Source organism: Panthera tigris, chromosome D2 (genome assembly GCF_018350195.1).
Source record: "Panthera tigris isolate Pti1 chromosome D2, P.tigris_Pti1_mat1.1, whole genome shotgun sequence".
In the NCBI taxonomy this organism is placed as follows: Eukaryota; Metazoa; Chordata; class Mammalia; order Carnivora; family Felidae; genus Panthera; species Panthera tigris.
This window is the reverse complement of record NC_056670.1, coordinates 84907872-85048705: the sequence shown is the minus strand read 5'-3', so window position 1 is coordinate 85048705 and position 140834 is coordinate 84907872. Positions and strand designations below refer to the sequence as shown.

At 56.1% G+C, this 140834-nt stretch overlaps 1 protein-coding gene and 1 long non-coding RNA gene across 8 annotated transcripts; one reads left to right on the top strand and one right to left on the bottom strand.

The window, feature by feature from the left end:
- Positions 1-55373: 55373 nt before the first annotated feature.
- Positions 55374-124695, top strand: TCERG1L (transcription elongation regulator 1 like). Of its 6 annotated transcripts, none has more exons than XR_006209000.1 (9): positions 55374-55460; positions 58511-58599; positions 71971-72125; positions 83131-83200; positions 103336-103471; positions 115882-115971; positions 119812-119930; positions 123988-124263; positions 124416-124695. XR_006209000.1 is itself a non-coding variant. In XM_007079731.3 (8 exons), exons 1-8 carry the CDS (start codon positions 55413-55415, stop codon positions 124142-124144), a joined length of 864 nt encoding a protein of 287 aa, XP_007079793.2. In that variant the 5' UTR covers positions 55374-55412; the 3' UTR covers positions 124145-124695. The 6 variants fall into 6 exon arrangements, 4 of the variants coding, with proteins under 4 accessions (XP_007079793.2, XP_042816078.1, XP_042816077.1 ...); XR_006208999.1 differs by having other exon boundaries at positions 124373-124695; XM_007079731.3 differs by having other exon boundaries at positions 123988-124695.
- Positions 113776-115931, bottom strand: LOC122231766. Of its 2 annotated transcripts, none has more exons than XR_006209004.1 (3): positions 115568-115931; positions 114905-114998; positions 113776-114310 (listed from the first exon to the last, which is right to left on the bottom strand). It is a non-coding gene; the product is annotated as an uncharacterized LOC122231766 (long non-coding RNA). The 2 variants fall into 2 exon arrangements; XR_006209003.1 differs by lacking the exon at positions 113776-114310 and adding an exon at positions 114427-114517.
- Positions 124696-140834: the final 16139 nt, after the last annotated feature.

Genomic DNA, 140834 nt, shown 5'->3' with positions numbered 1-140834 from the left:
CCTCCTGGTGCCATGACAGCACGTGCCCCGTTCTCACTGTGAGCCTGGCTTCCATGGCCCGTTACCAAATGGCTGTTTTCATTACATTGCTTGAACAGATCACAGTAATGACTTATTTTCTGAGAACCTTGTTTTAATGGTCTTTATGGTTGAATCCGTTGGATTGTAGATCACAGACTGGGGTGTATGACCTTGTACATACGTTTAGACACTGAGGACCACCAACCACAGCAGGGCTAACAAGGTTCAAAAGCTGAGGTTTGCATGTAAGCAAGACACAATACACAATATCTTGGGAGATGGAGAGGGCAAGAATCACCGTGGCATTTGGGGTTTAATTAGGTATTGCAGGTATATTCACTGCCTGGCACAGGCGTCTAGGTGACCCTCCATGTGATGAAATCTCTCTCGTTTGTTCACATGGAAAGACACCATTTGCATTCTCATTTTGCTATACCTTCTGTAGATTTCTTTAATTCAGAAACTGTTTCCTAGAGATCATGTTATTTTAAAGTAATAGACAAATGCATTTTCTTTTCTTTTTTTAACGTTTGTTCATTTTTGAGAGACAGAGAGAACATGCAAGTTAGGGAGGGGAAGAGAGAGAGGGAGACACAGAATCCGAAGCAGGCTCCAGGCTCTGAGCCGTCAGCACAGAGCTGGACACGGGGCTTGAACTCACGAACCGTGAGATCATGACCTGAGCCGAAGCAGTCGCTTAACTCACTGAGCCACCCAGGGGCCCCTGCATTTTCACGTTATAAGATTCATACAGAACAAAGGTACACAGAGCAAGACATCACCACTTTGGCCCCACTGTCTGCCTTTGGTGGCCTCTCCAGAACTTCCCAGACTATTTCTGTGCTACAAGCAGACACAGGCCTGTTCAGAAGGCTTGCAAGAACAGGGCATTATAAACGTTGTTCTATAGTAGTTCTTTTTAAAATTGTGGGTTAGAACACTCGCATGAGACCTACCCACTTACTGTGCTCTTACGTGCACAAGGCAGTGATGTTAACGACAGGCATCGTGTCGTTCAAGAGCTTGGAGTGTGTTCATCCTCCGTCACTGAAACTCTGTGTCCCAGAACCCTGGACAGCTCCCTTCTCCCTGCAGCTGTGACTTTGACTCTTAGGTGCATCCTGGAAGTGGAATCGTGCAGTATTTGTCTTCTGTGCGTAGCCTATGTCGTGTAGCATAAAGTCCTCCAAGTTCATCCGTGCTGTCACGTATAACGTTCCACTGCGCGCACGTACCACATGCTGCTGATCCGTTCATCTGTGACCGCACGTTTAGCTTGTGTCTGTGTCTTGGCTCTTGTAAATTGTGCTGAGTGAGCGTAGGGGTGCAGATGTCTCTGCAAGATCCTGGTGTCGCATCCTGATGTCAGTAGATAGATACGCTTTCGGCAGGACTGCTGGATACTATGGTAATTTCCATGTTTCATTTTTTGAGAAACCTCCATAAACTTTCCCCCCTTTGGTCACTGCATCATTTCACATTCCCGCCAACAGGGCACAAGGGTTTCAATTTTTCTACATCCTCACCAGCACCTACTATTTTTGCTTTTCTGGGAACAGCCACCCGAACAGGTGTGACGACTTTGTCTTCCCTGATGACCAGGGACGTTGCACACAGTGTCAGATGCCTGTGGGCTGTTTGTATAGCTTCTTTGGAGAAATGTCTTTTCAAGTCCTTTGCCCACGTTTAATTAAGTCGGTGATTTGTTCATTTGTTTGTTTGGCTATTGAGTTGTAGGACTTCCTTATATATTTTGAGTATCAATCTCTTATGACATGTATAGTTTACAAATATTTTCTCTCGTTCTGTAGATTGCCTTTTCAGTTAATTCAATCAATTAATTGAAATTAATTCAATCAATTCATTACACTTTACTGCTTGTGCTTTTAGTGTCAGACCCAAAAAATCATTGCCAAACCAAAGCCAGGAAGCTTTTTCTCTGTTCACTTAGTTTTATGGTTTCAGGTCTCACATGTAAATCTTTCATTCATGCATTTTCAGTTGACTTTTGTGTATGGTGTGCGATGAGGAGCCAATCTCATTCTTTCTCGTGTGCCTGGGCAGTTTTCCCGACTCTCTGTTGAAGGGACCACACCGGATACTATAAAAGTTGAATGAGAGCGATTAAAGACACAAATGAATGGAAAGACATCCATGTCCACAGGCTGAAAGACTTTTATTTTTGAAATCTGAGCTGTCTGCAGATTCAGTGCTGTACGTATCAAAATCCCAATGATGTTGTTTAGAGAAGTAGAAGCAATCCTTAAAATTTACATGGAGCCACGGAAAGACCCTGAGTGGCCCAAAAAATCTTGAGAGAGAGCCAAGTTGGAGGCATCAACCTCCTGGTTTCAAAACACACCACAAAGGGATAGTAATCGAAACAGTGTGGTTCCGGTGTGAGGACAGACCTGGAGACGGATGGAAGAGTGTAGGGGGGGTAAACCACCGCTACAGTCAACCGATCAGCAACAAGGTGCCGGGAACACACAGGGGGAAGGGTAGTCTCTTCTGCAGTGTTTATGGGAAAACTGATAGTTTCCCATAATCATTTCTTTTTTTTTTTAATTTTTTTTTTAACGTTTATTTATTTTTGAGACAGAGAGAGACAGAGCATGAACGGGGGAGGGTCAGAGAGAGGGAGACACAGAATCTGAAACAGGCTCCAGGCTCTGAGCTGTCAGCACAGAGCTCGACGCGGGGCTCGAACTCACAGACCGCGAGATCATGACCTGAGCTGAAGTCGGCTGCTCAACCCACTGAGCCACCCAGGCGCCCCTCCCATAATCATTTCTATTGGAATGGCTTCCTTATCAGCACACGTGGATCCCCTCATTCTGTGAAAGTGCATGTGAACACTCCCCACTTGGGAGCTTCTGTGACTCACCGGCCTATAAATACTGCTTTTAGCTTTTGATCAAAGAGAGAGTGAGCGAGTGCAGGGGATGGGCAGAGAGAGAGAGAGAGAGAGAGAGAGAGAGAAAGAGAATCCCAAGCAGGCTCCCAGCTGTCAGCACAGAGCCTGAGGTGGAACTTGATCTCACGTGAGATCATGACCTGAGCCGAAATCAAGTGTCCGACTCTTAACCAACCGAACCCCCCAGGTGCCCCTTGTGCACCTCCTTTGGAACAGACTCCCAGGAATGGAATTGTTGGGCCAAAAGTTAAGCACTCTTTAATTTTTAATTAACAAAAATGGTGCCCAGTGGCTTCCCAGAAGGCCCCGCCAGCCTGTCTCCCTGTCAAGGGGTCATCACTGAAATTCGTGTGGCAAATGCGCTGGATTGCCTGCCACTCTCGGCTCTCCACTCGTGGGAAGGGGCCACCTCCTTACACCGCTGTCCCCGCGCCTCTGAACCTGCAGGGGCTCCTCAGGGGCGTTCTGCAAGGGGGCGCTCACTGCTTGCAACATCGGAGCAAGAAGGAGGGAGTGTGCGCGTCCTGCACACGTACGGCCCCTTCAGCTCATCTCCAGTCCGCTCTCCTGACCCCTGGAGCCTCTCCAGTTTTCTCAGAACTTTCCCATAAAACACTTTAGTAATTTTCTCCGTAGCCCTTCATATCCCATTCACCATTTTACCCTTTCGTGTGCCTAACCGCTGGTGATAGACGACCGCAACAAAAAAGTTATTTGTCATTATTTGTCATAGCAACCATTCCTGAAATGACGTTTGTGAAATCAGCTTGTCTTACTGTGGCGTATTTTCCCGACAGCGTCCCTAAAAGGTGCCCTGAGTCTCAGGAGCGACGGACTGGGGTTGATGCAGCAGGAAGTAATCACAGCAAAAATACCTGATGGTCTGCCTTCAAGAGTTTTTAAGGAATTAAGGACGTTCCTAAATGTTTAATGAAAATTAAAATGACAGATCCTCTTTCCCCTGCAATCTGTATTCCATAGTTTCAAAATTTATGCTTTAATGTGGCATTAAAAATGGATCATGAAGTCGCACATAAAAACCAGCAGTAACGAGAGAAAATATGGGGACCAAAAAAAGACTAGTAAACTGTACAGTGGAAGAAAAAAGTTATAAAAAGACAGAAATGTGAATGCATAATCTAAATTTCCTAAGTCTCTCTCTCTCTCTCTACGTATATTATACACACAGGTATATTAACATTAGCTCTTATAAAAACATAATGCAGAGAAACATAAAGGGATCAAGAAAGTAGAAATACACGAGTTAATGAAAATACAGAGTCAGTGTAACTTTGTTAATAATCAGAAACTGCAAATTGTAACAGTGAGCTCTCACTGCCCCGGAGGCAACAGGCTCAGACACAGCTTCTAGCAGAACAAAGTGTCTTTGTGCCAGCATTTTGGGGCCTCGAGTCGTCTTTCTTGCGCACGCTGACAGCCTCTGACCCACGATCTTCCTCAGGGGAATTCGGTCTCAGGAGCCGGGAGATTGGCCCCAGGCAGAGCTATTTGTGACATTCGGACGGCCAGCGTCTCCCGTAGCTGTGTATCCCGTTCTAACGCGTATGTATACGTCGTTCTCTGAAGTAACTCTGCTGGGTAGCCTGTTCCAAAAGCTGTTTACAAAGACTACAGGCTGGTCACACCTGGCGCTTTCAGGCGCAGAGGTGAGAAGTGCGAGCTCGCTCCCTGGCCTCGGTCCCATGAGCCGGAGGGAGGGGGGCTTTGCAGGCGCCCCCCACCCCCACAAGCAGCTCCTGGCAAAGGGCTTTCTGTGCACACAGTCACTTCACTCCTGGAAATCTTTCTATCCAATGCGATCTTGAAGAGAAGGAACAAACACTATTTTTAAACTTACTTCAGGATTCATCAACTCCCGTGACTCAGTTTTTTGTGAACAAAGATGGGCTGTGGACCAGAGCACATGCAGTCAGTCGAGTGTGCAGGCTTCGCCCCGGCCGGTCCTGCGGGGTTCAGCTGTGTGCGTGCAAGGGCCGGGGGTGCGGGGAACATTAGTGATCTGTTCTGTGTGTGTGTGACGGACAAAACCTTGGTGGCAGGAGGCAACAGGCGCCCGTGGCGGTCCTCCCCAGTCATCTGGGTAGCGGTTCACCTTGACTGGGCTCCTGGCAGGTCAAGGTCTTGGCAGGTGGTTGTGGGACCTGGGTGGTCCCAGGCGGAGGGATGGGAGATTTACTGGGCTCCACACGCCCTCCTCCTCCTCAGGCTGCCTGCCAGCCGGGACGCCGGGGATGATGGCAGGGGTGTGGACTGCCTCCGCTCCGCAGTGTGGCCGTGGCGGTTTGGGACCAGCATTCTGCAGCCGGCGGTCCAAGCAGTCTGGGTCCTGGAGTGCATGCTCTCTGAGCCCCAGCTGTCTACCACTGGAGCAAGGCCAATGACATTTGTGTCCAGATGTGACATTGTGCAGGCCTGTCACATGGTAGGCGTTCACCAAGCTGTCTCCACTGACTGAATTCTCTTTGCTGTCTGAGACCCGGTACTGATATCAACGTGGGAGCCACCTTGAGGACAGCTGGACGGACTGGTGGCTCGTGACTGTCAGAAGCCCCCGGCGTCAACCGTGCAAACATCCCAGCCTCCCACGAGCCTGCCTGGACCCACACGTGACCCCAGCCGAGGGCCTCTCGCTTCCCACTTACTGAGCACCTGTCGGCTGATTCGCCCTGGCCGGGCAGGCCGACAAGGCCACAGTCCCCCTCCTGCTCTGACTGTCACGCTGCCTGCGGTCCCCTGGGCCGGACCGTCTACTGACAACACCTTTTTATGTGGTTTTCAGGCCAAATACCAATCTCGTGTAGTTTTAGGGGGCTTCCCCACACGGAAGGAGGTGCCCTGTGCGGGCCCTGCACCCGGCTCTCGGCAGAGGCCCCCTGCACGGGCGGGGGCACCTCCTCCCCTCGGGAGCCACCTTCCCCAGCCTGGTGGATGCCCGCGCCTCTCCCTGCGGCCCGCGGAGCTCTGTGCTTCCGCTGCTCCTGGGTCCTCTGGCCACGAGCAGCCTTGAGCAGGCCCTTGAGACGGCCGATCGCCTCAGGGATAATCCCAGGCCAGTGTCCGAACAGAGCTCAGGCGGCCAGCCCACTGGTGGGATCCGGGTGGGTGACCCCACCTCAGACCCCAGAGGTGTGAACGGGGGTGAGGACACAGCCCAGCTGGGATGCTGTACTAATTGTCGGTGTGTTTGCTGTCCTCTTGTCTCTGAGCAGGCGTCCAGCACCAATACTCTTCTCATTCGTATGTACTGAACGGCCACTGCTGAACTCACTGCCACTCGCACCCGGTGGTTCAGACTCATGGGCACGAGCCGTCAGGCTCGAGTGGGAAGCCGTCCTGTGGCCTCGGCCTCAGAGGCAGGACAGGTGCGGGCGAGGTGATGCTCACACAGGTAGAATGAGGCGCTTGGGAGCTGGACGGCCCGTGAGCGGGTTCGGAGCCGCACCGGAGAGCGGCATCCAGGCCCTGCCAGCGACTGTGGGGAGGGAGCGGCTCCCTCTGGCCGGGGCCCTGAGGTGGGCGTATAGGCTGGCGGCAGGCTTCTGAAGCAGGAGCCCGTGGGGACAGACTTTTCTCCGGCTCAGAGGTGCTCTAGGCCAGCGCCCCTCACGCTTCCACCCCTGGGAATCCTCTGGGGACCTGGTTAAAATGCAGCTTCCGATTCAGCAGGTGTGGGTGCGGCATCCCTGATACATAGCCACGGAGCCCCGTGTTTGCCCTGGGTTTCGTGTGGCCGAAATCAGGAAGCAGGGCCAGTGAGATGCCCCATGAGAAATGGATGAGGTTTTCCTTCAGCATGTATTTGCATATTAACAAGTAGAATCTCGAGCCTGTCCGTGAAACTGAAGGTGAGACTTTAAAGGTGCACATGTATTTCGTTGTACGGATACATGTTTGTGTATGTCCCACACGTACATGTGCCCGTGCACGCACATCACACGTGTCCGTCTGCGTATTAAGGTTCTCCGGGGAAAGAGAACCAACAGGGCGACGCGTATGTCTATGTATCTGCGTAACTATATAGATACATCCTGGGAATCATAGTGGGATATAATGCGATTTGTTAGCCGGGACTGGCTCACGTGTTTGTGGGGGCTACAAGCTAAGACTCAGGAGAGCCAGAGGTATGGTCTGAAGGCTGGAGAACCCAGAACACGGGGTGCAGGGGATAGATTCCTGGCTCAGTCGTCCGGCAGAGCTAAGTCATACTTCCCCCACCGTTTTGTTCAATCCGGGCCCTCAACCGATCACACGGTGTCCACCCACACCTGGAAGGGGACAGCGTCTTCACTCAGTCCACGGACGCTAACCGCATCCAGAAACGTGCCGGCAGACACACCCGGGACAGCATGCGATCAAACATCTGGGTACTTCTCGGCCCCGTCGCGTTGACACATAAAATGAACTATTGTGTGTACACATAAACTGGTAAAGTAGAAACTTAATTATGTAAGCAAGGTCTTACTCTCTTTATAGAATGTTTCACAAAAGTGCCTTTAAATAGCAAAACCCCAGGTGCTTTGAATAGGCTGTGTCACAGTCTCTAAAGGTATGTTCCGGAACATGTGCTCTGACCAAGCAGGTGTGTGGCCTGTGTGACACATCGAAGGCGTGAGCCTTGGCACCACCTGCAGCACCAGGCTCTGAGAGCAGCCAGCGCTTGTCGAGGGTGAGGACTGGGGCCAGCGGCAGTCCACAGAGCATGCGCCTGTGTGGCCCGGGGTGAAAGGGTGTTAGCTCTGCTGCCTGGGGCGTGTCTCCATTCGCTCTGCTCTCCTGGGCTGTGGAACGGCTGGCTGCGGTTGGGGCGAGGACTCTCCAGGATGACTGGAGCCTCCCTGCTACACCACACTCACCCAGGAATTGTGCTGAGAAGCTGAGTGTGGGGTTCGTGGGTGACCCAGGACAGTCCTCGCTCTGCTCCAGAGATGCTTCAGGGCTCAGGACCGGGTCTGTGCAGGGAGGATAGGGATGAACTACCCTGTCCTCATAAAATGCAGCGACAGGAAGTGTGGAAAGTGCAGCCAAGTGCAGTCGTGACCTTCCGCAGCCAGGCTGCTACAAGAGCTAGGAGGCCGCGCGTACCGGGCCGTGATTCTTAGTCATTAGCTTTCTCACAGTAGAAGAGCCCTGTATATCTCGGGTTATCCTGGGGTCTCGTTCACCTCCCAGAATCAGCAGCTGATGAGTAGTCGGCATTTGTACCTGTTTCTTAACCTTCCCTGTTACTTTGGCCTTCACTCGCGAGTAGTGAGGTTGGACCGCCTTATCGCTGTGGGATGAACATTTGAGTAGGCGTTTTGGCGATGGGCATCGAGGGTGGGAAGCATAAAACATGTGTTATTGACCACCACGACTTGCCCTCTTAAAGATCTTGGTATGATATGTGAAGGCATTTAACTTCCCCAACCCATCCATTAGGAAGGGAATTAAAAATAAAAAAAAAGGGAATTCTGAAGGAAGCATTAGCCCTGTGGGCTCTGTCCTTCAACGGAGGTCATCCTAGAGAAGCAGGGCCCTGGCTGGACCCTGTAGTGATGATGACCCAGAGGCTAGACCAGGAATAGAGACCCACAAAGGAGTGGAGAGTCCCTTTCCTCTGCTCTGAGGCACGTGGAGGCAGCCCAGGTGATGCTACTGGGATGTCCCTGAGAAGCACCAGGTGGCTAAGGGCTGGGCAGGACAGGTGCAGCCTCATCAGGGAACAGAGAATGAAAGTCAGGGTGCGGGAACCCAGGGAGGACCAGGAGGGGGAGAAGGGCGATGGTAGGAGCCGGCGGGACCATCCGTGAATGAGAAGGGTCCCAGCCTGTCCCGTCTGAATCACTGGTGAGCCCTGGCTTTAAATATAGCGGTGCTCAAGTTGAAATATAAATGCTACGCAGACACCAGGAGAAGAGGTTCCCCTTCTGCTTAAAAAATGTGAAATAAAGAATATCACTTATAAGTGATTAATATTTTAATGATTTTAATGAATATGACTGTCCTCTTTTTTGAAAAACCACAGTGTGTGTCTTAGATGTGTGCTCATGTCTGCTCATCCGTTCAGCCCCAAACGGCCAATCCAGCGAGACGGCCAGCTTGACTGCTGCAGACTCTCGGTCTGGTCTGGTTGTGTGGCTGAGCTGAGCGGTCACTTGGATGCAGAGCACAGAGGTTTGCGGCTGCAGATGGTTCGAGCTTCTCCATCCTTCCTCCCCCGAGCCTGAGCCAGGTGGTCCGTGGAGATGCTGGCCACGTCGGGTTTGATTCCGGCGTGCGCGTGCGCACGCTCGGGGTCGGGGAGGGGCTGTGCTCTCCTGCCCAAGCCCAGACGGCAGGGAGACTGAGGACCAGTGTGTGGGGGTGACCCGTCCACTTCTGCCCACACCTCCTGGCCCAGCTGAGTGCATTCTGCTCCTCCTGATTGCCAGTTCTGAGCCCCGCCCAGGAGAATGAGAAGTGAGGGGGCGTCTCTCCCAAGACCACCGTGGACGGGCATCGAGAGGGCGGCCCTCCACAGGGTCACATGCTGGGTTGAGCTCAGACCAGCCATCGCATTTCCAAGCCTGGTGGCCAGCTCCACGTGAAAGGAGACCCCCTTCCCGTGACCACACCCACAGAAAGTTCTGGAGAGCCGGCCTCTGAATGGAGAGTCGCTCTCTCCTGTGGCCTATGAGGGCCAAGGGCCAAGCCAGTTTTCAACATTGCTGTTGTGAGGAGGCCAGAGGCAGGGGACACACCTGGGGCAGGAGGTGAGCACCGGGGAGAGGGGAGGGGTGCCTCCTTCCTGCCCAGAGCCTGCCTGGCCTGGTGCAGTGGTCGCCAGCCGCAGGAGTGACAGAGGCCAGCAGTGTAAGAACCCCCACATTTGGGTCTTCTGTTTGGCTTTGGTGCTTTTAGTTTGAAGCCGGAAACCTGAGTCCCCCCCCCCCCCCAGGTTTCCCCCCCACATTAAAATAGAGCATTTTGTCTGTCCATCTACCCTTAGGCAGAAGGACAGGATTCCTCTGTGTTCAAGGTCAACCCAGTTTTTGTTGCCTCAGCTTTAAAACTTCTAAACCATAATGATTTTTGATCACGTGTATTTACTATGCGGCTAATTTACCTTGAGTGCCTTGAAATTGAATCTGTGGGATGTGTCTCTCCCTCTGCCACCAGCTGTCCCAGCCATGATGGCCCACTTCCTTCGGTTGTCTGCTTAATAAGAACTTCGGTTCCCCGGCCGCCAAGCAGAAAGCCCGCTCCTCCTGAATGCTGATTTTCACGGTGTAATCCTAACTCTAAAGGGTCCAAAGGAAATGTCGAAAACCCAATCATTTGCTGGATTCCCCATTATTCTGGAAAGGTAGTCACCTGTTTCTGGGACCGAGTGGGGTTCTTTGGAGTGAGGAAGCACCAGGCCAGGTAGAGGTTGAAGAACAGTTAATATCTGGGGTCCAGTGTGGGTTACTGTGGGGTGCGTGTTCCTTAAGTCAGTTCATCTCATAGGGAGATTTAAAACAAGTCGCTAACTTTGAGTCTGCCTGCCTTCGGGGCCTAACGCTGACTTCGGGCATCCTGCTGTGCAGAGATCAGAGCATCGCTCCTGTGAGGGGCTGGTCGGCGTCCAGGGATGTGGCATCCTGACGTGGGCATTTTCTCCGTCTGCCCCTCAGGGAGTCCTTGCCCTTGTGCTTGGATTGACCACTTCCGTTCCAGCTGTGGGATTTGGGGTTTCCCTTCACGTGTCCTGCTTTGGCCATCAGCATTAAAGTGTATTCTTGCTCGGAAATCAAAGCCAGCTGGGTGTCCCGAAGGCAGCTCAAAAGGCAGAAGCAATGCTCTGGGCTGGCGTCCCTGAGGTCATGACACTAAAAACGTGAGGGACGCCTCTGATTTTCGCCTCTCTGTGTGTGGGGAGAGCACTGTGCTGGCGTGAACAGACTTAACTCCCGCTCTGAGCCCATCCTGGGGGGCCCTCCCCACGACGCTGCTTGTAGTGTGGCATTTCCAGCCTGCGTGGCCCGGCCGGGTGTCTGTTCTCTGGGCTTTGCTGCCGGACGTTGGTGTCTGGGGCGCAGGGCCCGTCACAGAGGGAGCTTCATGGGGCTGCAGCGGCCCTGCTCCCCGCATAGCCTTCTCCCTCCCATACGCCGGCCCCCCGCTGATGTAGAAGGAAGTGCGAGCTCCAGCGTCCGGGGGGCTCTGCACGGCCAGCGGCGCCCTGCGCGGGGGCTGTGGGTTCCAGAGCCTCATTGTGCCCGGCTGCGAGATGGGATGATACACAGATTTCTCCAGGGTGACACGTGGACAACGTGAACGAGTCAAAGTGCAGGATGGTGTTCGCTGCCCCTGCGAGCTGCCCGCCGAGCACGTCTGCTCACTGCGGAGTGCAGAGGGCCCGAAGTCCACACGCTCTGCTCCGAGCAGAGATACGCTCCGCCAGGCTTTGCATGTGAGGCCTTGTTACTGCCAGACTGTCCTGCCTTTGGTGTTCCCTCTGGAGGCTTGGGGGAGGGGCCTCGGGGACGGGGAGACCACCGGGCCCTGGGGAGACACCGGCTGCCGTCAGGTGTGTCCCCCGTCACCCTCCCGCCGGTCCCTGGAGGGGGGCACTGTCCGTGTCCCAGAGAGAAAGCTGAAGTTGGAAGGCGGTCGGATAACTGGGCCAGAGGTGCTCAGCCGCGCCCGGGAGGGTAGACGGAAGGGCCTCCACTGGGGCTTGGAGACCAGCTTCGGGGGAGCCCTGGGGCGGCATTGCCAGGAGCTGGGAATGTTGCAGGACCCGCAGACAGCGGGAAGGATCTCTGAGATGCCAAGTGTCCTCTGTAGAGCCCTGGTGGGCTGGGGCTGCCCTCGCCGCCGCCCAGAGGACAGAGCAAGGAGAGGGGGGCCTGGAAGGATGGCCAGGACTCGGCCAGCACGGTGCCGCGGGGGGACCTGGGGTGGGCATGTGGAGTGTGCATCCTCAGGGTGCCGGTTACAGCGGGTCCCCAGGAACAGTGGGCCCGGGGAGCGGAGGACTCGGAGATGACCCTGGAGGCTGCGAGGGGCTGGCCGGAGCTCAGGCCACACCTGCAGGCCGGTCGTCCCGGAGGACGCTTTCCAGGGCAGGCTGGTCCCCACATCCGAGTGTGCAGACAGCCGCGTGGACAGAGCCCAAGAGAGCCTGGGAAGGCGTCCGAAAAATCACCCTGGGGAGAGCAAAGTTTATCCCGTTAGCAGACTCCTGGCGGGAGCCAGAGGGGGCAGGACACAGGCTCCGCCGAGCACAGGGTCTGATGTTCCAGGAGATTTTGCTGGGAAAAAGCTAATCAAGTGATAACTAGACTTCACCTGGCTCAAAACCGCGTGTGTGAGTGTGTGCATGTGTCCGTGTGAGTGCGTGTGTGTGCATGAGTGTACGTCTGTGTGTGAGTGCATGTGTATGTGGGTGTGAGCACACACACTCTGGTTTTTTTCATTTTCGTAGCTGTTGGTTTTTAAGGTAAAAAACACGGGATATGTTTATATTCTACGAAAAAAGGGCCAACGGCGAGAGAGGAAGGATGGACTTGCAAGCACTTTAGAGGAAGTCGTTCTGGGCGGTGGCTCCGCCCTCCCCGGAGCCGGGCTCAGCCCCGCGGTGGTGTTGATGGGGGGGCGGCCGTCGGGGTGAGATGGCCCACGCCCTGGCACGCCTCGCCAGGGTCTCCCCTGTGCTGGACACGGCTCAGCTTGTCCTCTGCCTCAGTGCCCCCTGGGGAACCCTACCCGCCGGGCCAGCGGCCCGCAACCTGCCCTGGAGAAACGGTGAACCCCGCAGAGCATCTGCAGGGCGTCTCCCGGGACCTGCCTGGAGGCTGAGTCGGGAAGGACCTGGTCCAGCCTCTAATCCACGTGGGGGAGGGGGGCAGGCCGGGTGACAGACTGTGGGCACAGGGGCACGAGGGTCTCGCTCCCCGAGGGGGACGGTCCCGCACAGCCAGAGCTGTTTCAACGGAGCCCCACTCAGACTCGTGCGGAAGCCTTTGCAAAGGTCCCTTGTGCTGAATGAGCCACCTGAAAACCTGGAACTTCCCTCCTGTCCTCAGGGAGTCTCAGGACTGGCATCCACACCCTCGCTGGGGGCGGGGGCTTCTGATGTAGGTGGAGAATTCTAGTGGGTTTGCTGTCTGCCGGTAGAGATACGTGCCTTTCTCAGAATGCTGGATCCTGCGGGAAGAAGCCAACACATTTTTCAGGCTCACGGCCCGTTAGAACAGCACGGATTCATACGTGAATGGTAAGTGGGTCATGGTCCAAAGGCGGCCACCGCTGCCCAAACAAGGACACCATTTGTGGTGATTCTGAAGCATTTGTCAGATTTGGACACCCCGGATGACTGAGTGGGCATCAGTCATTCTTTCATTTGATGAATCGGCACATTTGCCAGACTAACACCAGCAACGGCCGTCTTAATGGGCTGGAACCTGTAAGGCCGTTTCATATTTACTGCGTAATGGGCTGCACGGTCGCGGTCCAGACTGAGTGAGGCCGTTTTCTTGCGGATTTGGGGTTGTTGAGGAATGAGGGATGGGACTCCGTCCTCCGCGTGCCACAGGCCCTGGGTAAAAACGGGAACACCCCCAACCACAGTCAGCCACGCGCGTTGGCTGCAGGATGGCTCTCGGTGGGAGGCCACATGGAGCCCCGTGTGCTGTGGCAACGGGCCGGGCCGAGCAGCCTGTGGAGACGCCTCCTCTGCCTTCGGGACAGCAGGACGGCGAGGGCGACGGACTCCCTGTCTGGGTGTGACGTGCTCTGGTGTCTGACCCGCGTCTCAGCTCGGGGACCCGGCCAGCTTGTAAAAAATGGCACGTTACTTCTGAAGGCCGCCTCCCTGCTGTGTGTCTTTGGGAAATTGCCCGTTCGCTTCTACTTACCCGGCGGAAGTGCGTTCTGGGGGAATGCCGTCACCTGGACGGGGTCTTTCTTTCCTGTGTTTCCTGTCTTCTCCCCGGAGCACGACTCAGGGCACCTCCTGGACCTGTCAGTGTGCCTCCTGCTGTCACCCGGAAAATGTGAGCTGTCAGGTCAGCTGCCTTGGGTGTTACAGGCAACTTTCTCATCAGCGTGTCCCTAATGCCTGACTCAGGGTGTTGTTGAAGTTGGGCCCCTAATAAATGTCTGTGGTTAATGCATGGGCACGATCGGCCATCAAAGGGTACTGACTGGAGCGTGTTTTGGCCGGGACTGGTGCAAGGTGGGGAGGCTGAGGGGCTCTGTCCTTCAGAAGGGGTCCCGCTGGTTGGGACACCTGTGTGTCCCAACACCTGGGGCCCTCCCGGTCCCAGGCTGCTCTTACTCCCACAGCTTTCCTGCCCAGAGGCTCCCTGGCCAGGAGGGTGCTACACCTGTCCTCGGGTGGGAGATAGTTCCCAGCTGCTCTGTGGCTGCAGGGAAACGGAGACAGGCAGACGCTGGCCGGGGGTGGGAGGGACGCAGGACCACCCGATGGAGCAGTACTGTATGTCCCCTAGACGGGTGGTGGCCCTGACTCCAGGACAGAAGCCACGATGTTAGACACACGCGCTTGTCCAGAAGAGCGGTTGGCAAAGTGTGGGGTCTGCCCCCCGGGACCCTGCCCCCACCACCCACCGTCCTCCCTTACCCTGGCCTTCAAGCACTGCCAAGGGGATGGACGGTTTATCAAGGTTGGAGTTGCTGCGGGAGCTCAGGCAAGCCCCTTCCTTACAGCCGAGGAAGGGTCCCAGGGGCACAGGGCAGTGTCCCCAACCCCCAGGGTCTCTACACTCCCCCTTCTGTCTGGAGCCTGTCCCCGGCTCACAGATGGGGCTCAGGAAGCCCAGCTCGTCTCTCTTTATCTCAAGTCCAAACCAGAAACAGGAGAAGAACTCCACTGGGCTGACGTGGGTCTCACGGTCCTTAATGATTCGCCAGTCGGTGTGCAAAGGGCAGGAAGTGGGTGCTGACTACCCCCGGAGGGCAGGGCCTCCCTCCACCCGAGCCCTGACTCAGTCCGGGCTCCGACCTCACCCCCCAGCTGACAGGCACCTGTGCTGGTGCATGATTTCTCGTCTGAGCTCCCCCCGGCCTCGGCCAGCAGCAGGCTGTGTGGATGTCGGACTGTGTCCACACTTCACCGTCTCCTGTGTGATCCCGTGTCGATGAGGGGCCTGGCGCATAGTAGGTGTTCAGCAAGTATTTGTTGGTGAGCTGAGTGATGTGTGGCCCTCCCTGCAGCCTGTGGCCTGGATCCTAAGCTCTGTGGGGGCTGTGTGTGCTCAGGTCCCTGGGCTGCCTTCCTCACTGCCCCCTTGTGCCCAAGTCCCCCTGAAAAGCTTTCCCGGGGGGCCCCCCAGGAGTCTCCCACTGGTGTCTGGGGCACAAAGCCCACTGAACGGGGGTGTCCTGATGAGTTAAGACTAGTGACCGGAATCTCCCTCCGTTGAGGGGAAGCTACTTACACCAGCTGGTCAGGGTGGAGCACCCTGGGGGAGTAGGTGGGTTAGAGGGCACCGTCAGCACGCACTGCCCTGCTGGCCCGGGGCCCGCGCTGGGGCGCTGGGATCGACTGCCTGCGGGGCCAGGCCCAGAGCTCAGGATGGAAGGGCCCTTTTCTGAGGGTCTGTTTCTGAAAATCCAGCGGAGCAAGGAACGGACCGTGGTTGCAACAGGGCTCCGGGTGTGAGGGCCGCCCAGCCCTGCACGCGGGACACGGTGATGCTTGTGAGTTCCTGATTTCAGACTTCTTTGTCTTTAAGCAACTTAATTAATTTACACTTGATAACTTGTTTTTACCACACCTAAATATCTTTCTATATTTACACAATTGATTCTTTTTAACACTGGACTCATTTATCTGGTCGCTCTGTCAGTTTTCAATACAGCTGGAATACATCAGGGCCACAGGGGGCGTGCATGCTGGTGTCCCTGCAAAGGACAGCACAAGCGCATTTACAAGTTATTTGGGGGCCGCCTGGGGGGCTCAGTCGGTTAAGTGGCTAACTCTTGATTTCAGCTCAGGTCGTGATCTGAAGGTTCGTGAGCTCGAGCCCCACGTGGGGCTCTGTGCTGACAGCGTGGAGCTTGCTTGGGATTCTCTCTCACCCTCTCTCTGACCCTCCCCTGATTGCTCGCTCTCTCTCTGTCTCTCAAAATAAATAAATAAACTTAAAAAAAAAAGTGACTTGGGTGAATCTGGCTTTGCCCCCCATCCCCTGATCTGGGATTCCAGGGGGACGTCCACGTACTCCTGACGCTGTGCCTTCTCCCGTTTATGAGTGGGGCAGTTAGAATGTCCATCCACGAGAGCCATTGGGAGGAATCGTCATCGCACGGTGTGTGTCTGCAGCGTGCTTCGCAGGTGGGCACGTGCCCGACGGTGGAGTCCAGGGTCCGGGTTTTACAGGATTCATATTTGGAAGTTTTATAAAAGGAGAACCCCACAGAAATGTATGTGATGATAAAAAGAGGAATATTCTCAGAACCTACCCTAGAAAATTAATTGCCATTTATAAACCGATGAAAACCAACAGAATCAACTATAATGGAAGATAGGCCAATATTGATTAACTAGATGGAATTGGGTAGTGTTTCCCCAGGAATCAGAATTCATAGAAATTGTCATAGGGCTCTGTCTGATCGGGGAGGGAGTGCGTCTCCCCAAATCTTGTGCTTATGAAGAATTCAAGAAGGGGGAGCTTTCCTATGAAGGGGGCTCTTGTTTCCTGGCCGTGGACCCTCCTTAGCGGAGCCATCCAGGGCAGGTGCCGCGGCCGGTCACCGACTCAGGTGTGTCTCCGGAGGCTGCGTGGGTGCAGCTCTCGGCACCAAGGGCCCGTAGAATCCCATGCAGTCTCCTCTCCACACCCACCTCTGCCTCCTTGTTTGACAGCAGCTTGCCTTCCTTGTGCTTTGATGGTCGGCTTCTGGATGAGAAGTGGGTTCTAGGTGATGCATGGGCCTGTGTCAACCACTGATGCCTTGACGTTCCACACCCGGTGCCTGAAATCCGCAGGTTGAGAAAGGGGTGGTGTCTCCATGGAAAGCAACTACAGAGGCGAATTAAAGTGTTGCTAGATCTGAGCATACTCAGAGTTTTCCTGCATCAGCTGTAACTGACGCGCAATGGCAATGCCGTGGCTCCTTGCAGGTCAGAAAGGGTGCGGGGTCTTTGCAGGGAAGGAGCCCCTGGGCTCCCCACTCTCTGGGGTGAGGGAGGACAGCTAATAGGGCTATGGTGTTTCCATGGGGCTTTGTCTTGTTACGTGCTTTATTTTATTTCATTTTATTTTTTAAAGTCTGAAGATTTATTTTTATTTTTAATGTTTGTTTTTTTTTTTTTATTTATTTATTTTTTTTTTTGGGACAGAGAGAGACAGAGCATGAACAGGGGAGGGGCAGAGAGAGAGGGAGACACAGAATCGGAAACAGGCTCCAGGCTCCGAGCCATCAGCCCAGAGCCCGAAGCGGGGCTCGAACTCACGGACGGCGAGATCGTGACCTGGCTGAAGTCGGACGCTTAACCGACTGCGCCACCCAGGCGCCCCAATGTTTGTTTATTTTTGAGAGAGAGACAGAGTGCAAGCGAGGGAAGGGGCAGAGAGAGAGGGAGACACAGAATCCGAAGCAGGCTCCAGGCTCCGAGCTGTCAGCGCAGAGCCCGACGTGGGGCTCAAACTCCCCGACTGTGAGATCATGACCTGAGCCGAAGTCGGACGCTTAACGACTGAACCACCGGGCACCCCTGTTATGTGTTTTAATAACCGGCTCTCTGGGGTGCCTGGGTGGCTCAGTCGGTTGAGCATCTGACTTTGGCTCAGGTCATGATCTCACGGTCTGTGAGTTCGAGCCCCACGTCGGGCTCTGCGCTGACAGCTCGGAGCCTGGAGCCTGCTTCGGATTCTGTGTCTCCCTCTCTGTCTGCCTCTCCTCCACTCATGCTCTGTCTCTCTCTGTCTCAGAAATAAACATTAAAAAAATTAAAAAAACCCCCAAAACACGGTTCTCTAGCAGTTTCATGTATCTGTCAGATGATTGGCACTTCCCAGTACCGCACTCCCAGAACTTTACAGAGAAGTATAAGCGAGACTCCTGTGCTGTTAAAACAATGAAAGTGGACGCACTGGGGACGCCCTGGGGGCATGGGAAGGGGGGGGAGGTGTCTGCAAGAAGGGATGGCCTTGGGGAAGAGGCAGACCGCTGACCCCACAAGCAACAGGGACCCCCCCGGCTGTGCCTGACGCTCCTACTTGTAGGGTTCACACTCTTTCAACCTTCAGGTAAAAAGCCAGTTGTCACCTGGGGCCAGACGGGAGCCACACTCGGCCTGCGGGGGCCCCCCACTTTTCCCCTGGCTTTGCAGTGTGGCCACCGCCCTGGTCTCCCGACACAATAGTGCCAGGTGGGAAGATGTGGTTCCCTGCGAGGTGCCACAGCCCCAGCGGTGTCTGGGAGCTAGACTGCAGCAGACCACAGCCCTGCCTCCTGTCCCCTTCCCTGCAGCCGCGGTCCCTGAGCAGCAACGTCTTCCTCCTGCAGCCCGGCGGGGGCGCCCGGCTGTGGGGACCGCTGGAAATTCATGTGGCCGGCCTCCCGTGGCTGGCCCGTGGTCCGCACAACATACGTCGCTTCATAAGTGCCATCAGTGTCTGTCCACCCACCTTGGTCGGCGCAGGTGAAATCCCACGTCCTGCTCCGAGTGTGGGGCTGCTTCCTGAGGTCCGTTTCCCGTTCGTCTTCCTGCTGCCCTTGTTAGAGTCCCAGTAAAGTGGAAGAGAAAGCTGTTGGAAAAATTGGCTCCTGTCCTGACTCTGGCGGGAGGAGACTCCGTTTCGTGCTCTGTAACCCAGGATAACATGATAAGACCCGCTGGAGTCCACAAGGCCGGGGCAAGCCCATTTTATCCAAGATTCTCAGAACCACTCCAGGAAGAGGCCGAATCGTGTCCAAGCTGAAGGCCTCGCTGATGTGAAACAGCGACGGCAGTGGGGTCTGTGGTGGGCTTGATGCTCCCAAAGCCGTGCCCACCCTCTCTGCAGGCACCTGTGGTCCCCGTGTCACCCCCTATTGCGTGCACTTGACCCGCTTTGACTTCACAGATCTTGCACACGCTCTCTGTTTGCTCAGGACTCTTGTCCTGTTTCTCTGACTTAAACAGGGCGGAGTTTTGCTCAGGTCGCTGCTTGTGTGCAAGAGGCCTGGCTTCCCTTGAACTCCAGTTGGTCACTCTGTTTCTCGGTCGTGCGGTTTTGCCATTGAAGACATCTTTGTGTTTGTTTGCGACATACTGGCTTTGTCCTTCTCTGTGTCTAGTTTCCGGGTCTCTGACCTATGAGCGTGAACCCCGGGCCCACAACCATGTTCTCCCCTCGTTCTTGCCTCCATCCAACAGCAGCCAGCTCTCTTGGGGGACCAGCACCCCTGGAGCCCGCATCCCCCACCATGTTCCTTCCAGCGGCCCTCCACCCAGCGTGGCCCAGTTCAGGCCAGGGTCCCTACTGGTCAGACCCCCAGGTCTCACGTACACACGAGGACCTCCCCAGACCGAAAGGCTGCTGCTTTCACCAATTTTGTTTGTTCCATTTTAATCAAGCTGCATTGGAGTGACAGTTTCCATTTATGTTTAAATATACATCTAGGGAAATTTTCTGTCAGCAGTTATGTTTGTCTAGCGATGAGTTCCCAACTCGAAACACTAGCATGACTTAGAAAGAGTCTTAGGTGATTGGCGTGCGTCTTGGCTCCCCGTGGGGTGTGGTGGCTTCTGCAGGGGAGTCACTGGTGTGCGGGTGACACGAAAGCCTGGCTGACCCACGGCCTGGAGTTTCCATAGGATCAGAAATCATTAGTGATGGGGTTTTTGGGGTGATAGTGGGGCTTGTGGGGCCTGGAGCCGACGGGCAAGAAAGAATTCTCAAACACATCTTTTGTGCAGAGAGGTGATTTTATCGAAGCATGGGGACAGGACCTGTGGGCAGGAAGAGCTGCCCCACGGCCAGGAGGAGAGACTAATGATATACTGTGGAGTTGGGGGGGAGGTAAAGTCCAGGGGGCGTTTCCAGTGAGACTTTCATCTGCTAAAGAAGATTCCCAGGATACCGGAGGCCTAGCCATCATCAAGCTAAGGTTGTTTGCCCTCCAGCAAAGTATTAGCATCAAGTCATAGGGAGTTCCTGGAGAGATGTTCTACTCTACAAGTATCTGTCACTGGGCTGCAGGTTATAAGGACGTTTCTCCTATCTGCCGTTTCCTTCTGCCTTTGTTTCCACATCAGTTAGTGGGTCAGGACCACTAAATAAAGTGGCACTGACTGGGACACGTCTGTATGGGGATGTGTCCCACTTGTGACCTGAGTGCGGCAGGCAGGCATCCAGAGAGGTGCCGGAGGGGGCCGCCAGCCTGGCTGAGCCCGCGCTCCACTGGCCCTGTGCCATCCTGGGCCAGCCGCTCAGCCTGGCTCGGAGCGCCAGCTGCCCGTCCGTGAGCGGGGCCACCACCAGGGCTGCCGTGACAGCTCCTGAGGCATTTGGGGGGCGCTGGAGGCGTGTGGGGCAGAGTGGACACCCACGCCCTCCCCGACCATCTCGAGGATTCTGAATCCTCCTTTAGGCTGAACTGAAGCTTCTCCCCCCCCTCCCCCAGTGGATTCCTCACTTCCCAAGAGCCAAGGGCCCGATGAGCCTTGCAGCAAACAATCCCAGGAGGGAGGCAGTCCCTTTCCCTCCTGATGCTCACTGATCAGTGGAAATCAAAGTGTCGAGGATGGTAAATCCTTTCTTAAATAGCAAATATAAAGATTGCTTTTCCAGGAGGAGGGCCTTACTCTGGGAGGAGGGACACTTCCAAACCACGAGGCAGAGAGGCCAAGCGGGGCAGGGTGCCGGTGGGCCTCTGGCCGTGAGAGGAGCGGAGACGTCTCCAGAGCCCGCCACACCGGCCTAGGGCTCGGAAGTGAGCCCCCCACCCCTGCCGGGACACCGGGAGCCTGCGGGTTTCTCAAGGAGCTGGAAATTCACCAGCGAGTGCCCAGTTCTGTCGAGAGACGTTGTTGTGTTTTGCTTTGCTGATGTTACGTTAAAGGTGTGTCCTCATCTTGCACGGAAACCTCTGCTGTGTTATCGATTCACTCCCACGCTCACTGGAGCCGTCCGCCCTGCAGGACAGGCTGGCGCTGTGAGCCCTTCTCGGGACCTGGGACCACAGTCCTCGCGCCGCACCTGCCTGGGGCAGGAGTTCTGTTTTCTCCGTGTGTTGTGCCCCGGTGCAGCCCGTCAGTAGCCCCGAGCTCAGGCTCCACTGACTTCTCACGTTTCTGTGTAAATTGTTATTTCAGTTGGGCTTTTGTTCAGCAAACACAGCAGAGAGCAGGATACACAGTCGCATTTGCTCAGGGCTTACCTGGGCCAGGTGCAGTTCTGAGTGCTTTGCATAAATTAGCTCATTGAACCTTCTCAGCAAGGAGCTTCGGCATCTCTGCTTCTTGTCCCCCTTCCACAGACGGGACACAGCCAAGCCAGCCAGGCAGAGGGTGGCCCAGCTGAGCTGGGATCAGAGCTGAGGCTCCAGGGCTGAGCCCCTGCCTGATAGTCACGAGGACTTTGCAGAACAGAATCATGTTTAAACACCTATGGGCATTGACAAATATCTAGTTCCAGTGAAGAAATTTTATAGTATGAACTATTGTTCCAATTATATCTATTTTCAATATTTGCATTTCTCTGGAAATTCTGAACAAGTGGGCCGCCTGGATATCAAGCCCCACCAAGGTCACGGGCGCCAGGGCCATGCTGATCCCAGGAGGGGACCCGTCCTAGACTCCGGGGGCTGCAGCCGGTCCTCAGTCCCACAGACACCCCTCACTGCCCACGCAGCCGCTGATTGGGGCTGATTAAGGAATGGCTTTCTGGGCCTCCTGCCTCCCAGGGGCAGACGGGAGCATTTTCAAGCTGATTAGTAATTAAAGTCTTCAGCTCCAGCTTGCAGCTGAAGGTCAAGTGGCTGAGGAGAGTGGGTTTGGAGCCCTTCTGTGGAGAGTGCTCTAGGGGTGTGGCCCCACACAGGGCGCCTTCGGCACCTGCCCCAGCACATGCCGTCCAACTGTCAGAAGTACCCGTGCCTCAGTTCTCTTCATCTGATTGTAAAATGAGCTTTTATACGCATCTGTGGTTGCTCACAGCATTCACAAGTTAATTAGCTGTTTTATTAGCCACCAGTTAATAGGCCTAATTTGGTAGTTCCAGGTGTAATTAAGAATCTTGGCATAGCAGCCGTGTGTGTGTATAAACCGGCGGGTGTCTGAGACCCTTCACATTGTCTATGTGTATTTGATGTTTCACCTGGAACTTCACCCTCTCTGTTTGTCATTCCACTTTGGAGGTTAATTTAATGATAAGCTCATTAGCTGGGGGCTTGTGATTTTGGTCTTGCGTATGCCAAGATGAATGAGTGAACTTCCCCATCATGCATTTGAAGTGCTCTTCACTTCGGGTCGTGTGGTGTGGACACCGCGGGGAAGGAGACATTTTTCCTCACCCTTCAGAATTCCTCTAGCTGGACTAAGAATTAAATTTACGTGAGACAGGTTAACGGGAGAAAAAAACCCAAAGTTTTATCGTGTGCACACGGAGGCCCAATAATGAAATTGAGACCTAGAGAAATAGCCAAGACAGGCAGTTTCTATACTTTTTAGACAAAGAGATAATAAATCTGTGGGGGATCGACAGGACAGAGGACACTTGTCTTCAGTAGCTTCGGTCAGGAAGAGTGCTGAACCGAATGTGGCTGGCGTAGTAAATGAGTAAAAAGTAATAACGCCCTCTGAGCCCTCGTTTCCCACCTCTGGTGATGAGGAAGTCTCCTCCTCCTGGTACAGGGAGGGCACCTTCTGTGTGGGACGTTTATTCCCTGCTTTCAGGGGACAGAGGGAAGTCTGAGTGTCCTTGTACAAGCCTATCTCCTAGGTAACTTTCATTTAAAATAATCGATATGCTGGGGCGCCTGGGTGGCTCAGTCAATTAAGCATCTGACATCGGCTCGGGTCATGATCTCGCAGTTCGTGAGTTCGAGCCCCGCGTCGGGCTCTGTGCTGACAGCTCAGAGCCTGGAGCCTGCTTCCGATTCTGTGTCTCCCTCTCTCTGCCCCTCCCCTGCTCACATCTGTCTCTCTCTCTCAAAAATGAGTAAACATTAAAAATTTTTTTAAAAATAAATAAAATAACCACTGTGCCAAGGTGGCACATTTGGGGGCAACCTGCCCTTGGGCCCTACAACGCTGGGAAAGACCTTTGAGATCTTTTCCTTAAGACCCTGCAAAATCGTGTTGTGGGTCTGGGAGCACTGGGGGGGGGGAGGGGACAGCCTTCTAGCCCAGTCCCTGAGTCTGTGTCAAGATGGTGTCAGCAGGTGGAGAGAGGGGACAAGGAGGCAGACACGCACTCAGCCGGCCTGACCGCGGGTTCGCGCCTCACACAAGGGGTGAGACCGACATCCTCTTATCCAGCCTGGAAATGAGGGTGATGTGATCCAGTGCACACCTGAGTCACAGACTCTTCGTGCTTTGTGTCTGTGAGTTTTCCTGGAGCCAAGACAACACAGAGAATTGAATTCAGCTGGCAGATTTTAGCGGCGGGAGCAACTGTACCCTTCTAGTCTGGAAACAGAATTCTTCGCTCTGAGCCAACTCAGCGCAAAGCTGTTCCCCTAAACTTCTCAGCCATCCCACCCCAGAGTAACGGCTACTGTAGCAGCCATCACTGACCCTACCTTAGGGCAGGCAGGGCTCTAAATACTCACCCATCTTGTTCTCCTTGCTGGCTCAGGGAGAAGGCACTGGGAGGTGTTATTATGATTCCCTCCCCAGATGAGGGAGCTGAGGCACGGCGAGGCCGTGCCTTTCTCCCGTGTCCACACAGCCAGAGGGGCAAAGCGGTTTCTCTCTGCAGGCCCCCCTCCCCATGCTTCTGCAGGTGGCAGCAGCTCTCGCTGCTTGACCTCGTGTCCTTGACCCTGTTTGGGCGCTTCTCTGCACAAAATCCTTAGAGTTGCTGTGTTTTATCATCTGTCGTTGCTTCCTGACCCGGGAAAGAAACCAGAAGGACTTACGGTGGTCGTGTAGCTTCCCAGCAAAGGCAAAAAGACAGTTTCACTTAGGATTAATGCTGTGGAAATTTCTGCTAATTGGATTACTTTGCTGTTTTACAATCCTCGCACAATCCTTTTCAGCCTCCTTGTCCCCTCTCTCCACCTGCTGACACCATCTTGACACAGACTCAGGGACTGGGCTAGAAGGCTGTCCCCTCCCCCCCCCCCCCCCCCCCCCCCCGTGCTCCCAGACCCACAACACGGTTTATTTTGCAGGGTCTTAAGGAAAAGATCTCAAAGGTCCTTCTCAGCGTTGTGGGGCCCAAGGGCAGGTTGCCCCCAAATGTGCCACCTTGGCACAGTGGTTATTTTATTTATTTATGTTTAAAAATTGTTTAATGTTTACTTATTTTTGAGAGAGAGAGAGACAGATGCGAGACAGAAACCTTTTCGGGCAATCCTTTGCCACCAGTCACTGTGCATTCGAGAGGCTACTGGGGGTGGGCAGCCAGTTCTCTGGCTTGTCGGGGTGTGCCCCATTGCCAGGCCTGAGGCCACGTCCTAGTGATGCCCTTTCTCTGGCTGTGCAATTTGAAGCCCTACATGTTAATAACGTACATCACATGCATGAGAGAGGCCATTCATGATCTTTCTGGCAAATGTCTTCCTGTGGCTGAAACACAGGACCTGGCTTCCGTTCACCGTCTGGGAGGCGAGTGAAGACGTCACCACGTAGCAGGGTGTTCCTGTCGTGCCGTTCGTCAGACGTGAGAGCTTGCGCCAGATCTGGTGTGAGTTCTGGCCCCTCCAGCTTTTACCACCCAAGGCCCCATCGGTCTACACCACTCACACCACGGATCCTTCTTTTAAAGGTTTTGTGGCGGAATAAATTGCATCTACGTCCTAATTCTGTTCCCAGGCTGAGCCAGGCACTCCCTGGTCAGATCTGAACCCGAGCATCACTGTCACCGCCCTGAGCCCTTCCATTTCGGTGGCAGCTCTGAGACATGGGAGACCGTCCATGAACTTCTCACTGCCCCATGGCCTTGGCCCTCCGCTTCCTCCGTTTGAGAGCCTCTACTCTTCGGTGTCTGACTTCAGAGTGCTTGAGGGGTTTTACTGAGCACTGAGCAGGAAGGCACAGGGACGCCCCCAGCACACCTGATGACGTCAAAGGAGGCCGGCTTGTCACCAGGGATGGATCTGAACTTGTGCAGATGCAGATAATTACTGTGGCTCTCTGTCCCTTTGCACGTTAGTTAATTTTATTCTGAAAATGTCTCCTTTTGCTGATGGTTCATGGTGGGTTATGGCGGGGAAACTGCCTCCCGGCCTTCCGCTTTTCTCCACCACGGGCGGTGTCCGTAGGTGAGCGGGTGCCATGGGGAGACGCACACACACAGACCCGCACAGTGGGGGGGAGAGACAGAAAGGGGCAGGGACAGGGACACATACACACACAGAGACACACAGTGCAAGGAGAGAGAGGAAGGAGGGAGACAGAGAGAAAGACATACGGTGGGGGGGAAAGACACAGGGAGAGACTCAGAGAGAGAGACAGGGAGAGAAACACAGAGAGGAACAGAGACAGACAGGGAGAGACACAGGGAGAGACAGAAACACAGAGACTCAGAGAGAGACATACAGAGAGAGGGAGGAGAGAGACACAGAAAGACAGAGACAGAGACAGAGACATGGGGGGCGGGGGAGAGAGCAGGCTGAGCACAGGGGACACTCCGTGGGAACCTGTCCTTCGTGTTGTGCGTTTTGGCTCTGCGTCCTGGAGCACCGCCCCCTGCGGGGCCTTGAGGGCGGAGGGTGGGCTCTTGCTTCTTGGCCCTTAAGTCCTAGGCTGGGGCCCTGCCTGTGTGTGCTTCCAGTCACATTCCCTTCCCTGGATCTTGAGTCCTCCCTGACTCTCTGTGGCTCCTCCCTTCCCTGGATCTTGAGTCCTCCCTGACCCTGTGGCTCCAACGCTCGGTCCCTGGCGCTGGGTTGCCTCCAGGGGACCGCACGTGAGTGTGACGGTGCAGTGTGCGTGACCCGGCCCAGCCTTGGGGAGGCTCGGAGGAGAAGCCACTTGAGGTGGGGTGGGCTTCTAGAACTGGCTCTATTTCATTTATTCCCTCCAGGAGAGCCAGCTGCTGTCCAGTGGACCGTGACACCTCCAGCTCGGTTAGGACCCAGCAAGAGCAAGGGTTGGGGGGTGGGGGGCACGAATGGGGCCTGGATGGGGGTCTAGGGTGTAGGCTAAGCGGGGTTGGGGGTGGCAGCCTCAGCCTCCCCAAATCGGGGCCGGTACCGGAGAAGAGATGTGTGGCCCAGAGGCGAGGAGGATGGCCCTGGTCAGCATAGGTCCCTAAGTGGTTGAGGGCTTGGAATCCATGGCCTTGAAGGCACTTATCTGGGGTTCAAAATTTAGCTTTATCTAATCTTAGAGAAGCTCCTTCATTTCTCTGAGCCTCAGTTTCTTCAGTTGAAGGTACGGATTGTGAAGGGCAGAGGTATATGGAAGAATTAAGCGAAGCACCGTATCTAAGGATGCTTAACGTAGGGCCTCGTACAGAGTAAGACTCCACGAGTGTTAGCAGCTGTACTGAGGACGGTGATGGTGGTGGGGACGGCGGTGATGATGATGGTGATGGCAGTGGTGATGACGGTGACCACGGTGAAGGTGACGGTGGTGGTGATGGTGGCAACGGTGACTCATGTCAGTGGTAGCAGGAGTGTTACAGTGAGATGCGGGGACCCAGCACCGCATGGGTCCACAACGCCAGGAAGGGAATCGCAGTAGGAATCCCGCCCCCACCCCAGGCACAGGGGTCAGTAAGATAGAGCTGTGATTGGCTGCATGTTCAAGGGCCCAGTCAGATTCTCTAGGCTCATCGGACTCTGTCCTGATTTGGGGAGTCTAGTCTAAGTAGAGTCCTACCTGTGGAAACCTTGAAGGCCCAGGGTGGCCCCTGTCCCTCCAGGCTGGCCTGATCCCTGCATTTGTGGCCCTGACCGCTCCAGCACCCAGACGGCATCTTCCTGTCTCCCCGTCAACCCCACGACCCTCCACGGCCCTTCCCAGAGCACACGTGTCTACACGGCGGGCAACGTCTGCAAACCGGCATTTAGAGTGTCCCCAGGTGGGTGTGAGTCAGAGGGGCAGATTGAACGAAACGTCTCTAGGCATTTTATTTTGATTAAAACATTAAAGTGCATGGCAGCTCCTTGTGGAAATTGTAAATCTTCACTGGAGGAAAATGAGAAAATGGGAAGGACATGATATAATGACTTGGGGTTTCAGTGGCTTGCAATGCCTGCTTGATTTTACATGGGGAACTGTGTACTGTAGCTCCTAAATTAATTTTTGGAAAATGAGTTATTGACTGCAGATATAATTTATTATTAATAAGCAAAATGTGTCTGCAACCTGGGCCTGATGGGGTAGTTAGCATAGCTGGAAGAAAGAATAATAAGAAGTGGGGGAGGGGAGGGAGTCCCCGTAGGCGGAGGAAGGGGAGGGTGTGCCCCCAGGACAGACCTGACAGGCAATCGAATCCTGCAAGGCTCCGCTCTAGTTTTCTTAGTATCTGTTGGGCAAAGTGGCACTCGTGAGTGGCACAGCTCGACCCCACCCGGAGACGATCATACTTCTCCTGTCTTCTCCTGGATGTTGCCCACGGAGTCCCCATCATTTGGGAGTCCCCTGCTGGAGAGGGCTCTGCGGGGCTGTGGTCCCCTCAGGGGGTGAGGTGAGAGCTGGGCAGGTTCTCAGCTCTGCCCTAGGTGGTGGCGGGCTGGGGGGCCGCGAGGGACTGGGAGGTGTCCATCTGTGAGCGGACACCTGCTTCAGAGCTGGAGGCTGGGGGCACCGCATACCTCCAGCATTCGTGTCCCCATCTGCGCAGTGGGCTCCCGCAGCTCCCAGTTCGGGTCGGGCCGGGGTTTCTCCGGCCAGTCTTACCTCACTGATGTTCCTCGCTTAACCAGAAACACATTTTTGAAAACTAATAAAAGGATAACATTCTCTAGATTTTTTTTTAACGTTTATTTATTTATTTTGAGAGAGGGAGGGAGGGGAGGGGCAGAGAGAGAGGGAGAGAGAGAGAATCTCAAGCAGGGTCTTCTCAGCACAGAGCCTGACGTAGGGCTCGATCTCCTGAACCGGGAGATCATGACCTGAGCCGAGACCAAGAGTGGGACACTTAACCGACTGAGCCACCCAAGCGCCCCAACATCCTCTAGATTTTTAATCGTCACTTTTGTCGGTGTGGCCGGCCCGGTAAAATAACGATAGCTTCCCGATAAGCTCTGATCGATGAAAGCTGCATTTGCAGGTGGGAATATATTTGGGATCTTGCTACCGCGGGAGCTGCCTTGTCGAGATTCTGATTTATTAGACAATAACGTTGAGAAAGCATTTACCTCTGAAAATTAATATTAAAACCGTAAAGTCTTCCTTCAGCTTAAAAGTATTTGCTGATATTTATTTAGATAATTATAAAATGGCTTATTTAATAATGTGTTGTCGTAAGAATTTAAATGATTATAAAACGTAATGATTCCTGGGTCGCTGCTCCGGGGTGTTGGTCAGCATAGGGGGAAGACAGATGGGCCTTCAGCTGCCGGGACGTGCAGGGCAGGGACGATCCTGGAGGAGGCTGGCTCCCGCACAGGCAGAGAGGATGGTACCTTTTATATTTATGAGGACGTTTATCTAGAACATTCACATTTGTGATAATAGAATTATTTTACAAGTCAAGCCATGTGCGTAGAAAAATGTCTGTTCCTCAAAGTTCTAATAATGATCCCCTAATGCTTTTTAAGCAAATCTCCAATTTTTTTTATCCTAATTACGGTAGGCGAGTATCCACTTTGTGTTTCGTTCTCGTTTCTACTGAAAAGGCTCATGGTTTTGCAGGGGTGTGAGGGCTGGGCCGAGAGCCCTCCTGGAGGTGGACGTTGGCCTTTGCTCCTCACTGGCGGTGGTTGGGCGCGGACGGATCACACAGGGTTTGTGCATCCCCACTGTGTGCACTTGACTCCTACGGTGAAAATCTGTCCGCTAAAACACAGACCGTGGAGACGGTGCTGCGGCAACAGAGGCCCTGTGTGAACCGGGGTCTCTCGGTGGCCGGGGGGCTCACGCCGCCATTCCTGCCTGGCCAGAGCACATGCCCGTGGAGCTTGTGGTCCTGGACTGGGTCGTGTCCCTGCTGGCACCGGGGAGCTAGAGCCCAGGGGGAGCAGAGGAAGGAAGGCCAGCAGCCCCTCCCGGGCATGGTGGCCAGGGCGACCGGACGACAGAGCCCTCAGAGCTTTCCAATGGAAGTAGTCTGGGGATCCCCCAGGGGAGGTCCAGGATCTGGGGCATCCCTGAGGGAAGGGTCCAGGATGTGGGGGATCCCTCAGAGGAGGGTGCAGGATTGGACCTTCAAGAAGATCAGAGGTAGCTTATGAAGGTCAATCTGTTTTCTCCCAGCCTCCGGGTCCTGTGCCCTGTTGTCCTTGGGGGGCTAGGTGGGGCCGGCTCTGTGGTTGGGGTTGGTCCCAAGGGTCCCTGTGTTAAAATTATGCCCAGAATTTGATTCATAGCGATGACTGCATGACCACATGCGGAGGCCAGGCACCCCCTCCCTCACCCCCACGTGCAGACCCCCCAGGCTGTGTCCCGCCCCCTTCCAGCCCGCACCGTGCCCACCTGTCTCCCCCAGCTCCCAGAGCCACGATGGTCCGGCCCTCAGTCACTGATGGGGACACAAGGCCCGGTTGCCTCACCCCCTCCCCCTGCTGCGGGCCGTGAGCCCAGCGATGGGGGTCCCTGTCTTCATGGACTCTCATCCGTTGCCCGGGCTCCCGATCGGCCTCCCAGGTGCTGGCCGCATCCGCGTGCACCAAAGGTCCACCGCTCTGCCCCTCCTGGTGGCCGCCCGGATCAGCAGCTGCCCTTCGCGCTGATGGCTGGTTGCTGCCCAGGTGCCTGTCCAGGAGGGCTGGTGTCCCGTCCCGAGTTCTGTCCTTCCTGGATGTTGGGGGGCTTTGGAGGCAGTGACAAGCCCCCCAGCCCATCCCTAACCCCCGTGCCCCGTGCTTGAGCACACCGCCTCCTTGTCCACCCAGAGGACCCTCCGCTGCGCCCCGCTGCGTTCAGTCTACCCCAGGTCGACAGCTGTCTGTGGGGCCATCACACCCATCGCCAGACCTGGTCCTTCTGAGGGGGGCCCCTCAGCCTTCTTGTGAGGGTTCCCTCCCTGACCTTGGCTGGACACCCGGCAGGGCAGGGCAGTTGATGCTGGATGTGTGCTGGCGACCTTGCCTGTGCTGGTTATTCTAGAACGCAGGGCTACCCGCCAGTTGCCCAGATGGGAATGGTGGGGGCCGTGAGTGTCTGCAGGGTCAGATCTGCAGCCCCTGGGGGTCGGGTGGGTGGGGCGGGGGCCATCACCTCGGCCCCAGGACAGCAGCCACGTCCTCGGCTCTGCGTCTCGGGCTCCTGTGCCTCTGGTGACTCGAGCACGGCTTGTAAGGCAGTCGGGTCTGTGCAAAACTGGGCCTGCAGGCCCCGGGGGCGTCGTCGTGGAGGCTCCGGGGAAAGGTCCACCGTTCCAGGCTGTGGCCCTCATTAGGTCCACACAGGAGGCCACGGAAAGAGGTGCCCTCTGCAGCTGGAGCTGCGGAGGAGGAAGTTTCTATTCTTTTTCCAAATACACGTTCTGCCCACTGACGAGTGTCCGTGTGGGAGCCACGTGGGAACGAGGCCGCTCCGCGGGATCATCGTGGGAATGATTCGCGTCTGATGTGGTTTCGTGGCCGGTGCCGCTCCCAGAGCCTGCCTCCCTTTTCCTTTCCCTCACTTTTTGATTTTATTGCCATTGTTTTTTGACGTCAGGAGGAACTGAAAGCCTGTTTAGGTTTTATAGCTTCACATTTTAGAAGTAAGTGACTCTGCCAGGTCGCCAGGACGCATCTGATTCGTGCCTCACGACCGGGCCTTGCGTCCCTGTTTAATTATGCAGCGCCCCTCCAAAGAGGTCTGCGGGGATGAAAGCACCAAGTGCTGAGGTGAACATTTTCTCTGTCTCTTTAAGGGAGCCACTTATCAAGCACAAAAGGCAATGAAATCAGGTCTGATGAGACTGGATTGAGGGAGGATGGGTCTGGTTATGAAATGAGCCGTTTGATGTGACGCGGCTGGCTTCCCACGGCGGCCCCAGAGAGAACACGGGGGCCAGTGTGGAGACGGAGCCCGGCCCCGGGCCAGACCCTGGACGTGGACCGGCCGAGCCCTGGGTCCACGGACGTGATGCTGGGCTCGGGGTCTGGAGCGTCTCCAGCCTGCCTGCAAACCTCTCCCTCCATCCACTGACGAAGTCGGGAGGTGGGTGACATTATTCCCCAGACTTTCTCTTGGTATAAAGGACTAAATGACATTTAAGCTTTTGAGTATCTCAGTTTATACATTTGTGACTCTTCTGTGCAAACCCCTTGGTGGCTTCAATTTGTAATAACTTGGAAGCAGGAGCCATACTTTGTAGCATCCTCTAAAAAGAAACCCACTTCAGAAGGACGCTGGGCTGGATTTAGGCTGGCCCTAAATCCAATGATTGGTGTCCTTTCAAGAAAAGGAGAAGGACGCACAAATGGGGAACAGAGCCACATGGCCAGAGTAAGGGATCCGCATTGGGGGAGGGGCGATACAGCCACAAGCCTAGGGATGCCTGGAGCCCCCAGGAGCGGGAAGAGGCAGGAGGGACCCTCCCCTGGAGCCTCCGAGGGAGCACAGCCCTGCTGACACTCGATTTAGGATTTCTGGGCTCGGGAACCATGAGGGAACACATTTCTGCTGTTTTAAGTCAGTTTGTGCTAATTTATTCAGGAAGCCCCAGGACACTAGTACAATGAGCAAAGTGAAATTTGTTGGAAATACTGGGAGAGTGTGTGATGTACGTGACACAGCCCAGGACGTCCTGCCCCCCTCCCCGACCCCCGGTTCCCCCACCGTCCTGCCGCGGCTTTCCTCTCTGCTCCCGCGGGGACTCTTCACCGGCTGGGCGGTCACAGGTCTGGCCTGTGGCCCCCCACTGACTGGGGGCCTGGGAAGCACAAGGCTGATGGACAAAGTCCCCTACCAAGGGGGCTTCTCCCTTACGGGAAGCCTTCTGCTCTGAAAACAAATTTCCCCTTATCACATCGCGGCTTCCGTGGTTCGTTTTAGCCACCAGAGGAAGAACATTGGACAGATGGCTCCCGTGGAAGGACACGGGCATGCGCTTTACCTGAGACCCGCATCGCATCGGAGCTGATGGGCGGTGAGCCAGCAGTGGGGGTCAGCTGGCATTCGAGAAAACTCCTCCCTTTGGAAAGAGCTCAACAGGTGCTTCCTGGCACCTGGCGGTGGGGGGGGGCGGGGAGGCGGGGGAAGAATCTAACCGTGATCCCCCCCGTTGCTCGGCCACGTGTATGGAGGTTATGAGGACAAGTAAGTCACTAGTTTTTGGCGCCTGCCAGTGGCGGGTCTGGGTCGAGATCCATGTTCTTTCCTGGAACCCCCAGGTGCCCCTTTATTTCCTTCCGGTTTGCACAGGCCATGGAGGGGAAGGGCTTGTCCTGGGATCCAGGAAGGCTGATCCTCCCAGCCAGGGCCCCCCAGGACCCTTCCCACTGCAGGGTCGGCTTTTTATTGCTGCGGCCTGGCAGCAGCATCGGCAGCCCGTGAGGGCGCAGAAGTGTTCAGGATTGGTGAAGTCCACCAGAGGATTTCAAAATCCTACTGATCTCTGGGATGTCCTGGAGGCCACACTTGGTGGTGGCAGCACACCCAGGGCCAGATGACCCGATTACAATGGCTGTAATTAAGAGCAAACGTTATAGTTAATCCTCTCCTCCGAAAGCATTCACTTTATCCCCAGGCAAGCCAGCTTTCCATGGCAGCGAAACTCTGTCCCCTTTCAAGGAACGGTGTGAGGAGAGAGGGTGTCAGGTCGGTGCCCAGGACCCTCGTCCTGGACTCTAGGAGACCCCCACCAGGACCCTGATGAGGGATTCCCAAAGGTCCCTGGTGGAGCTGAGATCCGGGAGCCTGATGACCTGTGGTCACCTGGCAGGTAGGGTGGTCACACCAGCCCACGTGTTGGTTTGTGGCCTAATGTGCCGCCCGCCGGCGGCCGTCTCAGCCGTGCTGTGGTGGAGACACCAGCTGTCCCTTCTGGCTGTGTGGTTGTAGCTGGGAAGTGGCTCCTGGGACCAGACTGCGGTGCCCTGGACACCCAGAGCCAGGGCGGCTCAGGCGGCCAGGCCAACCAGCGGGGCGTACGCAGAAGTGATGAGCGTCAGGTCCCTGGCACGGCAGCCGGGAAGGGGATGTGTGTCCCCCACCTCGAATCCCCTGCCTTCCTTCCGATCCCGGCCACGCCGAGGCTCTGGGGATGGCGGGCTCCCGAAAAGGAAGGAGTCGTCGTCGCTGACGCTGATGGGTTCTGACACAGTGATGAATCATCTCCAAACTCGAGCGGTTTCGCACGGCAGGGAGAGCCGGTGAGTCCTGTACACGCGTTTCCTTAAAGTAGAAACGCGTTCGTGTGGGTGGGGCCAATTTAGAGAATCTACCAGGAGCGGTTTGGCCGATGACAAAAGAGCAATCTGGCACTTCTCTGCCATCAACCTCCTTTAACGCCCGGTCCCTCGTCCTTCACCAGAATGAGCCACGTCGAGTGCTGTGCGGCGCTCTGCGGGGACGCACCGGCCGCCTTGAAGGGGCCTCTCGCCGCAGACGCACTCAGGGAATCACAGGGTCTGGGGGCCCTTGATGTAGTGTGAGCACCACTCACTCCCACTGCGGCTCCTTGACGAGTCCTGCCCCAGCTCTTCCAGATTCTTCCGGGGCTGTTGTCGCGATGGTTCTTGCATTCCTGAGTGGCATCGGCGCGCTGCGTCACACGTGTGCCTGCCAGTGGGGCCGTCGCCACTCTCCCATCGTCTGAGGACCAGAGAAACCTCTCAGGCCAAACCTCCGCTTAGGGTGGCGGTTGATTGGTCTGCTCTGTCAGGCAGTCTCAAACGAGGTGTGGGTCTCCTGGGCTAGAGACTTGATTAGTTAAATGTTTGCTTCTTTCTAATTAAAGTATAAGATGTGAATATATTCTGTTTAAGAAAGGGGAGCAATTTAGAAGCATATAGAAATCTACCTGCTCTCAACCCTGTTCTTCTCACAGAAGAGACGTCTGTTAGAAGGCTCATGTGATAGAATGTTTTGAATGCGTTATGTGCACACGCTTTCATTCACGATTGTGTGGAGAATGCTTGTCTTGCATGGGGTTCTGTAGTGCAGGTATTTCTAATTTTTTACTTAGCCACGTACCTTGGAGATCAAAATGCAGTGACACAGAAAGAGCTTCCAATCTTAACTGCTCTAGGAGTATTCCGTGGTATGGGCATAAACGTATTTGTTATATTCCGTGGTATGGGCGTAAACATACGTTGTTGTTGGACAAAGTGTTCCTAATGTGGACCCGTCACAAACAGTCCTTGGTGAGTTTTTTCTACACGCTTCTTCAAGCAGGTGGCAAAGTATCATGTAGCTGTCGATAATGTAACTTGGTACAATGCTTCTAGAAAGAAATGGGTTCATATCAATCAAGATGCTTAATGTTACAAATAATTGAGCCCAGCAGCTGCAATCCTGGGACCCGGTCCTAAGAAGCCCTGTTGTCAGCAATCCAGGACAGGGCTGCAGCCCCCTGGACTGGTCGAGCCGGCTACTCCTGCATAGCCTTGGGGCTTGACGCCTTCTTGTTCGATCTGTTCTTTCCTCCCCTCTAAAAAGCAGCCGATCGAGTGGACCACTCGCACGGGGCTCGCCTGGACATGGGGTGAGGTAGGGATCAGGCTCCTTAGCAAAGTGACCTGTCCAGCTCAAGCTTGAAATGGCAGCTGAAAGTTTAGAACATGATGACAGGTCTGCAGCCACAGAATATGGTGTAAAATAGGGCAATCAGAAATAATAAAAGTCTAAGTGTCCAACAGCAGGGACTGAGCAAATTGTAGTCTACGTTTCTGTTGAGAGATTAGGCAGCTATTAAAATCATGCTCGTGTCGTGAAGGGCTTTGGAAGCATGGACGTGGTCTGTTAAAATAGCAGATAAGGCAAACAGTCCTGCTGCTTCAGCCACGGGTTTGCAGAGACCTGAATGAAGCCCAAGCTCCAGGGCCCCCTCCTCAGGCTCCTCCCAGACCCCCGGGGAGCTCCTGGCACTGTGTGCACTTGACCCTGTGCTCACTTCAACTCTGCAAAGATACAGGCGCTGTGTGCCGTCTCTCCCCACCACCCCTCCTCGGCTTCTTCTGCAGGGTGGGGGTGGGGTGCTCCTGGGCGCTCAGGATGCGGCGTGGGGAAGTGAACAGGGAGTTCACTTAGTGTGGCAGGTGCGGTGGGGGCACCTTTCTGCCTCCGGCAGGGCAGGGCCAGCCATGCCAGGGGGGCACGGCTCCCAGGGGAGCCTCCTCTGCTCTCACCTGCACGGGGGAAGCATGTGGGTGCCCAGTCCCTCGGGACCAGGTGAGAAGCAGGTGGGTGAAAACGTCCTTCAGTCCTCAGATGTGTACAATGGTAAGGTGAGGATTCATTCCTTTTTTTTTTCTTTTTTAATGTTTAATTATTTTTGAGAGAGTGAACAGGGGAAAGACCGAGAGAGAGGGAGACACAGAATCTGAAGCAGCTCCAGGCTCTGAGCTGTCAGCACAGACCCTGACGCGGGGCTCAAACCCACGAACCCTGAGATCGTGACCTGAGCTGAAGTCAGATGCTTAACCGACTGAGCCACCCAGGCACCCCGGTGAGGATTTATTTATAACAAGCAGCCTGTCTGAATATACTCCATCAGGAAGCATGTACATGGCAAGCACACCGTGACTTCCCATGGTAATCCCACAAAACCACAAGGCAGAACTTTCCAGAATGCCTGTGCCGTTGGGCAGAGCCCTCAGCATCACTGCACCCAGCAGGCGTGTCTGCCTGTGTGGCAGCTTCAGGCGGCACGGGTGGGACCACAGCCCCTCTGACGGGTACTCCGGACCAGGCAGGGGGTTCCTTCTTGGTCCTGTGCTGCCCCCACCCCACCCCTACCACGGAAGCCATGGGAGGAGCAGAGCTGCAAGACCATCCGGGAGAACATCCCTAGGAATAAGCTCGCATTCCTGGCGCCCATTTCAGGAAGGGATTCCCAACTGTAATCAACCTTGAAAATCAGGGATTTCCTTTTTTCAATTTGAGCTTGATTTCATAAGCCGGGTTCTGGCTGTACTCACAGGGGCCTGAGCCTTTCGGATGATCGGCCATGCTGTGGGCGTCCCGCTGTGGTTTCTGAGCGGAGATGTGCAGCTCACGCGAGGAGGACGGCCAGGCTGTGGTCCCGGCTTACCATTCAGGGGTCCAGGCTCCTGGGAGGTTGGCCAATGTGATGAGAGGACTCACTTGCTCCCCGTCTCACCACCGTCCCCGTGCTTGCTGGGGCAGGTCCCCAGCCGCTTGACCCCGACACTCGCCTGGGCCAGCGGGAACGTAGGCAGCATCTGCGGACACCAGAGGCCCTGGCTTTGGGGGGGTCTCTGCTGCTGGCAGGACCCCAGGAAGAGGGGCAGCAAAAATGTCGGAGGGGTCGGATTTAGTAACATGGGTGTGTCATCTGCCAGGTTCCACCATCAGCTCTCTTTGCCCTTTGATCTTAAAACAGCGTGTGTGTGTGTGTGTGTGTGTGTGTGTGCACGTGTGTGTGTCTGTGTCTGTGTGTGCGGGGCCGCTGGCTGCAGGAAGGGCAGCTGTGGAAGGTGCTGCCCACAGAATGGATGTCCGGGGGCCATGCTGTCCACAGTCATAATGATGCCAGGTCTGTCTGCATCAGAACGGACGTCCAGGGGGCAGGGGATCTCATGTGGTTTGCTCCCCGTGCACTCCCCGGCAGCGTCAGAACTGTGGCCGGCACTCGGCACTCGGGGAGGTTCTCCACAAACATTTGTTCAATGGAGGAAACAAAGTAAAGTGATCTCTCTTAAGACAAGCATCACGTCTCCCACTGGCCCCAGGCGGCACCTGATGCCCCATTGTGTGGCCAGGAAGCCAGGCAGCCAGGCACTCCCCTCGGTGGGAGGTGTGGTTACTGATTAACATGAGAGATGGGGGGTGCCTGGCTGGCTCCGTTGGTTAATCGTCTGACTTTGGCTCAGGTCATGATCTCAGGGTTTGTGGGTTCGAGCCCCACATAGGGCTCTGTGCTGACAGGCTAAGAGCCTGGAGCCTGCTTCAGATTCTGTGTTTCCCTCTCTCTGCCCCTCCCCTGCTCACACTCTGTCTCTCTCTCTCTCGCACTCTCTCAAAAATAACATAAGCATTTAAAATTTTTTAAAAATGAGAAATGGGATGGTCAATTCGGCAAAGGTCAAAATCACGGAGACCATGGCCTCTGGCCCCGCCACTGGCCTCTGGGGCTTTACCTGCGGGGGCAATAATAGCAGTGATAGCAAAAGACTAGAAAAATCTTCATGCCCAAAACAATAGAACACAATAAAAATCAGCACGTTCCGCTAATTTTCATGCAGAGCACCTAGAAATGGGGAGGGAGGGAGTGCTATGCAAACTTCAGTCATCCATACAGTGACTATTTAGAGCTGTTCCCAAGGGTAACGCAGACTTCCTTTACCTGGATCTCAAAGATACATACATTATTAGATTTGAGGGAAAAGGCACAACGCAAGTATGTGTGACTGTATGTTTGTGTACAGAAACAACAAGAAAGCAGGTGCACTCGTATTCGTGTGTAAATGCACAGAACACCCAAGGAAGCTCACAGAAGACAGGGCTGACACCCGCTGGTTCCAAAGACAGTTGTGTGTCTGGGGTGAGGAGTGAAGGGAGCTATTTCCCATTATATTCTTCTGTATTGTTTGGAATTTGAATAGTTAGGCCTTGGGTAATTATCTATTAACAAGTTGATTTAAAAAAGAAAGGTAGGGAATCAGGTCCCGCATTCGCGTACATATGTAACTGTCACATGCAAAACACTCGAAGTCGAAACTAAGCATTTATGTGAAACGTCTTTTGAGTTTTCTGCAATAATTGTTCTGGATTAATGTGAATCATGTGCCCGTTACTGAATGTAGGAGTCACCAAAATACAGAAATTCAGATTTGTTTTTGTGACACTTAGATGCGGGGCTGGCTACAAGCGGAATCTGCCTTGTGTTTCGGAGGCTCGTCGCCCTCTGGCTGTGGTCTGTGCGTCTCCAGTGTGGATACAGTAGTTGAGCCAGAGGCCTCTTTATCTTCCCGTAAAAACTCTGAAGCCCGTTTTCTCGGCGTTCTGCGTGGAAAGTGGCAGCGCGTGCCCATATTTTATCGTGTCCTGTTGTACCAGGCGGCACTTAGATTTCCACCATTTCAACTCATAAACCTTGCCACCAGTGAAGCTAATTGCATCAGAAACGGCCAGGGAACTTCAAGAGCATTCAACGCCCATAAATAACACCGCCAATTAACCGCCAGGACTGCCGAGTCCTCCTTCTTGTCAAAAGCCACGAGCTCAGGGCTCTAATCGCACCAGAGGTGGGCGGTGACGGTGTGCGCTGGGGACGGAGCGGAGACAATGCCTCCCAGGAGGAGAGCGTACATTGAGTCACTTCCAGACCGATTCCCCTCCAGGCCGGAGACCAGCCAGGAAGGGGCAGTGGCTGTGCGGGCCGCGTGGGGCGCTGCCCTCTGCCGGGGACCTTGTGGCTCTCTGGCTTCTTTTGACGGGCTCACCCCAAGTACCCCAAAGTGGCAGCGGGACCCAGCGCTTCGTAGAGGTGCTGCATGGGCCCGCAGGGGTGCTCACGTGGCCCAGACATCCCACGCAGGGCTGTTTTGTCGCTGGCAGATGGGTGATGGGTGGGGGGGAGGTGGAAGGAAGTTGGGAAATTCAAGGGAGAACCAAGGAGACCCGCAAGGGGCAGATTATCTCGGCCTTTAGTTTTTCCTTGTGGAATGGACAGAATGCAGGGCACACACACCTCTTCCTAGCAAACACCCTGCACTGAGCAGGGGTGGCGGGGGTGGGGATGAGGGCCAGTCCTTAACAAGGCCATGGGGTTGAATATCAGCAGAGCAGAGCGCCGGACCGAGTGCTCACGGCCAGGCCCCCTGGACATCAGACGACCCTGGATGAGCCCTAGCAAATACCTGCCACTCCCGTCCTCGCCCCTCCGTGTGTCACACCCTCCTGCACCGGTGGCTGGGTGGGGGCGATGGCGTCCTTGACCGGCACGCCCTGCCGTCACTGAAGTCACTGTCGTCTGTATTAAGGGACATGGGTCCTCCATCCAAAGTGCTTTTGGCCGGTCCTTCCGGTTACCTGTGGTTCTGTGGTGTGTGTCTGGTGGGCGTGCGTGATTGTGGGGGGGCCGGAGCGCGTGTCAGGGTGCCGGGAGGCTGTGGGCTGCAAGGGAAGGGTGCCTGCGGGGCTCCCAGTGCCGAGAGGCGGGCAGGTCTGGGGCCTTCTGAGCAAATCACGTTTGAATTGGGTTGTCTTCTTGTTAAGTTGTAACAGTTCTTTGTATATTCTGATGCTCAACCCTTTTCAGAGAAGTGATTTGGAAATACCTTCTGCCATCCCGTGGCTCTTGTCACGTCCTTGACACTGTCCTTTGATGCATACAAGTTTTTCATTTTGGAGAAGGTACAATTTATCAGTTTTTTTCTTTTGTGGCTCATGCTGTTGGTGTCCTAGCCAGTAACCCACTGCCAAACCCAAGGTCACATTTCTGTCTTTTTTAAAAGTCTCAGTCACATCCTTCTCTATTTGGAGATAGTTGATATGGTCTTTCTTATGTATGTACACATATATTAATATAAAGTCATATCTGTACTACACATATAGGTGGAAGCTGAAATGGAAGTTTACGTAAATATACTAGGAAAGATATATATATATATGTGTGTGTGTGTGTGTGTGTATCTATACGTAATAGAATATAACGTGTATTACCGCCTTTATATATTTGTTCCCAGGGTTAGTTATATTTTCTGAGAGTTATTTTTGGCAGCATTTTGTTCTTGTTTCATGGATACAGCAGTTTCTTAACCCCCTTTGAGGGCGCCATGCAAAGCACGAGCAGACCCTAATAAGAACACTCACGTTTTCCTCCGTTACGTGAGGTCCGCTGCCCCCCGACCTGCGTCCCACGGGTGGCCTCGTTCTTTCGTGCCGCAGACGTGCTCAGGTGTCTGGCAGCCCCGGGCTGCCCATTCGGCCTTCAGAGTCAGCCGGTACAAAGGTGACTACGACTTCGGTCTCCTCAGGGAGCGTCCAGAGGCAGATCTTGCTGGAGTTTGGGTGTGCTGGGAGGTAGCCATTCGGTGGTGGGACCCGTGAACGATCGGTGTTTCTCTGGAATGGAGAATCCCCACACTAGCTGCCTTGGCTTCTGCAGAATTTTATGTCCAGTTTCTTGTTTATTTGCTGATTTGTTTCTCTTTTGTTTGACTGCTCTGCACACGGGAGGGGGCAGATGGATAAGCCCGCTTCTCTCTTCCAGAGGGTGGTTGTTCATTCATTTGAGTATAAATGTAATCAGCCATCCAGCATTCATTAAGCATCTATTTTGCATCCATCACACAGTTGATTTAAAGTAGATTTAAAGATTAAAAGACATGGCTTCTGTTTTCGGAGAGCTCACAGACATGAAATGAGTCATTTAAATGTGATATGCTAGAATAGAAATATATATATTTGAAAATACAGAAGGACAATAAGGTCTTTACTCTGTGCAGCCATCTATGGGAAGGCTTTGCAGAGGACAGGAGCATTGGCGTTCTCTACTGCAGAGAGGACAAGGGCTGTCAGGCAGAAAGGGAGACAAATTCTAGGAAACAGTAACATCCAGGACAGATACAGGGACAGACACAGGCACAGACACAGGCACAAGCACAGGGACAGGGATAGACACAGACACAGGGAGAGACACAGACAAAGACACAGGAACAGACACAAGGATAGGCACAGACACAGAGACAGAAACAGACACAAGGACAGACACAGACAAAGATAAGGAAGAGACACAGGGACAGGGACAGACACAGAAACAGACACAGGACAGACACAGACACAGGGACAGGCACAGACACAGGCACAGACACCGGGACAGATGCAGACACAGGGACAGACACAGACACAGAAACAGACACAGGGACAGGCACAGGGACAGGGATAGATGCAGACACAGGGACAGGGACAGACACAGGCACAGAAACAGACATAGGGACAGGGACAGACACAAGCACAGACACAGGGACAGGGACAGACACAGACACAGACACAGGCACAGATAGCGGGTGAGATGGAAAAGCCCACAGCTCGGCCTGGCCAGACGCAGAGAGAAGGAATGGTCACCGAGGTAGAAAAGTCACTTTGGCTAACGGAGCTGGGGGATCCCCGTGAAACCCCCAGTTCCCGTGCAGGTGCATGATGGACAAAAATGCTAAGACATGGTTTCTGCCTTGGGAGTTTATCTCCCAAGAAGGAGAGATTCATTAGCCAACAATTTTAGTACAATCTGTAAAGACGTGAGAAATAGAGCGGAGGGCAGAGCGAGGATGTCGGCTCACCGTGGAGAGTCCCGGACAGTCGCAGGGAGGAGGAGAGCTGAGCTGTGTGGGGGGGAGGGGTGGGGAAGGCATTCTGCACAGAGCAGGTGTGGAAAGCACTGGAACCCTTGTTCTGGGGAGGGGGTTCAGGCAGCGGGGGCTCCTAGAGAACAAGATGCTGAAGGGGAAGGGAGGGGATTCGAGTCTGTCTTGAGAGGAGGGGGTGCCACTGAAAGGGTCCACGGTCAGACGTGCAGTAGATGTGCTGGTCGATGATTCTAGTCCACGAAGAGCTGCCCGCTGTGGTACCAGCCCAGGGGAGCCGGGGGAAGGTCAACTCAAGACTTCATTTGAGTATTTCTGAGATGAAGGTTTCCTTTTACCACGTGTTTCATGGCAAGAGTAGGATTAACTGTTTTTAATTTTTAATACCTTTACAAGAAAGTCATTAAAAATGCAGGTTCCTTAGAAGGCATCTACCATTCTCCAAGGCAGCGCAAGTCTGATTTTCAGGCCACCAGAGCGCGCAGAACACAGACGTGCTGGGTGTCCTGCTCCCGGCGCCCCCTGTTGTAAAACTGGGTTTGTGTGCGTGAGCAGATGGGCCGGCTTCCCGTGGCCTCCGCGGGGGTGGGGGGGGATCATTCTTTTCGGGGGACGGGGATTTACTCTGACGCCACCGAATCAGATCACACAGGCTCACATCACAAATCACTGTGCGCGCAGCACTGCTTTTTATCCCTCAGCACACGACGAGCGATCCGCAGCCTGTATTCGTTAAAGGTTATGTTTGCCTTCAAACTAATTAAAGCCGTTGGTATCAAATGACTGGAATAACTTCCCTTCTGAAAATAAAGAAAATACTTGAAGGAAGTTGGGTTTTTTAGAAAGTCTGAGTTAGTTTCATCAACTGAAAGGGGAAACGCAGTATTAATTTTATTACGTCTAAGCGTGAGCATGAATCAGGTGAGGGCTGCATTTTCACATAGATGCGCCTGCGGAGTCCGAGCGGACTCCGAATCAGCTCTTCGGAGAAGCTGACTGCGAGTGCTGGGGCGGCAGACACGTGAGCTGGGCCACCACGATCGGATGTGCGGTGGCCCCTGACCGTCCTTTACTGTCTCTTGCTGTTTCAGGCACATAGAGTTACGGGAAACACAACTTTTGTGCACAGGGCATACACCCTGGTAAGTACCTGTTCGTTGAAACCATGCAGATGAGTTCGGTCGGGACGAACGTATCACAGATCATGATTTATAGCTAAGACGTTTTTTTTAAATAAACGCTAATCCTTTCAATTCACGTACGTGATGGGGTCCAGCCGGTGCCCGCCCCACCCCCACCCCCAGGCAGGCGCGGGGACCAGAAAGACGCCGGGTGAGGAGGGCACCCTCCCACGGTCTTGTGATGTCCCCTTGATACGTGTTTCATATCTGCCGTACGATGCCAGTGCCGGACGCGGCTCTTAGGACACGTGAGAAAATTCTTCAGGACTTGCTTCTTATGTCTGCTCGCAAGGAGCCCCGGGGCCAGAGGAAGGGTCTAGGACATTCCGCAGGTGGCTTGATTCAAAGCCTGGGAAAGCTGGCACCTGCGCACGGTTAGACTCACTGCTACGTCAGAGGACCACTGGTTTCTGCGTCCTGATACCCGGCTGCATTTTAGTACAGCCAGGATGCTTTGGGAGGATTGGGTGCTCTTTCCCAATACATTTGAAAGGAACTGTCAACGTTTCCCTTAAACTCTTTGTGACACAACAGTTGCAACGACAAGTTTTTGAAAGACCCCGCTGGAGACACAGGCTGCATTTGTCAAAGGGCCCAAGGGGCCCGAGTTTTCCAGGGGGGGAGCCGGGGCCCAGAGAGCCCCTCTGCTGCGGACCCACAGGGGTCCTTTGTGCTCGCCCAACCCCAGATGAAGCTGCTCTAGGATGACTTTGCCGCCATAATTGCTAGAATCCCATTGCGTGCGTGCCGGCCGTGGCCGAGGACTGCCTGTCACCGGGATCTTCCCTGTGGTTGTGTATGGACTGGATGCCCGTGTTCCCCGAACTCACCTGTTGAACCCCAGCCTCCAGGGTGATGGTTTTGAAGGTGGAGCCCTTGGGAGCTCATTAGCTTTAAATGTGGTCTTGGGGGGGGGGTGCGCTCACGATGGCATCAGTGCCCTTGTAAGAAGAGTCGCCAGAAAGCGCTCTTCCTCTGCCGTGTGAAGACGCACCAAGAGGTGGCACCTGCCGGCCAGGCCCAGGCTCCCCCAGGATCCCACAACGCCAGCACCTGGATCTGGAACTCCCAGCCTCTGGAACGTCCCCTTGACATGTGGTATTCTGATATGAGAGCTCGAACATTATTTGTCCCATTCTGTTGGGAACACTGAAACTCAGGGAAGGGACGTGATTCTCCCTGGAGAGTAGGAAGACCTTCCCTTCTGTGTCCTTGGCTCGTCCAACAGTTACATTGGCGTAAAATACGTTAACAGGAGAAACACAGATTTGATCCTGTGCGGACCGGAGCCCCACGAGGACGCGAGAGGCCCCTCCAGCGTCAGGCAGTAGAGGCTTACGTGCCCCCTTGAGCTAAGGACAAGGGGTGGGGTCCGGCTTCCAAGGGAGGACAGTTCATGGGGAGTGGGAATCCCAGGTGTTTGCAGGGCCCTGTGAGGAGAAGTCTTTCTTATGTAAAAACCTTTGGGAAGAGCTGTCTTCCTGGTACAGACCCCTGTTTAAACTCCCCAGGGCAGTGAAGGGGGAGATCAACGGCCTTTCTTGTTCCTTGGGCCTTAATGGTCTTTGGCTCGAAATAATCCACACGCCAAAGGGGCACATTCCTTGGTGGCCTGCCCTCCGCCCCTCGTCCCCATACTTCGGGGTAGGAAGTGGCTGAGTTGAGCCTTGATTCCCAGGCCCAGCCTGGGTCCTGAGCCCCTGTCCAGTCTGGTCCCTGAGGATGCGTCAGCCGCTGCCCTATCCTCCCTGATTCCTGGGCCTCCTCGACCAGGTGAAGGGGGAGGGGTTCCTCGCTGAGCCCCAGCGCAGTTCTGTCCTCCCAGGCCGGGCTCCGTCTGTGGTGGGGCTGGAGGACTGGGGAGTCCCAGCTGGGCCGACCCGGAGCAGTGGGGGGTAGGGGGGCAGACCGGTCAGTTTCACGGGGCAGTGATTTTGGGGGGCGCCGTGCCCTTCCTGGCCTGAGCGCGGAAGGGCCTGTCAGGAGATACAGCCAGCAGGCGCTCTTGAACCCAGACACCCAGCCCCACGCTCACTTTGAGCCTGCGGCCACAGCCCGGCCGTGACCGGACACTCTCAGCGATCATGATTCCTGTTCCAGAAATACGGAGCGCAAACCTCCCTATCATGTTACAATTGCTTTAATGTTGGATCCCATCGCTCTACAGAAATGTTCCCGTTTGGTAAAACTTAATGATGTAATTTAAAGTATGCATATGTTGAGTCACGCTTTCTCTTCCATTTGTAACTAAAGGTTACAAAAAGGTGCTTTGGAGATGTTTGAACATCTGAAGCCTCAGATACCCGCGCCCGCATCACCACAGCGTTAAGGCACTATTTGAACCGTATGGCTGCGAGACTCGGTTCCCGCATTGTGAGAACGCGGCCGCGGATGTCATAGGCCCCCCTCGAGGTTCCTTTTATCTGGGAAGTAATAGGAACAGTAATTAGGGGGCTTGAAAAATAATTTTCAGTGTGAAAATACAGCTGAGTCACTTTTGTTATGTGCAGAAACAGGAACATTCTATGCGTGATGTATCCTGAAAGCATTGTCTACGTTGGCCCCAGTCACTGTCCTCACATTTTCCATCTCTTGATGCTCGTGGACGTGCAGATGTGGGGAGGAGACTGCTCCGCTGGGCAGCGGGGGGCCGGCTCCCCGCTGGCCCCGCCCCTCCAACCGCCCCGCCCCAGGGTCGGAGCTGACACAGGGGACTCTGGCTCCGGGACTTTGCCTCTGCTCTTCCTTGTCTCCATGTGGCGCTCCTGCCCCCTTGTCCTCACGCCTTCCCATCTTGGGGTCTCCGTGGAACGTCCTGGGGACTCTCTCCGTGCTCACTGTGTGTGCAAGTTGCCCGCCCCACTGGCCTGGCCTCCCCCAGGCGCCCTGGCGACACGTCGGTTGGCCACTCACCACTGACCGCCGAAGTTCACGCTGGCCTCAGACGTGCCCTTCCTGTCCCTCGCTCCCCCTCACGCCTCATGCGGTGCTTAGAGCAAGGCAATGCCGGGCGCCAGCTTCGGGGCAAGAGAGGAAGAAACAGCAGTAAACCCTTTGTCTTTGGGGAGGACCACTGTCCGGGGGCACTGAGATGAAAATGGTGGTCACCCCTCTGTGGCGGGACCACCAGGGGTGTGTGGGCTGTGACCTCACGGAGAGACCATCCCATAAACTGTCGCCAACTCATGGTGCTGTATTGTTGAGGGTTCTGTTCCCTTGCTGTAGATCATAGACTGGCAAAGTTGTCATGAACCTCAAAACCCAAATCGAGTATGTTGTGTGGTCCTTGCTCAGTAACCTGGGATTGGAAGAGGTTGCTTGCTGGGAACCCCCAACCCCAGCTGTCCGTGGTGACCCCATTGGTGGGCGGGGCCTTGCCTGAACTTTCAGGGTCATGAGGTTGGAGATGCCACCACCAGGGTGGACCCCAGGCTGCCTGTGGCCTTTGGGGGAGGGAGGGGCCATGCTCCCCAGGACACAGGGCGCTCTGAGGGACTCATTCTTCATACCCCTGTTTAGCGATTCTCAAATTGAAAGAAAAGTCTGAAAACCAACTGAAATGATCCACGTTTTGATGCTTCTTTGTTTATAACTTAAGCCAGTCCTGCCCGTAATCATGGCACGGATTGTCTCCACAACCCGGAGAAGGAAACAGAGCGTCCTGGCCACGGGCCACCCGCAGGTGCGGCTCAGAGCCCAGGGGGCCGCAGGGTCGTGGCGGCCAGCCTGCTGTGCGGGGTGGGCCTGGCTCACCCCGCACAGACCTGCTTTGTTCCTACCGTGGGCAGAGCCAGGGGCCGTGTGATCCTGGGGGCCCCGAGCCCCCACGCGTGACACTTACTGGCTGCCAGTAGGGCTGGACTCCTGTCCCTCGAGGGGAGCACGTCCCTGCGGGACCCAAACACGCGTTCACGAGCACATCTGAGTCCGATGCGGAGCTTTGCGCGGCTCTATCAGAATTGCTTTGTTTTCTCATTAAACAATTAATTTGTGGCTCTTTGGAGTGTGCAGCAGAGTCCCATCTGTTGATTCTGTTGTTTAACTTGATAAAAGAGAGCCATCGAGTGTGGAAAACCGGATCGTCAACCTGGGAGCATTTATGCCGTGGCGGGTGCTTAGCAGCGCGTCTGCCCGACTGGGGGCTTCCGCACCGCGTGCCCCGGTGTCTCCACGGCCAGTTTCCGAATCCAGGCGAGAGCCTGTGAGAGCAGGGTGTCCTGTGCACGAGGTCAGGGAGCCCCGCCTTCTCGGCGAGGCCCCGGGAAGCACACTCAGCCCCGGCCTTTCAAGCAGCACTCCAGAGCCACAAGAGGCTCATTTTCACATCGATCGCGGCTCGGCTGACGGGAAGAGGTGTGCACGCTGCGAGCCGGCCTTTTCCAAAGCCACTTCGAGGGCCTCGCGCCAGCTTTCTCCTTCCTGCGTTAGCTCGGGAAACCTCCACCGGGGTGAGGCGAGGGTCTGCCGGCCCAGGGGCGGACCTCAGGCCCTGGGTTTGTGAAAGCTCCGAGGAGACCGCCAGGAAGCCTGAGAAGGGCTCAGGGCGGAGGGCCGGGGGCGGCTGTCCCAGACGGACAGGCTGGTCAGGTTAGAGGTGGCCACAGGCCGAGGTCTGTCAGCAGAGGAGACAAGGGGAACTGCTTGACCCCGGAGGCCAGAGGGGCTGGGTGGCTACCGTTTGGGGTGCGGGCCTCGTGAAAGACTGAAGAACACAGAAGGGTGGGTCTCGAAGGCTTCGACGGGGGTGCAGAAGGGGAAGCCTGTTGCCCCGCAGCCTTGTGGGGTCACGTCCCCGAACCCCTTGCCTGCTCACCCGCTCGGCGCCCCAGAAGCAGGTGTCGGCTGGGGCCTTGGAAGGCGTGCGGATGTGAGTGGGACCGCGCACCCTGCCCCCGACCCACCGAGGAAGCAAGAGCACAAGAGAATGTGGCGCTGTGCCCTCGGGGTCAGAGGAGGGGCTCCCGCCAAAGACGCGCTTTGGGGCAGCGTTCACAGATGTCGTCTGTGTTTCGGAAGCAGCGCGTGGCATGCGTGGTTTTCCTAACAGAGACAACTTTTCTTCCGTTCCTTTCCGGCCGTGTGGGCCTGAGAGTTACTAACTGAGCAGGGGACCGCGGCCAGCGTATTTCTCCTCTGGGACGGCTAGGAAGCCATCCCCAAACCAGCCTTGTCTCCGCGCACACGTCTGCGCGGAGAGGGGCAGCGTCCGTCTCAGGGGGCACCCAAGCAGCTCACGTCCCCGGAGCAACCGCCGTGACCAGCGCTGCCGTGACCTCACGGGGCCAGTCTGGCGGAACGGCCCGCGTGCACGTGGAGGGAGCGAGGCGGTGACCTCGGCCTTCCGAGGCCATCACTCTGCGCGGCCCGGACGGTCGGTGCTGCGAGGGTGATGCAGCCGGACTGTGAAATGGGCACGCTTTTTGGAAAAGCTCGGACGCTGGGCTTTTGGGGCACGTTCTACCGGAGCCCGAGGGGACGTGAACGATGGTTTGCGCGTGACAGGAGTCCCTCTCTCTCTCTTCCCCCCACTTTGCCTATCTCCACGTCACCCCTGTGCCACCCACAGGCCCCTCCGCACCCCTGTCTCCACCTGCTCCGTTCCTGTCCTCTTCCTGGTCCGAGTTGGTGGCAAAGTCCACCGCATAGTGGACAGAGGGCTCGCAGCTTCCTTTCTCATGGAAATTCTCCTTCGCTGTGTCCCTCTTGCCTTTAATATCCTTACTTTTGGATAATAATTATAGCTTCGGACATAGGTTTTGAAGTTGCGTGGGACTCACCTGTAGGTCACTCGGTCACTCACTGAACACACTTTAATTGGGGTCAGCGAGGTGGCTCGGGCACTGGCCCTCCCGGTCCCTCCCCACACAGATGCTCCCGGGTGCCGACCTGCTCTGCTCGGGGCCCCGCTGACTTTGGAGTAGGTCTCCGGCCGTGGCACAGCATTGGAGCCATTCCTCTGGAAGACCCCGACCTCCCCTTGGGCCAGAATACCACGTCCAGGCGAGAGGGGCACTGCCCACTCCTCTCTGCCTCCTGCCGGACACAGGGGGGCCGCGCTGTCCCCACCAGCATTCCACAGCCTGGCCCCTTCCACGTAATCCCGTTGTAAGGTGGGCATGCCCCATCACAAGCCTGCCTTCATCAGAGAGCTGCAGGGGCTGGGATTCTAGAATCATCTGGTGAGGATGACCCATCATCTCCACAGGGGAGACATCAGCTCCTTGTTCACCCACACAGACCAGCAGCAGAATCTGCACGTGCAGGTGTGGGAGCTTGGCGGGGGACGGAGGGGACAGAAACCCGTCACCGGGGTGAAGCCATTGTCACAGCCAAGCTCACGGCCTCTAAACTGAGTGTTTTAAAACCCTTTGTTCCTGCAAAGTGAGATCCAGGATGTTACAAACGGGCAGAAAATGAGTTTTCTCTGCAGCTTGTCAACTCTGGGAATCACTGTCCATGAAAAATTTAGAAGGACTCAGAAATGATTTGCCGTTTATAGGAAAATAGTCTTCAGTTGCAGCAGAGTTCCAGAAGGTGCCCTTAGACCTCATGTGGCAGCCTCTGCTGGGGGAACAGGAAGGCGGGCCAGGACACGGCAGGTTTCTGACACCCCTGGCCCCTTTGAGTGACCCTTTGCACCCTAGGCCCTCCCTGCACGTGCTGTCCCGGCCTCCCGATGTTGTACCCGCTGAGCAGGCTCCAGGTCACGGTCCCCGAGGCTCCGCTGCCTGGCAGCTACCAGGTCTTTCCGTCCCCATGAGACTCTCTGAGCAGTCTCAGGATTTCTGCCTTTGCTGCCCGGGGGGGTGGGCTTGCTGGGAGTGGACATTCGCAGCCTTGTCTTCACACCCAGGCAGCCACACTCCCAGGTGTCCGGGGACATTGACTCGTGGCCTCCCGATCCTGGCCGTGGCGGCCGCTCTGTGTGGCCTGAGAGGCTTGAGAGGGTGGGAGACCCGGCCTGGGTGTCCCTGGTGAGAGGAGGGGACAGGAGAACGGGATCCCCGTGACCGCCCACCTTTGTCTCCTCCGTGCGCGGCCACGCTGACTGCCCAGCTTGCCGGCACGGCGGGGAGGTGCCCAGGAACTTGGGTCTCCGTCTCCTCCTTCTGGCTCCTGAGCTGGGGGTTGAGAACCCGAGGGCAGCCGCTCAGCCTTGCCCTTTCCGCACAGTCCTCACAGCAGGGCTCGTCCTTCCGTGGTGACCTTGTTAAGGCCCATAGGGACGGGGTGAGGGGCTCCTCGGGGCCGGTGGCACGATGAAGGGCAGAGGGACGGAAGGAGTGACCTCCTGTTCCAGGCCGTCACAGCCGCTCCCCCGTCACTCTGCCGAGGCTGGGACCCCACCTGTTTTCAGCCTCTGGAGTCCGTGCCTCTCCTGCTTGCATCCGTCTGTCCGTCGGCACCCCGGACCGGCAGCCCCTGCTGACTCACCACGGGGCAGCAGTCAAGGGGAAGCCCCACTTTCCCGGGCAGGGGCGGGGTCTCCCTTCGAGGCGTTAGTTCCCCGGAAGCAGACTCTGAAAACCAACGTGCTCTCCCAGCCTCATTTGGAACCATGCACGACAGGCCGGAGTCTGTCATTTTTATTATCGTAACCATCAATTGCACTTTTCTCCTTATTTTATTGTCAAATATTTAGGGGAGCCCGATGCCACTTAAATTGACAAACCAAGTCTGCCCTCCCTGATGGGTTATTGTGTAACCTGGGAAACGGCTCACCTGGTCTGTTTTCCTTACATGTAAAACGAGATGATCGCCCCCGCTTTGCTCGAGCGTCGGGGAGATAATTTCAAGATGGTGCTCGTGGGGAGACCGTGTGCAAGGTGGAAATCACACCCATTATTCTCCATAAGACACTGCTGTTTGCACGTGATGAACTACCTGTTCTCGGAGGTGAGAACATTCAAACACGGAAACGAGGTCGCCAGACTGTGGCAAACACAGACAACGGAGCCGCCGTGACTGCAGGGGTGTCCCCTGACACCCACATGTACAGGCTTCTCGGGAGTGGAGGCCACTGGGGGGAGACACCTGTGTGTGGCCACGGCTCCCCCGCCGTGGGCCTCTGTTGAACCCGTCTCACGGCTGACGTCCAGCGTGCTGCAGGCTGAGGCCGGCGTGCGTGGTGGGTCGGTGACGTGGATCTTCTTCCTGTACGGCCAATGGTGTGCAACAGCCAGAGGACTCAGGATGTCTCGCGGTCCCCTTCAACCTCGTGGCACCCTGGGGGAGACGTGGGTGAGTTAGGGGTCCCTCGGCCTACGAGGAGACTTCCCACTTAATTCCAAATCCATCGGAGAGGGTGGTTCCAAAGGAACCGTCCATCAGAGGTCATTGCTGGCTTTCAGAATAGAAACGGTTCGTTGTCTGTCCTGCCCTCTTCCTTGGGGTTAATCCATTTTCCAGAGTTGGCCCTTCTCCCCAGCAGGAACCCCAAAAACTGTTCTCACCATCCCCCCCAAGGTCACTTCTCTTTCCTTGAGATACACCCCCAAGAGTTCCCAGCATGGAGATGACTCTTCGAGTCCCCAGACCGGAAGACACGCAGGAGGTTAGTTTGTTTTGTAGGTGGAGAGACTCACAGCAAGAGAGGTCAGTACTTACTGAGTTGGAACTAGACTGAATGTAGGATTTTCCTGTGGATGAGGAGATACTGATCCGTTTCTCATATCTTTTTGATAAGTTAGGCACTTTTGACTTGTCTGCAGTTCATTTTAATAATTTTAAAAAAGCCAGTTTTTTTGAGTGTTTTTAAAAAAGCCTAGCGCTTTATCTAATATGTGTAGCATCTGCTGAATGGAGGGCAGAGCTCCCAGCAGGCCTGCTGCCCCATCCTGTGCCCTGAGAGCTGCCTTTGATCTGGGGCCGGAAACCTCGGTTTTTTCCAAGGGGTTAAATGACCGCCACTGCTCGCCTTCCGAGCGTCCTCCTCCGTGGTCTCCTCGGGTCACCCTGACGGACGTATAATTGCTCACCTCACTTGCCCCGCACCTCCCCCACCAGCACCAGGGCTGTGCGGACTCCACACAAGCAGCAAATAACTACTTGTCAGTGGACGGACGTGGCGATTTTCAGCAGACACCTTTCCTCCGTCCGTCCTTCCAGGCCCACTCGCCTCTCAGCCCGGCCGGGAGGAAAATCGAACCGCAGGCCATTTGAGAGCACTTCAAATCGCGGAGCTGGGCATGATTAATAGGCAGATAGCCCTGAAATTCTGAGCACCCGCCTCCCTCTGTGGGCGAAACACGGCCCGGGCCCGGGGGCCTCGGTGCCTCTGCTATCATGGCTGGTACATTTCCCTCCATAAACTCGTTCTCTCTGACACCCCGGGGAGTGTTTTATGACATCAGCGGAGTCTGTGGAGAGGCCCAGAGCAGGGAGTCCGTGAACCTGTCAGAGCGGACCCCACAAGGGGCCCACGGGGAGCCGCAGAGCAAGCATTTCCACGGCGGAACGGCCCAGACGCCGACCCGATCACGCGTGAGAGCCCACGGTGCCTCGGGCGGCTGCAAACCCAGGACTGTTAGAGATGCAGACTCTGTGGGAGCACATGTCCTGCAGAGTCTGGGGTCTGGGGCTGTGATGCGGGGCTTTGAAATGATCTCACCGGCCTCAGAGAGCCAGTCACAGGGAGCCGTGCAAATCCATTACCTCCAAAGCCAGATTCCGGAAGCTGATTTTCACCAAGATCAACTATTTTCAACTGTTTTCATGTTGTGTTGAGATAACGAAGGAGCAAACCTCAGTAAGGCAACTTGCATTTGAGATTAGCTGGGCGAACCCCAGCCCGTGGTCAGGTCTCCTAGCACACTTTCCACGGTGTGTGTGTTATTCTCACGCGGAGAAGTCAGCGATGCACGTCCTGGTTCACGAGTGCTGTGACCTTCTGCGGAGACACCACAGGGAGGCGTGGAGTCCGTCACGCACAATGAGACCCGATCTCGTCTCCCTGCACAGCCCCTTCAGGCCTGGCTCCGTCCCCTCATCTCTGGCCACAAAGCCGGGCTCGGTGCCGTAGCTAAACAGGTGGAGTCCCGGGCCATCACCGAAGAGCGGGACTCTGCTCCAAGTCAGAGTCTTTCTGCCCCTCAGGCCTGCTTTGGGCTGGGTCTCTACGGGGACACAGGAGGGTGGGCTCAGCTCACTCTGTGGCCTCCCTCGCGCGACAAGGAGCACGGGTCCGGGGCCCCGCCTGGCGGCTCTGGGAGCCCCTTTAACGCCGTTCCCCGAGGGCTCAGCAGCAGTGCAGGTGGGCGACCTGCTTCCGTCTCCTGGCTCCTTGGGACACCCGCCGTCCGTGGGTCCTCCTGTCCTCCACGGTCCCCCTGACACAGGCCCACTCATGTCTCTGGCCCGTCTAGACATCCCCCCGCCCACACCTAGACTTGGCTGCACGCTCTCTCCCAACCCTGTTTCCTCCACTGCTGGTGGGAGAGGAGTTGGGGGCTCCAGACCCGCTTCTCAGAGGCCTCCTGGACGAGCCCTCTCCCGTCTCGAGCACAGTTGGTGGGTGGCCGGATCGAGGGGCCATGGGCTGCAGCCCAGATGGGGATCCCTGGGGTCTGGGGTCTTGTTACAGGCAGGGGCCCCTGGGATGGGTGCGGGGGACAGGGTATCTGGAAAGTGTGCCCGTGATCTAGCTGAATCGCCCGCACTTGCTTCTTGGCTGGTTCCAGCAGAGCAAGACAACATGGCTGAGGTAGCCGGATGTTTAGATCATGAGTCTTTGCGCACAGATGGTCTCCACGGAGTAGAGGGGGGAGTGCGCAGCCGCGGGAGGAAGTGTGCACAGAAGGAGCTTTGACGTTGACGCTGGTGAATCAGGCATCATTAACGTGAGGACGCGTCATCCCCGCGTACGACAGAAAACACTGACGGAAGTGGTCCTGTGATTTCAGGGTGAGAAACCCACCCTCCTGAGACATTCGGTAAACTGAGTCCTGCTTGTCTCCCCTTCGCTTTCCCGGGCAGCGCCTCACTTTCTGCTGTGTTTTGCTGCCGCGTCTGTCATTTCCCCCATTTAGCCGCTCCCTCTGCGTGGACGTGAGGCCCCGCCGCCTTCCGTGCCGTGGGGCTGGGGGTGCGGGTGGCGGCACAGGCCTGCGTGGACCCGCAGAGAACTGGGTGCCCAGGCTCCCCACTGCTCCTCACGCCTGGACGAGAAACGGGCCTTGGGCGGCAATCCCTACGGGTTCTGGAGATGTCGGCGCGGCCCTGGGCTCTGCTTATCTCCATGAGCAACAATAAAATGTGTCCACTGCCCGTGAGCTTGGAATGTTCTTGACTCAGGTTCGGTTTCCCAGTTCAATGAAAGCTTGATGGTTCCTCCCCAGGGCTGATCCGGAGGTGGACCCATATTGGGGGTTGCCGGGCCCTCACGCGTGTCCCCTGCTGGCTGCCCCGGGGCCCGGTGGTCAGCGCTGACCGCCTCTGGGCTCTGGGACAGATTGCCCTGCAGGACCCGGGTCTGTGGTCCCAAGGGTTCCAGGTGTAGACGCCCGCCACGGACAGATGCAGGGCCCATGTGGGGTCCCCGCCCGTGTGGCCCCTTCCCGTGGCCTCCTTGCTGGGATCGGCGGCAGAGGAAGCCAGAGTCTGCAGCAGGGTAAGGAAGGTGGGGTGGAGGTAGGTGGCCCCACCTGGCCTCCCAGCTCCGCCCTTCCCTTCCCCGCCCTGTGAGCACAGGGACCTTCCCTGCCCCTGCTCTGTGCGTGTGTGTGCACATACACGTGCACGCACACACACGTGTGAAGTGGTGCTGTTTCTACGCCTTCCTCCCTTCCCCAGGGAACGATCAGCCAGGGCCTTCCTAACCTCGGGACAGACAGCAGCCCCGGGGTCCTGACCTTCAAGCCCCTTCCAGGATGAATCTGTTAGGTTGGCGTGTGGTTAGATGGCTTGGGATTTTTAAAATTCTTAGTATTAAAACAGTGGTTAGTCTTGCTGTGTCTCACTGCACCTGTTTCCCGCTTGCAAATGTCTGAGGGTTGAGGGGACATTTTAGAAGAAGGTGAAATCTAATCTCTGTTCTTGTATCCAGAATCTGTGTTTTTGCCATTTTCCCCCTCCCTCACCGCAAACAACTACTTTTCAAAGTGCTGTGCGGGTCGTGTACTGTGGTGACTTGGGGTGTGACCGTCGTGGGCCCCGCCCGTCACCTGGTCAGGATGGGGGCCAAGGGTGGCCCATCATGGCCACCAGCCCCCAAAGCCTAAGAAAGCCTGGTTCTTCAGCCCCATGTTGACCCTTTTCCTCGTCAAGGAGGAAAAGCCCGTCAGGTTATGGCCGTCAACCCACACCCCCCGGGGCCTGGTCCATCAGCTGTGGCCAGTAGTGCTGTGGCCGGTGCACAGGCTCTGATGTAGTTGCCAGGGAGCTCAGCGTCGTTGGAGGGACTTGGTCACAAGGCCCCGTCAGGGCCTGTGCCAGCACGGCCTTTCTGCGGGAGGTCCACCGTGTGCAGCCAGTTTGAACGTCCGAGGCCACTTTTTGTCCCTGTTTTTCCAAATTGATGTGACAGACGGGATGCTAATGACAATTGTTTTGGTCCAACAGATAAAAGCAGAGAGCGCGGCCGAGCGCCCTGTCCTCCCGGCCTGATGCTGCACGCGGACAGGAAGAGCCGGGCCGGGGACGGAGAAGACAAGGTTGGTCTCTGGACTCTGCTTGTGCTCTGCAGGCCTGAACCCTGGGGTCAGGGGTACTGGGCCCAGAGCACCCCTCGGGTCCTACCCCTCACCCCTTCTGTCGTTCGCTGATGCTTTGGGGTCCGCTCTGTGAAGCGGAGTCAAATCCAGCGAGATCGTGGATTCCAGATCACAGACGAGAGGGGTGGGTGCCCCGGGCTTTGGTAAAAGCCGCCAGGCCTTCCCCTCGGGTCCTGGCTCCAGGCCTCGCAAGGCCGGGGCTCCGTGTGGTGACCTGGGCTTCCCGGGTGTGCCGCGCCCGCTTTCGGGAGAGGGCCCCAGACGCCACGGGGCTGCAGGGCCACGGACACCACAGGGCAAAGCCAGAGCCTGTTTCCGGATGTTTAAAATTCGTGTGCGTCAAGCCCCACACACATCGGTTTTTTTCTCCACACTTTCCAGTCTCAGGCCCTTCTCTCTGCCTCTCTGCCAAGTGGCATTTTAAGGATTGACCGTGGATGTGCTCGGCACATTTACCTTCCCACGAAAGACCCGAGGGACTAGCTTTTATCGCTGCCTTTGAAAATCACAAATTTCATTCGCTCCGAGCTGTCAGGTATCTCGGAGGCCTGTGGTCGCCCCAGGGTCTTGTGAACGTTCTGACTTCACCTCCACGGGTGCGTCTCTGCTCCCGCTGGCCCTGCGAACCCTCCTGTACCCACCGGCTGTCCTGCCGGTTCCCCCCTTAGGGACGGTCGGGGGCACCGTCACAGACACGGTGCCTCTTCTCATCCTTAGGGCCGGCGCTAAATGGCGTAAGTGGGTCATGAATGTTAGTGCAGATGACATCTTTGCTCCCTGATGCGGGATTTCTCTGGAAGAGATCAGCATCCGTGCCAGTAGTACATGTTTATTAGACAAATGCCCTTTCTAGTGCCTTAACTACTTCATCACTGGGCTCCACGCCTCTAATTCAGTTTCATTCCTGTAGCATGGAAAGGGGGTTTTATGCCACGAGTAGCCATTTTCATCACCAACAGGAAGTCGTAACTGGCGCGTGCGACAAGAAGGAGACCCTGGTAATTAGCAGTAGAGAATCCCAGCATTGCCACATTTGAACGTTAGTCCCCGTCACAAATCACGCCGCGCCAGATCTGCGTGAGTAATTAGCTGGGGTAATCTAGTACTCAGAGGCTCTCATTGGGTTTCTACTGTTCAATTAGCTCCATAATGAAAATCTCCCCTTGTTTTTCTAATTGGATTAGTAATGGAAACTGTGGTCTCAATATATATATATTTTTAACACCGCTGTCTGAGTCCTTCCCGTTACCCTCATTATTTATCCTGACCTTTTTTTTTCCCCCCTCACAGGAAGGAAAGGCATCTTCTACTCCCCAAAAAGTCTAAAAGAAATTATTCTTAAACTGTACAACTTAAGGATAATTATATAAATTAAACCTCATGTATTCAGTGAAATTTTCTGTGTGGGTGAGCAAAGGGTCGCAGGGGGCCCCCAGCAGGGAAGCATACATGCGAAAGAGGCATCCTGACCCCTTGTCTCCTGAGCGTTAGGTCTGTTGGAGACGTGCCTTGCCCTCTGCCCTCACCCGGAGGCCATGCAGGGACTCTTCCGGGGGAACATTTTCATCCCACGACTTGTGTCCTTCCTCTTGGCCGGCTCTGCTCGGCCAGCCATTCACCCCCGACCACGTGGGCCATTCTGTCCCCAGCTCGTGGGTGGGCAGATGGCAACAGGGTCAGCTACGCAGATGCCACGTTTCTGTGCGTGGGACTTACCGCGGCCCCGCCTTTGGAGACACTGGGATTCTCTCGGCTTTTTGTCTGGATCTCGTGTTCCCGTGCCCCCAGGATCTAGCGTTTGCCTTTCCAGCTCCTGTGTGTGAAGGGAGGCTGACGCGATGTACAGGGGGTGCAGCCCTCAGGGCCCCGTATCAGCGCGTGGACTTCTGTGCCCGCGCCCTCCCCGCTGGCCGGCTCTGCCACGTGCAGCGCTGACCTCCCGGCCCCGTCACCCACACGGGCCACTGATCACCTCACTTACAGTGTCTCATCCCATAAGGTCCTGGCACGAACAGTGGTGGGAATAGAGATCCCGGAATTTTAGGATGGCCTTCTTCAATTCAATTCAATTCAATTCAATTCAATTCAACTCAATGAATCCAGAGCTTTAATTGCAAATGACAGTCTCCTCTGAGAGCCTGGTTGTTGCTTTGAGTAACGTTCTGGTGTTTTGTAATCTCATCTGATTTTTTCAGAGAAGAACACAGTGTTATTATTCTAAGTTTGAGATTAAAACTGTAGAGACAGCCGGGAGAGGAAAAACATGTCCTTACCACACCGCTAAAGTTTTTTTTTTTTTTTTCCTTTTTAATATTAGAGAATACATCTTCATTTTCTTCTAGGTGGTGTAACGTTCAAACGTTCTTTGTTTTCTAAATAGAGCCACAGACACAGAGTGATTTTCAAACCCAACTCTGCCCCAGAATCCCTTGCACCACCCCCCATCTCCTCCCCCAGCTAGGTGCTCGGGAAGGAGAGAACATCACCAGAGGCTACAAGGACGTGGGCTCGTGCCCCCCGACCCCCGTCCTCAAGGGCCCAGATGAGGAAGTCCGGGTGGACCCAGGCCTCCTTGCAGCTTCTAGATTCCCTCCCAGAGCGCACAGTCTTGGAAGCACTGGACCCCAGTCTCTGGGTCGGCCCATTTCTGGAGATGAATCCTGTGTGATGTTTTGCCTGTGAGATGTTAAGGCATCCACAGGCCATCTCTTGGTGGGGCTGCCTTTCTCTGTATCTGCAAAAGCAGACGGTCTAGCCAATCTGGGGTGATCAGGGAGATGCCTTGGTCTGAATTCCTCAGCACGGTCTGTTGTGCCTTAAATTCCATATTCTTAGCATAATTGCTCAGTCCCATTGGCTTAGCTGTACTGAGCGGGTCATTATCCAGCGGGTGTCTGCATGAACCGTGTTACCCTTCACTTGGTTGCCTAATTGAAGACGAGTGTTTAAATTAAAAAAAAAAAGTGCTCTCCTTCTCTTTCTGTTAAAAGGAGCCTCCGTCGATACTAGTCACAAGAGAGGACAGCGCAGCAAAGGGCAACAGACCCGTGGCCTCTACCCCGGTGCCCGGATCCCCCTGGTAAGATGCCTCAAGCCATGGGAGCGATGGTTGGTTGGCACTAAAGAGAAAGTGCACGTTCCTTAGATAATGCCGTGCTTCAAAAAATTAATTTGTGGCTCATGGCAGGTACCAGCACCATACTATTGTCAAATGCTGCAGAAAGAAAAGTAGCATTTAAGTGATAAGTTATCCTGCTCCCGTGCGTTTGCAAATCTGTGTTAGAATAATAAGTTGTTGCATATCTATCAGTGGAAGACGGTGTCTGAAGAAAACGTAGCACGCATTACGCTTCAAAGAGCTGTTTTCCCTCTACTCCAAGAAGCTAGTAACTGAATGGCTGTTAATTAAAGATGTGTCTGGCTCTCTCCAGCTGCCCTGTGAGGATTCCTGATCTTTGAGTATGCTGTGCTCAAACTAGCCTCCACGAGGGAGCCACTGTCTTTGGTTTTTTAAAATGTCCTTTTATAATGGAGTAATTTGGAAGCAGAAGAAAAAGGTTATTATAATAAAAATTAGTTTTAAAACCTGAAGATTAGAAGGTAGGACAGAGCTGGAAGGAGCAGCTGATTCGGACAGCACACACAGCGCCCTGGGTCGGCTTCACGTGCCTTCTGGGTAGGAAAGCCACCTGCTGCTGGTCCCCGTCTGACGTGACCACCGATGCCCCCATCACCTGCTTGTTGTGGGAAATAACGGTCTTAACTGGAGCCACTGGACATCCATTCCTTCTCTGCGCGGTCGGCGGTCAGTGTCGGCCAGCACCTGGCGGCCTCCCGCCCTCTGTCTTCAGCCGCAGCCACTGTGTGCCCTGAAAACGCCTCTTGGGGAAGAGCCTCCTTCTGCTAACACACGGTTCACACCCGGTTCTCCAGTGGTCCCAACACTTAGGGAGCGTCCTACAATTCAATTCAGTTCTGACTCCAACTCAGAGTTGCCCAGGCCCCACAGCTAAGGGCTCAGTCCCCCAGTGCTACCCTCGCAGCAGATCTGGATGCAAATGGGGTCCCGGGCCATCCGCACTTTGGTCTGGCTGACTGCAAATTCAGGGGTTCCCACGACCTCCCCTCAGGTCTGATAATTTGTCAGCATGACTCACAGAGCCCAGGAAAAAGGTTTACTCACGGTTGCAGTTTGATCAGGAAGGATACAGCTCCGACTGGCAGACGGAGGAGACCTGGTGGCTGAGCTGTGTGGGGAGGGGGGTCCAGGAACATCCGTGCCCCGGAGAGCGCCACCGCCAGGGCAGGAGTGTCCACGAGCAGGAAGCTCCCCGGACCCCGCTCTTCCGGGGGCTTTCCGGAAGGTTCCTTACGAAGGCATGACTGATTGCATCACCGGCATCACCGGCCGGGGGACTGGACTCCCATCTGCGGCCCCTCCCTGGCGGCTGGGGGTGGAACAGAAGGACCGACCTTCGAATCACCTGCTTGGTCTTTCTGGTGACCTGCCCCGTCCCCCAGGAGTCACCTCGTCTGCGTGGACCCAGCGGTGGTCAGAGGGGCTCCCGGCGAATAAAAAAAGGTGTTCCGATCACTCAGCCAATCCCAAGGGCTTTAGGAGGTCGGTGCCAGGAGTGCAGTGAAGGACGAAGACCAAACATTTCTTTCTTATTATGCCACACGTGCTGCTCGGGGCCTTTTGGGGCCTTCTGTAAGCAAACTCTGTCCGGTGTGTGTCTAAGGCAGGTGCACTTTACAAGTCGTGTGTAGGGGGCTGGGGTAGATTCAGCACAGGGGAGTGGCCCTGTCACGCCCAGCTGGGGATGCTGCCCTTGTCTTGCAGGGTTATAATTAGGTGGAATGTGTGACCTTGAGCACTGGGCGTTTCTCACTGTGAAGCCGTGGTCTGTCTGCCCCGTAGGTCATACCGTGTTGGACGCAGAGTGCTAAGCGGGGTCGGGGAAATCGCTCGCTGCAGGGTGGGTCCTCGGCCCGCAAATTACACGTCGGCGCGTGCCCTTCCCGGGCCTCCGGCCGAGCGGCCGGCAGCGGGGCCCAGGCTCTGGCGTCTTCTCGCCGCCTCGCCGGCAGGATGGGGCGGGCAGGCCTTGAGGACGCCGGCTGGACGGAGGCGCGGTCGCCCTGTGCACGTGCAGGGACGGGCCGCCCGCCTCGGGGACGCACTTTCTGAGTCAGAATGACACTCGCTGGCTGGAACCTGTGTTACTGCACCGATGTGTCGGGAGCTGCCGCCTCGTCTGTGTCTTCCGACCCTGTTCCGCCTGCAGCGGAGCTTCTGGGCTTCGTGGCGCCGCCGTTGGGTGAAGGATGTGAGTGTTGACGGACCCCCCTCCACACCCTAGGGGCCGGGTTTGCACGTCCCTGCAAATGGGCACGGACCCCCGACCTTGCTGGGTGAAGGGGCCCCCACTCTCTCACTCTCCAGCTGGGAGGGGGCTTTGCGAGCGGAGTGGTCTGCTAATCGTGGCGTCGCGCGTGTGGGACCCTCTGTAACCGCACTCTTTACCGACACCGCCATCTGTCACCGGCAGCGATGCTCTCCCGCCCGGAGGAGCCGTGTCTGCTTCACTAGCTTAACCCGAGCCGCCCACTGCCGGCCTCGTGCTGGGGTTTGCTGGTGGTCGGCCCTTCTCGAGGGTCAGCCGGCTTCTCAGGCAGTCAGGGGGCAGAGGGACCCACGGCGGGTGAGGGATTCGGGCTCTATCACCCGTCGTGCTCGCCGGCCACTTGTGTGTCTGGACATCTGAACCTGCCCCTGGTGCTTTAAGGACACCCTCACCCAGATGGAGTATTCCAGGAGGGGTTAATGTGAGGTGGAGGTCAGGGAGGGTTGGGGGGGTGTGACTGGGTCCCTTGGAGGTGAGTGGGGGGTGTTGGCGTGTTCGGCAGGTGCTGTCAGGTGACCCAGGAGCGGGGCGGGACTCCCAAGAAGCTCTGTGCTTTCGTAAGTGGGTCTCTTGTCACAGTCCAATGCCCAGGGCTCCCTGCTCAGGTCTTGAGAAATCTCGTTTCTGAAGGCACACCCTCTGCGTGGCGGTCCCCTGGGTCAAAAGGCCCCCTTCCTGCCTTGGGGAGCAGACCCTCCTCTGGAGGGAAGCGTGAGGGGTCAGCCTGCCAGCGCTGGTCAGATCTGAGAATTATACATCACCTATGGAACCTGAGCCTTAACCTCGGACCAACGTTCTCCAGAGAAAATGTAGGATTTCTAGAAGATTCTCGAGGATCCAGGGTAAGTGGTGCAGCCCAAATGGGCTCGGAAAGGATCCTCTTGACCGTTGCAGAGCTGGGGGTGAGGGGGAAGCTGGAATCACGATAAAGAAGTCAAAGTTTTGGAATCTACTCAAAACACGTAAAATGGAAATCAAACTATTCTTACTGTTGCCTTGTTCACTGTGGTCACATTTTTAGCCAGTTGGAGCTGAGAAATTCAACGTGTGGGAGGAAGAAGCAGGGTCAGCAAAGACCCTGACGGTGCGAACGCTGGTCTGGAAGTGAGAGCGGAGAAGGCACTGCTTCCTCCCGGGCAGGGGGACTCATGGGTGTGCGTTAAGCGCCGAGCCAACAGCCTCCTTAATTGTCCTCACCCGGCTAAGATTCTCTCTGCTCTTCGCGCTGCCAGGAGACACGGCCAGACGTACAGCCTTCTTAAAAATATTGGCATCATGCTAAGCCCTTCAGAAATGCCACGTCAGTGCCCTGACACTGAGTGGACACCGGGGACAAGAGTGTGTGCCCGCTTAACCACTGGACGTGGTTTCAGAGCCCAGAAAAATTTCTTCGGCCAACTCTGCCATTGAGAGGCTCATTTAGCTTAATGCCCTTGGGAGGTTTTAAGGATGGCATAATTGGGGGCATGGTATTTTAAGGAGAAAGAAGAAAATGAAGACAGTGTGTGAACTTTCATAAAAAGGGACACCCCATCCACCTCGAAGTGGGAGTCGGAGCCAGAGGGAGAGACGCAGCGTCATCTGAGCTGTCCTTCCCAATCTGCTCCTGCTTCCGGGTGTGTTAATTCTAGAACAGTCTTCTTTAGTGTCTTCCAGATTTCTGTTTCTCCTTCCCATCCTCCTCTTCCTTTTTTATAACTTGGCTTTCGACCCACATAGCAATTACTCTGTTTATTGGAAAATAATTAAAACATATTCCTTGGAATTGTTGAAGACACGGAAAAAAGTCAAGAGTAACTATCAAACAAAGTGTAAAATTCATGAGGTTTTCACTTAAATGACAATAAATGCCAAAGCCGGCGATTAACGTTTTAAAATTCTTGAGAAGACTGTGGGTTTACAAGTAATTCACTATTTTTGTACAATTAAAAAAAAAAACAAACGAACATTGGTTTTGAAATAGTACCATTTTCCAAAATGTCAGGGTGGACGTAGTACAAGTTTTCCATCCGCAATGCCGTCATAGCAAAACGGGAAGTCCTTTCCCAGCGGCGTGGGACGAGACCACGGTGTGCTCAAAGACGAGGGGACGCTCACGGTCAGGAAGGCGGCACCGACAGCAGGTGCCACTGCAGCCGGGCTTCCGTGCGGTTACCGTGAGGACGGAGGTGGTCTCGCGAGAGGTGCGTGTTCGTGGCCGTGGTGCGGCCACGGGGAAGCCGCTGGCTGGTTGTGGCCTTCTGCCCTGGAGCGAGAGGTCAGGCAGTAGCGACAGGCCTCGGAGGCACTGAGAGACGTGCTTGGTGGAGCCACTGTGCGCGTCAGGCTCCGGCGGCCCCCCTTGGAACAGGTGACTGGAGGTGCGGCATCCCGGGGGGCGCTCCCTGCTCCTCCCGACTTGATGTTAATGCCACGCTTTTTATTCTGACTTTACTGGATATTTTAGCACCTATCAGTGCTGTCTCTTTATTCACTCAAAACTCCTAACTTACTGAGTGTGATGTTTTAAAAGTAGGTTCTCCAGATTTTTCTAAATCTGGGTAGTGGACGCTTTTGGCTTTAAACGAATTAATATAAAAGACAAGTTCTTGGAGGAAGTTGGTAGCGCTTTTCCAGAAAGAAAGGAACGTTCCCCAAAGCACCACATGCATGGATGATGTTTGGCAAGAGGGGAGTAGTGGAAAACGCAGCCCCGAGGGCGCTGGGCTGGTCGCGTCGCAGGGCGTGCGCACGGGTCCCGCGCGGTCACAGCAGCTGAGCCCGGAGCCCGGGCACCGTCGCTGCCTCGCGTACGTCCCACTGAAGAGACGCCAAGTGTCTCGCCGTCCCCTTAGCACATTCGAGCCTTTCGTTTTGTGGAAGAGGGGACAGGTGAGACATTACTTGTCGGGGAGGGGATTCTAATGTTCAGTGAAATGTCAAAGTGGTTCGTTAAGGCAGACGGAGGAGACGCACGAGGAGGCTGCCATTTAGATCCGCGCTTAAGAGGCCTCCCGGTAGCGGCTCCCGGAATGGAGCGCGAGACGTGCCGCTTCTGCTCTGCTCTTGGCTTAGTTTTATTAGTCTTCAGGCGGCCTCGCTTTGATGCCGAGGCGGGGATGGAGTGTCATGTCAGGAGCTGCCGTGGCCCCTCACCTGCACGGGGCAGGCTGCCGGTTCTTTGCATCTCTGGCCGGACAGGGGACCGAGTGGCCAGCACTCACAGCCGTGAAAAGGTCCTGCGCCCGCAACAGTGAGGGAGGCGGCGCTTTGGATCTCCGTGAAGGCAGACTCGTCGGGAAGCCTCGGCCATGGTCAGGATGGGGGTTCCCAGGGCCTTTGTTGTGTGAAGACAGTTTGGGGGTCCTGGGCCTTGTTCCGCAGCTGAGAGCCAGCCTCCTGGGGCTCCTCGTCTCCTCTCCGAGAGGCCGGACAAACAGCAGGCCGGGTCCCCGGAGCAGGAGCCCAGCTCTGCCGATGACTTCCTGGCGCTTCTGTGCTGCTCATCTGAAAATGGGAAGAGAGGTGTCGTGCAGTAACCAAAGAAGGACAGACGGATGCTCTCAGGAGTTCTGCAAAGACGTGGAAGTGACTGTGGTCGGGAGCACAGGCCGGCACGCACCGGTTCCGTGGACCCTCGTCGTCGAAAACGCCCTGCGTGGGGGCTGCGGAGAGGACGGAGCCTGGGAGCGGCCACTCCTGCCCTCCCCACCCCCCACCCCCCGCTGCTCCTGTCTTTTCACGCACACGCTCAGCCTCCCGCACAGGGTGGGGGGCAGGAGCCTCGTTCCTCCCTCAGGAACACGGCAGGACGAAGGGCACTGAGCGTCGCGGTGGGTGAACTGTGTGCCCTCGGCGTCTTGGGCGGCACCCCTTCCCAGCAGCGGGACGACCTGTCTGGTGTCACACTGGGGTCTCACCGGTCTGACCGGCCTCCGCAGGAGAGATGGCCCGGCCTCCACGTCCTGGAGCTGAGCGCACACGAGCCGTCCTCAGCGGTTCCCCACGATGACAGGTCCTGCGGGGCGTGGCCGGGCCCTCGTCTGGAGTAGCAGGTGTCCACCTGGTTACCTGTGGGCTCTTCCCTGAGTAAGCGCCGTGGGGTGGAGAGCAGGCCGAGGAGGTACAGACAGAAGCACGCGCCCGGGTCTGCTGGGGTCACGAGACCCCAGAGCACGACGCCTGCCGTGGTGGACTGTCCCAAGCCCAGCATTCGGTGACGCCAGCTGTGTGTCCTGCAGGTTAACTCAATGGGACACTGTCCACCTGAAGGCCACTCAGATCCCACAGGTCAAGGGCTCGGTCCCCCGAGACTACCCCTCCTCAACTTGAGACCCGAATCCCAAGTCCGGGCTGTCCCCTGTGCTTCTGGCTATAGATCAGAGGTCCCAAGACCCCCTCCTCTGTCTCGATTAATTTGCTAGAGTGGCTCATGGAAGTCAGGAAACATTTTACTTTCTGGATTATTGGTTTATTACAAAAGGATACAACTTGGGAGCAGCCAGGTGGAAGAAATGCAGGGGCGAGGTGTGGGGAGAGGGTGAGGAGCGTCCGTGCCCTTTCCCGGGGGCCACTCTCCCCCAGGCTCCACGTGTTCACCAGTATCTGGAAGATCTCCGACCCTCCCCCTTTTGGGTTTTTATGGAGGCTCCGTCATGTAGGCACGGTTGACTGAATCATCGGCCATCGGTGATGGATTCAACCCCCAGCCCCTCTCCGCTCCCTCGAGGAGGGGGTGGGCGGGGTTGAAAGTTCCAACCCTCTGGTCACATGGTTAGTTCCCTGGCCACCTGCCCCCATCCTTGAGGGCTGCCCCAAAGTCACCTCATTAGCACAAAGGGCTTGTGATTCAAGTAGCAAGAAGGCCATCTCGCCTTTTGTCTCTGCTCTCACCTCGTAGGAAACGCCTAGGGTTTCAGGAACCCTGTGCCAGAAACAAGACCGAATGTGCATGTCTTGGTCCACATCACACTATCACAAGAGGGAAGGTTTTACTCCTCCCTGAACCTGTCACCCCATCCAAGCCGCCTGTGCGCCAGCCAGAGGGCCCTTCCTGAACGTGATGGGGGCGGTGAGGACAGAGAGGGAAGAGTGAAGGGCACCCACACCCTGCCTTTCAGTCCAGAGCCCTCGGCCCTGGGGGTGAGGTGCAAGGGACATCAGGCTCTGTCCCCTCAGGACAGTCCTCCTGGGACAGGCAGGGACCTGAAGCAAGTCTTTGCCTAGATGTGAGGAGGAGGGCGGGCATGCTTGGAGAGAGAAGCAGAAACACCCCTCACCCCTGGAGCTTGCAGCCCTGGGGGTTCGCCGTCCAAAAGGCGACCGTGGGAACCCTTCAGCGCACCACAGCTGCAAGCCCAGATTCCACTCGACGGGATCCGGATCTTCGTCTGTTAGGGCTGCTAAGTGTGGATGTTCTGTACCAGACTTAAATAGCTGTGGTGTGCCAATTACATCCTCTGGGATACTGGGACAGTTAAGGAGAAGAGGGACTATGGCAGCTATCCAAAAATTATGCAGCATGATTAAAGAAGGCGAACGTATACATATTACTTAAAATGTGCATGAAATGGTACATAAAATTAATTTTCCATGTTACAGCTGGCTCTAGTTGAAACCAACCGTGACAAGTGGATGGGCAGATTTCTCTTGGGGATTCACGTTTATTTACCCTGCCACCGGCTCTCCACCAGCTCTTTGGTTCCATTCCACACGTGTCCCTACGACACAGGAACTGGGTTCTTTGCAGCCTGGATGGGAAGTGGGTGCCATGTTCATTGTTGTCCCTCGGCTCTCTTCCTGGTAATAATCTCCTAGTAAGGGTCTCATTAGCCGCCGTCCTTCCCTGTGCTGGACGCTCGGTGATGGAAGTCAGGGGGCAGTGACTGCTTCTACACTTTGGGGCAGTCAGGGTGCTGGCCCTTCCCGGGATTCGGATGCCAGCCGGTTGTCTCTGGACCCGGCACCGGGAGCTTACGGAGTCAGCGTGTCCCTGGAACGGGACTGACCCAGGAGCTGGGGAGGATGGTACCAATTAAGTCCCCGGGTGTGAAGTCTCTTCCTGGCGGTAACAGCGGTGCCTGGAGCCTGGTTGCAAGCCCCTCGGGACAAAACGAGCCGCGTCCACCTGACGGAGAACATCGGGGGTCCTGCCATCGTGCGGCTCTTTGGAGCACATGTTTTCTAGCGTCTCTGCACATGGGCTTCACCGGGGAAAGGAGAGGCAGCAGAGGGAGGACCCCAGACGTCAGACTGTCAGCCCTCAGCAGCGGCTCTCGAGAGAACCAGATTTCCCGGCTTGCCCTGATCCCTGCTGGAGTGTTATTTGGTTTTCTTTGGAAACCGAGACACTGGGAGGAATTCGGGGCAGGGTCCCACAGGCTCTGCTGGAGGTCAGTCCAACACGGGCAGCTCCCACCTTGCTGTCTGCACTAGGGGAGGTTGGGTACCCAGGGGTCCCTCTGACGCCATTTAGCCTATCTGGGGTAGGCTTCAGCAGAGTCCCTAATTCCCTGAACACAGCTGCCCAGAGCCCCCTGCTGGCCCAGGCCTCCTGTCCAGACCCCTCCGTGGACCCAGCCGCCCAGGCCTCCTGTCCAGACTCATGCGCCCAAGCCCGTCTGCCTAGACCCACCTGACCATAAGCCACCTGTCTGAACCTACTGTCCAAACTCACCTGCTAGACACACTTGCTCGGACCCCTGCCTGGACCCCTGCCTGGACCCCTGCCTGGACCCACGGGCCTCCCTTCAGTCTAATGTCAGGACAACATGATATGGGCAAGTGGCAGCCTAGGGCCCAGAGTTGAAACCCCATCTCTCTTAAACCCCATGGCACCGCATGACAGCTGTGGGCTTGCCCAAGCCAGGAGTGGTGGGTATCTTCCCTCATCTGTCTTCAGCTTCTTGTTCTCAAGTCTCCTCCCTGCTGTTGACCAGAACATTCTTAGGACCCAGCACGCTGCCCGGGCCTTTGGGAAACCAGTGACTTATAGTCAACAACCTAGGAGGCCATCCGCTCCATGAGTGGGACAGCCTCCCAGAGCCAGGTGAGAGAGCCTGGGGGTGATCTGAGGTTGGTCCCCGTGATGGACCTTGGGGGGCTGGCCTGGAGCCAATGCCGCCCCCTCTCTGCTCCAAGCCACTGGGCACCTGCCTTTCCGAGGCTGCCTGCTCCTCAGTAGTTCTCATGTGAAATGGCCCAGCTACTTGTGGGACAAACTGATGTGCCCCAGGACCGTGTCACATCCACAGGCCCTAGTTAACCATTTCTCCATGAACATCTCACGCCTGAGTCCTTGAGCCACCGTAACGATGACAGTGCTGTGTTTGGTGGGATCAGGTCTTCGTTCTGAAAACCCAAAGTGCAGGTTTTCTAGGGCAGAGGGGGGCAACCGTGTCCCCGGCACAGGCACCACCTGCTGTTTCACCTGTTGGGACATCTCCTGGAACACAGTCCTTCCTCCCCTTTGGGCTTTGTCCGGATCAGATGTCCCAGAAGGAGCGGCAGGCAGGGATCTGGATGTCTGTGTTGCCAAGGAGTGATTTCCAGGCAGAGGGGAGAGGGAAAGCGTCAGGGCAGCTGAGGCCGAGCCTGGGGGCCCTGGACCACAGACCGCACCCGCCCCTTGACCCTAGCTGAAGTGGGGGGCTGCAGACTGCCCCGGGTGAGGTTGTGACTGGCTGAGCAGAGCTACCTCGGACGTGCGGCCGTGACCCAAGGCTGCCGGGCTCAGGGAGCCAGGCGTGGGCGCACCTGCCCGGAACGTCGGTCTGAGGGGAGGGACACCAGCTTGACCGTGACTGGGGTCCTGGCACCAACCTGGAAAATTGCGAGAGAAGTCTAGAAACTGGAATCGAAGCCTGGAGGGACTTACACGACCGTCTGGGACTAGATCCCAGTCCGCCAACCTTCTTTCAAAAATGAGGACGCTGAGGCATGAAGCCACAGGTTCGGGTGGTACAGACGCAGAGGCACAGCCGCCCCGGAGGGCAGGTCTCCAGGCCCCTGGACTCCCAGCTGAGTGCCGTCTCCCTCCATGGCTCTAGGGGAGGGAACAGGTCAGTCAGCGTGGGGGCGGGGCCCCCGGGGCTGGTGGGGGCGGTGGGGACGGGACGCCCGGCTGCCGGGCGCCGAGGGACCCGTTAGGTGTGTCAGCCACAGCCAAGCTGACAGAGGTTATTCTCTGTCAGGTGAGGTCAGGGCTCGGGGAGACGCTGTGGATCCATGTGGCCCCTCTTTTATGTCAAGTGAGCAGACGAATGCAGTGGCCAGATGCTTTAGAACATTCTACTCAGGCCCCTTGCTGTCGAACAGCATGCATGACGCTGCGGCCTGCAGCTCCCTTTCCAGCCACAGCCCAGCCCGAGGAGGCTCCCGAACCACGTGTGGGCCGTGTGCGCCCCGAGCCCGAAGGCACACAGGGCAGCGCGCAGGAAGAGGCCGGGGGTCCGCCGTCGCCTCCCGCACGGAGCTGGCCTCCGATGTGGCTTGACCCACAGCCTTTTTCCAGGTGAAGCTGCCGTGATGACAGGAAAACGAGCCCCCTCCAGTCCCCAGAGGTCACAGGCCAGGGCGTGGGGGTGCCCAGACCAGGGCTGCGTGTGGTGAGGAGCGAGGCCCCCTGACGGGCGGGGAGCCTTCTGTCCCAGGAGCTGCATCCGTGGGGGAAGGAGGCTCGCGGCCCTGACAGGGTTTATGGTCCCTGCTGGCCCAGAAGCCCGTCTGGGGAGCTCACGCGGTGGCTGAACTGTGCATCACTTATGGCCAGCGTGATTACCTTCGGCTTCACGCTCCATAAAAGCTCTATGCCTCGAGTTGCGTGCTATAAAGCCATGCGCCCCCCTCCCGGCCTGCAGGGGTTAGGCAAGGCCCGCCCAGGCTGCCTGGGGCAGGGGAGGGATGGGAACACTGTGTTCCTGGTTGCCAGCCCTCCCCCTGGACCTCCAGCTCCAGCGCGGGCAGCACCCCTGTGGGCCCGGGAGCCCTCCCGCCTCTAACAAAGGCCGGGGCCCCGACGTCTTACTTTCACGTCCCCGTAGCGGGGGGGTGTTGGAATAATGCAGACTTCCTTTCCAACCCCCTCCTACACGGATGATGGAACAGAGGCCGGCAGGGTGAGGGAAGCTCTCAAGGTCACCTGAAGGTTAAGGACAGGTCTCGAGCTGAAGATGTCAGCCAGAGGGCAGGCTGCTGTCTTCTTCCTCCTGGGATGCCTGGGCCAGTGGTGGCCAGTGCCTGTGGGCCCGGTGCCTGGGGCCTGGGTCACTGCTGGCTGGAGGCGGGTCCCGATGCTGGTGCCCAGGACGGAGAGGGGCCACAGGCGAGCCGCTGAGCGGTCTCCCACAAACCCAGGTGCTTCAACTCCACAAATGTATCACCTCACCATTCTGGAGGTCAGAAGTCCCACCCTGGTGTCACGGGACTGAAGTGCAGGTGTGGGTGGGGCCACATTCCTTCTGGAGGCTCCAGGGGGCAGTCTGTTCCTTGCCTTTTCCAGCTTCTGGAGCGTCTTGCCTTCCGGAGCCCCTTCCTCCGCCTGAGAGCCGCAGGAGGTCTTTGTGTCTCTCGGGTTCCCGCGGCTGACCTCTGGTTCCATGACGTCTCCCCCTCTGATTCGGACCCTCCTGCCTCGCTCTTCTACCGGACAATCCAGGATCCTCCCTCATCCGAAGATATTAACTGAATCATATCTGCAAAGCCCCCCCTTGCTCTGTTAGGTCACCCGCTGGCAGGCTTGAAGGATTAAGATGTGGACGTTTTAGGAGCCATCATTCTGCCTACCATACCCTTGAACCTGGCCTGGCTGGGGTAGTAAATCCAACAGACCATCTCAGCATCACCTTCGGGAAGGAGACTGATTTGTTCCGAGTTCCCAGAACATGGGTTCAGCGCCCGAGCCCTCTGTGCGGCCCGTGGGAAACGTCTTCCTGGGTGAGCTGGGCTGTACATTCAGGGCCGGAGGGGTTTCCTCTGTGCAGAGCGGAGCGGCTGGCGACGGCTGGCTCTATCCTGATGGCAGACGGCTCCGTGCTGCTGGCTGGGCAGGGGAGGAGCTGGTTATCGGAGACGAAGGCCGTGCCTGGCAGGCGAGTTCCCGTTGGGCAGAGGCCCCCACCTCAGGGGACAATCAGTAGCCAGAGGGTTTCAGCACACATGGGCTCTCCCGCTCAGCCCCCAGCACCGGGAGTCCGAGATGCCTGGGGCTGCAGGGCGCTGAGAGACCACTGTGGGCAACTGAGGCCCAGGGAGGGGAGAGGCCTTGTCCGAGAGGAAGCTTCTGGGAGCCCAGGCTAGCACACCGCTGCTTCCCTGCCCCGTCCCGGGACGAGTCTCGGGACAGAGCTGGAAGCTGGGCTGGTGGCCTTGAGCGGCTGCGTTCTTTGGGACCCCAGATCCAAGTCCTTACGGACCCACGCACGCTCCTTCGGAACAGGTGAAATAAATTCTTTTGTTTTCTTCCCTTCTTTTTCTTTTTAATCTTTTCTCCTGCCTGATAACCTTCCCCAGATACGGGGTCCTAAAATTGCATATTATTCCTTCTGGAGGTTTTAGATTCCTACATATGAAAACACAAAGCTTCACCCTTTGATCTTTTAGAAACAAGCCAGGAAACGAGGGCCAAAGTTGCTAATCAAAGCAGCCCTTTTAATGTCTCTGATGCGGACTCCCTTGGGCCACGACGGCCCATGAATCTGCCCACGTGTACGGTACTTAAGAATGTTTACCGGGAAGCCCCCTGCAAAGTATGCAGTCCTTGGGGCAGAGCACAGGGTCCGAGCTATGTCAAAGCCGAGACTGTTGGCCAGGAGGAGCCTGGACCTCCAAGGACCTTGTCAGGCTGCTTGCTTTGCTCCACTTCGGTGTCCGTCAAAGGATGGTTAGGATAGTATCGACCTGTGAATCAAATGGGGAAGTACGAGAATCTCTGTGAAGGACCCCTAAAAAGCCAGACGCGGTCATCATTATTTGTACAGGGTTTATTATTGGGTGAGGGTGCAGGCCAATGATTTCTTAACTAAATGTCTCCGAGGGTAACTGAGGTGAGTTTTCCATTCAAACAGGTGTGTGGTGTGGACGGGAGATGACCGGGTTTTCTTCTTCAACCCGACGATGCAGCTGTCCGTGTGGGAGAAGCCCATGGACCTGAAGAACCGTGGGGACCTCAACAGGATCATCGAGGACCCGCCCCACAAGCGCAAGCTGGAGGCCCCGACAGGTGACTAACAGCGGGGCCGTTTGTGTCCTCTTTCCTAGTGTTTGAACTGCGTGTTCCTGATGGTCGTGATGGGAAGTGGGGTTTTCCTGGTTATGCGGGAAATTTATCTTTAAAGAATTGTCTTGGCTACTCTAGAATTTAGGAATTAAATTTTTATGGCACTTTCTGCTAAGGGCATGTCCTTCCCGGGGGCTGGCTGGGGCTTCCTTGCCGCATTATGGAAAGTTGTGAACTCAGAGAGGCCTTCTGTCCGCCTCTGGAAGCTTCTAGCATCGTTGTCAGCCAACATTGAATTTTTATTCCAACTGTTTCGTGAGCCCCACTTGAGAGACCAGACGCTCACAAACCAGAGCAAACTTCCTTCTACCTTCGTTTTAGAGCCTTGAACAAAATCTATCCATCGTTTGTTTCAGGGGTGCTTGAATTCCAGGGAGAGGTGGGCATGTGGGGGGCGTTCCTGCGTTCCTGCTGTAGGGGACGGGGTACTTGGCAGGGAGGTGACGGTGTCTGAAGAAACCCATGTAAATCTCATTTCCCCAGAGTCTGAGAAGAACGTTCAGCATTTTCAGCAAGGATACTTTCTGATTAGATGCCATATATTTTTTTTATTAGCTGCGGTGTTGGGAAAGCCCCATTCCCTGAGCATGTGGGTTAAAATAGCATTGGCTACGCTGGAGAACCTTGAAATCAGCAGCACTGTCCCGACCTGAGATGCACGCGCTTGGCCGAGAGGCCAGGAAACTGGATCTTGACCCCTGGAAAAGGGGTCTTTATTTTTATGGGGTGCTTTATTGAGCTTATCGATGGTTTTCATTCCATCACATGGGGCCAACACAAGCCAGCACCTGCCCACGGTTCTTAGTCAAAGGTAGAGGCAGAGGCGTTAAGTACAACTTTAGAAAGCGGTATTATAAAAGCTTTCTTAGCATTTTTAACAGCGCTGAGAGCCTGGAAAGTATTGCCCTTCGGGAGCTGGTGGTGGTCCTCAGGATTGAGAGGTGACGGTGTGATATGCCTGTTTCACATAAGACAGCCCTCCCTTCTCCAGAGAGCCTGGGGCAACCCACATTGGGAAAAGACAAGTGCTTTAGGTGCATCGTGAACTGAATCTGTAAAAACTTAGCTGCATTCAGGGACACTATGAATTGGGTTTGTGATTTTGTTTCCTCCTTTGACTGAGTGGTGTCCATTTTTACAGGGAATATTTTCTTGACAGAAGGTCTGCAAACAAATCCTCTAGAAAACCATCCCGTGGTTCACGGACCACAAAACACTGCACACCTTGGGGCCTCACAGGACTCCCCAGTCCCATTAGAAACACGGGGTGCAGTTGTGGTAGCCGTGATTTTATTTGATTGGTAGAAGATGGATAATGCAGGCAGTGTCCTTAGCTTACGTACTTCTAGGTAATTGGGTGCTATTTCTCCTTTCCTCCCTTCCTCCCTCCTTCCCTCCCTTCCTTCCTTCCTTCCTTCCTTCCTTCCTTCCCTCCCTCCCTCCTTTTCTCCCTCCCTCCCTCCCTTCCCTCCTCCCCTTCCTTCCTTCCTCCCTCTCTCCCTCTCTCCCTCCCTCCCTCCCTCCCTCTCTCCCTTTCTCCCTCCCTCCCTCCCTTCCTTCCTTCTTCCTTTCTTCCCTCCCTGTCTCCCTCCCTTCCCTCCCTTTTCTCTCCCCCCCCCCCCCGAAGTATTGGTAGGCATGAGGAAGGAGCTCATTAACAGTCAACGCATGGTTGCCCTGTGGCTTCTGTCCTTTGGGTCGAATGAAGCCAGGTCTAGGAGAAACAGAGGCATGCACAGAGCTCCCCGCTGAGTCACCTGCCATTTCAAGGCTTATGGGGATTGTAGGTGGAGGACAGGGTTAAGGATTAGCTGAGGGATATTAAACATTTGAAGAATTTGTTTGAGCAGAAGCCGGTTCCAGTTGGGGAGTACCAAAGCAGAAGCAGTTCAGGGCAACTGATGGTTGCCGGGGGGGGGGGCGGGGCGGCGAGGGGGGACAGACAAGGTGGGGAAGCGAAGAAGGGAAACCGTTTGATTGGCGGCAGCTTCAGACACAGGTGCCTATTTGTGATTGGTCATCCTTAGCACTTTTTTTTCACTGTTTATTTATTTTTGACAGAGAGAGTATGAGCAGAGGAGGAGTAGAGAGAGGGAGACACAGAGTCCGAAGCAGGCTCCGGGCTCTGAGCTGTCAGCACAGAGCCCGACTCAGGGCTCGAACCCACAAACTGCGAGATCATGATCTGAGCCAAAGTGGGGCACTTCGCAGGCTGAGCCACCCAGGCACCCCGGTCATCCTTAGTGTTTTGATTGGTGTTGCAACCTGAGATATTTACTGGCTTAGATTTCGGTTTGCTTAAGTAGACCTCCAAGGAATCAGAGCCACGTCAGCCTGGTGGCCTCCTTGTTTAATTAATTTAACGGCAGGGATCTGAGTTATGTGGGTCATAGATCAGTGCTCCACTTGAGTCTCCTAACAAGAATCTCATTTTAGACTTAAAAAAGGTAGAGAATTGAGTCTTAAGTCTGACAAACACAAGCAGAAATATCTGATGAATTTAGATTTATTATATCAGGATATTTTGTCATCCATTAACCTGCTACCATGACCCAAACTACTCTACCTAGATAGATATGTGATTAAGATTATGTGTAGTTACAAAACAAGTTTTCACCTTGCTTCCTCTTGTAAAGAGAGGAAGAGATTTTCTTAAACCAGTATTTTTTTAACCTGAATCTTCAAGATATGCAAATGACCTCAATGCAACTTCCTGTCGCAGGGTAGGATTGACATTTACGTGCATAATTTCTAATTTCCTAAGACCCACCCGCCCAAATTGTTGTGTTTGCGGCAAAACAGTTAGGACAGAGGGTGTTTCTGGAGGATTAATTAGCGATTAGTGGGCAGAGTTGATGACCTCCAGCCTTCAGCAAGTGACATTTTTCCCTGGCTGTTCATCCATCATGACTCATCAGTGATCTGACCCTAATTATTATAAGAATCAGCTCCAGGGGAGATTGTTCTTGGTGGAGGATTTTGTTTTTCACATTTTGTTCAACTGTGAGTCATTATGGATTTGAATATATGAATACCTGTTTCTGGTCTGGAATGGAACAATTAAGCCTTCCAGCGGATACCAATTATCTTTCAAGAGGCAAATGAAATACACGAGTTTTATGAAAGAGCTGCCACATCTAGCTGCGATGGTTCTAGAAGCGTGTGTGCCTGCCGGGGACGTGAGGCAAACAAGCAGGGACTGATGGTGCCAGACGGCTTCGGGGTCCAGGACACAGCACTGCCGAAAGTGCTGAGCCGCTCGTCAGTCAGCAGACGAGCATCAGAGCCGCTTCATTCTGGTAGCGTCGCTCAGAGAGTCAGACAGAGCCCGGGACCGTCTCCTGACGGTCTGGCAGCGTGTCCTGATTGGGTTCGGCTCTCGAAGTCCACGGCTCGTTGAGAGTAGACACCTGCGGAACCGGAGTGAACGGAGAGGCGCCAGCCTCAGCCCGCACCTGCGACCCCGCCGGCCGCGCGGGGGCCTTGGCCGGGGCCTCGGTTCAGAGGACGCTCGCGCTCGTCCACGGGCTTCGGTGTCCACGGCCCCATCAGACGCTCGGCTCTTGGGCCGCATTCACCTGCGGCACCAGAGCCCCCCTTTCTCGTGCCGGGTGGAGGGCTCCCGGCCGTCCGGGCCTCGCACCTGGGCTGCGGGTGGCACGGGTCGGGGACGGCAGGGACGTGCGCACGGAAACCAGGGGTGCGTCGCCCGGTGGCCCCAGCCCACCCCAGCCTCACCGGGCGGGCGCCGTCTGTGTGAACTACCCGTCGCTGCTGGGACACACCATCACACGCTTAGCAGCTTGCCACAACGCCAGTTTGTCACGGTACTTAAGTCCCAGGGTGTCGGCAGACGTGTTTCTGGCCGCCTGGTTTCCGGGGCTCCGGGCCCCTTGCTCTACCACAGAGGCAGCAGCACAGCACCTCAGATCCTTCTGGACACTCTTCTGCCTTCCTCCTCCGCTTGGCAGGGTCCTTCTGATGAGACTGGACTCACCTGGACGACCCGGGATGCTCTCCCATCTCAAGGAAGGATGCTTTGCAAATCTCCCTTTGCAGCCTAACCTGATACAGTCACAGGCTCCAGGGACCGGGCACGGCCATCTTTGGGGTCATCATTCTGCAACCCACTGGCTTTATACCCATTTGACAGAAGAGGGGATAAAAAAGAGATGGCCCAAGGTCACGCTTCTGTCAGGTGGGGGGCCCGGATTTGCACCGTGGTGGGTCCGACTCCACCAGGCTTCTCGTGAGCTGCGAGCCTGTGAGGGGAACGCACCTCCCCCTGTGCCCGACACACCCACAGTCAGGTGCAGGCGGCTTTGTCCTCTAATGCCGCTTTGTCCCCAACCTGCAGCAGAGGGGGCACGGACGTCACTTGGCTTCAATTACTTTGTAAACATTTTAGTCATTTATATTCAAGACAGATGTACAATGCTAATGACGTTCATTTCGCCAAGTAGGACGTGGAACCATCCCCGTGAGTCAACACAGCTGTGACTTCCCCGGCTTTGTTTGCCCAGGGACAGCACGAGGATCTCCGAGCCACAGGGGGACCAGGTGGCCGGGCTCAGCGACTCGTCCTCCACACTCCAGTGTGGGCATCACCTGTCCCCAGGGATCAGGTTGCAGAGCCCCCGCCCCAAGCAGAGTTCAGCCTTCCCGGCTATTTGGGAGGGACGCTGCCCTTCACATGTGACATGTGTCCCACACCTGACAACACGTGGGGGCCCCTCCCGTGGCTCCTCTTTGCGGGATGAATGACCCAGACCCTAGATGGGGCAGATGAGTGGGGACAGGTCATGCCTCCAGAAAGCAGGGTCAGGGGGCCTGAACTCCTAGTAGAGTGTGCCAGGCGGCTGGGACAGGCATCACAGCAGGGGTCTTCATGAGGCTCCGTCACAGTCACCTCCCTGTTTCCTGCAGCTGGGTGGCCAGGACGGCCGGGCAGAGGCTCAACCGGGGTCAGCAACACTGCTGAGTTAGCGCTGATGCAGGGGCTGGGTCCCGTCTGTGCAGCTGTTAACCCCGAGACGCGGGAAGAGCATTTTTCAAAGTGGTTTTCCCCAGAACCTAATGCTTCAAGCTGTCACCCCCTGACTGCGGACCCAGGAACGAAGGAGGAAGGGAAGGAAGGGGAAGGAGGAGGACATGAGTTCCTTTCCAGACCAGTCATTTGTATACTTGGGGACGGGGCTGACACCCGGCCCCGGCAGCGAGCAGGGGGCCCAGGGGCAGTGGGGGAGGAGCAAAGTGAGTCCCAGACCAGCGGCCAGGCCGTAAACCGAACACCACCTGCAGACAAACAAGAAACGCAGAGACCAGTTTCGGTGTCAGGAGCCCCCCGGCTGGCGGAGGGGATGGAGGCACGGTGCAGGGCCCTGGATCTGCCCCGGGATTCCCTCGTGTCCCCCGGCGCTGACACCCCCACCCACCTCTGCCAGCTGCCCTGACCCAGCCTGGGGGACAGGTTTCGGGGCTCGCGGCCAAGCAGGAAAGTGCACCCGCCTTGCCCCTCCGTTCGCCCCGGGCAGCCACGGTCTTGGGGGCTGCTTCTCCTCTGTGTCTCGGAGGGAACGGGGGTGCCCGTTCTTCCCGTTGGCTCACAAACAGCAGTCCTGAAGAGCACAGGGCAGCAGCTTTTATGTGTTTTTTATTATTATTATTTTTAATGTTTTATTTTTTTTTGAGAGAGAGAGAGAGACAGAGTACGAGCGAGGAAGGGGCAGAGAGAAGGAGACACAGAATCGGAAGCACTGAGCTGTCAGCGCAGAGCCCGACGCAGGGCTCGAACTCAGAAACTACGTGATCATGACCTGAGCTGAAGTCGGATGCTTAACCGACTGAGCCACCCAGGCGCCCCTGGGACAACCATTTTAAGTGAATGACTCATCTGTTGCAAATTTCATGGATTTTAGGAAATGCAGACAGAGCTGTCCCAGGGCGATTGGCAGAGAACTCAGGTCAGGGGTGCAGCTGTCCCGTCAAAGCTTGGCCCCCATCGAGCGGAAGGACAGGCCTGCTGAGCCTTGTGTTCTGGGCGTGCCCGTGGGGCAGTCCCGTAGGCGGGACTCGGACATCTGGCCAGCCCTGACTCCCGGGGCCCAGTCTTCTCCCGCAGAGTGCTCAGGTCCTCTGTGCAAGGTTCCCTCCTCTCTCCCGCTCCCTCTCCCTCAGCTGGACGTGCTGATAAGAATGTCTTTGTGCACATGTATTTATCTTAGGAGCATCTTTACAAGCATTTGTATTGTACAGATTCATATTATTCGAACTGCCGGGTCAAAAGGTACATGCCTTTTAAATTTTCCTCCACAATAGCCCAGCTCCCAGACCCACTAATAGATTCTGCACACTTCTGCAAGCACCAGAGATCATCCACATTTGAATTTTAAAACCATTCTTTGTTTCGACTGGCGTTTTTTAAGTTTTGAGTGAAAGTGAACCTTTTCACAGGTTTATTGGCCATTTGTTTTGTTTTGTATTCCGTGACATGCTTAAGTCTTTGTCTCTTTTATTGAAATATATGGAGTGTTGTAGATATCAGCATTTGGGCTACAGCACGATTACAGTATTTTTTTTCCTCATCTTTTGATTTTTTTTCCATAAAAAATCGGTCCCGAATTTCTTCTGATTGTACTAAAATATACGTAACTTGGCGTCTGTCTTTGTAACCATTTTTAAGTGTACGATCTGGTGGCATTAACTTCCTTAATATTGTCGTACAACCATCACTACATCCTCCAAAGCTCTGTCTTCACCCCAGACAGAAACTCCGTAACCATTATCAGCAAGTCCCCGTGACTTTCTTCCCGCAGCCCCGGGAGCCTCCCTTCCCCGCCCCCCACGGCTATGGACTCGCCGGCTCATAGGCCTCGTGCGAGTGGCACCAGGAGGTCCTGCCCCCTTAGTTCTGACTGGCTTCACCGAGCTTAGTGTCTTCTTGGCTTATCCACATAGGCTGTAGCCTCTGTCGGACGTTCATTCCTGTTTCCAGCTGGCTAATATTCCATCGTGTGGATGGACCCATTTCCTGTCCATCCGTCGGTTGATGGGCACTTGGCTGTTGCCGTTTGGCTACCATGAATTGTGTTAGTATACACATCGGCACACAGATATCTGTTTGAGTCCCTGTTTTCAGTTCTTCTGTGTCTATACCAAGGAGTTGAATTTCTGGCTCAAGGGGCAGTGCTACATTTGGCCTCTTGAGGAGCGGCCAAGACTTCTTCTGTCACAGCAGTGACGCTGTTTTGCGTTCCCAACACGGGGGTCTTCCCCCGTGAGAGAAGTTCCCATCCTTCTCTATCCCTGTCAGAACCTGCTGATCTCGTTTTTATCGTTAGTATTATTGTCACTGCTATTGTGATCACCACCCTAGTGCATGTAAAGTGGCGCATCATTCTGGTTTGGACTGGCGTTTCCCTGATGGTTAAGAGTGTGTAGCATCTTGTCACGTGCTTCTTGGCCACGTGTATGGTTTCTTTAGAGAAGCGTGCCTTCGTGTCATTTGTCCTTTTTATAATTGGGTTGTTTTTGTCTTAGTTTGTGGTGTTGTTGTGGAGCGGGAGGAGTTTACCCATGGTCCGGGTGCTAATCCCTTGGCAGATATGTGATTTGCAAACATTTGCTCCCATTGTGTGGTCACAGTGTCCTTTGATGTACAAAAGTTTTTAATTTTATGAAGTCCCATTTCTCGGGTTTTCTTCCTTTCATCGCCTATGGTTTGGTGTCATGGGTAAGAAACCATTACCAAATCTGCTGTCAGGATGTCTCCCTGTGTTTTCCCCTAAGAGTTTTATGGTTTTAGCTCCCACATTTATCTCTCTCATCCGTCCGGAGGTGATTTTCCTCGGGAATGATTTCTGTCCAATTCTTGTTTCTCGTGAATGGGCCTCGCTTTCCTATTTCTTTGTATGGGTTGTAATTTTTTGTTGAGAACTGGACTTTCTGGGTTTATTACACGGAAATCCTGGGAAACGGATTCTCCTATCCTCGGGTTTCTGGTTCCTGCTTGTGGAGAACTGGAGGCATCCGTTTGTGAGTTTTCCAAACAATTTTCTTAAACGTGTGGTCCTTGCGTGTGGCCTCTGGAGTCTCTGCTCCGTTATTATCTCTGTGGTTGTTGAAGGCTGGCGGCTCATCCGGGCGGCTCCGCGGTCTCGCCCGAATCCAGAGCTCAGTGGGCATCCGGAGGAGCTCCCGACCCCAGCGCCCCCCGCTCTGCCGAATGCGTGATCTTCCTTCTGGTCGTGTACCGTTAAAGGCAGTCGCAGTTACGAATATTTTCCTTTACGGCTTCTGGATTCTGTGTCTTGATTACTTTCCTCACGACGAGACTATCCGCAACAAACCAACAAAAGATCTTTAAAAAATAATCAATAGCTTTATAACTGTATGACCTCATTCTTCCTGAAAAAACTTCTGATTTTTCACGTCTACCCTTTGCCCTCCCTCAGGTATGTACTGGAGTGGAGCAAGGGGCGTGGTCTGCCTCTGCTCCCCTTGGTTTCTTATTCTGGCCACACCTTGCCTGCTCCCCGTCACCCCCGTCCTCTCTGCCTAAAAGGCCAGCAGATGGCAAAACACAGTCCCTCTCTTTCTGCGAAACCTGGCTGCAGCGTCCCCTCCCCCCAGGCGTTCTGGGAAGGAGGTGCACCTTCAGACACCCTGAGATGCAGCCGGGCAGGCTCGCGGCTGCTCTGGGGTCACTGAGGCGGAGCCCCTGGGGGACCCCTGTCCCCCCGGGGCAGAGGGGCCGGGATCCAGTCCTGGCATCTCAGGTGCAGGGGTCTGGCAGGCATGGAGGCAGGGACAGGGGAGAGTGGGTACAGGGGTGGACAGGTTGAGTGTGCAGGGCTGGGGTGCCCGTGGGCCACTGAAGCAGAGAGGCCGGGTGGGGAGGACAGGGTAGGGGCAGGGAGGTGCGTGTGCCTGTTGGAGCAGCGGCCTAGAAGGGCTGACTGTTGGCGCCCTGGACGGGCCATGTGGGAAGAGAGTGTGGAGCGTGAAGACGGTGACTCCTCCCCATATCAGCTGGTGTCACAAATGCTCTCGTCTCTAGACCTGGTTCTCAACCAGGAGGGGGCTTCTGTTCCCTAGGGGGTGTTCGGCAGTTTCTAGAGACATTTCTGGCTGTCGCACCTGGGACCCGTCCCCCCTGCTAAGCAACCTGCAGCACGTCCAGCCCCAAGCGTCACCAGCGCAGGAGGCTCCCTGCGCGAGGGCTCCCGAGGTGCCGCTGAGGCTGCCGGGGCTGAGGTCCCGGAACACCCCTCCCCACTGTCCCACAAGGAGCCCCGCTCCCCATCTTCATTTGGACAATGTCCATGTCTGTAACGTCTCCTTCCTGGGCGAGCCTCTTCCGGAAGGTGCTTCCAGAAGGTTCTTGGCAAGCGCCCACTGGTCCCGTGATGGCGTAGTGTAGTGCACGCAGCTTGGCGTGGGTGGCTGTGCGTGGGAGGAACCCCAACCAGGACGAGGGCTGGGCTGGGGCAGCCGGGAGCTTCCAGAACCTGACTCTCCTCCTGTAGGCAGCCCCACACTGAACATAGAAAGAAGCCTATGAAAAGGTGGGGGGCGGAGGCTTCACTGGGATTCCAAACAGCACATCGTTCGTGGCCCCGTTCTCATGGCAGAGCCTCCCCAGGAAGGGCAGAGTTCAGGCAGCCAGGTGGGCTGGGGGACACGGAGACCCGGGATGCTCCACGGAGCCCAGCCCCCTGCACCTCTGCCCACACGGGACACGGGCGCAAGAAAGTGGTCTCCTGTGCACGATGGACACAGAATGAGAAGCAGGGCAGAAATCAGTTGTGAAGCCAGGGAGCGTTTGGAAATCATTCATCTGTCAGGACTGAAATAATAATGCTCTGGAAGCATCCTGATACTCATTTTTCCTCTTTCCCTTTTGGAGACAAATAGGAAATGCTGAAGCACCTTTTTACTTTTTCATTCCAAAAGCTCATCAAATATTTACAAGGCCAGCCTCCTCAGGATGGAAATAGGGGGCCTGTCTTCAAAATCAATTTGGGTTGTTGAAGAAGCTGCATGGCCAGTAGTGAGGTACATGCCGTGTGCAGAAGTGGGGTGATTCACGGAGCGCCTGGGTGGCTCAGTCGGTTAAGCGTCTGACTTCAGCTCAGGTCACGATCTCGCAGTTTGTGAGTTCGTGCCCCGTGTCGGGCTCTGGGCTGACAGCTCGGAGCCTGGAGCCTGCTTCGGATTCTGTGTCTCCTTCTCTCTCTGCCCCTCCCCTGCTCACGCTCTGTCTCTCTCTCTCTATCTCAAAAATAAAGAGGGGCACCTGGCTGGCTCAGTCGGTTAAGCGTCTGACTTCGGCTCAGGTCACGATCTCGCAGTTTGTGAGTTCGAGCCCCACGTCGAGCTCTGTGCTGACAGCTCGGAGCCTGGAGCCTGCTTCAGATTCTGTGTCTCCTTCTCTCTCTGCCCCTCCCCCACTTGTGCTCTGTCTCTCTCTATCAAAAATAAATAAAATATTAAAAAAGAAAGTGGGGTGATTCACTGCAGTGGACAGAGGGGGGACCAGGTCTCTCGGGTCACTTGTGAGAACCTGCAGGGGCACGTGACACAGAAGGGCTTATCCAGGGCCTGAGTCCCAAGGTGCCGGGGCGGGGGGGGGGGGGGGGGGGGGTGGGGGTGGGGTGATGCCCGCTTCCCAGTCCCCAGCCTCTGGCTTCTCTGGACGACCTAGCAGCCTCTGCACACGGGCGGCGGCTAGAGATGCCTTCTCCGCACGAAAGAGACTCAGATCTCTCTTCTCCTGGAACATGGAGCGAGTACCAAGGGAAGGTTGGTTCCAGGATTCGATATCAGTCTTTGTGGGAAACATGTTTCCTGACCCTCCAGCTGACTCCGCTTGGAAGTGGGGGCTGCCCGGGCTTTGCCAGGGTGATGGGCGCTGACCGGCAATCTTGTTAACTTGGTTTTCTTCCAGCCGACCACAGCGATGGGTCGAGGTCTGAGGATGGCAGGGAAGACCGAAACATGAGAACCAAGAGGAACCGGTAGGTGACGATGCCTTTTGCTCCTGCGTCTCTCCTCAGTGGGTAATTGGGGGGCGTAGAAAGAAAAGGGATCATTCTGGCCCTGCCGAGTGAGCAATGAAGAGGTGTAACCAGCAGACAGACAACAGGAGGTCCCAGGTTCCTCCTCAGTGGCTGCTCCGGGTGCCCTGTGCCTCGGCAGGCAGGTGCCCGGGAGGGCTCCAGGCACCTCGGGCAATGGCCAGCGTCGGGCCCGCACTGGCCCTCCCTGGTGCCCACGTGCTCAGCCCTGGCCTGGCACCCGGAGCCCTGAAGGCGTGGATGGAAGGTGCCAGGTGTGGGGGGAGGAGAGGACACCGTTTTGTGGGTCAGGCAGGTCTGGGGCTGGAGTTGGGTGCCTCTTGCTTTGTGACTTGGGCAAAGTAATTCCACCCTGACCTCAGATTTCCCACCTGCGCGAGATTGCGGAAGCTCCCGATGACAGCGTAAGGTGACAGAGGATTGGGGAGGGGGGGCTTGTGACTGTGGTCACACTAGCGAATGCACAGCTCTCTGTGCTTGTCACCCTGTGGCTGTGGTGCGGGCAGCACACGCAGGGTCGGGACCCTCCTCTGACTGCTACCCCTGCAGCCCCTCCTGCTGGGCCGGTTCCGTGGCTCCTTCCCTTCTGACCCGCACGTCAGGGGTGAAGCCCGGGTCCGTGTGTCTAAGCCCCTAGGAAGCGGGCAGAAGGCGTGGCCGTGTTGTCCGGCACCCGCCTCTGGCAGAGAAGGAGGGGGATATAAAAGGCCACCCGTGAAGAGTGAGTCACAGGCCGCTTCCTGAGCTCAGGGGGTGCCCATGTCCTGCCAGAGCCCGGCCCTCATCGTGGCCCAGTGGGTGCTCCCAGCCACACACCAGCCGCCCCCTTGTCCCGCCTCTCACGGGATGGCCTCGGCCGGGGGCAGGGATCAGCGTGCCCCCGGAGGGTGAGCACCGTGGGTACGTTCTCCTTACACAATGTGCCTTAGAACCCGAGCACGGAGGAGGCAGGTGCTGCAGACAGAGCCCAGCCCCCACCCTGCTCACGCAGAAAAGAGCCTCACGTTTGAAGTCATTTTGAAAGGAAAGCGTTTCAGACGAGTCTCTGGACACAGAAACAGTGCAAAGAAGAGCTTCGTTGTGTGGACAAGGGAGGCAGATGGCCGGGTGGGCGGGCTCCAGCCTGCCATCGGGGCTGTGAGGGCGAGGGAGACAAGGGGAAGGTGCTGGCTAAGACTCCAAAGCCAACTTGTGAAAATTGGTGGTTTTTTAATAGCATCACAACGGAAAGTGTGATCACTATAGTGGCAAAGAAAAATCATCGTCTATGTATCTGAGGAAAATAGACCCCACATCACTGATCTATGTGTTTTGGTGAAAACCATTATCTGTCACCATTTTCATGCCACCCAATTATTCTTTTTTTTTTTTAACATTTTAAAGATTTTCTTTTATAAGTGATCTCTGCACCTAACATGGGGCCTGAGATCAAGTCACATGTTCCACCGAGAGAGTCAGCCAGGCGCCCTTCTTTCACCTGATTCTTCTTTAGCCTTATGTTGTACAGTCTTAAAAATACACTCTCAATATTATTTCTACCAAAAAAAAAAAAAAAGTGCCTTAGAAGTAAGACTCCCGCAGTGACACCTGTTTACAGTGATGAAGGAAAATGCCATCTTGTCTCAGCCTGTGCCCATCCCAGCCTCTTCAGCCCTTAGGGGTGGCTCCCTGGCAAAAGAAGGTGGGAGAGGGGGAGGGAAGGAGGGGGAGGGAGGGAGGGAGAGCGAGCGCTGGGCACCGGGCGCCTGACACCTGACCTCCAGTCGGGATGGGACTCTTCTCTGGGACTGAGGACGGACCAGTGAGGTTGGAGACCCAGACCTGCAGAGTTAGCCCTGTGTGGTCCCCATTCCTTTCATGTCGATGCCTTTGGGTCTCTCCCTATTATGCGCCCCTTAAAAAATCATTTTGCTGACCAGGGCCCAGGTATGTTGTAATTTCAACTGATCACAAGCAGACAGCACAGAACTTTCTAGAAACACTGCAGGGGATGGTGAGCACTGTCCTCCCCAAGACAGGGGGCTGTCTGGGTTCAGGGATGGCTCCTCCCTGGGACGAAGGGGACCAGGGCTGCCGGTCCGCACAGCCAGAGGCTCCCTGTAGCCATGTGCCTTTCACGGGGCCAACGGCTCCAGGAAAGGGAGTAGAGTGTCATGTCTTTGTTTTTATGTTTAGACCATGGGGATCAGCCAAGCCGGTCTCTGTTGGTCTTTGCATACATGTATCCACGGTCTGAAAAACAAAACGAGCTTCCCGAGGCACCAGAAATATGCACATGGAGCCACCATTTGATGATGTTGGAGTTGGGTTGGAGGAGACGCTGGATGGGGTCCAGAGTAGCTGGGACATCTGCCTACACGTGGCCCCATTTCACTCATGTTCCCATGAGACTGGCCTTGAATTCTGATCAGCTGGCATTCAAGCAACGCCAGAACATTAATTTTGGTCTTACTCGTCTGGATGATTTCCACAAATGAGCACCAGCTTTGGAACAGACCCAGAAGCTGTGGGCATTGCTGCCCCGGTTTCCTCCTGCAGACTCCTTCCCCGGCTGGGGGTCCCTGTCCTGGCCACGCTTTTCTCCCGCTGAGCTCTGGCAGGAAGTGCTTCCTCTGTAGTGAATGCGTCTGGACTGGGCTTCTAGAATATTCCACCCGTCCTGGTCATTCATCTCTGAGCCATTTACACAAACCACATGTTCTGTTTGGAAGGCTCACTCCTGTGCGGTTTTTCCAAACTCCCCCCACAGCCTGATCCGCGTGTCATTTGCTCAGAGCTAATCGCCCTGGGCTGCCAGACCACCGGCATCTCCGTGCACCGTGTCTGTCTTTGGGAAGGTTATTGTCAGTGAGTGCGGGCTTTTCTCGAGCTCCTGACTGCGTTTGTGTATTTTTAATTGGCGGATTCTGGCATAGATATTAAGAGAACAAGCCTTCAGAGGACCTGCTGAAATCAGTCCCTTCTGACCTACCTTTATTGTATAACTAATGAAATTTTTCGTCATCGAGAAGCGTGTCAAATCCTCCCACGGCATGTGACTCAGCAGCCGCCATGTTCAGGAAACATTGGACGTTGCTTTCTGCTCCTGCGTTTCTTCCAAACCCCGACACGACTCGTATACATCTTGCACACTCTTCCACAGATGGAATTAGCTCCATTGTTCCAATAATTCGGGTCTAGATCATACTTTTCCCAAAACTCCCTGGGAAGAGAAATACGTCCCAGTGACAAGCTTTCAAATTACTAAAATATTTTACATGACCTGGTGAGCAGTTTCAAGTGCCTTGTTATTTACTACTTAATGGGATGCGCCCGTGACATGTGACCCTGCATCTTCCCCGGGACTGGGAAGTGGGAAAGTGATCGTGTCTCCCTGTTTTGCCGTTTTGTGCAGTGTCTGCGGGTTTTGCCGGTTTCTGGTTGTGTGGTCTTCTCTAAGTTCAGACATGCTTTTCACATGTGCGGTCTATTTTAAGAACTTAGGGTTTACGTCCGGTGATTGAACGGTACGATCTCAAGGATCCAGCGACTGCGCCATGTAGTTTAAACATCAGAATGAAATTATCCGCAAGGTGCATTAGAGGAGAAATTGTCAACGATGTGTGTGGCTTTTAGCTCTTTCACAAGGTGCCTGATTTTACCAGTCGACGGGCTGCGGGTTCCTCCTCACTAACGGCTTCCTGGAGCACGAAAGGGGGGCCTTGCTCCTTCAGTTACCACTGGCCCCACCGCTGTGGCGCAGATTTTTTATCCTGTGGGTGACCAAAAGAAGTCTCTTGGCTTGGAGTATTGCTTGTTTCTAAGTTTGTAAATTTTGTAGTTTGTAAGTTTGGGGATGCCCAGTTGATGGCTTTGGGTAGAAGGGGTAAAGTTGGCCTCATCCCATAAAAAAGTCGTATCGATAGGGCGCTTTCTTGGGGTCGTGAGCAGCGTGGGCTGGAGACCTAAGAGAACATTGAATCGGCAGGAAGTGCCCGGTACTTTTTCTGTTTGCCCCAAGTACGTCCCGCATATTTTCTCTTGGCAAACCAGCGTGGCCAAGGCACGCCCCAAGCAGGGCCTCTGGACAAGGCTGGGTCTTGAAGGATCTTTGGGGTCACCTGAGGAGGTACCCCCATCCTCCGTGTCCACACGTGATCCCGAGGTGCCCCGCCCAGAGCCGCGAGGTTATGATCCGTCTTCCTGGAGTTCTACACCCCACCTGGGGGCAGTCTAGGGCTGGGACAATCCATCTAGTACGAAAAAAACATTACCATCCAAAAGACAAGCCTAATATAACGTGTGGAGGTGTTGCAGACACGGCCCCTGACACTGTTCCCCAGTCAAGCCCGTATCCAGACAGAGCCGACTGTGGCAGGTGGAAGGAAACCCTCCTACCGCGGTCAGAAAGCCGCTGGTCTCCGGCGCACAGGCAAACGATTATCAGTAAGTGTGGGCAGCGGCGGGGGCATCACGCCGCAGAGACAACCAGGAGCCAAGCTCTTTCCTTTCTACGTACCGGGTTTCTCGAATCCCACGGAGGTTAGCTGTTGAGAAAGTGAGAGCATCGCCTCTTTGAAATGCCATCAGATAATGCTAGAAAATAGGTGGGCTTAAAAATAAACTTGCTATAAAACTGTATCTTTAATTGGCCCTGATAGAGCGAGAATGATCCGCATTCCAGGGTCAGGGTGGGAGTCTCGCGTTCTTCTCCAGGCGACTCCGTAAGATAGGACAGTGCGTCGTCTTTCTGTGGTCTTTGACGAACATGGAAAACAAACGATTAACGCCCACTGCCCTTCTGCTACTCTTCGTACATAATGCATGATTTCAGCTGACCAGTGGGGTCTGTATAGAAACCTGTGCCACAGGTCACTAGAGCGTCCCACACAGGTTACCTTGTGACAGCTGCCTTTGGGATGGAGTGATCAGTTGTGCTGGGATTTCACTGTCTTTTTGAACTGGAACACACATATTCCTGCCATTTATTTTCTCTTCAAAAAGAATTATAAACCTCCGTGTTTTTGAAGGGGTGACCAGATACCAGCATTGGTAAGGAGACCCGTGTTGCACGCCGGCTGCACACAGACGCGGTGGGCGCTGCCCCTTGCCTTGGGGTGACCAGGCAGACTTCTGCTGTCACCCGTCACGCAAGGGTCTCCCATGGAGAGATCTGAAATCCGGCCTGCAGGAGGCCAGGCCGAGTCGACCGGAGCCCTCACCCCCCCCAAAGTTCCCTCGCTGGCTCTTCGTCAGAACTCTCAGCCTACCTTTCCTTCCTGGGACTCTGGTTTGCCATCGCTTACCTTTGCGCGGGAGGGCTGGCCGGGGGTCTCCGGGGACCTCTAGTGCTGCAGCAGGTGCCTGAACTCTGAGATAAAACTGATGTCTGTGAATAGTCTGTCTTCCCTCACATGGGGGAGGGACTGCTGGAGAATTTTCTTCCACGCGGGGTCCATTCATGCCGTCGAGAGCACACCCACATGCAGGGTGCACAGGAGACCCTGGGGACCTTCCCGGCCTGCCGTGACCTCCTAAGTCCAACGTGGCACCCGCCCACAGGCAGGCCAGCAGAGAGAAGCTAGGTTCTGGCCCATGCATCCGTCAAATGCTAAGCACCTGCTGTATGTGCTGCACTGTGTGCCCGGGCCCCCGGTGTCCCGTCTGGGAGCTTCCCATGGCCCCCATCTCTGTGGTGGGATGGACACTTCAGGGACAGGATGAGGCCCACGTCTGTCAAATGGTCATGCATAGGAGGCCTGGGACCTCCCACGGAAGGCCATGGCTCCTGGAGAGACAGACAGAGCGGATGGACGGACAAACAGGTGGCCACGTTCCCAGATTATAACCAATCCTTGGCTCTCCCCCTTGTCTTTCGGGCGTGCGCCGAGCAGATGCCCCCTGCACCTGCTGTGTGGGGCCCAGGGACACACAAACACTTGGGTGTCATTTTCCGTCTCTGGCAGCTCTAGCCCAGGAAGACAGGAGTGTTAAGGCCACGCCAGACGGACCCAGCATCCCAGACGCTGCAGCGCGGCACCGCTGGACCAACCGTATTTCCTCCTTGGCTTGGGGCACCCCGGGGCCAGTTGGTTGCAGCAGAAATGTCTCCATCCCTGGTGCCACCATGTCGGCACTCCCCGCTCTAGCCCTTGATCCCGGAACTTGCCATCCTGTGTCTCTGTGCTGAAGCTGCCGGGTGTACGATAACCACGGCTGAGCTGCAGCCCCTTCCCCTCGGCACGGGACCGCCTGCCGCCCCTGCCCCGGGGCCGGGCACAGTCACCGATTCCGGTCTATCCCTCCGTGGGCATCTGGCTTCTCCTCGGGCCTCTGCATGACAGAACCACAGCTGTTGTTTGATCTGAGTCCCTGCCCAGGAAGGGAGGGCCCAGCGCGGGCGTGACACGGGCCATCGACACCGGAGCTGTGCCCGTCTGCATTGCCTTCCCTGAGAAAGCATTCAGGGGGTCCCTGCAAGGCCACGCGGACATCGGGTGGTCAGGGAGGCAAGGCGTCAGCTGAGTGTCAAACAATCAGGACTTTGACAGGCTTACCCAGGACGGAGGAGCCCGAGGAGATGTGTGGGGTCTGGGTTCACGCTGGCCCTTCTCTCCTTCCGCCACGATGAGCCCCGGGGGCCTCCCCGGGACCCCTGCGCGGTGCCCTCTGCCGCCCGCTCCCAAGGGAGCTTAGGACGGGATCGCTCCTGGAGATGGTCTTTGATTTGAGAAGACAGTTTCAATTTCCACCTCTTCCTCAAAATTCCCACTTTCAAACTCTCCGTCTTAAATGGAATCCAGGGAGTTTCCTATCCCCAGACTCCTCTCCATCCCGCTGACTGTGGCGCACCCAGGGTGGCTGTCCCTACCGAGAGGTCATCGCGGCTACAGCTGCTCCCCAGAAGCCGCTCGAACGAGCGACCAAGCATCAGCAACCTGCATGCGTTGCCTCGATTGCAGTTAGGATGTCCGAAGTCACTGCAGCCCTTCGAAGGGGAAATGGGAAATGCGTTTTCTGCCTCAGCAGACGTTGTTGTGCGGGCGCGCCCGACGGCCAGTGAGGGGAAGGGGGTGCGGCCTGGAGCCGGGCGCCTGCTGCGACAGTGAGCCTGTCTCCTGCAGCCCTTCCGTCCAATCGACTTGACCCTTGCGGCGTGATGGCGGTGTCACGGAGGGGACACAGAGAGATGTCGCCACGTGCTGGCCCACGTCTCACCTCCCTCTTCTCCAGACTGGCTATCAAGAATTTGGGCTCCCTCCCTAACCCCAGGAGGTGTACACGTGTGACAGCCCGAGGCAGCTTTTTCTCTTGTGTCCCATGAGCAAGAATGTACGTGCTGCAGACCTGGGAAAAGTAATGGGTCAGCTCTGCGCCCTCTGACGATCGCGTCTGCCGCGAAGATCGCTCAGCTGGCGGGAGGCAGGTGGGGGGGGTGGCTGGAGCGGCGGCAGGGCGGCGTTTGCCTCTATGGTGACAGACACAGAGCAGGTGCGGCCTCAAGAGGATGGTCCGGGATGAGAGCAGGATTGTGTGCGGGGAAAACGCGGGTGAGGTCAACTCAGCGGACCCAGCCCTGAGTTCATCCTTGAACTTTTCAACGGGGCAAAGTTCAGTATAGAAAGCAGAGCAGGACATCCGCCCTCCGGGGCCACGTTCCCAGCCTCAGTAACGTCACGGCCAGTGCAGCTCATGTCTGGTCTGAGCCCCCCACTCAGACTATTTGGGAACAAACCCAGGTCTCATATAAATTCCGTTTGGACGTATTTCAGGGCGCAGGACTAACATACCAGATTTTTAGAAGTTATCCGTAGTCACACCCGAAAACAAGCAGCAAACAATAATTCCTTAATGTGATCAAATCAACGCCCAGACATTGTTCAAATTCCCTTGATGGTTTTCTTTTCTCTTACTCTTTTCGTTTTCACACCAGCGTCCGAGTCAGGTTTGCTTTCCACACCCTGCTGATCACCTTCCTGAGTCTGTTTTAATCTGCGGTTTTCTCCTCTCCTGCCCCAGTTTGGTTTTCTTCATTTGCTTTGAAAGAAATCAGCATTTCCCCCGACCCAAGTCCCGCATCCGTGACCTCACGTCCATGGGCTCCACCGCCCCTGAGCTTCTGTGCGTGCAGCCACACGTACAGGCCGTCCCAGCTCCGGTCTGGTCCACGTTTGGTAAGAAAACCGTACGGCAGCACTGAGCTCCCTCCGCCAGGAGCCTCAGCATCTCTGGTCACCTGTCTTTTCATGACGTGAGCGGGTGATTTGTGTAGGACTGTCATTTCCGTAAGGGTTGTTAAACACCGGTGTGTGAGTCGTCCCAGTTTATTTGCACCTGCTGGATTGAACACTTTACAAAGAGCAATGGCCTCATAAACTTTTTGGTTCCCTTAAGTTATAACCCAGATAGAAAACAGGATAAAAGCTGGATTCTTCCCCTTCCAAGCTCATTGTCAAAGCCTTGTGCTGACTTGGTAGTGTCCTGCAAAGGTGATGAACTCACGATGAGTTCCCAGAGTTAAACAGTTGATGTGTTTCCACCTGTTACGGGTCCTGTCCTTTAAAAAACAAGGAGCTTGTTGGGGCGCCTGGGTGGCTCAGTCAGTTAAGCGTCTGACTTCGGCTCAGGTCATGATCTCATGGTTCGTAAGTTCGAGCCTCACGTCGGGCTTTGTGCTGACAGCTCAGAGCCCGGAGCCTGCTTCGGATTCTGTGTCTCCTCCTCTCTCTGCCCCTCCCCTGCTCACGCTCTGTCTGTCTCTCTGTCTCAAAAATAAATAAAGAGGGGCATCTGGCTGGCTTAGTCGGTTAAGCGTCCGACTTCCGCTCAGGTCCTGATCTCGCGGTCTGTGAGTTTGAGCCCTGCGTGGGGCTCTGCGCTGACAGCTCGGAACCCGGAGCCTGCTTCGGGTTCTGTGTCTCCCTCTCTCTCTGCCCCTCCCCTGCTCACGCTCTGTTTCTCTCTCTCTGTCTCAAAAATAAATAAAAATTAAAAACAACAACAACAACAACGAAGCGCTTGTCCCTGTCTTGGTGATTGTTGCTTGACTGCCCCGGGCATGAGGTGTACCTTTTCAAAATGTAGGTGAACGTCTTTTTAATACGAGGAGATTTTTCTTGAGTTTGTTTTTTTTTTAGAATTTGTTCCATTTTATGCTTTGAGCCTCCTTACTGGCCACTCCAAGTACACAAGTAGCTCTTTGCCTTTCTATGTCACTTTCTTTCACATCCTCTTTGTACCTTTCCTGGTTTCTTTAGGTTTTTCCCTCTCGTTCTTATCTGTTAATCTTAAGGCGTGTTTGTGCGCCTTCTGGTTTATGCTTCATTTCTAATTTGTTTCCCTTTAATTTGTAATTTCCCGCATCATCCAGCTCTCTTTTCAGATCTTTATTTGGTGCAACAACATGCCCTTTTCCCCCTGAATTATCTACTCTGATATATGCTGTGATTTTATAACCTCCACCATAGCCTTTGAAAAGTGAGCTCATTTTCGGGGCACCTGGGTGGCTCGGTTGGTCGAACATCCGACTCTTGGTTTCGGCTCGGGTCACAATCTCATGGTTCGTGGTTCGAGCCCCTCGTGGGACTCTGCACTGGCAGCTTGGGAGCTGGTTGGGATTCTCTGTTTCCTCTCTCTCTGCTCCTCCCCGACACGTGTTGTCTGTGTCTCAAAATAAATAAATAAACTTAAAAAAAAAAGAAAGAAAGAAAAGTTAGCTCATTTTCAAGTGGTTGGTTACTATTTTCATCAGATTCTTGGCTGACTTTGGGCCTTGCTCCTTCTGTCTGCAGGGGCATCATTGTTCTCTTACTCCTGTACATGGGGTTGCACGGTGACATTTTTCTGCAGCTCGAGTGAAACGAGAGGGTGCTGGGGAGATGGTCCAAGGCGGCATTCCTGGTCACCGGGCTCTGGAACACTCCGTCTCATTGTCGTGACATGGGGATGTGCCCCTGTGTTTGGAGCCTGTCCACGGTGCCCCCCACTTTCACCCTCCTTTCCCTTTCCTTGGTGTCTCTGTGTAATTCCGATAAGTTCACGCCAGTTTCTCTTTGTCCTTGTCCCGGGTTTTAACCTGAGGGACCCTTAGCTCGCAAGCCCGGCCACCATGCTGGCTTCTCTGAAGCCGGAGCCCCTCCAGGTCCAGCACCACCCCTCTGGGCAGCTGCTGCCCCGTGGCTGCCTCTCAGCCCCGGGGACACATCAGGCTCCCTGGGCCTCCGCCACCTCCCTGCTTCCTGGGGCCGTCACTGATACCCGAGGGCCCGCTGGTGCCCGGGGCCTGGCTGTGCCCGCCACAGTGAGAGTTCCCAGGGAAGCCTCCGCTCTACTTGTGAAGACGTCGTCTGCAGGCTGTCTTCCGCGGTCCTGATGGCCTGCTGTAGCATGAGGATTTGGGGACACTGAGAACTTCTCTGCCTTTGCTTTGTTTCACGTCAGGAGGTTTTCCTGTGGTTTAAAGCTTCAAATGTCCAAGAGTCTTGTGTCCCGAGGTGCGTGGGATTGGGCTGATGCATTCCTTCTGGTGCTTCCCCAAAGTTCTGTCGTGACTGTTGCAATACAAGTGACACGGCAGCCTCCGTGGGCCCCGGCCCACGTCCCCCAAGCCGAGGACGCCCCCCACCCCCAGCAAGCCTGGGCGTGCTCAGGATTCAGAGGAGGAAACACCTGCTCGAGGGACAGCGAGGACCCATCCGCGGGCCCCCTGTGCTGCCATCGTGTGAGATCAGGTCCTGGGCGCTGAGGCCTTGTGCGTTCCCAGATGAGACCGCACAGGATCCGCTGAGGCGTTTGAGGACCCCCAGCTGCTGGGAATTTGTTCCGATTTCTCCAAGACAAGCACTGAAGCCAGGACAGCATGGCACCTCACGGAGCTGGGTCGTGAGGCGGGACTCCACTCAGAACCCGCCCTTTTGACAACCAGACTGACCCATTTCTGGAGACAGGGGTCCGAGCTCTATGCAGCCCAGAATGGGGCCGTCTGCCATGAGCCAGAAAACAGCCTTCAGCCGCTGCTTTCCACGGAGAGGACCTTGGCCTTCGAGCGCAGAGATGGCCTTTAGGCTGACAAGTAAGTCTGCAGCTGGCACCCCTCGGTCCCTCCGAAGGCCGTGGCCAGCAGAGCATCGTGTGGTAGGAGGTCCTGGCTGGTAACTGGCAAATCGTAACTGTGTGCACAGAAAGGGGACGGCTGAGTGGTCAGCCCGCCACGGAGGGGTTGGCCTCGGCAGAGCCGGGGTGCCTGTGCTGGTCCCCAGCCCACACCCCCCTGAAGGTGTCATCAGGGCCAGAAGGTGGGGCCGGGCGAGGAGACACACAGAGGTTTGCCAGGGGGTCCGCGGTCAGTCAGGCAGAGCAGGGCAGCGCTGAGAACCCGAGGTCCCAGGCCCGGCCTGGAGCCTGAGTCCTGCTCCTCCAGGCACACCTTGTGTCCCTATCAGCCTTGAGCCTCACCTCTGTGTGCAGGCAGGGACAGCCACATCCTTGTGCTCCCACGGCTCCTCACTCCATCCTGCCCGGGACCGGTGCTGAGGCCCCGCAGCCAGGATCCTGCCCGTGGCTGCGTTTCATCCGGGAGAGGCGCCCTGCTCGAGGCCGCTGCTGGATCCCGACCATCCGCATGTGAAGGGCATTGCTGGAAGAGCCGGCACCCCTGCGCCCTCCCACCCCGTCAAGGGACCTGGAGCCCACCCTGATCGATGTGCCAGCCTTCTGACAGTGGCCAGGGGCACGCTACCACGCTCGGCGTCAGGGCTAAAGAGCAGAGAATACGCATCTTTCAAAGTTCGCCTCATCGGAAGACCGTTTGTTACAACCACACAACATGATGTTTGAGGCCCCACAAGGCAGAGGTTCACAGAGACTTTGATTCCTGCAGAATTTCGTCTTGTGTCTAACACCAGAGTTACAGGCTGGCAGTATTTTGATGATGAATTCCCAGCCTTCTTTGCCAGGAGAAAGAACAAGTTCTCCCCTTCTATTAAATCAAATAAAAGATGAGCATCATCCAGCCACATAGAGGACTGGATCCCAGTCTTCGGAGGGTTGGTGTGCATGGTCAGAGGCTGCCAGAGACAATGAAAGTGAAGAATCATCATTACTGTTACCACCACTATCACGTGGCACCATCCTCATCATAGCCATCACCACCATCATCACCACCATCATCATCATCACCATCACCGCCATCATCACCACCATCCTCATCACCACCATCATCACCACCATCACCACCACCACCATCATCATCATCATCACCACCACCACCATCCTCATCACCACCATCATCACCGACATCACCACCATCATCACCACCACCACCACCACCATCATCACCACCACCACCACCACCATCATCACCACCATCACCACCACCACCATCATCACCACCACCATCACCACCAACATCACCACCATCACCACCACCATCATCATCATCATCATCACCACCACCACCACCACCACCATCCTCATCACCACCATCATCACCGACATCACCACCATCATCATCACCATCACCACCATCATCACCACCACCACCACCACCATCATCACCACCACCACCATCATCACCACCACCATCACCACCAACATCATCACCATCATCATCATCATCACCACCACCACCATCATCACCACCACCATCACCACCAACATCACCACCATCATCATCACCATCATCATCATCATCACCACCACCATCACCATCACCACCACCACCATCACCATCATCACCACCATCATCACCACCATCACCACCATCATCACCACCATCATCATCATCACCACCACCATCACCACCAACATCACCACCATCATCATCACCATCATCATCATCATCACCACCACCATCACCATCACCACCACCACCATCACCATCATCACCACCATCATCACCACCATCACCACCATCATCACCACCATCATCATCATCACCACCACCATCACCACCACCACCATCACCATCATCATCACCACCATCATCACCACCATCACCATCATCATCACCACCATCAGCATCAGCAGCAGCAGCAGCAGCACTATGTATAGAGCAGCCATTGTGCTAACTACTTTTCAGGCATCATCTCAGTTTTCCCATCTGTGGAGTGAGGATGATAACCATGTCACCCTGTAGCACTGGGATTGAATGAAGTGATGTAGGCAAAGTAGGAGGATAAGGTTTACACACAGAATGTCAACAAATATCAGGTATTCATATTATTGCAGTTAATTCTTATGACAGATCTTAAGAGTCAAGTACTATTATAATTCCAATTTTACAGATGAAAAAAAAAAGGAAAATGATGATGCTTGTCTGAAAATACACAGCATGTTTGGGTGAAAGTCCAAGTTCAAAGACAAGTCTGTTGAGGTCAAACTATTTGCCCAACAAACGCTCTGCCTCCTGTGTCATCCCTACAGTGTAGATCTGCCCTCCTCCTCTTTCTCTTCCTGTCCTTCCCCTTCCCCTTCTTCTCTTTTGTCTCCTCTTCCCCTCATCCATTCCTCCCCCGCCCCTCCCTCTCCCCTTCCTCCTCTTCCCCCTTTTCTTCTCCTTCTTCCTCTTCCCCTTCTCCTTCTTCTTCTCTGTTGTCTTCCCCTCCTCCTTCTCCTCCTCTTCCTCCGTGTTCCTCCCCTTTTGAGGACAAGGACTATGAAGCTTGAAGAGGCTAATGAATATCCAGAAGACAGTTACCGTGAGCCATGGAGGGGTTCTAGTCTTGCCTGGGTCCTGAAGCGTTGCTCTCAGCCACTTTGCATGGCACAGAGCGGTGGATACCAAACCACAGGACATTTACAAAACAACCTTGTTTTATGAATTCCTTTGACAACTCTTCTCAGAGAGAACAGCCATGCATTCAGAAGGCTTACAAAAATGTGTTAATTACATCTGGACAAATCCGAGAGGAAACGCTCAGAAGGGCGCCATTCTGCGGCTGTAAGAAAGACGTCTAAAGACCACAACACCTGTCCCCTTTAGGAAGTGAGACCTGAGGCTCTCCTGCATTTAACGTGTCTCCTAGGAAATCGCAGGGAACAAACTCAACCACAGAATCTAAGTCAACAGTTTAGCCACTGCCTTCTGGGCACCCAGCACGTGCCTAGGGCTGGAGAAGAAGACACCAACAAGCCCTCATGCTGCATGCAGGGACGTGCCTGGCAGCCAGAGAGGCAGATCCCCAGGTGGCTCCGACGAAAGCATCGTGTGTCCGGGCCACCTGCTGCAGGAACCCCACACCTGCAAGTGCAGAGGAGAGAGCGGCTCAGTCACTCAGGGTAAGGTATGGCGTGCAGGCCAGGTGACCAGATGGAAACCAAGCCAGGCCTGTGAGCGGACAAGGGGCAGGAAGAGCAGGTGTCAAGATGAAGCCTCATGGCGAAGGCACAGAGGTGCGACAGCCATGAAGACAGGAGGCAGGTGGACCGATTGGCAGCCTGAGGAGCTGAGAAAGCACGTGGCTCTTCTGTGGTGAGGCCACCAAGAGGCTCGCAGGGGACACCTGCGTGGGCTGTGGGCAAACAGAGGCATGTCCTGGAGAAGCTGAGACCTCTCTGCACAAACCAACGTGAATGTTTTAGAAAAAAAGCCATGACCCAGGCGGTCTCCATCCCTGGGAGAGTGAGGTTGGTGCGGTGCTTCCTGGGTTGGGGGGCATGTCGGGACCCCACTTCACACACAGGGAGACCTCGGGCCCCCGATTTCCAGCCCGTTGCTTCTCGCGTTGACAAAACCTGGACCGTCCTGGAGGGTGTGGCACTTTCCTGCCCGGTGAGGATGGACCTGGTTATGGGTTTGATCGTGTCCCCCGCCCCATTCATACGTTGGAGTCCTAGCCCCAGAACCTCAGAATGGGGCCTTATTTGGAAATAGGGGCGTTGCAGAGGTAATTAGTTAGGATGAGGCCATTAAAGTGGGCCCTAATCAAATGACTGGTGTCCTTAAAAAAGGGGGCCATTTGGACATGAATGCACATGGGGGAACGCCATGGGACCACGAGGGCAGAGACCTGGTGGATGCCTCTACGGGCCAGGGGACACCAGGTATAGCTGGTGAGCCACCAAGCCAGGAGGGACTGGGGACAGAGTCTCTCGACCTCTGAAAGGCACCCATCGGTGATCCTGGCCGAGTGCTGCATGGTTGGGGGGGGGTCTGCCATGAATGACCCAGGAGCCCAGGAGCCATGCAGCCTGCCCTGGCCACTGGGGCGACACAGCAGGCCCTCAGGCACACCTGCTGACAGAATAAAAAAACCCAAAAACCTGTGCCTGCCTTCTGAGGGTGATTCTCTGAGAGTCACCTGGTGTCCCACACTCGAGTCTGATCGTAACTACCCCCAGTCGGCACAGACCCCGCAGGTGACGTCCAAACAAAACTGCCTCCACTCCAGACACCAGCAGACGGGGGTCTCCAGCCTGTCCCCACTTCTGTCTGACTTGACTGTAAATCCGGGGGTTCTCATAACCTCCCTTCAGGTTTGATGACTTGGTAGAATGATTCACAGAGCTCGGTAGAGCACTGTACTTCAGGTTGTGGTTTTATCATAAAGGGCACAACCCAGGAACAGCCAAATGGTAGAGATGCATAGGGTGAGTTCTGGAAGGGTCCTGGGCCTCTGTCCCTGTGGATTTGGGGTGCACCTCCTTCCTGGGACACCGGCCCACCAGCCAGGAGGCTCCTCCAAACCCACTGGTGTTAGTATATAGGCAGGACGGATTGAATCACTGGCCATGTGACCGAACCCGACTTCCAGCCCCCTCCCTTCCTGAGGGTTCCAGCCCTCTTTTCACGTGCTGGTGTTTCCAGTGGGCCTGGTCCTCCCTTGAACCTGTCTGAGGGCACACCCCGAGTCACTGTGTCTCGTAACCTCAGGGGTGGCCAAAACGAGCTCCTTAACAAGGACACCCCAGTCACTCAGGAAATTCACAAAGAAAGCAAGGACAAAGACCAGACACAGTCTTTATTACCTGATGGAACCACCCCTGTCAGCTCATCGCCCGGCCAGCCGGCCCTCGGCAGAGTGTGGCACCAAGTGGTCACCGGTTGCAGACGATGGTGGTAAAGCAGAAACGCCATCCAAGCTGCCCTCCCCCTGGGAAGCGGACCCAAGGACAAGGAGGGAGAGAGAGGTGGTTTAAATGAAACCAAGGTCACTTGAGACGGGCCACCAGCACCTCGGAGAGCACCGCAGGCTGGCCGTCTCATGCAGGGACCCCAGTGGTGGCCGTGGCATGTGCAGACACAGTGCTGCCAGGACACTGCTCCCGCCGTGGCCGCCCCCCTGCCCATCGCCCACCTGGGAGAACGCAGGGTCGCCGCGGGGCGGGGCTGGTGGGTCCCTCCAGAGGCCACTGCCCTGGGCACTTCCTGCTGCACGTTTTATGACCATCTGGATGAAGATGTGGGAAGCCTCTTACCAAATTTATAGTCAAAACCAGGAGGCAGAGCTAATCTATGGAAGAATCCAGGCGCTGGACTATTTCACCAGGACTAAGCGAGCAGGATCCCATTTGCATCACAGAATGGAGGTGCTTTGAGGCGTGTCAAGATCGTCTTGTCCAAACCACCTGCTTTTACCAAAACAAGGTCCAGAGAACTTCCATAACTTGCCTAAGAGTTTGCAACAAGCCGTCCCCACGGAGGCTCAGAAGCACATTGAATTCTGCACATCCACGTGTGGCTTCTTCTCCAGAACCAGGCGTCGGCCTTCACCTCCCTCCCGCTCCGGTGCTGCCGTCGGGGCAGCATTATGGTGAATGCCTTCTATTTGTGCACAGCCTCTCGCGTGATAGTGTTAGAAGGGGGGGGGGGAGGGGAGGGGGGCGGGTGCTCGTGGGGTTCACAGGTTATCTCACGAATCCTCACAGCTCGGTGAGGTGAGCACTGTCATCGCCCCACATGAGGACCCTGAGGTGTGCGGACCTCAGTCCGTCGGTGCAATCCGAGGTTTGGCCTTTGATGCGTCCAGCCCCTCGTGAGCTTCCCCGTGGGGTGGCAGGATGATGGCACACTGGCGAATGGACACTGGGGTCAACAGCGGGTGCCTCAGACGTGCTGAGCACCATGCCCCCCAGCGCGCACCTGCTACGGAGACGGTGCCGTCTCTGGGCCTCTTCCCCTCCTCTCCTGGAGAGAGGCGCGTCTGCGAGTCCGAGGTGGCCTCTGGGCACACAGCAGATGTGCAAAGTCCCGCGGCCTGAGCTCCCTCAGCCTCAGATGAGCTCATTAAAGGTTGTCATCCACAAAAAGGAAACAGTGACCAGACGTGCCGCGTCTAGAATCTGGTTGCACGGAGCATGCGTCTGGTGAGTTTTACCAAATAGCCTGCTGCCCTGTGCACACGGGCGAGGTCGGCAAACCCTGTCGCTACAGACTCAGCGGCCGGGTGGACGCCACGTGTGCTCACGTACGCAGGCCATTAGCGGTTCAGCTGGACAAGCTCAGTAGCAGTCAGAGGGCAGAGGGAGCCGGGAGCCAGGGAGCTGCCCCGCAGAGTGAAGGGACCCCAGCACCGCGGCCCAGACTTGGGGACCCCTGCTCTGGGGGAAAGGCTGGGCAGGACCAGGCCCTTCTCAACCTATGCACTTGACCTGGAAGATTTCCCAAAGCAGGGTGTCGACCTGGCGAGGGGTCTGCCATGCAGCAAAACTCTTTCCGGATGAGAGGCCTTTCCCACCCACCCGGCCAGCACGACCTGTGGGCACCAGTTACCGTGTCCTTGGGGTTTCTGCCTCTCGTCCCTGGTGATTTGGCCTGAAGCTAGTTGTATCCCAAGTACTAGAATTTGCTTTTTGGTAAAGGTACAACACTCATTCAGCCATGAGACTACTAAAAATATATTTAGCAAGTTTGCATTACTTTTGACCAATTCTAATTGAACCGATAGCTTCACAATATGGAAGGCACCCAGCACCTCTGAACAAAGTATTGTGTTGAATGAGCAGTAAAATGTGATCATTGCTGGGCTTACAACGTTCCTATTAATCTTATTTCAAGTTACAATACATGTCTTGTTTCCACACTTCTATTTTTAACTAATGAAAATTTATTACAAAGAACTCCTAATTATACCCTTTGGATTATGATACAATTGCAATCCACTGGTAATTTTCTTTTTCTTGAAATTCCACATAATCACATAAGCAGCAAAGAATGTAAGTTCTCCTGAAATCGTTGGTCTATAAATAAGATTCCCTAATGGGCTGAGCCAATGTTTTTTCTTTTCTTTCCCTTCGCACATTTTGTATTAGGTTGGATTAAGCCGTAGCGCAACCCTGGTGAGTGTTAGACATAGAACGTTGTATATTCTCGGCACATCCTGAAGCCGGTAACTAACGGATTTCCGCGGTATCTTGGATAGACAGTGATGGAAAAAGCAGGTGTCAGGAGGCAGGGACCACCTTGGTCCCGGCCACTCAGTGATGGCATGACCTTCAGTGGGCCTGCCCCCTTCCTCCCCAAATGCGCGGATGGTGGAGATTTGCTGGACAAGCCCTCGCAGGCGTCTGTCCTGTGCGATTCGGGGCATTTAGCAGCGCGTCCGGCCTCTACATCTCCAGGTGCCAGCAGCGCCTCCCCGGCGGTGATAACCACCAATGTCTCCAGGCACCGCTGGGTGTCCCCCAGGAGCGCAGTCCCCCTGGGGGGGGGGGGTACCGTGCCACACCTGTGTCAGGAAGCCCCTCCCTGTATCTGGCGTAAGTGACTCTCGCTGACTAACTCCCAGGGTAAGGCTGGGTTTGCGAAGAAGCAGGGACGTGCCGTGCTCTTGAGGGGCACATCCTCTGCTCTGACGTCTCCACGTAGGTGCTGGCGGGCCCGCAGGAGGTGCTGAGTCCGGGCGCTTCCCAGGTGACTTCTCTTTACAGTTGCTGGTCTAACCTGACCAAAGCGCATCAGAAGTGAAGGTTCTCTGAACCAGGGGGTCTCGGGACACAATGGATTTGCACCCGTCCTTGCGGGAGTCACTGGCCGTGGGACCTGACTGTGGGGAAGCGTGGGGCAGGGTGGGCCAGAAGGAGGCCCAGCAGAGGGTTCCGTGGGGTCAGAGCGCGTGGCTCGCCAGGCCGGGGCAGGGGGAGAACATGCCTCAGGGCAGAGCCCAGGCTGTGAGGCAGGGCAGGCACGGCGGCTGGACGGGCTTCCTCCCGTGCGGGCCAGGTCCGGGGTGAGAGGGGCATCGAGAGAGAGCCATGTCTGCGGTTCCCTGAACATCTTGCAGCAACGAATGCCCAGGTATTTGGGAAGCAGGTTCCCAAATGCTGCTGGAATGAGTTGTGGACCCGAGAGCACCATCGAGCGGCCGGGTATGTAACAGAAGGCAGGTGCCAGGTTGGTGCTTCGCGAGAGTGGGCTCTTTCCTTCCTGTCGGCCGCCAGCCTGGTAAAGGTGGCTTGTTGGATCCCCTGGTGCCCGCCGGGCCCTGGCTTGTGCCCGCTCCCGACGCTGCCCTCTGCGTCTGGGTGGTGGCTGTGGGCCGGGGGGAACCGGAGGGAGGGAACAGCTCCAGGGCTTGCGGGTCCCACTCTGCACCGATCCCTGTGCAGACTGCCTGGGGTGGGGGTCGAGTTCCCCCTGTTGTCACTGAAATCTCCCTGTCGGGCTAGACCCCGGGACGGCGTTTTCTGTACCCAGAGTGTCGATGGATTGGTCTCCGGTAATTGTCTTCCTGCATTTGTCCAAAAGGAAGGTCTTCCCTGAAACGAAACAAACCCAAACAACAGGAACAGAGGCGGGTGTGGGCTCCCGTGGTTTGTCAGATGGAAAGGCTTCTTCACCTCCTCTGACGGCCGGGTCTAGGCAGTGAAACGGTGACTCTGGGCTTTCTCCCACCTCGTGGGCCCTCGCACGCACCCACCGCTGCCTTCGCTCCCTGCCGGCGCCCCTGGGGTCAGGGTCTCAGCCTCAGCTCTGCCCCAAACGCAACAAAGCAGTCTTCGCCCCAGAGCAAAAATCGCCACCTTTGCTGGGCTGCCTGCACCAGGCTTTGAAAGGTTCTCAGAGCGTCTGCTTCTTAAAGAGTTTCCTGGGGGACTTTTAGGGGTTGCAGGTGGGTCTCCAAGGGCACGGCTAACTGTCTGTGTCTCGTGCCCTAAAGGACAGAAGGCCACGCGAGTCCCGGGCCAGAGGAGGCAGAAGGAGCGGACAAGGACACCAAGACTCCGCCTCCCCAGATCCTGCTGCCGCTGGAGGAGAGGGTGACCCACTTCCGAGATATGCTCCTGGAGCGAGGGGTAAGGAACCGCTTCGGAGACGTGCTCCTGGAGCGAGGGGGCGGGTCCCGAATGCAGATCACGGCTCCCCTCGGAAGCCAGTCGCCGAGCGATCACCCCCGCAGCCCGAGGGTCGCTTTTCCTCCCGCACTGAGTGCAGCGAATTGGGCTGAGTGAAATTCAGGTGCGAAAAGACTTGAGGCCGAAGCGACATGAAAAGGGGCCCCTGCTTCTGGTCTTGAGGGCTGTGGTTGTCGCCCGGCCCCCTCCCCCCACCGCTCATGCCGGCCCCGGAGAGGCGGATGGGGGACGGGCACTGGCGTTGTGTACAGACAGCACCTGTGTTGATAAGCTTCCTGCTGGAGCCCGGCCAGGTCTCGGGTCCGTGCCCCCCAGAGGGGCGTCCCCTGTTCTAACTTGGACAAGCCGGGACTGTCACAGCTGTGGATCCGTTCAACTATTTTTAGTAAAATGAGGATGTCTTCATTATAGTTGGCTTGTGAACCTTGTTTTGAATTTAAGAGAGAAACATTTTAGAACCAGATCTCCTTCCAATGACTTTTATTTCCAGCTTTGGCTCTTGGGTATAAAATGAGTCAGCTCTAATAGCCCAGTTGGACTTCTTCACAAAATGAGGCTGAACGCGGTACCAGGGGCCCTGTGCGGTGGTGACGATCACGGACACTCTGGTGGCCTTGGGAGGCCTGGCAGAGGGAGCAGATTCCCTCCCTGGTCGATAGCTGTCCCCAGGCCGCCTCCTGGGCCGGCCCCTCCCAACAGCAGGTGCCACGGGCCCTGAGGCCGGGTGTCGGGAGACCCCACCTCCCCCCGGAGCGGGAGGTCGAGCAGGGCTCCCCAGAGTGAGGCTGGCAGGAGGCCCTGGCGATGCAGGGCGACTGGGGCGTGTCAGCTTTAAGTGTTACAGGTAGGACAGAGGTGGCCCACAGCGGGGGCCTCTCTTCCTTCGCGCCATGGGTTTTAACGTCTGCATCACTTCATCGGTCTTGTCATTCACTTACAAATGAAATACAGCCCTTGGCCGTGAGGACCTGGAGGGAGAAGTCGCCTCATGAAGTCAAAACCGCGGTGGGGTGTGCGAAGCCCAAACTGGCACGGATGCGAGGGGACACGGCCGTGCCGGGAGGGGGGCCGGGGGCACAGGCCCGTGGGGGCCGGCCTGTGTGCGCTGATGACGACGGGTTACTTGAACAGACGCGATGTTCGAACCTGCATGTGTTGGGCTGAAATTTTATCTTCAAAAGGAGGTCAGTTCCTGCCTCCCCCCGCAAACAATTTTTTCAAGACTTTGAAACCCTTTAGGGAACAAATCCTGCCGTGTGCAATGGCCCGGGGAGCAGTGGGCCCCCTGCTCCCGCCCGGGTGGCTGAGTATCTCCAACGGGACAGGGAGGGACACACTGAGCCGGGACGGCCCTCACTGGGGCCTCGCTCTGCTCTCGGCCTCGTCCTGCACTCTGCTCAGCTGGGCCCGCTGGGGACGCGGGCCTGCGGGCTGCTTCCCCTTCCTCCCGGGGGGTCCCGGATGCTGCCAACAGCGTGTTTATGCCGTCACCGCCATCCCTGGGGCTGCTCAGGTTGTGACAGTCCGGCTGGCCTGATGGCCCAATGTCACCACCGACCACCACCCTGTCCTGTCTCTCCCATGCCCTGCCCGCCTTCCACTCTCGCCTCAGGTCCCCTGCCCTGCCACCCGTCCCCTGGCTAACACAGGATGCCACGTGACTCCTGTGTCCCTTCCACATTGTCCAAGCTGCCGTGAGAGGCCTCAGCTCCTGCAGGGTCGGGACTGCCTGATGCTCCCTTGGGTCCCCAGGGCCTGGTGTGCAGCAGGCGCTCAACGACCTCCCAAGATTCCCTCAGTGTCCACGTGGACGCCATCGGGGACTGGGCCGTGGTGTCGCCGCACGTGCCCCCTGACCCGCTGGTCCTAGAGCCCGCCCGCCGAGCCCGTGACAAAGGGGCTTGTCTCCGAAGCACCTGTCATTCCCCGTTCTGTTCTCTCCACTCACGTGGCCACCAGGCGTCTGCGGGACAGGTCTCGGCATCACTCGGGAGAAGTGATAAAACATACTCCTCCCCCGACAGAATCGCCAGGATGGGCTGCTTCTGCTCTGGAGAAGCCATAGGCGTGGACACTCCTGAGGCTTGTCTCCAGTCTCATTAGGCGTTGATCAACACGCGGGTGGCTGTCTGCCCTTGTCATGCACAGAAATATGTGTAATTCTTAGTGTCTGGATCGACCTGGCCAGTCTGTTCCAGTTGACCCAGCCAGCAGGAGACGTGACCCCTCTTCCCTGAGACGTGATGGCATTAGGAGCCTTGGAGAAATGGAGGCAGGAACGTATTTGATCTCGTCTGCACGTCCCCCTCTTTGTTTGGGAAGCCAACCAGCCCGGCCTCACCAGCACAGCCTCAGACCGACCCCCGGGGAGAGCCCAGGGCTGCCTGAGACACCTACCTGTGTTTGCTAAGCCCGCCGGCAAGCCAGGGCTGTGCGGTTTCTTGAATTTATCCCAACGGCTGTGATCGAGCAGCTTTACTAATGAGATTTTCACTACGCTCTTGCCTCACCGAGGTGGGTGATTCCTTTCGGCCTTTGATTCGTAGATTCTTCTGCGTGAGTACCTTGTGTAGGTCGTGTAGATGCGAATCAGCAAAACGACACAGAAATGCCAAGTACCCACCCGGAGTTCTGAGTTTTCCCTGGAAAGAAGAGACCTGGGCGAAGCCTGAACCCCTGTCTTAGGAGGATTTTGCAAGAATCCCACATGCAGCTCATGAATAGAAAAGATTAACCTGAATTTACTGCTGATGTCATAAAGCAATGCCACCATTTATGGCTTTTTGACTTTATAAAATATGCCAGCATATTTTATAAGTTACTCAGTGCTCAAGAGAATTTGATAGCTAAGCCCATAAGATTTCCTGTTGCTTGAAAATGAGGCACAGAAAGGTCACTCTTTTCATGGACTGAGTGATTAATAATGTTTTTTATTGCATTTGTACAATGCTTCAGTCCAGAAATTCATGTACTTACGGAACGATGGAGCTAGGTCCTGTGGGTTTCTCGTAGTTTAACAAGGGCATGTTTGGGGTTTTTCCGTGGGGATCACAGATTGGGGAAGGGCCTGTGGCTTTGCGTGTTTGTAATATGTATCTGACGGCTCAAGGAAGGTTTTATTTTTGTTTTGCTTTACTGTATAAACCACAGTAGAGCCTTAAAAAAAAAAAGAAAAAAAAACTTCAGCCTGTGAAGGGGCAGGTCTCGTCGAACAGCAGATTATTAATGTGATCCCTCCTATTCAGGCAAATGTATTAGAAACATTTTATTGAGAACATCTTCCTCCTGCAAAGTATCCCTTAGAAGTGGGTACGGCTGGGGCACCTAGCCATTAGGACGCTGGGGTTAAGTATCCGACTTCGGCTCGGGTCATGATCTCACAGCTGGTGAGTTCGAGCCCTGCATCGGGCTCTGTGTCAACAGCTGGGAGCCTGGAGCCTGCTTCAGGTGAATTTGATGAATAAACATTAAAAAAAAAAAAAAGAAGTACGGCTTTCCAAGGGCCTTTGGAGAGTCCCAGATCCTACCTTAGGGACTCCACGGCCCGGACCTGCTGTGCTCTCTGGGGTCCCTGTGTGGGTGACCCTCGGCCAGCTTCCCAGCGGTGAGTGGCCTCGGGGAGACTGGCTGGCATGGTGGCTGACTGTGCAGCTGAGCTCCGTGGAGTTGGGATCCGAGTCACAGACCACACATTCACACCCACCGGCCATACGGGTCTCTCTCTGCACTGGGTTGGCCGTCCACCATGATGCTGTCGTACAAGGTTGCCGTAAAGTAACAGTACTGGGTGCCTTCTGGCTAACAGGGCGGCGGGGGAGGCCTTCTCCCGGCAGCAGGAAGCGCCACCTCGCTTCCCTCCCCGTGAGCCGTGTCTGGCGCCCCTGCTCTCAGACACGCACATGGCGTTGCCTCCGGACGCACGCGGGAGGGCTCCGTCATCCTCATGACCAGCGGCCGACGTAGGCGAGACGGCCCTGGAGGCGACGCGTCTCAGGTACCTGTGTGAGTCCCAGCCTGGACACCTGCGGTGTCTGCTCCTCGTGGACCTATGGCAAGTCCGCGGACCCCGCAGGGCACACGTCACACCGGTAATAACACACAGTCCTGCTGCACAGTGACGTGTGCATGGAAAGAAAATTTGCAAAAAAGAATATCTAATAATTCACCCCAAGTCCTGTCTGTCCTAAGAGATCATTATTTTCATTCAGATACATTTCTTCCCAGTCTTTTGTTTCTAAAACTAGATTTAAAAATATCAATAATAAGTATTTTTGTCTTAGAACATAACCAGGATTGAACTGTAGTTGAACATGGTTCAACCAAACATTCTAATGTAGTTGATTTCATGAGGTTTAACCTACTTATAAATTTGTGTACTGTTTTTCCTTTTTAAGCATTAAAATTAAAAAAAATTTTTTAACGTTTATTCATTCTTGAGAGACAGAGAGAGAGCATGAGCGGGGAAGGGGCAGAGAGAGAGGGAGACACAGAATCCGAAGAAGGATCCAGGCTCTGAGCGGTCAGCACAGAGCCCGACGTGGGGCTCGAACTCACAAAACGTGAGATCATGACCTGAGCCGAAGTCGGACACTCAACCGACTGAGCCACCCAGGTGCCCCAAGCATTAAAAAATTTTTAAATGTTTATTTATTTTTGACATAGAGAGAGAGAGAGAGACAGAGACAGAGCATGAGCGGGGAGGGGCAGAGAGACAGAGGGAGACACAGAATCCGAAGCAGTTTCCAGGCCCTGAGCTGTCAGCACAGAGCCCGACGTGGGGCTCGAACTCACGGACCATGCGTGCGATCATGACCTGAGCCGAAGTCAGATGCTTAACCAACTGAGCCACCCAGGCACCCCTTTCCAGCATTTTTAAAAAGCATTCATATAATCCTTTGGAAAACACTTGGATGAGGTCATAATATTCAATTCGTTGTCAATTCAGAAATCCTGCATGTTCATTCATTTCTTATATTCTCCAAATTTGCTGTTTCAAATAATACTCTGATGATCATATGGACGTGTGTACTTTGTGTGCGGAATTGTTTCCTACGGGCTACAAACATGTGGTCGATAAACTGAATTGCTCTGGGAAGAGTAGTTCGGTGGCCACGTCTGAGAGTTCCTGACACGGCGTTTCCCAGCAGCACTGAATAGTAAGAAACGTAAATACCATTTTTTGAATACTAAAGCTCTTTGCCTGGGGTTTATGTCTTGCCTCTCTCCTGTGCTGTGGTTCCTCTTTCCTGGACTGATGGCCGTGGCCTTTGGCAATCCGGATCTTCAGATACCGTGTGGTTAGCGATGAGACCCTGTTCTAATCATGAAGATGCCCTTGGGGAGGGAGGCGGACCACCCCTCTCACTGCCGGAGCAGGATTCCGCCCGTCGCTAAGGTGAAAACAACTGGCAAACGTAAATCAAATCGGCGTAGGATGTTGTGCAACGATGGCACAAAATTCTGTTTATCTGTCAAGACAGAAGAACGAAGCTGCAGTTGCTAAAGCCCCATGAGCACTGGGAGGTGAGGGCGGGAGTCGAAGTGCCCAGAGTTCAGGGGAAGCGGGCAGACCCCTTGCTCACCTCTGGACCCACCTGTAGCTCATCTGGCTCACCTGGGCTCGTGTGGACCGCTCCCATGTCTAGGTTTAGAGATTGGACATGTCCGTGGATGGTTTTCAACCAGGAGGTAACCCCCACGTCTCCATCCTACGCGGGACAGATCTCAGGCAGCCGTGGGCCTGTTCCACGGGAGTCTTCCGAGGTTGCCGGTGGCCCGCCGTGGTCACCTGCTCATTTGTGCAGCGTCCTTGGCTTTTCTCCTCCCAGCATGCCTGCGGCTGCCCCCCAAACACACCGCCTGCACCCAGGCCTCATCCCGGCGGCCTACAGGGAAGCCCGTGCCTCCCCACCAAGGACGAGCCGAGCCGGGAGCACGCCTGTCCTTCTGGCCTCTCACGCTGCCTTTAATTGTCAGGAGCTCCAGAAGACACAGCCATGCGTTCCAGGAAATTGGGTAAAGAGGGTAATGGTATCGCTAATTACAGCGAACACTGTATTCGGTATCAGCCTGAGCCTGTGGGACGCAGCGGGAGAGGAGGGAAGAGGGAGGACGGGAACAAGGGTGGAGGGCAGCTATGCAAATTCTCGGAACCAGAACTCGTTCACATAGACCTGGTGCCACCCGGGTTTGTGGGAGATGGCTGGCGGGGGGTGGGGGGGCACTGCGGTGCTCAGGAGGAACCGGTCCTGGGAGGGGAGCCGTGGGCGGACTGGGTGGGGAGCTGAGCTGGGGCTGGGGGCTCCTGAGTGGCGTGGACAGACTGGCAGGCACACCCCACGCAGACACAGACTAAACAAGGGGCCGCGTCTCCAGCCTCTGGTCCTGGAGGCAGAGGTCAGTGGGCTCAGGCCGGAGCGAGGTTCTTGACCCTTCTCCGGGGGCCACTGGGCCTCCGGTGTGGCTAGGCAAACATTACGTCCACCTGCACCCAGTGGTCTTGGGGTGGCTGGGAGACCCCTGCACCTGCTCCCCGCCTCCCTCCATCTGGTGACAGATACCTTTTGCTGCCCCGATGGATACTTTGGGGAACTTGCCTGAGCCCAGGGGACCAGCGATGGCAGAGTGTGGGGCCCTGCCAGGGGCCAGGGAGCACGGTGGGTCCCCGGGGCCCAGCCCACCCCACTGCTTAGCAGCTGCGAGAACAGGCCGTCACCTCACACGCCTGTGAGGGGTCTCGCTCTCCTGTTTCTCTTTTCTTTGGTTTTTCACATGACATAAGGAGACATTATACAGGAGCCTCGCTCACCTCTCTGCACCAAGACACCGTGTGCAGGCAGAAGCCTAAGACAAGAGCCGACTGGCCAGGCAGGTGCAGCCCGTGTCTCAGAGGCCAGTGTCCTTGTCACAGAACTGGGAGGTGCTTGTGACAGATGCCCTTCTGTGGGGCATGGAGGCCGTGAAAACCAGAGGGAAAAGCCACCCTACAGATGGACCCTCCACCCTCCAGGCTCCGTATCACATTTACGAACGCAGAGGAAGGAAAGAGTAAACACGACGTGTTTGAGAATCAAATTTGGGCAAAACCGTTGGCTTCTGAAATAAGTGCATTTTGTGTTTGAGATGGAAATTGCCCCCGAGACCCTGAGACCACCCAGCTCCGTGTTCCTGAGCCCAGCCAACAGCCAGGGCACCCCGACAGAGCCCTCAGGAGGTGACAGGACGGTGCGGGGGGCAGTGCTGTGGACGGACAGGCGACTCAGTCACATCACCTGTCCACAGGCTCATCGTCTGCCCCACAGGGCATGAGAGGGGAGCCCCGGTGGCCCTGCCACCCCCCAGTGTGCCCCGGAGCACGCCGTCCTGCCAACTGACCCTCAAGTTCAGGGCCGGGCACGAGCCATCCTTTTCCCAGCCTTCCTTCATTTTCTCTGGTCCTTAGGGTCCCTGGTCTTGTGTGTGATCCAGTGAGTGACAAGTTCGTGAAATGGCCTTTGGCTTTGAAGATAAAAGCAGCATCTGCCTGCTTCCTTCGCGGTGTCCTGCCTGCGGGGGCCTTTCTGGTTGTGACGGCCTCCCGGGAGGCTCTTGCTGGCATATCACCTGGCGTTCCGGCCGGAACGCAATGCGAGACCCTTTTCCTCCCGTTTCAGAGGCTTTGGTGACGCTGGGGCTGAGGTCAGAAACAGTCTCATCGGCGATTTTTCTTCCTCGTGCACAAGACCTTGGTCACCTTCAGGGGGCTTCTGATAGAGGGTGGGTCTCGCCTGTGCCCAGCAGGTGGAGGGGGCCGAGGAGGTCCCTCGCTCAGGGAAGATGGGCCCTGCACGGAAGCAGCTCAGGGCTTGGCTGGCCAAGAAGCCGCCACGGGGGCCCTGGCTGAACGAATGGCTGGCCAGTCAGATCTCAAGAAAGGGACCCCTCGGGAGGGTGGGTGCTGGGGTCCAGGGAAAAAAGCGCTGGAGGACGGAGAGCAGTTTGGGGACCAGACCACCGTCTCCAAGCACTGCAGTGACCAGCCTCCATTTGCAGCTGCTTCCTGCAAAACACTCGGGGGTTTTCCCAGCGAGGTTGTCTTCGCGGGGAGCACACTGACGGCGGCTGGAAGAGGGCCCGGCTCCTGCGGCCATGGTGCCAGCATCTCCCCTGCGTCTCATCCTCCTCCCCCTGCCGCTCCCAGCAGCGACGTCTGTGGGTGCAGACGTGCCACACAGGGACACCCCCCCCCAGCCAGCCATGTGGCACCTCTGGTCCCCGCCCGGAGGTCAAGGCCTGTCCGCAGTTCTGTCTTACAGCTGCGTCTGCCAGGAGTGTCCTCAGCAGCATAGACGCCAGGGAACCAACAGCAAGTCAGGACCTAGAGACGACGGGGAGGGCACGTGCCCGAGGAGCGCCAGGAGCAGGAGGCTGTGCGGGAAGAACTCCCAGCTGGAAGGCCCAGCACTCAGTGACCCGTCCAGCACGTGCCCACGACGCTGGCCGGCGACAACACCCCAGCGTGGATGAAATAGAGAGCGTGCGAGGGGCTCAGGAGAGGCTGGCGGCAGAGTCTCCTGGTGGCCGGCACACCCAGGCGCTCAGACGTGCCTGGATCACAGTTGCTGATGGTCGGGAGCTGATGGCGGATCACGGAACACGGCCCCGCGGGGGAGACCGAATCGGCACAGGACACCGCCCGGCTGCAGAGGGACGGCAGGACTCTGCACGCGAGGGTTTAAAATTGCTGAAAAATTCCACCGTTCAAAGACGAAATCTCGGGGAAGTGCCAAAGTGTCGGGAAGTGTGGGCTGGACATAAGAGAGAAAGAGCCGTGTGCTGGACTCGGTCCTGGGCCCGCCGGGTGGGCAGGATCCTGAGGCAGCCCCAAGGTCCCCACCCCCGGGTGCACCCCCGGAGTAACCCCCTCATTTGAGACTGGGCAGGCCCGTGAATAGGGTGGTGGGTCAACCCGGAAGGACATCACATGATGTAACGTAAGGCCGGGGCTCGTACAGACTCTCCTGTGGGTGTTGGAGAAGCCAGCCACTTGGCATGGGGTGGGGGGCCACGGCAGGGAACACGGTGGCCTTGGGGCTGAGAATGGCTCCTGCTGGCACCCAGCAAGAGTGGGGAGACCTCCTTCCCGGCCCCGTAGAATGAACTTACCTAGACGTGACCTTGGGGACGTGGGAGGCGCAGGCCTAGTGAGATCAGGCTCTGTCTGCAGCGATGCTTGTAATCAATCGATCCTAACGGCAATGATCCGGGGACCTCTGGGAACAGCTGGGTCTCACAGACAAGGCTGTGCCCCCACACGTGGCGAATGTTCCAACATGGCCATCCATCCGTCTCATCTGCTCTGATCCCCAGCCCTGGGTCCCACACCTGGTTGTCCCTCTCGCAACCACGGCCGCCATCCTCTGAACCTGGGCAGCACCTGTTAGCATGGCTCTCAGGTAATGTGACAACACCTGTTCTGTCACTGTGAATTACAGTCATTGTAGACGCGGCTTATCTCCTCTTACAGATTGCAAATTCCTTTGGAGGCAACCATATACCATTAATTTTTAATGATTTTATTATACGTCTAGAATCCCCCAAATTCTCATAATCCTGGTAGAGTTAGTTACGTGACACCGATTCTGTGACATCCTCTGCCCTCTCTAGCGAGCTGAGAGACCGGTCCCTAGCAGGTGGACAGGAGCCTGTGTGCCTGGGCTGAGCCGAGGCGGCCCACAGTTTCTCTCCACAGCTGCCCTAACGGTGCTGTGGTCGGGAGCCAAAGAATGATGGGATCGCTCTGCCTGGATGCTTCCCCGGGAACCCTGCCCCCAATCCCTGGGGCATGTCCACACTTTACCATGTTCTCCTTGGAAGAAGTCCCCGGGTGGAGCCTGGGTCATCCCGCCCAGTAACGGAGCCCATGAATATTAACAAGGGGTTTTGACTTTTGTTAGTAAAGGTAGAAAGCGTCTATTTAAAAAACCCCACACGTTAAGGTGTACCAAGTAAGCACCTGTTTATTAAAATAGTGTCTCTACCAGCAACACGTCAATGTGCTCAGAGGTGAGAGGGTGAACGGGTTTTGTTTTTGTAAAGCCACCGTTAGCTTGCTGTCTCCTCTGGGCCCAGGGTTCATTCCCCGCCCGGCGGGCCGGAGTAGCCTCCCTCAAATGCGCAGCACGTGTGACTGCCCGCCGTGGCTCCCCAGGTCAAGTGCAGGTCCTCCGTCAGCCTGGGACTATCCCGCCTCTCCCCGACCCCTCCCTGCCCCCCAGCGTGCTCTGCCGCTGGCACTTGTCACATACCCCCAGCTCACGAACACGCCTTTGCACCCCAGACAGCCCCTCCTGGACCCCCCGGCCCTTCGGGAGCCTGAGGAGTGTCCATGTTCCAGAATAGTCAGTGTTCTGGAAACTGATCCCTGGGGATGGGGATGTCCCTTCGCCGTGGCCTCTCCGTGTCCGGGAGTGTCCCTCGTATGGCACAGATGCCTCGCAGGGGATCATTAGCTCGCTTGTCTGCCTTGCCCCAGGCCACGGGCTCTCCGATGTCAGGACCTTGACTTTCTCTGAGTCCTCAGCACGCAGCGTGGGGCCTAGGGCGTAGGCAATCCCTAGTCCATGCTTTTAAGTGGATACATCATCGTGTAAATGACGTAAACGTTTCCTTGCTCTGTCAGCGGGGAGAAGCTAGAAGCTCCGTGTCCCACGGCAGAGAACCACTCGCACCAGGTCACGGTTCTGATTTGTTCTCCAGCAAAAGGAACCGCGATTCTTGGAGAATGGTCTGACTCTAGGGCTGGGGCAGGAGAGACACAAGATGAGGCCAGGGCACCTTGAAGTTCAGAAAATAAGGAAGGGCCCCCCAAAACGACAATGGGGTACGCCAAAGGCACGCAGGAGCCAGTCAGAAAACCTCTCAACGGCCAAAGCTGGAAGAATGTGGGCAAAAACAAAGCATCTGGATGATATTGGGTTATAACCCAGGTTAGAAATACCCATGAGCCTGTAATGATACAAATAAGTGATGGGATAAATAAGTAAATGTGGAGGAATCGATAAATATCCCCTTGAGAGTTCCAAATAGCTCGTATTGGGATACCCCCCCCAAGAGGTGGAACAAAACCCGAGGAGTGGGCTGCACACAGTGACTTTCCCCCCAGAAAGCACAGCGGGAAGGGGACAAAGAGTGAGTGTGTGCAGGACAGAGCTATTGAGCACAGCCTCAGCCCAGTGGTCTGGGTCCACACCGAGTGTCGTCAGTCACGGTGACAGGAAGTACTGTGACGTGATGGATGAAGACGGCACCTCGTTCTGTGCTTTTCCCCAAAACCCAGAACCTGGTCTAATCATCTAATTATCTAAAAGATAATCCTAATAGAGGCCATCTTACAACACTCCTGACCAGCAAAACCGTCAAGGCCCGAATAACAAGGGAAGTCTGAGAAACTCATATGACACTGTCACGTGCTGTCCTGGGTGGGATCCTAGGCAGAAAAAGAAAGCTGGGTCAAAACTAAGGAAGTCTTTTTTTCTTTGTTATTTTTTTAAATATTTATTTATCTTTAAGAGAGAGAGAGAGTGTGTGTGAGCAGGGGAGGGGCAGAGAGAGAGGGAGACACAGAATCCGAAGCAGGCTCCAGGCTCCGAGCTGTCCGCACAGAGCCTGATGCGGGGCTCGAACCCATGAACCACGAGATCATGACCTGAGCCAGACTCAGATGCCTAACCGACTGAGCCACCCGGGTGCCCCCAAAACTAAAGAAGTCTTAAATGTGGACTTTTGTTAACAACCGTGTAGACAGATCTGGCATCCATACTGACGTAGGATGTTCACAGTATGGGAAGCTGAGTAGGATATGTGGTCACTCTGTAATATTCTTGTTAACTTTTCTGTAAATCTAAAACTATTGTAAAGTAACATGGCTCGTTTTTAAAAACATGGCATACCTAAAAAGATTTAAATATTGACTAAAAATCAACTAAAATTGTTGCAAAGTGCAGACCATAAGAAATCGCCCTCTGTCGTGGTCTGCGGGGTTCTGAAAGTTTTTACCGTTATTTCTGATTTCAAGATGTGACGTTCCAGAATGGCGTTCCAGCTGCACAGATAGAACGGGGGCTTCAGATCAGCGGCACGTGGCCCTGGAAGAAATCCAGGGAAGAAATAGTGGCACGAGTGTAGAATTTAATTTCCCGGCGCTCTAGGTGTTGATTTCCTGGTATGTTGGCGTGCCTAACGCTCTCGTGCAAGGCTGCGTCGCTGAGCCCACGGCACCCCGATGCTGTTTGCCCCCATCGATGATTTCAGCATGACCTCGGGCTCTGTGTTAGATGCTAAAAACAACTCTGTTGAATATCTTTCTTCAGGTGTCAGCGTTTTCTACCTGGGAGAAAGAATTACACAAAATCGTGTTTGATCCGCGTTACCTCCTGCTAAACTCTGAGGAGCGGAAGCAGGTAACGTGGTGGCGGGCTGGCGGGCCCTGGAGACCCAGCGCGAGCGGGACGCTCCTCCTGACGCTCGTGACACGCACACGCCTGTCACGTTCATTTTGTCAGAGGGGAAGGGGTAGACACGGTGGTCTCGCGTGTGAGCTTGTGCGCGGCAGTGGTTGCCGGTGCAGGGGACGGTCATCCCCTCAGTGTCTTAGCAAACCATCTGGGGGTGACCCCACAGGACGGGTGAAAATGCATGTGCTGGGAACACTGGCCGCACCCCAGATAGCTGTGTTAAGACTCAGTTAAGCTCTTATACGATGACATTGAACGAGAGGAGGGTCCCGGAAACAGTAAGAGGGTGTATGAGGGAAGGGGTGGCAGGTCCAGAGGGCAGGTCCCCAGAAAGGGCAGAGGTGGGCGAGAGGCAGCTCGCCTGGAGGACACGTTAGCCTGGCCGGTCTGCGCTGGCTCGTTGTCAGCGTAGATCATGGAGCCGATACGGCTTCCAAGACGAAGCGGACGGACAGAGGGACGGGCGGTGCTGACTGCCGGCTGAGGGCCTGGGCCCTGGTGCACGGCCCGGCCGGGGTCTGGTGTTCCCCGGAGGTCTCTGGGGTCTCTGGTTCCCGCTCCAGTCCTGCCTCTTCTGTCTGCACTCTTCTGAGTGTGAAATGACGCACACGGAAAGCGGGTCATCGGATCGGCCGCTGGAAACAGAGAAGGCCGGAGAGCTGTTTCAGACGTGGCCTCTGTCTCCACGGCCCGCGTGCTATCAGACAGCAGAGCCCGGGGCCCAGAGGACAGAAAGGGCAACCCCGTTTCCAGCTCTGTCGTGGGTCCTGAAGTTTCCTCAAGCACGCGCCGGCACGATCAGCGAAACACCGAGCGGGCGGAGCCTCGGGCTTGCGGACCCCTGCCCGTCCCGCCGATGGCAGGGCCCCGCTGGCACACGCCGGGGCTCGGGATGGTGCTGGGTCGGCCACACTGGAACACGGAACTTAGACCTTTGAGGAACTTAGAATTAATGACCTTTTTGTTGCATTGCAGCTGGCTCGTATTTTCCAGAAGGAAACATCTGAAAACGCGTGAAACGTGTTAGCAGTGGCTCCAAAAAAAAAAAAAAAAAGTTACAATAGAGTCAGAGGAGGTTAGATTACACACACACACACACACACACACACACGCGCGTGCACACAGCTGAAGAAAACTGTAGACTTTAATCATCAGTAATATTTCACTCTTCTGTGCGATATTAAAGAGCAAACGGTCAGACTATTCGGCTGTGAGCACTCGTAGTCCGCTTGTTGTTGTGAAGAATGCCTTACTTAGTTAAGACCCGCATGCTGGCCATCTGCGGACCGTGCTTTCGCTGATGGCGCGGTCAGCACCATTGTTGCCAGTTCGGGGGTGTTTTTAGAGACCGTTAGCCTCTTTGAAGGAAGCTGAGGAAGCCCACCCCCCGCCCCAGGATCTTACGCTTACCCCCCCCCCGCCACGTGATGGGAGCACGCGGCGCTCGGTGTGCTGCTGAACTGCTCTAGGGGCGTCCTGCACGAGACTCGCGTGCGTGAGCACCACGGGGCTGCGCGTCCCCCCCCCCCCCAACCATGGCAGCAGGTGCAGCTGTGGCCACCTGGGCTGGGATGTCCGGGCCCCCACGCCTGGATGTCTGCTGTGCAGACAGATCAGACCAGAGTGTACTGTTCGGGGGACGCCATCAGACAGAGGAAACTTCAGGGTCACCAGCCTGCAGCGTGGCCCCGGAGGCCCCGGGAGGAAGAGCGGGAACTGGGCCTCGCTGGCGGTCGACACAGAGCAGCATCAGAGAGCCCTGGGATCAGAAACCACCCGCGACGCGGGGGAAGCCGCAGCTCCTATGAGCACTGGTGCTGGAGCCGCGCCGGAGAAGGAGGCAATATCCAGGCCACCCGAAACCCCAGTGCTCCTCACAGGACCCCCCCCCCACCCACCCACCCCCACCGTTGATGGCAAGCATCCGGCTAGAATCTGTACCGGCCCCGCTGTCACATGTTTCTATGGGGAAACTAGAGCTCATGGTGGGCAAACCGCCAATGGCCCGTCCTCCACAGGGGGCTGCAAAGGAGAAGTGACTGAGCCCAAACAGAGACGAGGGGTCGGGCCACGCTCATCAGACCTGTTTCCACGGTAACAGATAGTGTTTCCTTTTCATTATGGGAGGACACGCCATAGCGAGACAATGGCCAGTGGTATCTCTTTTAAAAAGTCGTGCCCCACTTTGAGTGAAGCTGGTGTAATTTGTCAAAGCGGGGAGAAAAACGCCGCTACGTTAAATCACAGCGGCGTAACTAGAGCGACAGGGCAGAGGGAGAGGCAAGAACTCGGGTTCCATGGGTGGGCGGCTCAGTGGTAGGAGAAGCGGGTCTCCCGCGGCCAGGCAGGGTTTCTGTCCAGACTTAAAATTAGTAGAGCAAAAGCTCTAATGATGGAGCCCCACACTTTTATGTGGATAATAACCCTTCCTTCACCTGTTTTATTAGTTTAATTCTAAGACAGCCGGCGAGGTTGCACACCACTTGCCTTGAAGGTGAAATAAGCCGATATAGTCCTACTTTAATATATAAGCACACCTTCTCCATTTAAGTCCTGCTCCTGAATGTTTCCTTTCCGTGCAGAGTCTTCAGGACAGGGGAGCATTGGGTGTTTATAATCCCGTAAGGCGAGTGGCCACTGAAAGGCAGTGTGAAATCCCCGTCCAAGCCGAGAGAGCCTCCTGCATTGGCCGCGTCTTCCCCGCCTCCCCCTCGGGGGCAGGAGTGCAGGAGACCCCCAGAGCGCTCGGGTCAAAGTCTAATGTCGGCAGTGGCCTTGGGTCCGGTTGGGACAGAGTTGCTGTTTATAGGCCTTCCAGGGTCACACGTGAAAATTGTATTGATCTTTTTATTCATGTGTGCGCACACTTTCAAGTCATCTCCGGTATTTTCTTTTTAATGCTCTTGAGGCTCGGATAGCATTAGGAATGAAGCAGCTGTCCCTACCTCCTTCAGGCTCCGGTTTGTAAATGGCACCTCATACCACAACGATGCGCTGCCCCCATCCATTGACGGACTGACGGCTGCAGAGAGGGTCCTCGGTGTCGTGTCTCTGTGTTGACAGCTCACAAGGGAGAGGGTCCCGGGGCCATGATGCACCTGCCCACCAGACGATACTCGTATCCTTCAGGCTAGGGGATGGGGTTCTCCTGCTCAAAACCCACTTCTTGTCCAACTGGGGATCACGCAGTGTCCGAGGGTCAGGTTTTCGCTTTGGGTCTGACCACCCAGAGGCTCCGTGACACCCCCAGGAGAGGCTTGCCGTGTCTGCGTGACGCCCCCGCCCTGATGACCAGACCACAAGTGGTCTTCTTAGAGACTAGAGGCTGGGGGATCAGAGATGCTGGGTTGACTTTCTTTTCACAAGTTAAAATCACGTTTGGAGGCTCAGATACCAATTGTGTCACTGTAGGAATTGACTAGAACAAATGACAAAACCTCATGTGTTCCTGGGACGACCGGCAGCGATGTGAAGGTCAGCCAGACAGCGCATGACCCTAGAAGCTGCTCACGGAATTCCGAAACAAGAAACAGGACCCACCCCCGCCCCCAAGCGGGGCTGATTCAGCGTTTGACCCGAGATTCTCTTGGGAATCCAGGCTTACTTATGTAGACGCTTGGTTCAGGAGAGCCCCTCCCTGGAGGGACTGTGCCTTCCACCTTATGGAAAAGAAAAGGCTTAGCCACAGATGCTCGCTGTTCTTTTGTGTTGTGTTTGAGGCACAAGATTTCATTTCTGATATGCAACCTGTAATACTTTTCTGTGTGTGTATGTGTGTGTTTCAAGATATTTGAACAGTTTGTCAAGACAAGGATAAAAGAAGAATATAAGGAGAAGAAAAACAAATTGCTGCTCGCCAAAGAAGAATTCAAAAAACTTCTGGAGGAATCTAAGGTGTCACCCAGGTATGGAGACAGAAATGCCGGGTGACTTCGGGGCGGGAGACTTACCGATGACTGTAAGAGGGCTTTTAAAGTCTGTTCTGGTTAAATCGTGTAACCTACCATCGCGGAGACCTCACGAGCGTAATGGTGAAGTTGTGAGTGACTGAGCCACCAGCCCTGCCTGCCTGCGCGGCTCACGGTTCTCTCTGCTCCCCACACCCACTGCTGGGTGCCCTGCCTGGTTTTCCAGCGTGGCCACCCTGACTCCGTGACCTGAATAACTAGTCAGTAGGTCAGCACTCAAGATGAGGGCTAACCTCGAATCTAGGGATCAGAAAGTAAGCGCACGGAACACGAACTCGGAGAGTAGGCATACAGAGCCCGAACAGCAGCAGTAAAATAAACCTCGCCGTTGGTTGCAGACGTCTTCCCAGTCGGCCAGGGTGGAAAGAAGGGACACACACCAGGGCAAATGAGCCAAGTAATTTTGCTGCCAAAGTCACCTAAAATGACCTGGCACTGTTCCCGTGAAATAAACCAATAGGAAACTGGACGTTAGAACTTAGAAAAATGCATGAACTTAAGTGTTCTTTAAAATTGGCTTCTGTGTAAAAATGTTTATTTATTTATTTATGAGAGAGAGAGAGAGAGAGAGAGAGAGAGAGAGAGAATGCAAGCAGGGGGAGGGGCAGAGAGAGAGGAGACAGAGGATCCCAAGCAGGCTCCATGCTGTTAGTGCAAACTCATAAGCTGTGAGATCACGACCTGAGCCAAAATCAAGAGTCAGACGTTTAACTGACTGGCCACCCCGGCACCCCTAAAATTGGCTGATATTTAAGAAGCAATGAACATTGTACTACTTTTAGAAATATAGGACTATAACTTTTATAAGCCGAAAAAATTGACTTCGGTTTATTTTTATTTGGGGTTGAGATACATCTGAACGGACGTTTATGCATTATTATTTTTAACAATAATGCGGGCACCTTGGCATTTTAGTAATAATGCATAAATACAACATTATTTTTTTTAAAAAAACATTAATTGATGTTTGCTTTCTGTGAAGACATAGGCTCCCATGTTTTGATTGATAATTATTTAGTTCACCTGGTCAATAATTGGATGTTGGTTATATGGTCCTTATAAAACCTCTGCAAGTATTTGAAGGACAGATGTTTTCTGAATGGGGAAAAATGTAGCATGAATTACCCCCATCACAAAAGGCTAATCTAGAAGAGCAAATGTTCATCTAAACGTTTGTAAATTGTGATTTCCTGTGGTTAGAGATGAGAACACTGGCATCTCTGTGTCCCCACATGGTGACCCTAGGAGAGAGGAGTTGGTGTGGAGCCCCTGCCTCAGGGCACAGCCCCCCACCCCACCCCTCCTCAGCCCTGCAGTGGAGTGAGGCATTGCACCTTTCTGAGCTTCCGGCATCATCTGTGGGCAGTTCGGCAACGGCAGGCTCCCCGGGTGGTGCAGACGTGGAAACGAACATAGCACCTGGCAGGTAGAAGGAGCTTGGTGACGGAGATGCCTCTCATCGCCATCATCACCAGCCCCACCACCAGCTCCGTCACCATCATCACCATCATCACCATCATCATCAAATATTCTCAATCTGTCCATTGGTAAAATGTTAACAATACGTCAACACATTCCCCTTCCCGTCATGAAGACAAAGGAGAACATACTCATAACACATCTGGCAATTAGGAGAAAGATCTCACACACACACACACATACGCACAGAAGGAAAATGACTGATGGAAATCAGAAAGTTAAACTTACTCTTCTTTAAAGGTAGATTAAACTGCCTCCTGTGTTAAAAATGTGCACCGTGCATACGTACTTTTATGGTTATTAAACCATTTTTACGTCAGAATGGCTGATTCTGCAACATCGTCAAGACTTTACAGACCGCTTCACCCTCTCCTCTCACTGTCCCATAGGCATCCTAGTAGCATGCGTGCAGTTCAAGTCGCTGCACACGGGTGGCCAGGTGAGCTAAGCACAGGCCATCTGAGCACCCTAGAAGCAGCCTCTCGGGGTTCAGCGGCTCCGCCAGTGACACTGTGCCCTGACCCTGCCACCACAGCCACGGGGACAGCCAGAGCCAGCTCCCAGTCCTGCCCAGCTCTGGGGGTCCTGAGATGGGGCGAGGGGCCACGGGGGTCCTCCCCTCGGTCTGCCGCTCAGGCTGTGGGGTCTGCACTCTGTGCTTCTTCCCAAGGCCACACTGTCTCCCTCCTTTAGGTGCAGGTGGGCTGTGTCCCCAGCTGCCAGAGGGAAAAGGGGGGTGCTGTGCCCGTGACTCAGGGGCTCCCCCGGCCCACTGGAAGGCCCAGCAGAAGCCAGGATGCCCCCACGGCATGGCTGGGGGGCCACAGATTTGTAATTCTCCCTCTCTTCTCAGGGACACTTCTTTTCAGAAGTGCCCCGAGCAGGACCTTGTAGACAAGATCTGTGCTCGGCCTCTGAATGGAAGATATGCAGGCTGCTATCCAGACAAGGGAAGAGATTAACAAGTCCCTGTGATTCTCATCTTGGAAGGAAGGAAGGATGAAACAAGGGCCTTAGTCCTTTAGTCCATTTGGGCTCCTGTTCCCAGGAACACAAACCAGGGGCCTCAAGAGACGGATATTCCTCACAGTTCTAGAGGCTGGAAGTCCGAGATCAGCGTTCTGGCTCAGGGTCTGGTGAGCCCTTAGTGACCTAGTCACCTCCCAAAGGCCTTGACCCCCCCCCCCCAACACTGGCACCGGGGGGTGCCGGGAGGTCCACCTAGGATCCTGGGGGATGTACACTTTCAGTCCAGAGGAGGAGGAAGAGGGAAGAAGGAAGGAGGGCAGCAGAGAGGAGCGCTTTCTTTCTGAGACGCCCATGAGCAGGCACAACCCCGGGGCGTGACCCAGGAGGCTGTGGGGCTGGACCAGGAAGAGGGACGCTGGTGGCAGGTGGGGATGTGTCCGGGGTCCTGACAGCCATGTCAGTGCAGCCCTCCTGTTTGCGTGTGAAACAGCTGTTACATCATAACCCTTTGATACAAGAGTGGAATGTGCAGCGGAGTATGAAGTCCTCCACAAGGAGAAGCGGGAGGACTTTGGATCCCCGGACGGAGCTCACGTAGCCCTGCGGGCCTGTTCCCGGCTGCCAGCTCGGGCCTGGGAGGGGGGAGGCTGTGGGCACCGGTGCTCGCGAAGGTGCCATTTGTCCCTGCAAGGGGCTTACCCACTTGCCCTTTGAGCCGCCCAGACCCTGCGTCGGACTCCCGGGCCCGTTCAGTTGACCTTAGGTTCTTCCACACGCCGGCCACTGCCGCCAGGCGCCCGGGGCCTTTGGCGGGAAACAACACGGATCACAGAGCCTCCAGTGGAGCGGGGGGCGGGGAGGAGTAGATGGCACAGTTGGGCTTACCACGGTTGGGGCTGTTGACGAGGGCTGCGAGGGACCCCGTCTGTAGGGTGAGTTTCCTCAAAGAAGACACGCGGAGCCCGACTGCCAGTGACGAGAGCAGACGTGAGGGACGGTGTGCCAGGCAGAGGGGCTGCCTGAGTGGCCCGTGGCAGCCAGGACATCCTAAGAGGGGACAGGAGGGGACCCGTGTGGCCAAAGCAGTGGTGGACGCAGGTGGGCAGTTGAGAGCTCCGACTGAGGGAGGCTGAAGAAGCCGGAGAGGCTGGGTCGATCTCCAGAGTCTGGGGAGAGGTAGCCATGCGGGTATTCGGTGGGGTCAGGATCCCAAGGGCCCCCACGGGGAGTGGCGCCCAGCACGGGAGTAGCTGGGGCAGGTGTGGGATGCCCATTTCCTGCCCCAGATCCTGCTCCCATCCCCTGACCTGCCCCAGATCCCGCCCCTGTCCCCTGAACTGCCCCAAGTCCCGCCCCTGTCCCCCGACCTGCCCCAAGTCCCGCCCCTGTCCCCGACCTTCCCCATGTCCTCTCCCTGTGGCCCGAGGACAGCTAGATCGGGTGGTAGCAGCTGTCCACCCCTGGAGGTGATGCCAGCCTGCGGGGGTCAGGAGGTGCGGAAACCGCTCCCGGGCAGACAGGCCTCAGGAAAGTTCCTGTTTTTCAGAACCACGTTTAAGGAGTTTGCGGAGAAGTACGGCCGGGACCAGAGGTTTCGTCTTGTTCAAAGAAAGAAGGACCAGGAGCATTTTTTCAACCAATTCATACTTATTCTTAAGAAACGGGACAAGGAAAACCGACTGCGGCTGCGGAAGATGAGATGAGCGTGTGAGAGGCGCAGTAGGACAGGTGCGGAGCGGAGCACTTCTCGGAGGATTACTGTTTCATATTGAAGCTCTCTTTTGTACGGCGTTCCGAGTCTGATGCGTTTCGAATTGCCATGGTAGGTCGCTCCCTTAATTGTTTAATTATGCAAAGTACTTGTAACCTGTACAAATCATAAACCCACCGCAGGTTTGTAGCTCAGCAGAAGTATCTATATCCCTCTCAAGGTGTTTTCATGAGTTGATCTGAGTACCCGAAACTTTTCTCCAGACCTTTGTGTGTTCCCTGGGTTCTGAGCCCCGTGGCGCGGGGGCTCCTTCCGAGTGCTGGGTGTCCGTCCCGTGTCCCGAGTAGTAGCAATAGCATCATCATCACCAGTCATAGCGACGACCCTGAGCGCCTCCACACGTGGACCCCGGACCCCCGCAGCAGTCCGAGGGGGCGCCGGGCCCCAGACAGGGCGGCCACGACGTCTGTCGGGGGCCCTACTCAAAACGGGATTATTTTGTACAAAATCATCATACGAATAGTTGAGTTATTTTTATTGTATGCCCAGTTTGCATGAGATTTTTCTCATCATCTTTGTATAAAAAGAATTTTAAATTTTTTTTAATTAATAAATATTTTAAACCAGTGTGTTTTGGTGGTAAGATTTCCACTGCGATCTCCAGCGGCAAAGCAGTGTTTCAACTGAAGACAGTCTGTTTTGAAAGACTCCTAACAGTGTTTGTGAACGCACACAAGGGCTGAGCGAGCACAAACAAAAGTCCTGCCTTTCAACCTGCCCGTTCTGGGGGGAGCGATGGTGGCTAAAACCCAGCTAATTAACCGCGTTCTCTAAATTGTCGCCTGTTTATTTCGCGGCTTACGGGGCCTCTCTTCAGATATGCTGCCACTGCCCCAGGGCACAGAGACACCTCCTCGCCTCCCCGGTCCCTCTTCAGTGCGGTGAACACGCTCTCTGCCACGCGTATTAGGACGTAATTGGGCGGGTTTCTCTCTTCTTTGGGGTAAGCCCTGGTCTCAGCACCAGTGTTGTGAGGCTAGCTTCTGGGTTAGATCTGGGTTCTGGGGCCATCACTTGGGTTCAGGCAGCAGCCAATGGGGTTGGGCATCCGGGGCAGAGGGCAGGAGGCCGACCCTCCGGTAAGGGTCCAATCTGGAGTAGAAACCACCTTGTAAACTGAACAGAGAAATTTAATGGAAAGAGTTATCACATATAAAGGCATTCGGGTAATGAGGCTGGTGAGTCCGGGTGACCGCCAAAGAACACACAGACAAAGCCACAGGAGCAGACGTGACCCCCAGGGCTCAGAGAAGCCCCCACGGAAGGAGCCCCCCGACCCTTGCAGAGATGGGGACCTCCCTGGAGAAGGTGCTGCCGTGGCTCTGGGAGCGCCGGGAGCCCGCCCTCTAAGATGCCGGGAAAGTGGCTCGTGTGGCGGGTCTGGTGGCATACCCTCGCCCAACAGCACCTGGAGAGATGGCGGGCTGGGGGAGGCGGCCGGCTGTGCGGGCCTCGGGACGCGGAGCCGGGACAGAGACGGAACCCCCGGCAACCCCTGAGGTTCGCACAAGCCAGCGGCCCTCCTGCCATCTGTCCCGTCCACTGGAAAGCCAGCTGACTGGCTGCTTGCCCCGAGAGAGGCCGGCTGCCTGGCCACAAGATCCCACGTGACTGCACCCGCGTTGTCAGCGTGAGTGTGACCTGACCCCTTCGGCGTGCAGCCGGACGTACGGGGCAGCATTTAACCTCAGATGGAGAGGCCAGCGGCAGGGCTGAGCCTGAGTGGTTCTGGAAGACCTCGGTGGACCCCTGCTCCCCTGGCTGCTGCCTCCCCCTGCTCAGCTCCTTGCCGTCCGTCAGCTGAGGAGGAAGGGGCAGGCCCAGAGTAGTGGTCACACGTCCTGCTGTGCTGGCCTCAGCCCCCACCCCCGGGTCAGGAGTGGCCCCCAGGGCAGGTGAAGGAAGTCCCCACGGGGGAGCATCAGGCTAGACCGAACGACAGTTCTGTAAACTTGCCTGGGAGACGAGAGGGGGCCCGGGGCACGTGTCTACACTGATTTGGGGGCTGGCTGAACCGCCGGCTGGTTGGGGGTCTACGAGGCGCAAGACTGGGATGGGGGCAATGAAGAGGTGAGGGGAGCACGGTGGGCGCAGCACTGGGAGTTCGCACGTCCCGCACTCTTTGTACGGAGCTCTGAGACCGGGTCACCAGGTGGGCGGTCCTGGGTGTGTGGGCCCGTCGGCCAGTGTCTCCCTCCCCACTGTTCCTGGTCTGTGTGCACCGACCCAGACCCCTGTTCCGGGTTGGTCCCGTGAATCCGCCCATTTGGTTTTGTTTTTGTTTTTTTAACGTTTATTCATTTTTTGAGAGACAGAGACAGAGCGTGAGTGGGGGAGGGGCGGAGAGACAGGGAGACACAGAATCCGAATCAGGCTCCAGGCTCTAAGCTGTCAGCACAGAGCCCGACGCGGGGCTGGAACCCACGAACTGTGAGATCATGACCTGACCGGAAGTCGGATGCTTAACCCACTGAGCCACCCAGGCGCCCCCAAATCCCCCCATTGTTCTGGGGAGAAACTCCCCCTCACAAAAGTGAATCTCAGATGCTCCTTCCCTTCCCCTAGTTACCGCCCACGCTCTCGCAGAATGGCCGCTGGGCCACACGGCTTCCCACACAGTGTGGTCTTGACCAGGAAATGCATTTTAAGGGACAGTCATTGCAACAATAGGTTCACGCCCAGGACCCGCGGGCACCCCACCCCCCGAACCCTCACGCCCAGGCCCCACGGGCACCCCCATGAACCCTCAGGCCCAGAAGCAGCTGGCTGGTCCCGTGCTGGGACGGCCTGCTGAAGGCACAGTACATCTACGGGGCGAGGTCGGGCGAGGTCGGGTAGGGTCCTGCGGGGGTCACCTGTTGGCCTTAAACCAGCAGCTGGCATATGTCGCCGTCTCCCTGGCATCACGGGGCAAGACACTGGCCCCCAAAAAGGGGAGACGGGAGCGACCCTTCTCATTTATGCCACCCGATAACCTTCATCCCCGCCACCCGGGCTTAGTGGATTTGGAGAACCCGTGGCCCAAGTGCAGAACACACCATCTTGATGCGATTTGAAGCCGGGCCCCTGGCCCTTCTGACGCCTCGTGGCGCGGAAACATCGGGTGGAGAAGACGGTGACTACGCTTGCTGGGCTGTTATCCCAGTTGCCGAGGGCAAGTTATGTCTCCAGGATCCCGTGGGACAGGGACAGTGTCCGGGGCCAGAGGGCTCAGCGGGCGCCCGGGGTACCAGTCAGCACACAGCTGGGCCTGCCAGACACCGAGGGCCTGTGGGGAGCAGACTGGGGTCCGAGGTGCCGCGAGGGGCGAGGGGCACCGCGGCGTCGGCTGAAGGTGCGATCGCCATCTGGGCTCCGCGACCGTCTGCAGAAGCAGAGGCTGAGCGCCATGCTTTCCCATTAAGTTTTCTCTCCCTTCTTTGCCCCTACTGTTTCCTGGTCAGGGACTACTGTGGGTTTCGGACACGTGACTGATTTCATTCGCCTCACCCCACAAACGTGTGGGAACTGGGTCGGTTGCCTGCCACGCTGGGGCCACAGCGTTGTCTACACCCACGGCAGCAAGCGCCTCGCAGGCCCGGCGGCCGACTCGCTGCCTGAGATCCTCTCCCCCGCCCGGTGGCCCCGGAGCCTCCCCTCCACACCTCTGGCCTTCGGTGCTTCCGCGTGGGCAGCAGTGGATTTGGGGTACTTGCTCGGCCCGGTTGGGGGCCTCCTGGGGCCCCGGCTCCGGTGAGGACCGCGTCCTGCTCCCTCAGGCCCGCAGCAGGACAGTCCCTGCGAAGGCTGGTCCCGGGCACCCGGCCGCGCGTGCTGACCATAGCTGCTCCCGCGCCCCTAACGGCCCTTCTGTTAAGCCCTGCTCAGTCGTTCCTGCTGCGGGCCATCTGTTTGCTGTCAGCACGACTTAATCACCACCATCATCACACTCCGAGGGTAGTTATCCGAGGCTCACGACGGCACAGAATTACGCCAGAAACCATATTAGTGGGAGGACATAGGAGATCACACAAGCCCAGACTTTGTGCTGGAAGGAGGTGGAAAACATCCATGACGTTAGCACCTAGAAATACACAGGCACCTCCTGGCCCCTATGGGAAGTTCCAGGTGTTTCTGGTTTTCACCCAGATGTTTGGGAACTTTCATTTTCGTTCCTCTGACCGTGATTTTGAATCTCAGAAAATGAGATTATTGAAGGTCGTAGACAGACAGTCTATCGACATCCATGTTTATGCTCATGTCTGTCTAGCTGTCAGTCATCATGCGGTTGGAGATGAAAGGTCAACTCTGGCGTAATCAGGGAAACCCTCAGGGAGAAGAAGGGGAACCAGCTTGAGAAAAAGCTGCTTCCTAGGTGTCTGGGATCTGTATTTCAAACATTTGCCCACTTTGAGGGCTGTGGAATTAATCCATTTTTAAGCCATCGATATGTAGTTAAGACATGATAAGAAGACAACAGACGAAGATTTCTTTTAAATGGCAGCTTTGCTTAATTTTTGCACCTTTTCCTTTCATTGGAAACACCACCAGGTAACGTGGGGCAACTCAGTTGTGCCCTCTGAGCTGCTAAAACCCAGCAGGAAACTGAGTGCCTGTCGATCAGGTAAAAATGCATCCAGTCAAAAGACGAACGAAGGAGTGGTGGGTCACTGTCATTGATCGTTGGATTAACCCTCCATGTCCCAGAGGCCAGAGCTTCCCAATAGGGCCATGGGGTCTGAGTCCCGTCCGTCACCCCGACCTCCAGAGCACCCGCCTCTCACCCACCTGCCCCTTTGCTTGTCTCCCCAAGCGTCACCCAGCCAGTCACCGCCCACTGGACCACGGCCTTCGCCCAGCTATCCTGCCACACACTGTCGCGCTCACGTGGGTCCTGGTGTGCAGGCCCCTGGTTCCACGGGGCCCCGTCTTCCTCTCTTTGCCCAGTTTCCGTTGCCTTCTCAGTGAAGCCACATCTGTCACGTGCTCCCCACATAGATCTTCTTGCCGTGGGCAGAAGCCCCTCGAAGAGCTCACCACCCCATCCCCCCAGGCCCTGCAGGGAGGGGCCTCAGCAGGTGCCCTGGGCCCTGGGCAGCAGGGATCCCTATGGAGCTGGTGAATGAATAAAAAGGACAGAGCACATGGATGCCTTCTCACTGGTTTCTTTATCGATGACGGCAGTGACAGATTTCTTATCCTGGATTTGCTTAAGGTTTATTTTTGTACGAAGTGTTTATCGTCTCTACTATTTACTTTCCTGTTGCTTCATTTGAATGATCTGTTTCAAATAATCCCCCCACAATAGCGGGAGAAAGTCGGTCATTTGTCTTTTGTCCCCAAATACTTAACCTTTGCTTGGTTGACATTTTCCCCATAAGGTATTTAAAGTGTGAACCAGGGGCACCTAGGTGGCTCAGTTGGTCGACCCTCCGACTCTAGGTCTTGGCTCAGGTCACGATCTCGAGGTTCATGAGTTCAAGCCCCGGGCTGGGCTCTGTGCTGTGGAGCCTGCTTGGGATTCTCTCCCTCCATCTCTCTCTCTCTCTCTCTGTCCTTCGGCTTGCTTTCTCTCTCTCTTCTAATCTCAACATAAATAAACATTAAAAAATTTTTAAAAAACTAATAAAGTGTGAACAGGTTAAAGCTTCCTGATCACTCAAGAAAGGTGGTTGAGATAATGGAGTCATGCCTCCTTGGGGTCAGTGGTGGGGGAAAATGGCTGGAGAGTCAGTGCCTATAAACACTGCCGTGTTGGACGGGACAACCGGTGGGACAGCCCGTGAGGAGGGCAGAGCGGTGGACGTGGAGGGGTGACGTGGGAGGACGCTGGTCGGCTGGCGGGCGCCCCAAGCCAGCGCAGGGTGGAGACGCCTGCTCGGGGGGAGGGAGAGGAATTTGAGGCAGAGAGTTGTTTGGATGGAATTTTAGAGATGTTTGTCATGTGGTATAAACCCTCTCTGTCTCCACTTTCTGTTTGCCAAGAAACAGTCTTTAAACACCATATCACACTTTTGAAAACATTGCGATGTCTAATGATCATCGAAGTAACACCTGCTTGTTGCAGGAAAGTGAGGGAGCCTGTGGACCGAGCCCCCCGTGGGCGTTGGCGGCCTCCCCCCCCCCCCCCGCCCCCGCAGCGCTGGGCGGCGTCCACGCGTCTGGTGCAAGTTTGTGGTGGATCGAACGTCCCGAAAATGACCACGCACGCACACGATCGCACGCACGACCGCACACGCACGCACCGCCGCGCATGCCCTCCGGACCGCGTGCGGGCAAGCCTGCCAGGGGCGGGGTGTGGGCGGGCCCCGTGGCAGAGGCGGGGCCGCGGGGTTTGCCGGGCCAGGCCCCAGAGCGGAGGCGGCCTCCCCTGGGAGCCACCGTGACCCGGGGAAGCCCAGGCTGGCGGGGTGGGGAGGGGAAGGTGCCGTGGCCCTCGTCTCTGGCTGGGGTCTCTGGTGACCAGCGGCGTCAGCTGCCACGCGTGGAGCTCCCGGCCTTCCGGGGCGGCGCGGACCCCAAGGGGCGCAGACACCAGCCCCCCTCCCCCAGCCCCACCCCCCCGGCAGGCCCACGAGCGAATCCAGACGTGGCCCTTGTTGCAGGCCCGCCGGTGTCAGCGACTTGCTGTGCAGGCTTCGAAACTCCAACAAGCTCCTCCTTCGGGATGACCGTGACACCTGACCTATAAATCACAGACCTGGTCATTCTAACGGGAGATCTGACGAATGCTCGCTCTCCGCCGGGCCTTGGTTCCTTGCCTCGTTTCGTGCCTCCAACAATCCCCCGAGGTGGGTTTTGTTGACTGTCCTCAGCTCACAGAGAACCCGAAGTCTGGAGGCATCGAGCAATCTGCTCAAAGTCTCCTGGAGAGAGTTGCGGCCAGGACTTGCCCAAAAGTCCGTTTGACTCCAGAATCTGTGCTCCAGGCCGCACCCCCCCCCCCAGGCCCCCGGCCCCGAGACTCCCCAGGGCACGGGGGAGTCACCTCTTGGCCCAGGCGCCCCTGGAAGGAAGCCTCGCGAGCGGCTCACTGATGGGCGGGAGGTTCATTGCCGCAATCAAGCAGCAATGCAGGTGAGTGGAGCCTGGCGGGAGCTGCTCTGAAATCACATGCTCCTGGAAATGCCCAAGTTGCCGCTGGTGGGGAAGGAGCTGAGGAAAGCTCTCGGGGGCACACGGGCGCTCCTGCACTGGCAGCTTGGGCGTAACCCAGGGGGACGTCTCTCCACCTCGCGGCCGCCCTTACCAGCCCAGGGGGGTTCCCAGGCCGGCTGGCCCCGGAAGCCACGTGGCCCCGAACAACGGCAGCCCAGCCCCCCCCACAGGTGCTGCTCCCTGACAAACGGTGAGCCTCTCGCTGGCTCCTGCCAGGGCAGGGCGACCCCAGCGGGTGCCCGGGTGTGGGGGTGCGGGTGACGTCCGGCGGGGACACCGACACTCTGGAGCTTGGAGGCCTGTCTGGCGGCGACATCTGTCCGGGGTGGCCGGTCGGAGGGCCCGCTTCCCGTCTCCTCCGGGGCCTGAATCTCTTTCGCCTCCATCCAAACACCGTCTCCTCCAAAGCCTGCCCTGCTCCCACCTGCTGGGGGAGAAGGAACAGACGGCCCTGCCCTTTCCCAGTGCCCAGCACACACAGCAGAGCTTTTCCAGCTCCGGGGCTCCGACCTGACGACACAGCCCTGCTGCTCGAACCCCAGGGGTGGGTGTTTCTCCCGTAGGTTTACTCCCACCACAGAAACGAGCACCTTCTTGCCACCGACTGTCCCTACTCGCCTCCCACGGGCCGGCCAGTGCAGCGGCGGCTGGAAAGGGACTCTGGTCCTTTCAGTTTGGGCTCTTGTTTTCTCTGCTTCTGCTGACCTGCTGTGTGTCCTGGGACGTAGCTATCTTTAGGAAGGGAGCTCGCCGGGCACAGCTCGGGCCAGCAGAGGACTTCATGCTGAGTCTGTCCCTCTGTCCTGGAACATACGGGGTCCCCGCAGCCGGCCGGGACCGTCTCGGAGGAGGTCGAGCGAGGACCAGCTGCCTGGTCGCAGGGCAGAGACATCCCAAACGTTTCCTTTTCAGTGGCGTTGTGCCGAATTATCCGGGAAAATATCCCCTTGGCATTTGAGGGGGCTGGAGGCAGGGCTGGATGTAGCCGGCTGGGTGCCCGGTGCCCAACGGTGGAGTTGGGGACAGAACTGACACTCCACAGAAGGGCGATGAGCCTGCCGGGCACGGCTGCTCCCTCCTCGCCCACCGAGGCCAGCGCTGCCCTGCGGGACTGCGTACAGGTGCGTGGGGCATGTGCCTGTGTCTGTGTGTGCCTGGGTGTGCGCACCTGTGCCTCCAGACTGTCCCCTCTGTCTACCTTCCGTCACCCACTCACCCATGCCCCGTCCTTCCCTCGGAGGCTCTGGGACGGCGAGTGTCTCCACAGAACCCTGGGGATCATCCAAATTTGTGGCTCTCCCTGTGCACCTACCCGGATGTGGGACCGTCATTGGAAAGTGGCCTCGACCCCAAGCGGACAGAAGGCAGGGACCTGAGAAGCACGGGATGCCGTCCCCAGGAGGGACGGATCTCTTTCACGTTCTCTCAAAGCCATGTCCTTCCGAGACGGAGCTCCGTTTCAGTCCTCTGATCGCATCCGGGAGTCTCCAGATGTGGGCGTCTCAGATGGTCCCTTCGACAAGTCGCCTGCCGGTGAGGTGTGCCAAGGAACGCGTCACTTCCCCTGCCCTTGGGACTTCCTCTACCTTCGCCGTGCGCATTGAATACGAGAGTCGGATCTACGCCATTTTTCGTAGCTCAGACTAACAGAACTGAAATGCCGTCTGGACCCAATGTATTTGCACACGGTCCTCACCGACTTTAGGACGCATGCCGTGCGCTGCTCTCGGGAAAGGGGTGTGTGCTGGGCCGTTGTTCTGGGTGCGGAGAGCGGCGTGTCCAACCGAGGGGCCCGTGTTCTGAGAAGTTCCTCCTCTGGGCCGTGTCCGACCGCTTTCCCTCCGAGCTGGGCTTCCTTCTGGACAAAAGCGGCCGAGTCAGCCGGTGGCACCCCGTGCTGACACCTGCCGGGGTCGGGGGGGCTCCACATAGCTCATGTTCAGTGCCACTAAATTTTGGCTAAATCCCAGGGCCAGGGCCATAATGGGAAGATATAAAAGAGGACCACAAAACACCCAGGATCTGGGGGTTTTATTTAGGATATAAAAGAAATATTTATCACGGTCCCACACGTAATAAATAGTTCTCGCCACGCGCATGATCACTTTGCCACTTATGCCGTATTTTAGAACTGGAAACGGCCCATAAAGGTCCCGACGATTCTGCATCAACATCGCCGGGTGCCGGGAAGCAGAATGAAGTCGCCGGCCCCCGCTTGGCAGCCTCCGGTGCAGCAGCTCGCCGTAAATTGTCCTCGGGCAGAGTCGTTAAGCCCCCCCCTCGTCCGTCCCCTCCCCTCCGCTGGCCTGAGCTCTGCTGGCCGAGGGGCTCTCCCATGAGGCCAGGACAGCAAGCCCTGGGCTACTGACTTGGGAGTCCCTTGTGCGGGCGGGGTCACGGGCTGCCCGAATGCCCCGTGTCTCTACCCGCGGACGGCAGAACGAGCAGGTCACAGCTGGCGAAGGTGCGTCCCTGCTGAGGTAAGTTCTGGGGACTCAGGCGTGGGGCAGACAGAGGCCCCGCGCCCCCGGGAACTCACCGTGGAGCTCAGGCAGCAGCGGGGAAGTTAACCCTGCTGGCCCCGCACGCCGAGCCCTGGGCTGGAATGACACTCCGGGCAACAATGCCGCTCGGATGTCCTCACCGCAGACCTTCGCCAGGCGTTTCGGTTCGAGGCACAACTCATGTAATCCCTACGTGGACCCACCAGATAGTCGAGATTATTGCCCCCATTTTACAGATGAGCAAACTGACTCACAGAAGGGCAGTGAGCATTTGACCTGGGGCAGGGGCTCAGGCAGACTGTTTCAAGGGCCCCGTGTCCAGACGCTGCTCAGCGGGACCCCCAGCAGCACGGACGGCAGGTGACATCACCCGAGGCTCTGAGCTAAGTGCTCCGTCTAGACTCAGCGTCTCCTCAGGCAGAAGCCACCTGCTCAGGGCCACAGATCTAGCACCCACCCGACCTCAGTTTCCCTCCAGGGTCGGCGAATGGGCAGAGCTGTTTAAACCTGGAGTCTGTGGGGTCAGAGTCGGTGCTCAGTGGGTGAGCTCGGGCTGGCCGGTGAAATTCTCAGAAGCTCAGTTTCTTCCGCCGAACAGCGGCTCCCGTCTTGCAGGAGCCCCTAAGGGAGAGGGGCCATGTGTGAGGATGGCCGGCACACCACGGGCTCCGTCGATGCCACCCGCATGACGGCCTTGTCACCGGGAAAGGACTCTTGGGTCTGGGCTGCCCCAGGCATGGCCGCTGCCGGGCCCTGTGGAGGCAGAAGTGTGGGGATGTGGGAGGCAGGGAGACCCCCCCCACCCGGCCCCCAGCCAGCTCGAGCTGGGAGGAGACCAGCTTTGCACCGTGATTGCTGCATTTAATTGCCCTGCAGAGGTATTATTATAATCCCATTTTCCTATTATTCAGGCTGAGATAGGACAGAGAATATATAACCTGATTATGCACCATATAATGTATTAAGCCAGGAAGGTCTTAAAATTAAAACATTTAAAAAGAACTATCTGGGGAGGTAGTTAAAATCCATTTAAATCCTTATCAAATAATGAAAATATCTTCAGGAAAAAAAAAAATCAGCCTCTTAGCTATGTGTTCCCTTCTGACAGTATTGTGTTTTTAGCATAAGTCTAAAGACAAATTTACATGAAAATATTTAGGATTTAAAAGTCCCTTTCGGCCACAGAAAGCAGACTGGCTACAATGTGGGCTCCGTGGAGGTCGCTGATGACGCGGGGGCTGGTGGCTGCGGGCAGAGCCTGTCCCCAGCTCCCCGTCCCCAGCACGCCAGCCGGCAGAACCCCCTTTCCCGGGTGGGGCGCAGCAGGTAGCAGCAGGGTCAGCCATCAACGCCTCCCCCTCCACGGGCCTCCGACTCCCCATGCACCTGTGCCTGAGATTCAGATTCCATCATTTCTAAGCCTCTGCTCTGAATTCCAGGATGGTCTGCCAAAGTCAAAGCCGGTGATGGGGGGTGCACTGTGCCAACAGCTGAGCCGGACCGCCTTCCTGGGTCCCCTCCCAGCACAGCTCCTGGCAGCTTGGGGATCACGCACCCTGGAGCCACTGACCCGCTGGCTCGCCCGGTGGGCTCGGCGGCTCGCCTGGCCCTGCCTTCCTCTTCCTCCTGCCCTGGGCTCACTTGTTGTCCAGGATGGGGGCTCGGAGGTGGGGAGCTGGCCCCGCCCCGGTGGTCCCGCTGACCCCTTTCCTTCCCTGCTGCCCAGCCTCCGCACCTGTGGGGCCAACAGCCTGTGATAAATGCTCCCACCTGCCGGTTCCAGACGTGCTGCCTCGCCTGAGCCCGACTCACACCCATTCCCGGGGCCGGTCTCCCTGTGTCACAGGGGACAGCAGTGGGACGGTTGTCCCCTCTGCTCAGAAAGCTCGGGGCTGGCTGACCCCACAGCCAGCCAGGGCTGACCATCTGTGCTGCCAACCCGCGTCCCTCCAGCCCCAGCAGAGGACCGTCCGGAGCCCCTCCCCCTGCCCCCCAGGCCGAGGAGGGGCGGGCGGAGGTGACCCGCTGGCTGCCACCACCTTCGTCCACGCCTCACCTTAAAGGTCGGACCCCTGGATGGCGACTTAGCTCTCGGCCCCACACAGAGGCTGCCCGCCCCACCTGTCTCTGAGAGGCCTTCATCTGATTTGTTTCGTTGTCATTCGGTCCGTACCTTGATCTGCAGCGGAGGCCCAGAGAGGCAAGGTGACCGTCCCGGCCAGGACTGGGGCGTGGCCCCGGCTCCACAGCTGGCCAATCCCGTGTCCTCGTGGGAGCCGTGCTGTGCCACGTGTGTCCCCGTGGCCCTGGGCAGCACAGCTGGGGGAGCAGATGAGGCCCCCAGCCCGCAACAGTCCCGGGGCTTGATGAAGCCTCTGTGCGAATTTCGTGAATGAACCACCTTCCCCGAAGTCCTGCCACCACACAGAGATGGGGGGGAGGGGCGCTGCCTGCCGGCGCTGTGCCCGATGGGGCCGCGAGGAGACCCTGCAGCTCCTACAGGCTCGGGCCACCTCTGGGGGGCTTCATGCAGGAGCCGGACGGGGTGGAGGGATACGGGGCGGCCTTCGTGCATTGTGGCCCCGAACAACACTGCACGTACCGAGATGGGGCCTCTGGGTGCTCAACCAGGCGGAGCCGGGCCTTCGGGGGGGTGCTCATGCACGGGGAAGAGCGGGCAGAGAAGGATCGCCCCCAGACGCCCACGCCTCCATCAGGAGCCGCCAGACCCCGAAGCTGGGTCCCTCGGGTGCCCCCCTCCCTGTGCGGTCCCGACCTCAGACCCCCGCCCGTGGGGCTCTGGGGTCAGTGCTAACAGAGGAGGGTCCGGAGCTCACGCGAGGCACCGCGGTCACGCCCTGGGGCGTCATCGGTGTCCTGCTGCCGGTGCCCTCGTGCCCGTCCGGGGGCTCGGAGTGGAGAGGCCCGCCCCCACGGGCCCGACGTAAAGGGAGGAGGGTCCCTCTGTCTCGCACGGCCGCGCCGGCCACGAGCAGCGGCGGGACCCGGGTGCCCCTCTGGGAACTGGCGCAGGCGTGGGCACCAGAGCCCAGACTCCGCCCTTGTTCGGCAGGGTCTCGGTGCTGACGGGCTCTCAGCGAGGCCGCGGCGCGCTCACCGGCCCCCCGGTCCGCGTCCCCCGAGCTGGCGTCCCCCGCGGCGCAGTCCCACCCCGAGCAGGTGGAACTGGCTGCTTCGCTGCGCTTGGCTCTTATTTGCCTGTGTCCCTCGTGCTGTCCTGTGCGGTGTAGACGGCTTTCACCGAGGTGAGATCCGGGTGGGAACGGTCTGCTGCCCTGGGAAGGCCGGGTTCAGCGCCTGCAGACCTCGCCCGTCGGTGTGGCCCTGCGGACGTAGGTGGGGTCCTGGGCCCCTCAAGGTCGGCCGCCTTCCTGCTGCGTTCCTCGTTTTAGAATCAGCTACTCAAAATATACATTTGTGAGCAAAGTCCAATAATGAAATGACAAAATTCACATCTTTAGAAACATTTATTGATAGCCTCAGCAGAGTCGTGGTACAAAACATCGATTAATTGATAGATGCTTTTGTTCCCTGACAAATGCATCGGGGGCTCCGTCGGTCAGGCTGAAGTTAGGGACGCGGGGAAAGGATGTTGTCCGAAGCCCCTGGACCCAGAGCTCCCGTCTGCAGCGGGGGCGGGGGCTTGGGGGGGGGGGCAGATTATCCTGCAGTCGGGGTGTGCTGAGCCCCTGGAACGTCCAGGCCCTTCCGAGCCCACGGAGCGGCCACTGCGACTCCCGCGCCCGGACGTGAGGGAGGCTGCCTCCCAGGGCCGCGTCGCGGCCGCGAGCACCTGCCCTACGGTCGGGGAGGTGTCTGCGGGTTGTCGAGGTCGGGGGAGGGCACCGTGGGAGGGTGCCCAGCCCCAGCCTCGAGGGGCCTTTGCATCTGCGATAGTGCCAGCAGGCGCTTTCCCGGTGACGAGGGTCTCTTGTTAGGAAGTGCTCAGAGACGCCTCCCGTCAGGATGGAATGGGCCATGGGATTCTGTAGAAAGGAGCTAGCAGTGCCTGGAGGCTGGAGTAAAGCCAGAGGCAGAGGTCAGGGGTCCCAAGCAGGACACTTGTGCCCTGGGGGGCTGCCCCGCCCACCCAGACCGAGCTGGGAGCTCCCACCGTGGAACAGCCTGCTTCCGGGTGGAATCCTCGGTCCCGGTCGGGGCTCTCTCCTCCCTCGGTGTGGACAGCCTGGGTGCCCGTCCTCGGGGCCACAGCGGTCCCTTTGGCTCGCAGGGACACACACAGGGACAGCCTTCCCCTCCCCAGCCATCTTATTCTGCTTTTTGCAGTGAGCTAGACGGCAGGTGAGCAGCAGCGGACCTGGGCCAGGCTGGCAGAGGGGTGGGTTCAGGCTGGAGGCAGCAAGAACTGAGTGTGGGCCATCAGGCGGCAGGGACTGCTGCCCCACTGGAACCAAGGACCAGGGTCACGGTGCTTTGAGCTCTCGTGATCTGAACGCACAGAGGCTGCAGGAACACACTGCAGGGTCCCAGCTATACAGGCTAAACATGCACCTGTAACGGAGAACAGCCCGGGGCAAGGACTCACGTGTGTGCATGTGCGTGTGCGTGTGCGTGGAAGGAGCGAGAGTGCTGCAGGAGGGCGGTGTGGCCAGGACTGGATTACAAGGTTGGACTGAAGGCCGTGGCGTGGCAGGGCCCGGGTTTGTGTTTGTGCACCAAGAGACCCCGTGTGCCCCGCTTCTACACACCTGCACACACGGGAAAACGCAAGTGTGAGATCATCTGGGGCACGGAAATCATTAAACGTATAATGTCCTTTTGAAATATCGATTTTATTTTGCTGTAAAATTTTTTGTAATGAGCACATAAACATGGAACATCATGTAGCTGTTGTATAAATGGGACCATGAGCGTGTAGATCCGAGCGGAACAATATTACGAGCATATTTTTCCAAGGGATGTGGCTTAGGAGGTGAATGTTTTTGAGGAATCTCCGACTGGGCCCCGAACACAAACCGCAGCCGGGGTCAGAGGGGCGAGCTGACCGCGGAGCCCAGGGCAGGGATGGAAGGACCTGGAGGCGTCCCCATGACCGGCGGAGGACGCGGCCATCCACGATGTGCCCGGAGAGCCTCCGGGTGCGAAAGACCCAGGGGCGGTCCCGGGCCCATGCGGTCGTGTCCTGAGGCACCTGCTATCGGAGGGTCCCTTGCTTCCCAACCAGAACCAGCTCTGACTCGACTCTCACAGCCGTGACTAAAGGAAATGGACAGTTTGTGTGTTTATAATCATTCTTTGTTACCCAACTTCTATTCTTAAATTGTTGAAAATCGTTAAAGAAACACTGCCACACCTATCAGATTCGTAACTTTGCAACAATGTCATACGTGAGCTCTCTCTGTAGGCACATATGTGCGCACACACGTACACACACAGCCAGAAACACACACACATTTTTTCCCTAAGGTACTTGCAGGTGAATTTAAGACACGTTACCCCTGAGTACCACAGCATGTGTCCCCAAAGAGCAAGCAGTCCCGTCCCCGCAGCCAAGACACCACCGTCTACCCAAGATTCTCCAACCGTAACTCAATTGTCAGTTAATCGTCAGCACTCAAGTTGTGCTCGTTTTACAAAGTATCTTTTATACTTTTTCTCGCCCAGGATCCAACCAAATTTTACTCGTTAGATTTGGTCGCCAGGTCACTCTGAACATTTTTAAATCCATGGGGCGCCTGGGTGACTCAGTCGGCTCAGTCTGACTTCAGCTCAGGTCATGATCTCGCAGTTGGTGGGTTCGAGCCCCGCATCGGGCTCCGTGCTGCCAGCTCGGAGCCCGGAGCCTGCTTCGGATTCTGTGTCTCCCTCTCTCTCTGCCCCTCCCCCAGTCATGCTCTGTCTCTGTCTCTCTCAAAAATAAATAATAAACCTTAAAGAAAATAAAATCCGGACTTCCCAGCATCCTGTCTGTTCTCCTGGCCTCGGATCCGTGGAGGACCGGTGCCAGCACTGGTGTGGGCAGATCACCTCTCCGTGAGTCGCCTCTGCTGCCCCATCTCTGCCCAGATGCCACACGCGTCCTGTCACCGCCTCCTCCGGGGACACGCGCAGCGCCACGAGGCCGCTGCGCTTTGCTGGTCCTGCTGTCAGTGCGCCTGGAAATGGTTCCCCTTCCCCCTTCCTGTGTGGTGCTGTGTGCTCCGGGGCGGGGGGCACACGCTCAGTCCGCACAGACACCTTGTCCCTGGCACCCCGCCTCCATCGCTGTGGCCCATTCACCGGAGGGACCGGTGGCCAAGTCTGGAGAGTGCACTCCAGCGTTAGAACAAAGAACAGTCCCTTTCCGCCCCTTTTCTCTCTCACGGTCTTTGTAAAGTACATGTTTCAGAGTGTTACGGCCGCTGCTGCCAGTACTCCTTGTGACGCTCGAGTGTCCCGGGTCCGGCCAGGGGAAGGCTTTCCGGGGGGCGGGCGTCTGTGTCCTCGTGCACACGCTCCTTCTCATTCGCGGGCAATGAGACGTGTGGGGTCACCAAGTGCTCTGCGGGGCTGGAGTCAGTAACCCTGATTCCTTTTGTTTATTTTTTATTTTTGTTAAATGTTTATCTATTTATTTGTTTATTTTTAAAAAATTTAATGTTTTATTTTATTTTTGAGACAGAGCATGAACGGTGGAGGGTCAGAGGGAGGGAGACACGGCATCTGAAGCAGGCTCCAGGCTCGAGCTGTCAGCACAGAGCCCGACGCGGGGCTTGAACCCACGAACTGCGAGATCATGACCTGAGCTGAAGTCGGATGCTTCACCGACTGAGCCACCCAGGCGCCCCAAATGTTTATTCATTTTTGAAAGAGAACACGGCAGGGGGAGGGGGAGAGAGAGAATCCCAGGCAGGCTCCGCACTGTCAGCACGGAGCCCCATGGGGAGTCGATCCCACCAACCACGAGATGGTGACCTGAGCCGACTGGATGCTTCACCGACTGAGCCACCCAGGCGCCCC

Bases quoted from the DNA above. Each gene is read 5' to 3' on its own strand.
- TCERG1L (XM_042960142.1), top strand. From the start codon at position 55,413: ATGCTGCACGCGGACAGGAAGAGCCGGGCCGGGGACGGAGAAGACAAG. The intron at 55,461-58,510 runs GTTGGTCTCTGG...TTCTGTTAAAAG, and splicing joins CCGGGGACGGAGAAGACAAG to GAGCCTCCGTCGATACTAGT. The intron at 72,126-83,130 runs GTGACTAACAGC...GTTTTCTTCCAG, and splicing joins CAAGCTGGAGGCCCCGACAG to CCGACCACAGCGATGGGTCG.